The sequence below is a fragment of the Spea bombifrons genome, chromosome 1 (genome assembly GCF_027358695.1).
Source record: "Spea bombifrons isolate aSpeBom1 chromosome 1, aSpeBom1.2.pri, whole genome shotgun sequence".
NCBI lineage: Eukaryota > Metazoa > Chordata > Amphibia > Anura > Pelobatidae > Spea > Spea bombifrons.
This window is the reverse complement of record NC_071087.1, coordinates 153,713,400-153,857,578: the sequence shown is the minus strand read 5'-3', so window position 1 is coordinate 153,857,578 and position 144,179 is coordinate 153,713,400. Positions and strand designations below refer to the sequence as shown.

The window sequence follows — 144,179 nt, the reverse complement described above, 5'->3', positions numbered from 1 at the left end:
GAAAACATTATTTTGTTTTCTCTTAGGACTTACGAACTAAAGTAAATACTGAGTCTAAACTCACCACCGTGACTGTGAAATCTCTTTTTTTTTTCCACTTAGATCTGAAAATAGCGAAGGGTTGGGAAGTCTGAGGATCTACAGCGGACATGGATAATGCTAACAAGCTGGACCCCTGGGGCACCATAGAGGTATGTCTCAGTAACTAGGGATAGAATATGTATGTTTACCTCTAGGTTGGAAAACTCAGCAATACAAGCTGCTATTTATTTCTGCATGGGGGATTACGCTAAATATTATTTTAGTTGTAGTATTGAATGAAAGCTACTGAAACACTTGAGCTAAATCTTGTTTGTCGTAGTGGGCAAATGGGGAGGAATGGGGAGGAGGACATAGAGGTATAGGAAAATCCTCTATGAAGTGTCTCAAAACCGATAAACCGTAGGCTTAGAAGAGGGCGCCTTGTGAATACAGAAAGAAAGGAAAGAGACAGATATAAAGAAGAGAAGAAATTAAAGAAGCGGGGGAACCAAGGGAGGGTAACATCTAACGGATAAATAAATTCAGCCATAAAATGTATGATCCTTCCCGTTCTTGAAGTTTATAGGATCTGATGGGTTTATTATTGTTTGTTTCAGTTTCCATTTAATGCAATTTAATTCCAGCATAAATAACCCTCTAATCCGCACATATGATAAACATACTAGGTAATCTGTCATGCCCACTGACACACAAAGTCACAATTATAGATGAAACACATGCACAGTAATTTGTACCGTCTGTATGGGCTGGTTAACAAAGGTGGACCTGTAGTTTGAATTTATTTCACTTCTGACAAATTTACAATTTGGGTAAAATGATGTCAGGATTAAAGACAAGCAATATATATTATTTTTTTATTATGGAACTGTAAAATATGCGTGCATGCAAGGGGGAGCAAACATGCACAAGTATGACATAACCCCAAATTTACTTAAAACTCCAGAGAAAACCAGCAGTATGCTTTATGATGGGTAAAGTAGGGATCAAGTCTCTAGTTCCGACCTACCTCTTTATTTCCCTAATTTCAAGAAGGAGAAGGGGGTCAGAGGGGTTCCATGACCCTGCGAGAATAGTTGCGTAACTGTGTATCTGTGCATTAACAACAAGATAAGTGAGTTATGTGTGTCTGTCTGGGTATGTGTATGTGTGTGTGGTTATGTTAGTGTGTGTGTATGTCTGGGTATGTGTGTTTGGTTATGTCAATGTGTGTGTCTGGGTGTGCCTGTGTGTGTCTGGATATGTTAGTCTGTCTGCGTTTGTGTATGTGTGTTAGTGTAAATGTCTGTGTGCATGTGTGTTAGTGTGTCTAGTTGTGTTGGTATCTTTCTTTTTTAGTGTCTGTGTGTATGTTTCTGTGAGTGGCTGGCCGTGTTATTGTGAGATTGGGTGTGAGTCTGTTAGTGTGTGCTAAATGTCTATTTGTGTTAGTGTGAGTGTCTGAGCATTTTAGTACGTGCCCAGTTGTGTGATAATGTTGAAGGACTTGTTGTGCTAGTGTGTCTGGATGTGTGACTGGGTGCGTGTGAGTGCATGTGTGTTAGTGTTGAGTGTCTGGTTGTGTGTGTTAGTGTGTGTATTTGTGTTTGTTATTATGTCTGTTTGTGTTAGTGTGAATACCTGGTTGTATTAGTGTTTGAATATGTGTTAGTATGGGCTTGTTAGTGTGAGTGTCTGGGTGTACGTGTGTTACTGTGTGGTAGTCTTGAATATTTGCTTGTATTTCTAGCTCAGTTTGCCCATTAACCCCTTAATGACAAAGCCCGTACATGTACGGGCTCAAAATGTATTGTTTTCAATGGGTTTAGGGACTGCCCATTGTCCTTAAGGGGTTAATCCTTGTTGCTAAAAGCCTTCTTGTAATTTACATAGAAACATTTGTATCAAATTGAGCAATAAAGCGTTTATGATCTATTTATTGCAAAGGATACTTTTTTATCATTGCTGGAACATGACAATAAAGGCACTCTGAGCAAACCTTATGTAGGCGGATGGTAAAAGCAATTCAACACAGTGAAGAGAGGTTTCTATAATAACCCTTGCAATGCTGTAACCTTTTTCTATTCAACATTACGATATTGAAATACGCTACCTTATGTTTTTTACTTAGAGAGTCATTTCTCGATAATTATTATTAGTGGTATTATTTACAGTTACTAAAATAAATTATATACATTTGCTCTAATAAACTTCCCTATTCTATAATGTCATGCTGGTACATTAAATTTCATGTGAAAGGGGTGATTGATGTGTACAGAGTGTTAGTTTTACCTTAAAACCATGCGTTTTCTACAGACTCCCTCCCTGTGAATTTGATTTCAGACACCTTATTGAATTAAGTCAAGATATGTCATTGAAACGAGACCCATATCTCTTAGGAGTTTGGTCTTAAATTAAGGAGGTGGGTCAGGGTCAACTGTGGCCAGGATTCTTACTGCTAAAATATCTCGGCGTCATGCTCTTAAGAACGTTTAGCGCCAGTTACTGCATGCTATGAGGCTGCATGGGCTAAGTATCTCCAATGTAAGTGGCCCATTGGGGAGCAGAGCACCAGGGAAGGTGGTCACCTATAGGGCTTTGCTGCAGAGCGACTGCCACCCCTTTGTCCTACTCGCCCTAGGCCAGGATGTGCTGCTGTGTATATGGATAGAAATCTGGTTCAAAGATGGTGTGGAGAGCATTCTCATTAATGAAATATCATCACAGAATATATGTGTATGGCATAGTGAATTGGGTTAAGTGGGAGAAAAGACGCTTACTAAATCTGTAGCGTAAAGCCTGATTTCCATGCGTTAAACAGGGCAGGGAGTTGGCATTCAGTCACATGGATGCCCCACCCAGGTTCCACCTGGTACCTCCTACTCCCTGCCCACCAATCTCTAAGCCTAACCCTGCCCCTTGAATGAAGCCACACCGCCAGGTGAATGAGTGCTCCTTGTAGCCACCCCTGCAAAAATCCCAGGTATTCACCTGAGTTATCAAGGGGGGGGGGCGCTCTGGAGGATGCAGTATGTATAACTGTGACCCTATCTGTAATAAGTCCTTCTTCTTATTCCTATTGGGATATTCTACCTATCCAGCTCTGGGTCTTGGCTCTGTAGACCAATCCATATATTAAGCTTGTAAGCTTGTAAGCTTGGGCCCTCCTCACCTGTTGTTTCTGTCTAATTGTTATGCTATATATACTACTTGTCACGTCCTGTTTACCCATTGTACAGCGCTACGGAAAATGCTGGAGCTATTAAAAGAATAAATAATAATAATACGGAGCAGTTTAATATCAGCATTCGATTGCACGGGCGCTCATTCTATGAAAAGCTCTTTCAAGGGAAACGTAGAAAGGGATTCAGCTCACACGGGTAATTACGACAATGGAATCTAGAGCAGAGGAACATTGTCTGTTACTGGAGTCTCTGGTGGAGAGCGATCTGAACTAACAAGCATACTGGGAATACCAAGAGAGTCTGTGTTCGACATGCATTTATCTCTGGGAGATGTTACCACGGGGCAGAAGCCTTCCTTCGCTGCACATAAAGACTTGAATGAAGATGGTTCGCGTGACTGCAGCACAAAGCTGCTCTGGGAATTTCACATGCTATAAGGAGAACCAACATCACAGCAGATGCTGCATAGCTAAATGTCAAAGTGATAAACAGGAACGGATCAGTAACTAATGATTTCATGTTCATTTTCAGATGTAATGGTGCTCTAACTGCAGCATTAAGGTGAAGTGGGTGAAGAGGCACCTCTACCGTCTTACCGTCTCCATCTTGTTTCCTATCACCCACTGAAGTGGTTGGAGTCAAATAACCTCCCAGGTCTCGTCTTCAGACCTGAAGGAGAAACATCTGGAGTCCAGAAAGCTGGCGCTTTTTCTACGTTGGCACGTCCATAAAAAAATGTTTTACTATCAAACGTAACTTTACTTATAGATCAAACTTCGGTAAAAAAAAAATGTTTAATAAATACAGATGTCAGATTTCATTAGATTTCCTAACACCGGGACAGCGTCACACACTCTGCCCATCTGCTGCACGCACGTAGCGTGCGGCCGCGCATATCCAGCCATGGCTGGCTGATGGTCGTCATCCTCATCCCAGTCGTGCCTAACATCGCTGGAAGAGAACGCACAAACAGGTGTTTGAATGTTTATATTCCGTACAATATAACAGCACTTGTCTTAAGTGCTATTACATTGTATCTGTCAGGGACGCCTTTATAATGTTTCCTCTCAATTTCAGCCGCCAACACTTTGCTTAGCAATGAATCCCAACTCATCGATTATTCCGTGAGGCACAACGTGGTGTCGCTGACCTTCTCTTGTTTATTGGCTGCTCATTTTCAACGACGGTTATTTAAGTCATTTGTTATAGGAATTTACAAAAAAGGAACTTAACATAAAAGTAATTTTAGTGAAGTAAATAAAATGCTAAATAACAAAGTACACAAATATTTTATCGACCACCTATTTATTAAAGAACCACTAATTCATACAAAGAAATGGATTTGTTTCAAAAGACAATGGTGGAGATTTGATGCGACCCGGGCTGGAACCCCAGCTATATACTATAAGTTTTAATGTTTCTCCAGATGGTTAAGGGATACATACATCGTGACAACAGTTATCCAGAAAGGTCAACAATGTTTGCGTAATATACATATAAATCATGTCTTCCTCTTGCTCTGATTCTGATTCTGATGCCAGAAGCTGAACTGGAAAGTCTCCAGGGTGGCTTTTAAATAAACGTTCGTCGTTACAAACAAGTTACCTGCTTCCCGCTACTCCATAGCAAAACACAGCTTCAACGCACGTCGTCAAGCGCTAATTGCAGGCTCCAAGAGACTGTTTCTTAAGTAATCCGTTGTCTCGTATATGTTTGTTCAGGTGATTATATGTCAGGTATGGGGGGTTGCTAACCCTCACCTATAGTGCCACCTTGCAGTATGTGAAATGTATAAACTTCTGTGAGTACTTTAATATGCTTTCTTCAAACAAAAAATCTGATATTTTCTGAAATAGAAGCTGCAGGCCTGCAGCCACAGCTGCCTCTATGGTCTGATGCTTTTTTTTACCAGTGATTGGCTGCATGAAGTAGCCAATCAGTGGCAGGAAAACACTGGCATTTAAGTGAATAGGTGCACGTTTTGCACATGTGCTGTCTGCGGCATTTGCCGAGCCAGAGCTGGAGATGACTGGCCGTAGGTACGTCACTTCGGCTAAACACATCCCCTGCGTGGCACTGGGAAAAGGGGTAAATGCACTTGGGGGTATTCTGCAGAAGGTGGACACCCCAAACATTTAAAGGGACCACGCAGCTCGCATATGAATTAAAGTTCACTTGATGGCTGGAGTGTCACTTTAATCACATTTACACATAAGTCGTGCTGAGCAACACGTAAACATTGGATGTGTCCTGTAACAAAATGGGCAATATGCCAGCCCTACCATCTCCCCGGAACACCTTACTACCATAATTAATAGTAATGCATTTAAAATCTAAAAAGGAACCCATCTGAATACATACAACGCTACTAAAAATAACCGCATGTGACATTTAAATCAGGTACATAATGTACATTACACTAAAAGTCACCCGTGCCTCGTATAAAAGGCCAGATCGCATTGCTTATTATTACTACGGGGTTTTTATCTGAGTTTTAAGGTCTCGGAAGATTAGCTGGCGTGCAGCAGTACTTAATCCTTGTTGTTTTTTTCCTTGTTGAGTACAAGGATGTTTCCGTGGCAACACAGCTACAGTTTCTACAGTGTGAATGGGCACATGTAATGTCAAGGTGAAAGGATGGCCTGTCTTAACCGAGCATATTACTTAAGTCTATGTATTGTGCAATTACCATGAAGGGTGCTTTTTTTTAAAAATGAGCAAGTCTAAAATATAAGAAACAAGTGGAATGACATCACAATGGTTGGAAAATATTATTATTATTTATTGTTTTATATAGCGCCATCATATTCCATAGCTCTGTACAACGGGTAGACATATTTAATCACTGCAATATTCCTTAGAAGCCGGAACGTTTCATTTAGATTCATTACCTGAATAGGTTTCCGTTATAGAAAAATGATTCTTTCCTCAATATGAAATCTTAGATTTAGTGTGATGCAGATCATCCTCTGTCTGTACATTAAACACACTGATTGATAATCAAACATTCCAAAAATCTCCAAATCCATTCTTTCCCAATTGGTTGATGCCAGAGGAGGCCCCTGCAGGCGACCAATAGAGTCGCCTGCACGGCCCTTTAACTCCTGGCGGCGAACCTACGTAGATAACGGGAGCGGAAACCCGTAGGTTCGCCGTCAGGAGTTAAAGACCTTTAACTCTTGGAGCGGGGAGACAGGCCAAGTTCTCCGTCAGGAGTTACAGGGCAGTACAGTCGCCCGCATGGCCCTTTAACTCCTCATGGTCCTTTAACTCTTGGAGCGGGGAGACCAGTGGTCAAGTTGCGGCACCAGGATTTTAAAAGTCTGTACGAGCGACTCTATTGGTCGCCAGAAGGGGGCTCGTCTGCCATCAACCAATGAAGTACACGTGCAAGTGCACACCTTTAAAATCCTGGCGCCAAAGCTGCTGCGTAGTGCGTATAGCATTAACCCCATATTAACCCCTTCTACAAAAAACGAAGAAAAAAAACGAACACAGGAACGGGCGAATATTCGTGGAATACAAAGATTTTTTTCTCCACGAAGACTAACACGAAGAATTGGCCGGTGCCCAAGTCTAGTATCTAGATCACACTTATATGAGAGACCATTTTATTTCCAAACTGTCCCCAGACTCTCCTCCTTACTTAGAACACTAAACACAAAAAAGGGAAAATATAGTTAAATACATATATGATACACCTGCATATATTTACTGGTTTCTATCCTAACCTTCATCGTTATAATAAAGTTGTCTACAGTGAAAAAAATAAGCGCAGCCAAAATTAATTTCTGGACATGAATGTAGGAGGAAACAAAGAAAAGAAAGAACTCCAATTAAATGTTTCCCTTCTGGATTCTAAGCTCTTTTGAGCTCACCTCACCTTTTGTTTCTGTAAGTGCAATTTGTTATAAGATGCACAGCTTGTTATGCGCTGTGTACCCGTTGTACCGCACTGCAGAATATAGTGACTATATAAGTCAATAAATATTAATGATAACATATAAAATGAAAAATAGGCAAAAAACGACATCTAAATATTTGTCAAACAAACAGTATTCAATAATCTTGTGTATAACATGAATCCTGCATGTGAGTACTTGCCAGCTTTTCTTCATTTACTTTTTCTTCTCATTTATTTTAGTAATATTCACATATTCATATCTCAATAAGGATGGAATGACGTTAACTAAGATCTTATCTGTTGAGTGTTAGTAACAATGGAAACAGCTGAATATTTAACATCGTAACACTGCCTAGAGGTCCAAGTCACGAGTATTTAAAAGCAGTGGGCCACATTAGAAAGCTTAGTAACTGAAGATGTGATTTGAAGTATTTAGCGACTAAATAGACTTGCTATTAAAATCTTTTAGTCTATACATTGAAGGCAACAGTGACATCTCCACCATTACAGCTTGTGAGTGCCGCCTTTGCCCCAAGCAGCTTGTTAGTGCCATCTTAGTCCCCAAACAGCTTGTCTTTGCCATTCCTGTCCCCAAACAGCCTACTTCTAACATCTTTGCCCACAGCTTGTCAGTGCCCCCAAACAGCTGTGCCTTCTTTGCCACCAAACAGCTTATCAGTGTCCCCTAAAGCCTGCCCGTGCCATCTTTGTCCCCAAACACTTACGCATGCACGCTTATGCTAATAAACCAATACTTACACACCCATGCTAACACACAGACACTTAGACATACACATCCATGCTAACACTTACACATTCATGCTAACACACAAGCACTTACACATACATGCTCACACACACAAATGCTTACACATCCATGCTCCCATACACTTATACATGCACATTCATGTTAACATACCCACTTATACATACATTCTCTATCTAACATACGTACAACGTACAATACTACCTCCCTCTTGTGGCCCCTTACCTCAACCGAAGCCTTTTCTCTGGCACTCATCCTTGCTTCTACTGCCGAATCATGCAATATTAACAATTTTTGACCTGGCAAACAAGTGATCGCAGGGCTCCCTAGAGAGGTGGGCCCTGGTTGTTATACTGGATCAAGAGCAGGCCTTCTTAATGATCGATAGTAAGTTATGGACGGCATTAGTACAGAATGCAGAGTCAGAACATTTTGCACATCCTAATCTCATATTTATTTTCTTAAAACAGAATGATCTAATCAAGAAGAAAAAATATGAATACTCTTTAACCATTCTTCTTCCTAGAAGAAAACACATTCTACATATTCTACGTCTTTAAAACGGAATTACAATGTATCCGAGTGACTATAACAGAGCTGCAAAACCTGACTCTGCTTATGTGAATGAATGAATGAGTCTTCTGACAGCAATTTGTGTCATTTTGCTCTTTTTAAAAGTACCGGTACATAAGGTTTGATTTATAAATGTAGCCTTCATTAATCAGAAAGAGGTGCATCCTATTCCACCGAAATTGATTTCATCCCTACCCATCTTGTTCTGATATATTTTATGATTTTACCATCATTTGAAGCAGTGAGGTTAATGGTTCTCTGAAGTCAATAAAATCAGAGCGGCAGAAGCATCAATTTAAATGATGAAATACACTTTACGGCTATCAATTTTCAATAACAGAGTGGCCGCAGTGGAGTCGTGTACCGCTGTACTACTTAAATTATTTGGAGATGAAAGAGATTATTACTCCTTCTTCCAAAGATTGGATGTTTAAAGGTCTTTAGTATGTTAAAAAAAAAGACTCAGGAGATCAATCACTTCTCTCCCTTCAGGATTAATCAAATAAAAATAAGAATCTTCTTCGGTTAATAGAACAACAACCTATGACAACCGTGATAGATTTGGAAAATACAATAGTACTAGAAGGGGTGTTTCTAATGGTGCATTTAGCAATTGTTTAAATTCAACTTTGTACATGGAAGCGAAGCTCTGGTGTATGATGCCATATCCCAGCTCTCAGTAGTATTGGCAGTTGCATAATAATAATAATAATAATAATAATAATAATAATAATAACATAATAAAGGATCCTGCAAAATGTAAAGAAAGGTGTTGCCATGAGCAGCAGAATGGTGGGATAGTGTTACCACTAATTCTAGCTGCATAGACGAGTTTCTGTTAAAGATAGTTTTTTATAATGTTATATTTTTGTTTATGGAGAAATTGACCTTATTTATCTTAAAATAACTGTATTTCATACCAGAACAAAGATCTTTTTGTTTGCCAGTGGAATGAGGTTCATTGTTTTTTAGGTTACTCTGGAATCATCATGATGCCAAGTAAATAAGGTCGCCACGCTCTCCTTCACCATTGAATTTTAACAGAATGTAAAACCTCAAAAGATAATGGACCAGACGGGCATAGGTTGGTTCCACAGTGTATCTTTTTTAAACTATTTTAAACTTGTGTGTGATTAGATTGGGGGGTGACTTCTAAAGGCCCCAGTGACCCCATGAAAGTTAGTTGGTTAATTATATATTACGGTAGATTTTTTTAAGCTCTAATTATTTTTGAGCACCAAGTACATATTTCATTAGTATTATTCATTCCACTTTATTCCATGTAATTATATATATATAGATATTTTATATATATATATATATATATATATATTAAATATAAGAATTCATTACAAGAATTTTTTTGGATTTTCTAGCCTTTTTCATGTATCCTATGCTACAAAACTAGATGATTAACTGACGTCTTTTTTTAACCTGGAAATGTTAAAGATTGCTTCATGCCTTGTTATTGCATTTTTTTTTAAATCAAAATCTACTTTTTTGTAGATCGTAGATCTAGCTTTTTTCCTAGCCATACCAAGACAGTCAGACCATACAGTCAGGCCACCGAATACCATCACATCTGTTTTGATGAGGACACGGAATTTCTTTTATAATTTCTTTTCACTTATAAATAGGTACCTAACAAAATTCACATACCAGGGATACATGCCTCTTTTGCCCCATTCTTAATCCACCCTTGCACTCCATGACTTGTCACCAAGCAGGTAACGCGAAAAAGAAATCAGAGTTTATAATATATCTAACGCCATGTTGATAAATTATAGTAAACCCATAAGTTTGCATAGGCGCCGTATTTACAGTATTTACAATTAGATATGGTTCTTATGGCACAATGTATCCCAGCATGCATCAGCAAACTACCCATTCAGTTTTTTGTTTGCCTTGTTCTTTGTTACATAATATTAGAGTTCCCTAAAAAGGTGGCCATAATTCACGAAGACATAATAATTAGGGAGGCTATTGAGCAACGATTATTTCTGCCAGAGGAATATTTCTAAACAGACAAGAAGGAAATAACTCGGGAAACAGATTATTTATTTTTTTTAACCAATAAAGCTTCCAGTGTTGCTGGAACAAATCCCTTAAGGTGCTCCATTAATAGACTGTAAACTTTGGCCAATGCAGAAGAAAAGTCATATGAGCTTTCTGGATTTCCGAGCTGTCCATGATCTCATTTGGAGAAGAGACCCCTGAGTTCATGTGACTCCTTCGTTTTCTATGTTATTATAAACGTATAATCTTTCACTGTTTTCAATGCAATAAAAATCATGGACGATTCATGTTACTGAGATCTTGTGATTCCAATGTTGTCTAATGGATTGACAGTTTTCTGTTACTGTATCCAGGCTCGGACTAGTACATCGGGCAAGTGCTGGTGGGTTGGTGTCCACTTACTACTCCATCTACTGTGGCAGATCCAGTCCTTCAGCGTGCCACCGAGGGCTGGATAGACGGAGCCGCAGAGTACCCCGCTCTGTGAATTTTCCTTTGAGCTAAGACGCTGAGTTTGAGTCCCCAGTTAAGTCAAAAGGGGCCACATTTTGTAAAATTGAGAGCCCCATCACTCAAAAGCAAATCCACCAAGGGCCCCCACTTAGGCGTCTGAGTTGTATCAGGTGTACCATGAGTCAATCAATAAAAGATATGACACTATGTTCTGTTCAATGGCCCTTTAGTATGTTTCTATATGGATATTTAGTAATATCAGATTTGATTCTCTTTGTAAGATATGGGTAAGAAGAAGAAGATTTGGAACTTGTAACCCTTAAACTATAATTCCACATGGCAAATACATTCCCAAAGCCTTTAATTATAGCTGAATAATATAACACAACGGAATTAAAAGCGATTATCCCGGCAACATTTAGCTGACCTCTTCCACTGTGCATCGGCAAATGTATTTTCTGCATTGTGAACATTGACAAGAGATCTTTCACTGCATAAATTCCCGTCACAAAGGCAGTCTGTTGCGTGAATCATCAAAGCATATCTGTCCCAACACAAACAGAACACTGATGTCCTTTTGTATCAGAAATTACCCTATGTCCCCTAAGTAAGCCAGTTTTTTGTCCATAGCTTCACGCAAGGGAAACTGGACCCAGCAATAAAAACCATCAATCATGAAATTGGGTCAATGGGATTACGTCATGCCATGGGTTAAAATACCTGTACTGTAATTTAACTGGGGTAATTGACCGGTCCGCAATAATTCTATGTCTGAACTTTTTCTGGTAATGAGGGAAACTGAAAAGAAGAGAAAGATTAGCAGTCTGATTGCATAGCCTGCTTCAGGAGGGCAGCGCTTATTCCAATGTATATTTATTTCATTAACATGAAAGTAATACTGATACTTGAGCAGCCCTCGAGTGTTTCTTTTTTCCTTCAGACATGCGGTAGCTGACGAATGGGTGGTGATGATTGATATAAACCTCAACCGAGTTCCTATTACAGCGTGAACTTTGAGAGATGGGTAGAGTGTCCCAAGAATGAAATAATTCTTAACGGATTTAAAGTTATTGTATATTGTATATCTTAATGCCGGTAAATGAAGGAAAAACTCACAACTAGATCGGAAGCTCGCGAGAGCAGGGCCCTCTTCTCCTTTGGTACCAGTTTGTTATCGTTTGTGATTTTAAATGTATCCTACCGCCTGTGATTGCCACGGAATCTGCCGGCGCTATATAAATAAATCTCATGTAATTTGCTTCAACTATTTTAATGCCATAAAGTCCTGGATAGCAAGAAAGTCACAGATCGAAGTAAACCATAACACGTTTCGCGCTCACATTAGCGCTTACTCATAAGCTTACGACTATGCGTGAATATGAGCGCGAAGCGTGTTACGCTTGTATGCCTTTCCTGTTTGGTTCCTGTTATGTGGGATTTCATTTCATCATATATTATATATATAATGATTTATATTTATAATATGATATATATATATATATATATATATATATATATATACATATACCATATATATACACATATACCGGTATATATTTATAGTATATAATTATATATATATATATATATATATATATATAATATTATATATATATATATATATTATATATTTATAATATATATATATATATATATATATGATTTTGCCTGTTCTATATCATAAGTTGTTCATTTTCAATTCCCTTTCAAACAGTGCTATGGAATCTGCTGTATAAAGCGTAACGTAAAAGGTTGTTAAGTGATCGTTCTCATCTCAGACAGGGGTCACACATTCATTAGAATGTTGAATGTTTAAGAAGCGGAAGGTCAGATAGATTCAATAAATGAATAAACATTCTTTCGGATGTATCCATCTCCATACCACATGCATTGGAGATGCTGTGATCCAAGGTTTGTGATTGACAGTGCGTATTGTCAGCATCATCACCAATTTCTGGGATAACACAGCGGCAGTCTCACTGTCTGAGTTTCCGACAACATTTGTTCCTGTTCTCTATCAAGAAAATTGATATCGCTACATTACATAGAAAGACAATTCCGCCAAGGGTAAACAGACCCACTTATACAACTATCAGAAACCAAAAGCAAATGTGTAGGTTAGTGATATAAATGTTAATAGTTCTCTTACTCAAAACAGTTGCGCATGTCTAGCCAGCGTATCCTAAAAATATGATGCAATACTTCTAACAATAATAAAAAAAAGAACGTTATGGGATTGCGGAAATTAAAGTCAGAGTTGATATTGGGCAGACTGGATGCGCCGAATGGTTCTTATCTGCCGTCACTTTCTATGTTTTTATATTAAAGAGCAGGTTTTTAGACAAAATGGTAGATTGATATACTCATGCTTGACATTTGTGATGTCGGGTAAATATTTAATCTCTACCATGAGATCTGCCCATCCTGGCTCAGTCAAAAAAATACTAATTATACGGAGTGGCAGAAGTGCCAATACTTTACGATCAGCCCGTTAAATCACCCTGCCTGTAAAAACCCTTCAGCGCCAATCCGCTCTATTGAATGTGATTGCCGATCCTCCTCATAAAACCAGTGACTTTTGCAAGCTATGATGTAAGGGGATTACAAATGAGATTATAACCCAGCCTGTCTATGAACGTCAGTGCGTTGTGATTGAAAATCCGACTCATCCAGCACAAAAACTAAAATGTAAATTATAGAGGGAGATGGAGATGGGCGTTGAAAACAATAATGATCCACGTGTAGCATCGAGTGCCACCACAAGACTAATAGTGATTAGAGAGACATATTCACTAATAACTTTCAGCAAATGTTCTATCCTGCAGCGACTTAGTATCCTTAGTTGACATTGTCTTTATAAAATGTACTTACACATCAAAATCAAAGTAAATGCTTAAAAACAAAAAAGTCAATCGATGAGTGAAAAGCTCGGGGCTCCCGATGTACTCTCAAACATTTTAAGCTGCGGTTCTGTGAAAAGGTAAATGCTCCTGACTGCGTTGTTCTCATTGAAGATTACTAGATCTTTGACCAAAAGTTAATGTTTGATAAAAGGAAACCTGGGTAAAAAAACAAAATTACGAAAACAAATCATAAATACCGGTACATGTCCAATGCGCTGTGGGAAGATTTGTGGGTTTGAAGTATTTGTTTTAGGTTCTGCCACAACATCTCAGCTGGTTAAAGGTCGGGACTTTGAATAAGCCGAATCTTTCATGTAGACTTGCTTGTGTGTTTTTGGAACATTATCTTGTTGCATGACCCGGATGCATTTCATCTTAAGGAAAGATGGTGACGTTCTACTGTAGAATTCATTCAGAAATGGCAAGTTGTCCAGATCTTGATTTAGTAAACCATTAACAGTGTCTTTCTGATGGAGGAGTAATGAGTATAGATCTACAGATGACTCAATGTCTTTCAAGTGTCCTTTACAACTTCCCAGATAACTTTACGCCAGGCTCTGAAATTTTGGCAGGATAATGACTCCTGGGAAGAATCACCATTGGCTCTGTCAGTGGTTAGGTGAACCCCCTGAGCGATTTAGGAATGTCTTTTTGGTATAACGTTTTTTTATGGTAAAGACAAACATTTGATTTCTACATGGTTCCTCTATAAACCTCATTATTACCCCCATATTTAATTTCATATTTGTCTCCATTTATTGAAGCCTCGAAATACATTGTCGAGGAACAACCCATTGCAATCAGGTTTCAGAAGCAGGCACAGCACTGAAACGGCTTGGATTTTTGCGTTCAATAAAATTCTGGTGGTAACTGGCCGTCAGCACTGTAGCGATTGACTCATTGGGCAATTGTATTTTAATAGCACATGTGATGATGTGAGCAGCTATTTCGTGGAAAATACCTGTCACCGTCATGTAACGTCAGCATGGCACAGGTCTCTGTTCTACCTGAGCAGTCATGGCATTCAATGTCGCTGATTGTTATAATTTTGAGGGGTACATTGCTCTTTACTTCACCAAAGATCCAGAAACGTTTCCTAATGCAGGTCTAGAAGTGGATGGATGCCAACTGTTTCACATTGGTGGGACACCAAGGTTTGAAGGGGACTTGTCTGAAACAACCATATCCAATTCCATCAACAAAAAAAATAAATTAAATAAAATACCATATATATATATAAAGATAGATAGATAGATCAGGGAGCGAGGAGGCAGTTAGGCCCAGGACCATGGACAAAGGAATTGTTTATGAAGAAAAGTCAATGAAATTTGAACCTGCTGTGATTGTGTTGTTTATGACCGGGAGCTGTGTTAGAATATATTGTTTACTCAATCTCTGCAATGAAGTAGGAATTTTTTTTTCTTTTTGTTTTTGTTTATTCATCACATTGTAACACAGCATTGTTTACCTTGAGTTAACCATTAATAAATGACGTTAAACTTTAATCCCGATCACTTGTGTTTCTTGTCAAGAACCTGGCCAACTTGGCACAATATTATTATTATTATTATTTTGTTTTATATAGTGCAGGGGTGTCCAAGTTTTTCCTGCAGCAGGCCACTTCATCAGAAATGTATATGTTCGGGGGCCGCACTCATTTTTTACTGAGAGAAAAATCGGCCTTTAATAAGACATGCAGATTGAAATAAAGTAAATGACACAAAATCCTTTACAATGCCTCTCACTGATTTCTGGGCCTAGAAAGTTTTGTCCTCTGACGTGACTACAAATTCAGGAGGGAGTTTTATCTCTGGATACGTAAAAATTACATTTATTTATTTATATTTATTCTAGGGATGCACCAAAATGAAAATTTTGGATCGAAACCGAAACAGAAAATGACCCCCCCATCTTTAAAAATAAAATAAAATAAAAAAAAAACAACACACTTTTAATAAAAGTAACACACCTAAGCAACCCACAGGAAAGCAGCAGGGCCCTTGCAATTCTGTGATCTCATGCAGGCCGCACCTCAAGGTCCAGCGGGCTGCATCTGGCCTGCAGGCCGCATGTTGGACGCTCCTGATATAGTGCAATTATATATATATATATATATATATATATATATATATATATATATATATACTGTATATAAACGCGTGCATATCTGAAATGCTATGTGCGTGACATTAGCTTGTTTATTTGCACATGAATTACTCCAGGAAAGAAAGTACCCAGAATTCTCGTTAGACCAGAAATGATGGCTGAGCACCAACTCTTCAGTGCTGGAAGCATCACTATTTTTTTTGTCTTTGATCTATTTAATCTGTCATGTGTGCTTTTTTTTATACACATCTGTATACTTTCATATTTTCCGGGTAAGCTTCACTTACTAAATGAGTGAGTTAAAGATAGCAGTTCAGAAAACACTTTTTCACGCATACCCTACAAATTTAATTTGGCCCCCCTGTATGCAATTGATCTTAAAGTTTCTGTTAATGTTATCTATCTCCCTGCTATAAAATACCCTTGCTGTTGTATCGTCAACATTCCTACACCCTTAATATTACACTCAAGGGTGGATTAACAATGGGGCAAATGGGGCAATTGCCCCCTGGTGTCAAGAGGCCCACCTTGTAAGGACAAACAAGGGTCATAGTTAATGTGTGATTATGCTTATTAAGTATATATGTGTGTATGTGTATGAATGAATGCGTGTGCATTATGACTTTGTGTGTTTATGTATATTAGAGCAGCACAAGGACAGAAGCAGCTTCCATAACATATGTAAAGATTTCTTTTTACACGGTCTGTCTGATGGGTACTTGGCTATGCGTGGGACATTCAGTTGGCTGAGTAACTTTGTGGGAACAAAAACTGGTTCTGTATAATGCCCCCCTTTTTTATCTCCCCCCCTCTCCCTTAAATATAATTCCAGCGCATGATACTGTCTGGAGCTTTTCAATACACGGACCCTTTCTATATAATTGCTCCAGGGCCTTAATCTGGAAACCCAACTTGGATGAAGCTGCCCATAAAGACGATGTCATGTATCACAGAAAAGGTAAAGACAGAATAGTTAAATTAGATTAAAAATATGTTTTCAAAATTATTATGCTGTCCTCTTTTTAAAAACAGTTGTTATTTACATAATATAATGTATATAATTATCATACTGCCTAATGTAAACCAATCGAATGGCTCAGTCTTAATCACCAAGCCAGACTTTGTTAGCATTACTCTAAATAATCATCTCAGTGTGGCACGTGAGCAGGTAAAGTCCCCCAAAATATCACACGATTGACAGCTCTGCAAATAAAGGGCGTTTATTGGGGAAAAAATGATATATAAAACCAGGTTTTTGTCAATGCTGACGCACTTTACTGTATATAGCACTCATTTTTATACTTAAGAACTTAAGTATGATGGTGCTTCTCGTTAACGATATTGTCATGTCGAGAAGCATTTAATACCTACCGGTTCTATTATTCATTTCTGATTTAAGGTGGAGTTTGATTGCATACATATCAGTAGGTTTCCGATGTACACAGATTCCACCCCGTCATTTGCAAAAGCAATCAAGCAATAAAGGCGGTGAATTACTTTGTACAGAAACGCAGGGATAGTCTTACAAACATACAGTGCCACCTATAGGCACACACATCTAACTCGGAAAATTCCCATAAATAGGAAAATGCTTTTAAAGGCAGGGGTTCCGTGCTTCTTTCATGAACTAAATAAATATATAAAAATATATTAATTTAATCCAAGCTTGAACATAAGTGATTTATTGCTATAGAGTAAAGACGGGTATGGATGACATTTTTAGACATTAAAATGATTACGCAAGTTATATGTTTCTAAAACCTGCAGCCCATGGTTTGTGTGTGATCTCAGGCTAATGTAGATTAAATTGTAAAACATCAAATATCAAATAGACAAATATATATGATAAAAATATATATCACCATAGAGATTATCTATCCATAACATTCCAAGGTATCTCAATACTTGGCACTATTTCAATATAAAATAGTGTGTCAGCTGCTTGGAATTTCAGTGGAAGGTGTCCATGGACTACCCGTGGAGCCTCGGACACCTCCAAGTGTTCCTCAGGAATGAGTAAAGGCGTGTGAAAGAGATGGTGCATGAATTGAAAAAACTCCAAGCGTACATAGGATCAAAAGTGGAAGCAGGAAAAACATTTTGTAGAACATCATTTCAAATGGTGCAGGCTGGTGGTGGCCCCAAAACACTTTGGAGATCAACTGCTCGAAGTTGATGAACGTATGGACACCTTGGTACAATCAGTCTGGTCCCAATTTTTTTGATATTATCCCAAATAGACAGGGATCCTTAGTTGGCTTTGCTAAACAAACCCATTTGGGCCTTTTCTAAAGCCTTTTGAATTTTAAATCTACACATGCATCTTAATCCCTTAAAATATGATTTCTTCAGATCCAACACTGTTTTGATCATTTAAAATCTAGTAATCTAGTAGTGTTCTCGGTATATGTGGAGGTGAAGCCAGATGAACCCCTGATGGATGTTGTAGGATCACTTACTGGTCCCAAAGTTGGATGCTAGTTGAGCATCAGATCTTGCAGATCTCTACGTTACTTGGTAGAGTTCATTTCTTCAGTTGTTTTGCCTTAGCTGAATTCTGGCCAACTTGTTCTAGATTCTGGGTCGATTGTTAACGCAGGAGGCTATGGATATATACCCTTTTTTACCCCTTTGATTACCCTGGTAGATTTTAACAAGCTTTTTTCCCATGCATTAGATACTTGACCAATACCTTGTCATGTATCTAATGACCTTCTAATACCTTGAAATGTGACAGGCAGATAATTCATTATTGTGTGAGGGGCAAACGAATAGGATTAGTGGAACGAAGAACCAAAGACCCAGAGAGGGTCCATTCGGTCTGAGGTGTGCCATGACCGACGTACCAGGTAGGCCTATAGAGGGCCACCCCGTAAATAGAAATGAAAGAAAGGATAGAGGAGAAAAGAGGAAATAAAAGGAAGGAAATGAATAAATAGAGGGGGGGCAGGGAGGGCAACGTTAGGAGCTGTAACGTAGCTGTGGAAGGGAGAGGCGTTGGTTAAATAACCATAGCCCCTCCCACAACTACAGGCTAATATACATCAGCCTTCACATTTGTGTGAGGGGCAAACGAATAGGATTAGTGGAACGAAGAACCAAAGACCCAGAGAGGGTCCATTCGGTCTGAGGTGTGCCATGACCGACGTACCAGGTAGGCCTATAGAGGGCAAAAAGAAGACACAGTTAGTCGTACCATAACATGACAATATGAATGACCAAGCTTATAGCGCGAGTGACGTGAGGGCATTACGCATTCCCGAGATTGGTTGTGAGATATAAAGAAGGAAACACAAGGAGTTTCATCTGCCTAGCCTTAATCACCTGGGCTGGAACTATTCTTAGACGCTGCCCCGATTATGCCAGTGGGTACGTAATAACCTAACATATCTGATAAACATGACTGACAACGGCTCCCTGGGGAAGGGCAAAAGAAGTCTGGCTTTCGGTTTCCCAGTCAAAAACCAACAACACGGCTCCCAGGACTGCAACTGGGCACCAAACTGAGTCGGTAAGAAAAAACATAATTCGTGTACTTGGCCGGACTGATTCAATTTCGTATGACCGAAGGACAGAACGAAACGATCAGCAACAGAACACAAGTCCGAGACTTCAGAGATGACGAAGAACAAAGCGTAACGGCCAGTACCCCCGGTCGCATGAGCCAACAAAGGCTGATTTACCGTAGCAGTAAAATAAGGACTGCCACTGGGCACCCGGGAACATTGGTATGAAGAAACAGTGTACTTGGACCGAATTGATTCATTTCGTATGACAGAGTGACAGCTCGTAATGATCAGAAATGTGACACAAGTCGGAAATTCGAAGAACCGAAGCTGAATTAAGTACAGTAGCCAGCTCACCAAGCTGCCTGTATCCGCAAAAATTACATGGAAGCTTAAGCACTATACATGTACCAGGACTAAACAGGATGTCCATAACATTAGCAAAGCTCTTACTCGCCATCCATCGGTAAATTACTGGAGGACTTCACTGGCTTGACCTTGCAGACCTTTAATACTTTATATCTGGGTGAGAAGAAACCAGAGAGGTTCTTTAGAACTACAATATTGATGTAGACTTCTGTTAGGAAAAGCTTCATCACTAAATGAAAAAGGCTTAACTGTGATCACCGTGAACTAATAGCGGATAAGATCAGATTGTCAGCTCTGAGGGACAGTTTGCGTATAATTGTCAATGTGTGAAGAATATGAGTGGATGATGACAGTCGCCGAGCGAGACCAGAAGGCTCACACTGAATCCTCTCTCTAAACGTCCCACTCACTGGAGCTAGAGCAGCAGACATGTAACGGACTCACGGACGTGGAGCCTAAGAAGCAGACATGTAACGGACTCACGGATGCGGAGCCTGAGAAGCAGACACGTAACGGACGCGGAGAGGCAGACACATAACGGACACACGGACGCAGAGCCTGAGAAGCAGACGCGTAACGGACTCACGGACACGGAGCCTGAGAAGCAGACATGTAACGGACACACGGACGCAGAGAGGCAGACACGTAACGGACTCACGGACACGGAGAAGCAGACACGTAACGGACTCACAGACGCAGAGAAGCAGACACGTAACGGACTCGTGGATGTGGAGCCTGAGAAACAGACACGTAACGGACACACGGACGCAGAGAGGCAGACACGTAACGGACTCACGGACACTGAGAAGCAGACACGTAACGGACTCACAGACGCAGAGAAGCAGACACGTAACGGACTCGTGGATGTGGAGCCTGAGAAACAGACACGTAACGGACACACGGACACGGAGAAGCAGACACGTAACGGACTCACGGACGCGGAGAAGCAGAAAAGTAACGGACTGACGGACGCGGAGAAGCAGACACGTAACGGACTGACGGACGCGGAGAAGCAGACACGTAACGGACTGACGGACGCAGAGAAGCAGACACGTAACGGACTGACGGACGCAGAGAAGCAGACACGTAACGGACTGACGGACGCAGAGAAGCAGACACGTAACGGACTGACGGACGCAGAGAAGCAGACACGTAACGGACTGACGGACGCAGAGAAGCAGACACGTAACGGACTGACGGACGCAGAGAAGCAGACACGTAACGGACTGACGGACGCAGAGAAGCAGACACGTAACGGACTGACGGACGCAGAGAAGCAGACACGTAACGGACTGACGGACGCAGAGAAGCAGACACGTAACGGACTGACGGACGCAGAGAAGCAGACACGTAACGGACTGACGGACGCAGAGAAGCAGACAAGTAACGGACTGACGGACGCAGAGAAGCAGACACGTAACGGACTGACGGACGCAGAGAAGCAGACACGTAACGGACTGACGGACGCAGACACGTAACGGACTCACGGACACAGAGAAGCAGACCTGAAAAAACAGACTCACGGGCGCGGAGAAGCAGACATGTAACGGACTCAGACGTGGAGCCTGAGAAACAGCCAAGTAACGGACTCAGACGGAGAGCCTGAGAAGCAGTCATGTAACGGACTCAGACGTGGAGCATGTAACAGATTCATGGACATGCAGCGACAACCATGAGCTTATCTCCCCCCCCCCCCATTGACTCCGGCTTGAATACTGTACCCACAGAGGTGCATTTAAAGGAAAACTCATCAGCCGGAATGAGGAAATCGATGCCGAAGCTCGAATGGGAAATAAGGGCCAGGGGGCTTCTTGAGGTACAGCCATAATACCTGTAATGGAACCACGTGCTAAACCCTAATCAGGAATTATGGGGAGGGATGAAAAACAGCAGCTTCTCTTAAAACCAGATTCCACACTAATAGGAGATAGACATTGCTTGGGAAATAATGCCTCGGGGCACATAGCTTTGGGAGGGCCCAAAAGCATCCATGCAAAAAGGACGTAGCATTAATAGACTAAAATGGCAACCAGTGGAGGCAGGGCCTGCAGGAGAGGAAGGGGGCAGGACTGCCAGTGCAAGCTGGGCTTCCAACATTGGCTAATCTCTCGTGAATTAAGGAGACTGATGCCACCCACTAGTGAGGTGAGCATGTCCCTCATTACACCCCGTCCACAAAACTAGATTGTGGCAGGCTGGATCTATGAGGAGGAGACAGGGGACTAGCAAACAGTAGGTAGAAAAATACTGCTATGCTGGCCTAGGCAGAGAAAGGAATGCATCACCTATCGTATACAGCAGTTGATTTAGCAACAGACTGAGCACGGAGGGAATGTGAGGCGGCAAAGTCTGACCCAGGAGCGTGTGAACAGCGGATGGAGGACGTCTCGACTTGATCGGATAGAAATGGCAAGTCTATGCAACGGAACCTGGACAGATACCCCGGACCTAAATCTGAACTAACTGAATATCTAACCGAGCTCCGCGCTGGAGCGGGATGAAACGTAGAGGGAGGCCTATTTAACTAACAGTGAGGCATGAAAACTAGCTCGTGGGGCGTAACCTCCAAGCGAGGAGGGGAGATTGCCTCGGGGGTGGGCGGGTGGGCCAACTGCCTAGTTCAATGAGGCCATCTATCTACCGAGGGACGTAACGAGGTCTAGCGAATATTGCCTCCTATCTGACTCACTAAACCTGACACTCTAAGGTTAGCAACCCCATGGAACATCTGTTTCTTCCAATTATTGGAAGAGGGGCCCGGTTGTAATGACGGGAACCGACCTGCCGGTAATCTAATTATAGGAAGGGAAACTGAACAGTGAGATAAAACAGAGTACCTCAATACTCACGTGACCTTGACATTAATCCTAAATAACACGCAGCACAGTGAAAACATAAAACCTACACGACTTATCACACGGGCAAGCTGTAATCGTGTACAGTAACGTGGAGAAAAAATACGGGCGGGGCAGTTGATACGTGGAACCGCTTCCCAGCAGAAGCGGTAGAAGCCAACAATGAGTATCTGAATTAGCAACAAAAGGAAATAACCGTACCTGACTAGACGACTAGTTAAGAAGACGTGTAACAGAAAGTACTTGAAGACCAAACGTGAGAAATACACCTAAAAACAGCCATGTGACCTGGGCACTTGTCCTAAGTAACAAGCACCCATAATGAATAAAAGAGGGGGGGCCAGTGAGAGTTTGGGGGGGCCAGGCCAAGCACCTACTACCAGAAATACACAACAAATGTAACCTGCACACAGAGAATACATAAGAACATACAAGACTTATCTCATGGCCAAGCTGTATAATGTAGAGTTAATTCGAGGAGGACTGGTTGATACGTGGAGCAGCCTGCCAGCAGAAGCGGCCGAGGGCAACATATAGTTCCTCAATTGCAATAACAATTGATGGAGGAAATAACAGAACATGAGGTGGCTGTCCCATCTGTAACTGCTTTGAAAGCGACCAAAGCAACAAATATATATATACATACACACACAAATCATGTGACCAGCCTAAATAACATGCACTAATAGTGAACAAAGGGTTAATGAAAAAAGTGGTTAACTGGCAACCCTTATTGACTCTAGCAACAGAAATTCCTCAAGCAGGGGCAGTTGATACATGGAACAGTCTCCCAGCAGAAGAGGTAAGAGACCAACAGTGTAAACTAGTGAATGCAGCTTGTACGCTGATTGTTATCCACAAATTGTGTGTACATGAATTAATTGGAGTTAAGTATAATTTGAAAGTACTCCAACAACAACCAATGTAATTGACCAGCTGTAGCATACAATGAGTAACTCCAAGAACGATAAAGCGAGGGACTGTAAATACGCTTGGATAAGGAAACGAACCTCCGTAAACGTGCTGACATAGAAACATGAGCTGAACAGTATAAAAGCATGACGGCAAGAGAGCGTGCGTAATGATGTGTAGTGCACGACTAGAGGTATCAACAGGTATCGGTAGTAAAAGGGTTAACAGACTTAGTACCGTTTGAGTGTGATAGGGCGCACCTGAGTGGCCATGCATACATATAAACAATCCAAATCAAGAGAAGTACCCAGCATAGCTCCAGTGAACTGCTACCTTTAACACAGATGTTTTAATCAGGCACTGTAGTAAAAGAAACATAAAGAGATTACGAAGAAAGTGAAAACAGGCTTGGGAAGGTTTAGGATCGATTACCAGCACCTGTGCAGTGCCCTGCATCCACAAAGCAGTCTGTAAACAACAAAAACCCCACGTATACCCCGTAAATGAGTTAATAAACGACCGAGCAAGCCACGAGAAAATAAGTATAACCGGAAGGGGGGTGCCCCCTCTCGAATAACCCTGGAAAACCTGATTCGCCGGAGTCATTTGGCTCCTGAAACACAGACATGCCACACTGCCAACACTAGCCCAAAACTGCAATGTTCCTTCCTGAAGTTCCGTGACATCACTTCCTGTATAGCATCAGCCAACGTTAGGAGCTGTAACGTAGCTGTGGAAGGGAGAGGCGTTGGTTAAATAACCATAGCCCCTCCCACAACTACAGGCTAATATACATCAGCCTTCACATTTATTCCAGGTCAGTTCTTTAATTCATTGCACATATTCCCCAAATCAATATCAAAGAGAATAAAAGTCAAAAATGAAGCATGCATCTAATTACCGCGTTGTAAGACAATCGTTCTGCACATACAACTATCTTTGATCACTCTGACATGTTACTAAATCTACTGACCGTATAGCCAAAGGCAGAAATATAGTTATTCTCTTTGACACGTTAATGCCACACCACAGAGAGAAATGATTTACTAGCTCCTCACTCTATATATCAAGGAAATAATTTGCTGAAATTAAGGGTTTCTGTACCTCTTTCTGTACTTACAATATGTGTACAATATGTGTCCATAGAGCTAGGGTTGGACTATATATTTTTAGTACTGATGCGTGTTTGTGCCTACTTGAGTTCAACCACTCTCCTGGTTTTAGTATACCTGGGAGCTTCTGAAGGTAGGCTACTCAGTGTTCTCTCTCTTTTGGGGAGGGTTGCTTTGTGAATGGGCAGATCTAGCCAAAACATAGGGGCAGGGACACCCTTTAGTGGGCAGGGAAGTGGGTGGAGAATAGGTGGGACGTGGGCATGGCCAAAACACCCCTCCCGTACCTGTAGAAAGAAAAAAAATAAGGTCAAACCCCAAGAGTTCTCAGGTATGCTTGCTGGTTCCGTCAGTCATGCCTCGTGTCCTGGAAAGAATATTTAAATAAAATACAAAGTGTGGCAACAATTTTAGCAGCACTAACTACAACAAACTCTTCCTGAGGGATCAGTCTCATTTCAGCCAAGACTACCATTTATCACCGATTTAACTCAGAACAAGCATGAACTGGCCTTTTCAGGTCAAAACATATTAACACTGTCTCGGGCTGGACATTTACAAGGAAATTCAAAAAATGGACTTCAGCCGTTCGGATGTAAACATGTTTGTGTGCCAGATGATTATCTTGTCCCAGCTGCACTTCAGCTTCTCCTGACAAATAAATGCCCTCACAATCTCCTGTAGAGAGTTATTGGTTCTTCCGGTTCTGGCAGGTGGTTCAGATCATGATGCACCAAAGTATGACACTACTTCCACCATGCTTGACAGTTGGTATGAGATGCTTAAAGATACACCCCAGCCTTCATATTCACTATGTCTATGTGGCCCCTATGGCTTTAACATTGGTTAGGTGGAGCCCCAGAGCCCACCTTTACTGGAGGTGTTTTGGAATGTCAGATTTCTATTGGATGGGGCTGGCCAAAATCAAGCCTTTTTACAAGGTCTTCAAACTTTATGGGCATACTAAAGCGGTACTTTTTTGCAGTCAAGTGATTAATAAAAACTAAATACAACATATCTAACTGTTGTATAGTCAAGATAGCTTTATATTTTACAACTGAGAAAATCATGAAGACGTTGGGTTGGAGAGTTGGATTGTTGGATAGTAATGCATCATCGCTTAGCTATTAATATGAATTCATTACCACCGCAGTAATACCCACCTCAGAAATAAAGATATCCAATTAAGCTGTTACTTTGTGTCAAACTGATTTAACGTCTCTACTCAGGTTTATACACTCAAGACACACCAGCAAAATGTGCAAGTGAGTCCTGATTGGACATTTTTGGACTCATATATTTATTTATTTATATATTTGGGATGTATATATAGATAGATATATAGAGAGAGAGTACTTATCAGTTATATAAATTATGAATCTATTGATGAGCTACATATATATTTATACTATTATATATTTGATATCTATACATTTATTGGTTTAATTGATACAGTATTATTTATCAAGTAAGTTATAATTATTAGCAATGCATTTTAACTAGTGCTGGACTTGTTTCCTTTTTGCAGAAATAGTCAGTTACATAGTTAGGCTGAAAAAAGGCATGCGTCCATCGAGTTCAGCCTTTCCCATATCTGTATTTCTTGCTGTTGATCCAAAAGAAGGCAAAAAAAACCCAGTTGTGGCTCTCTCCAATTTTGCACAAGCTAGAGAAAAAAAAATTCCTTCTTGACCCAAAAATGGCAGTCAGATCACTCCTTGGAAGCTGCAACTTTTGTTTTCTTGGTGTAACCCCAGTCCTCCCCGCTGCTTTACACAGGAGCTCATCATCACATTCCCTATTTTCTAGTTCAGGTGTAGGCAACCTTCGGCACTCCAGATGTTGTGAACTACATTTCCCTTGATGCTTTGCCAGCATGATGACTGTAAGAGCAGTATGGGAGATGTAGTCCACAACATCAGGAGTGCCGAAGGTTGCCTGCCCCTGTTCTAGTTTATTCCGAGCAGATACCTGACCAGCAAAGAAGATGTCAAGCCCCACGGCCAATGAATTCACCACGTCTTAGGTTGCTATTTACAAACGCTAATGTCGTGGCCAGGTTATAAGTCCTTCACACCAAGGCTATATTCCGCACCTTCCCTTCATATGTACCTTTGATGCAATATGTTAAGAAATATTCTCCAAGGACATTCCATTTTTGAATGCAGAAGGCTAACATTCTAACAGTTAATATTGACTTTATTAGAAAAGTGTGCTGCTTTCATTTCAAAAACATCACTTACTACTGTGCGTTCTTGGGTTATATTTATGCTTGCGATTATCTGGGTAGAACATCAAAGTTTCACTTGAACGTACCATTCGGTCGCCCGTTAGTTTCTTGGTACTCTCTAGACTACACATGTGTTACGATTTAAACCATAAAGGATCAAATTATTTTTAGTTCAAACACTTTTCATCCCATTTCTTTCCAGCTTCCTGCCAGGCTGTTCCTGTTAAGGTAATTAAAACCAACCTCTTGAAAAAATGAATTATAGGTGGGCAAATAAAATAATAAAATAGTAAGTGAATAGCTCATCACCTTATTTATTTCAACCATCGCCAGCCTGTATGTTACGAGCATTGTGATATAAAAGTCATATGATGGTCACATGACCACTTGTAACATCATGACACGTAACATTTCGATGTTAGGGAAAAAAACAGCTTTTCTTGCTAACTCCCAGAGGTATGATTTTTGTTTTTTTGCCCCACTCTACTCAAGACTCATTACAATGAAGAAGCTCAGAGACGTTCATTGTATATATATATATAGATATAGATATGTATATAAAAAATATTAATTTAGTAAAATTATACTTTCATGTATTCAAACTTTAGGATCCCATCATTATCTCCCAGGAGGCTCATGGAAACTGGGGTTTATCTTACTTATTTTCCTTTCTTTTGTTATAATTTAAACGCACGAATAATATTATGTTTGATTTGACATATAGTGCTTTAGAGAAAGCGCTCTCTTCGCATTCTCTGTACCCATAAGGAAGACATCTGGCATTTTTCTACTGGAACTTGGAACAAAGCAGCTTTTTTCCCCCCTTCTTTTACATAAAGCATTTTTCACACTAAGCTTCTCTGACAATAATTTTAATCAGTCCAAATTTTGAACTAAATAAATCATAATAGCAGGTTAATTGTTATGTTAGTTTAAAAAGGGTGTAAAGATGGCTTGACAGAACTTTAAGGTAAGCGTCTGATTTTTTGTTTATTGAATGTTTCATATAGCGCCAACGGATACCGCAGCGCTGTAAAAGGACAATTAATATATATAACATAACAAGATGACATACAGAAACAGAAGGCGAGGAGGGCCCTGCCCAAATGAGCTTACAATCTAGAGATAAATGATGTTCATTCATACACTCTTGGAGTGGCCACATACTCAACCACAGGACTTGACACTCAACAAGAAGCAAGGTACTTGCAATGAACCTTTGGGCTCCAGCCCACCAGCTATTTGCCCCATTTGTCCAATACTTAGTGCGGGCCCGACGATTAGAATCAATTTCCATTGCTGTTTGGATATCTGTAGGTGCTACAAGATATAGTTGACTACCTGGCGGCCAGGAGTAAAAATGATATTATCAAAAAAAATTCAGAAAATCAATTTTCAAAATAGATATTAAATCAATGGGAATTATGTTAATAGGCACTGCAGACTTCGAGTTTTGTCAGTAAGATATACTGTAAGTGCTCATCTAAAAACAATACTAATCAAAAATGGTATTTCAAGTACAAAAGTGATCTGCAATGGAGCGCCTAACCTTTCCAGTGCATTTCTCAGCAGCTTTAAGTACCTAATGTGAACCGCCAAGGTCCGTCCATACGCCTCACTCCCGCAAAATGACTCCACAATTGTAACTCATTTCAAAAGGCCAATCTGTTTCCGTTTACCAGTAAAAAGGATCTTATTTGTAAAATTACAAGTTCCTATTAAAATAGTGTTACATAATTACATTCAAAATAAGCCTACTATTTGGAGCTTTAATCAACTTGTAATGGAAGGAAATGCGACTCAAGATTATGAATAATTACCTTTTCTTAAAGTAATAAGATTCTGGGATTTATTAAAGAAAACCTTTGATTTTTATCCTTTCAAAGGCACACTTGATAACATCACCACTTGCTTTAATTTACATCCTTGTATTGATCTAGGATTTTTAGAATTTGAATTATTTTGTCCTCGATCACCTTGAAATGGGCTCCATGCAATTACCTTGTGTCTACAATCTTAACCTATTTTACTGTAATGAATAAAAAATACTCTATCGTTTTGAAACAGTGATGCACTGTATATAGGGGCAACCTAAAAGCTCTTGGTGCACTGGACACAAAATAATGTTGCAGTCCCTTCAAGCACCCTTTGACAAATAGTTCCCCCCCCCACTGCCCTATATTATAGGGAGCTGCCTAGTTTAACCCCATAAACCAGACAGCCCTGTTATTCTTAGATATGTTGTATCATAAATGGTTACGTACAACAATGATTGACTTACGGAGGCAGGAGGAGGGCTGCTGCTGTTGTAGGGCTGCCTCTTCTGTGTTGGTTAAAAGCTTTATTCTTATTTATTTGTTTTGTTTGGGAATAATGCTTAATATAGTACGTTAATATGTATTCTTCTATAGAGGGTTGAGTAGTTTCTCTCCATGTAACGTAACTAGAATTCACTGAGCGTGATTTTGAGATATTTGTTTGTGTACTTTTCAAGTACAGAAACAAAGGATAAGGGAAATGCTATTCTGGATGAAGTTTTTTTTTTAAATGGTGAGGATAATAGACAGGAAGTGACATCACAGCACAGAGGAAGAGAAACACACCACTCCTGCAGGAAAGTGGTGTAAGCGGGGGCACAGGCAAGCTGTTTGGGGACAAGGATTACACATACAAGCTTTTTGGGGCCACTGGCAAGCTCTTATGGGGACAAAAATGGCATATAAAAGCTGCTTGGGGGAAAGATAGCAAAAGCTGTTTGGGGACAAAGTTTGTTGCCCTGGGATACACCCTGAGCACCGGTTATGTCCTTCAGGTGCATTGTCAACTAGCTGGACTGTGGAGAGTGTCATTGTGTGCCACCTCATGAAAACACCCCACACTAGATCACCGGGGAACAAGTAAGCCTGGAGGTGCAGAAAGTTTTAGAAACATTAAACATTTTTGTGGGCGTTTTTACATTTAAGAAGGTTTGCCAAATATAGGATCTGCTTTAGGTGCCAAGTACTCTGGGTATGCCCCTGGATCTGCATAAATATTCAACCCTGTCATATTATCACGATTTATTGCTGATCGGTCCAGGCCCATCAGACATACTAGAAGAGCATTTTGCAGAGTTAACATAGTCCTCTATGCCAAGTGTCTCCAGTACAATGAAATATGTGAAAATGTTGGCAGTTACATTAATTACCTTAACGCTGTAACAGGCATTGCTTATACATGTTTCCTTATTCTCCATTTCTTTTTTTTCTATACTGCCTCAGCTATCTTAAATCTGATCTATGCATAAAACAGAATGTGTGTGATCCATTTTCTATCGACCTGAGTGAAAGTCCAGTTTGCTAAGGTAATGTGAAGCTGCACCTTGTTGTACTAACCATCCATTCTTGCATTTTTTAGTACCTTACAGGGTTAGTGTAGTTATATTTTAATTGCATGATATCCTGAGCATCGGCAGATTTCAATACTTGTCTTAAGGTCCGAGGGAGATGGATACTGAGTTTCTGGTGCTGAAGCAGAAAACCTTAATAAATTGAGGTTGCGTATTTTAATAAAAGCAGTAATGTGTAGTCTATCTGAACTCATAAATGATAATCTTGCTATAAATACAGGCTGTGTTTCATTTAGTCCATTTTTTTAGCTTGATAAAATCCCTTGTGTATGTGTACCTATTAATAATTTTAATTACTTTATTCTCGCTGTACTTAACAATTTTACCCTATGTTGATTTTTTGCGTAAGAATGCCAAATAATGCCAAATGTGATTTTATTTATACGAAGCTGCTTGAAATTAGTCCATGTATTAGATTATAGAAAAATAAAAAAAATCAATGTGGAATAACAGATGTTTATTGGAATATTTTTATATAGGAATATATTATGCATTCATGTCCCACAGTTTCTTTTCCTAATGATGCTGTAATGCAGATGTGCTCTGCAGATGTGCTCCTAGCACGTTCTTCTCTAACAGATGGGATCATGGTTGACCGAACTGCCACGCCGTGCCGTCAGCACGCTAGTCTGGGTTCCATAACACTCCAGTTGATGAAAAAAAGGAATATGGTTTGTAGTTCCTTGTTATATAGCGACCATAATGCAGATATGGTGGATCTATGTTAATTCTAAAAAGAAGAAGTTTGCAGCAGAGTTATTCACTATAACAAATCAACAGAGTTTTCCTAAGACCATCTTGATTGACCCTTTATAAGACACATTTCCGGGATATATACGTGTATATGGATATTTTTATTTATTGAGCACTAACAGATTTACTTTACAGTTGACAGTATAATAAAGTGGGAAGTATAATAAGTACTGTGATATAATAATCAAGGCCAAATTAAGGAGCTTGGGGCCCTGGGGCATTGAAAAGGCCCTTCTTTTCTTGCACAGAGCAATTTTCAAAAATTAATGAAAAATAAAACACAAAAAACAATTTGTTGCAGATTCCTCTACATTGTTGTCAGGGTTCATATGAAGCTTTGTCATCACATGTACAAACTACCAATATATTTCACTGTACAATATGCACTGCACATGAAGTAACAATCTTGTGTGGCATTGGACAGGACTGCTGCCAAGTGCCACATGACTCCTGGTCCCATTAATATCAGGATAATTGGAAAACATATATGATATTACCACACAGCACGGGGTAGGGAGAAGCTAGGCACTTGCTATTAATCATTACAGTTCCTTGTCTGGAGATTGCAGTCCCCTCCCCAGCAAGGTTAACGCTCCTGTGCAGCCTGTGCACACAAGCCCATGCAACATGGGGGTAATAAAATGGAGGACAATAAAGTTAGGGAAGAAGGAGCCTAAACAGCCAATCAGAGCACACTCTGTAATCTAAAGCCCTCCCACGCTTCCTGTCTGGGTGCAGATGGACGCTGGGAGAGAGGAGCCGGCTCCGCACTGGGATAATCAGCTAATATCCATACTTTCCTCTCTGTTAGTGTCTGAGAGCCCCTCACATTAATCCATACCTCACAGGCAGAGGAGCAGCACAGGTTACTATCAATCATGTAAATTAACTACAGAATGGGGGTTTAGGGCCCCTACTTTTCAGTTGCACCACGTGGCCCTTGGTTGTCCTAATAACAAGTAGAGTAGTCAACAGACCTTTTGAATGGGGTACAATCAGCAATCCATTTACCTCCTGTGCTGCCCTAGGCCCAATGTTGGCCAGAATATGTCACTGGGCTCAATATGTGTGAATGCTTTAAGAAGAGCTTCCTTAACCATAAAGCCTACAGTGTGTGCAGATGTAAAAATATAATCAAGTGGAGGAAGTGAGCTAAAACTCTAACATACCTGCAAACGTCATGTTTAGTAAGTAAGGTAGCATATTATTTACATGCAAACTGTCATACTTGGCAACTTCCTAGGGCTGCCCCCAAAGCTCTCTCCTCTCTGGCTCATTCAAACTGTGCAACGGGGAAAGGCTAGTCACGGTTAACATGTATATGGCTAGGAAGTAGGCAGAAGTGGCTGGCACCTGTGCTTGGAGTGGTGATGGTCACACTCTGCCCCCCTACCATGAGACAGAAGACATTAACTTGGAGTCCAGGTGAATCAGTGTTTCACTTGCAGACTCTTAGTGAAACCCGGTACGTTCCTCAGATAATCCTGAGTCAGGCAGCAGACCTAATGCTTATGGGAGGTCGTTTACTATATCCTCCATTTCCCAAAGAATCATACGTAAAATATATCCATCAAGGGAAGGTTACTGGCCTACAAATCATGTGAACTTTGGGGGAAGCTGAGTGTCTGCAGTTTGATGATTTAGCAGATTCACTGGTTCGGGTAATGAAAGAAACCATCATCTGTATATTTCCCAGAGGAAATCTTAAGAAAAAATACAGTGGAAATTCTTAACGCACCATCCTGGCATTTGGCAAGCGATGAGCTAAAATCATGCTTACTGTACAGAAACAGTTTACTTTAATAGACTATGGAACCCTGATACAAGAATAGGATTGTTTCTGCTGCTCTTGCGCAACTGAATACATGAGCAAAGAAGAAAATATCTCCTACTAGGCTAAAATAATTATTACTCATTTCTGTGTCCGTTAAACGTATGTTGAAACGCAGTCCTGGATCTGGAAGCATTTTAAGAATACCCCTGCAACCCGTTGCACTCCAGGAGTCACCAAACAGAGTGGGGTTTCAGATTGGAAACTGCAGCCGACAGTGGAGAACATGACTGCAAAAAAGAGATTTTTTGTTCATTTTCATTCCCACAAGTGTGCCGCTATTTCACAATGTTTTATAACCTGGACAGTATGAGTTTGCCGTCTGCCTGGCTTCCTGTAGCATAAAGATTTATTATTTTCTTTTCTTCTCCATATGATATGCGAGTCTGCTGTACAGGCTTTGTCATCAGAATGCATGGTAGAAACATGAGGAGGCAAGAGCTTGCTTATTGCTCTTTAGAATTCTCTTCATAGGTCTTCTCAATGAAAATGTCTCGCCAAGAAAACAGTACTTAAGTATTAATTAGGGGGAGTTAGCTTTTTCTGGACACTTGTCATTCCACATGTGGAAATGGACCAAAAATGAGTTGGACAAATCTTTTGTTTTGTTGTTGGTCCATTGTTTTGTTTCATGCCCAGTTCGGAAGAAAATTCTGAGGTCTTTTTCCATTTAGAAACGGAATTTGTTGTCACTCGTCTTCACTCACACTCTCTCCTACCCTCTCACGCTCCCTCTCAATGTCTCCTTCTCAGACGACCACTTCCATGTTCCTGTCTCTTTTTCTGCAGCTCTGCTGCTCTGTTGATGTCTTGCGTCTTCTTTTTCTTCTGTCTTCTTTCTTTGTCCTCTTCTCCTCGATATCAAGCCTCCTGGAGTGCTATGGGAAAAGTGCTTTGGTATTTTTGCAGAAATACTCCAAGAGGCCAGAATAATGCCGATGGATCAATGGAGAATGGAGGTTTTTGCACCGCTCTTTCTCCGCCACTCTGTCTCCATTATTCTGGATTCACCAAGTACCTCTGCAAAAGAGGGTTCCTTCAATCTCAGAAGGCCTGGTTAATGGAGCTGATACCAATGAAAAGCGGACGAAGAAAAAAGACAGAAAAACAAGCAGAGGCGGAGCTATGGAAACAGAAGACAGGGACACGGAGAAGGTAGGGAGTCATCAAGAATCAGCGTGAGATAGCGTGAGAGTGGGAGAGAGTGTGTGAGAGAGCATGAGGGTGTGTTTTTGTTTGTTTTGTTGGGGTTAAATTTTGTTAAAATTAAAATTTGTATGAATCCGAATGCGAAAGTCTTGACATTGAAAGATCATGTAGCTGAGTCAGTGGGTGGCCTTGGCATACAGACAATTCTTCCTGAGACTTAGAGGAAGCCATGCAAGATGTAATGCTCTTAGCAGATTCCCAGTATTTAATATGTAGGTTAATGGGTTTAAAATAGAATAGAATTTTAAATAAGCTATAACACAGAACCGCATGTAAAATTAGCTATGTTTTCCAAAAACCCTGTGTTTTATATAATTTTGCAATTCTTTCTTTCCTTGTAAAAATGACATCACAGAGTCCAAAAATGCCTATATGATGCATTTTCCAGAATGGCCCAAGTGGTTTTATAAGGTCTATAGAAGACATTACTCTATTGTTAACATGAGTAGCAACGTATTTGCCCTAGGACAGGACAGCGCCCATAGCTGTCCTCTCTGCTGTCCTCTTTACTGCCAAAAACCTGAACATGACCTCATATCTCAGCACTTTGGATGCATGACATCCAGCAGTAGCATGCTATGGGGGCTGTATCAACTCAGCACAGTCCTTCAAAGTTTAAACAGTCCATTTGGGTAGATCAGAGACCTCCCTAAAGCAGCAGAGCTCAGAGGAGCCTGCACACCCAAAAAGGTGGTCTGACACTTTCGCTCCACCACCTCTTGGACCTTCCATAGTGGAACACATATCTGACCATAAACACACACTTGTACCCACGACTGATTACAGCAACAGTAGTTAAACAAGTTGCCAAAACATTAAATATTTAAATATATGGATGAAACCAGCTACAATTATTAAAAACATAATGATTCAATGAAGTTTAAAGGGAAATTATAGAGCTGGGGGGCATGCGCTGGAAAATATTTTGCATGTCATGTACAGGCAATTGTCCCGGCGGTTTTAGGTGTTGGCCTGCTATGTATTATTTAAGATGACTTTGTAGGAAAAGCATAGGTTTCAAATGAGTGGGATATGAGGGGAACTTAAGGAAGGCTAGCGGGTGTACATCTTCATACCTTTGTGAAGGAACTCAAAGAGCCTAAACATTAAAAAATATTTGGAATGCTAAGGAATTCTAAGAAAGCAGCTCGGCAGTTGGCAAACCCTTTTTTAGTAAAATGTCTAAACAAATCATGAAAGTGAATATCAACATTTAAGTCTATCTAAAAATAGAGGGATAGAGGCTTAGATCTAATTGCTGAATGAGTGGTAGATAAGTGGAACAACCTCTCAGCAGAAGTTGCAAAGGCTATCACAGCGAGGTAATTTAAACATGCATAGGATAGGAATAAAACTATCCTGGATCTAAGATAAGGCCAAGAACTGATTAAGGTTTCAGTCTATACAGCAGGAAAATATGGGCAGATTAGATGGGCAGATGCAGCCCCCTCTACTGACTGTACAAAGATCTGTCTTAGTATGCAGCATTATTCCTAGATGTTCCGAAATATAAAATAATACCCTTTTTTTGGACCAACATTGCGTTTTAAGGACGAACTTCCAAGATATCAATACTAACCACAACTCATCTAAGACATGGGCAGTAGTGCAGGGGTCAAGGAGAATGATAAATGCTGATAAGGTATAAGGTATACAGCAGTTTAACTTCTTTCTCATTTCACATCAATGTGATATTGATTGATATGGGGAATATTTAACTTATACAATTATTAATTTGTAATGTTTGATATAGCGCCACCGTATGCAGCAGCGCTGTGCAATGGGTAGACAGGACATAGCATGTATTGTACAACATAACAATTAGACAGAAACAATAGCTCAAATGAGCTTACAATCTAGAGGGAGTTAGGGTATATTACAGAAGAGGTAAAAGTGCCAATATTAGAGACGGAGCAGCCGGCACCAGTCCAAGGCTGGAGATGGACTAGGAATGGTGAACTAAAGGAAGATGAGAGGAAGGACATTAACGCATAAGTCCGTAGACGTTCTTAAAGACGTGGGTCTTGAGGCGTACAATATGTTGCTAGAATATAATATGAGCGATATTTGACATAACGACAACACAGTAATTATTTCTGCCATTGTGTGAAATTCTAAGTGCTGCAACTCATAATGGAGATTGTCTGGTCCTGAAGGTCACAGCGTGGAATGATGTAATGTGCTTAAGGAATGAAGACGCAGTTGATTAAATCGCATTGTGTTTTATTAAAAAAAAAAACGTTTAGACACAGACAGACTAGGAAAAACATGTATGAGGCTGTATGTTAGTGAACGTAGATTAACGGGTGTTCTGGAGCTTGCTACAGGCTGAAGCCCAAGCTATTTCATGGTCCTTGCACTACAAAGTTTCTAGTCTAGACTGGTGAGGTCGAGGCACCCCCGGCGCTTTACGTCCAGCGGCTGCCAGATGACAAAATTCAACAAAGTTTGTTAAGATTAAAATGTATCTAAATCCAAAAGTCTACCCACTACAGCTGTACATAGACAGACAGACAGACAGACAGACAGACATAAGATAAGAGGGCTGGCAACATGCAGCCCGGGCAGCCAAGACCAGCCATACAGCAAGTGATATAGGTGTCCGCATCAATGATAGGTTCAAAATATAAGATTCCAACTTTATTTCCAATAAATAAAATACAATAAATATGATATATATAAAACACTTAAAATCTGATGTTTGTTATTATCCACAGGTTTTCGGCTTCATCGGAGGGGTGAATGGAACAAATATATATATATATACCGTATATAGTACAAAACACACAAATTTGTTTCAGGTAGTGGTCCAAAACAGATTAGCTGAAGGGGGCAACTGCCCAGCAGCCCTCCCCAGCACACAGAGTGATGTCGAGTAAAATATGGACTCGTGTTTGCCGGCTGTGCCTTGATTTAGATTTATGTCCGTGCCTAAAAACTAACAACTAAAGTGAAATATGATTAAGGGGGAACGGCTTATTAATGGCTGGAGTCGGATATCAATTTGTCCCTTTAATTGCTTTCCATCATTAAATTAGAACGAGGAGGGGGATTGCTATAAAATTCCGCACCAACCCGACATGTGGTAAATCCAATAAGCACGTTTTCGCAGATGAATAAATTCCATGTGCCAGAAAAATGATCTTGTGGGTTTTTTTTTTATAATGGTAAAAGTTGAGCTCGCTGTCATGGGAAATTTATGTTGTTCATTATTTCAAGAGCAGCTTTTTTTTTGAGCGGCTGAAAGCCCTCGTGTTTCCTACTGCCAAATAAATGATGAGTTAATGGGGACTCGAAGGCTCCCAAGACCACAAGCAAGACTACTGTAATCTTACGGGGCCGGAAAAAAGAACTACGAGAAGAAAAAGCTATTTATGACGGTCAGGTATCATACACCATTTTAACTTTATTCCCAATTTGTAGCGGCTCCATTGACATTAATCGACACACCTCATGCTCCCTACAGGATTCCAATGAATACATCGTTTGCAGATTTTCAGATCTTTGCTTTAACTTATTTATTTAATGATCTTTCTTAATTAAGAATATGATAGACACAGCTCAGGTTCTTCGTCCTGATCGGCTGTTCATTTTGGAAACATGGTTCTTCCATTGGAGCAGAGAACAGTAAATGATGCCAAATGCCCAAAGTAAATTGACGCTCATAACAGGAAGGCAATACTCCTTTGTTTTAAGCTTCTTAATCAAGCTATGGCGTTTGATTAAGAAGCTTCATAGCCGATTGTAAATACTAGGAATAATGAAGCTGTAAGGGTGAAACGCACTGGGACCACTACAATTGCACTCGCACATGGCGGCCTATGCCTGCTCATACACAGGGACCTAGACGTTAAATAATTATTATGGAGGGGGTCTCTTATGACAGTGTTGCCCCAGGGCCCCATCTGACCTTGATCCACCATTGCTGGTAGTACTTCCAAAAGGCAATACAGTAACTTTCAGCCATTGAAAGAAATCCAGTTAAAGGGAGGCCAGCGTCAAAACCAGCATTAGGACCAAACAATACGCAGCACCAGAGGACATAATCGTAAGCGAGAATATAAGCCGAGGTTTAGAAGGTCAGACAGATAAAGAAGATTTTGAAGTTGGGACTCGGCAGGAATCATATACTGGAGCATTAATTATGTACTGTGAGCAGGGATAGACAATGTATCCACACAAGAACAGCAGTGTACCTGGCGAGGTTTGTGAAGATCCATAGAACATCGAGAAATTGTCCACCAAGTGTCCACCATGAGCAACATTGGTGCCTAATTGTGACCGTGAGACAACAGGGAACTGGGTGCACAGAAGGGCCAAGAATGTGCAGAGACAGATACCTCTTCCAGTGCCCAGGACCAGTTTGGTGACAAAACATCACACAAAGTATCCTGGAAGTGTTGTGTCTGGAAACATGGCAGGATGACGGGTTTGTCTAGAGGTACGTATCAGAAATGAAGCACATGGGATGCAAAAATGACAAACAGCATCAATACTCCAGTGTCGCTGACCTTTGCAGGGTAGCAGGTGAGCGATGATGCAACCAAAGTGCTGCGGGCGCAATATACATCGTGACACCAAGTCTTTTGATGAGATGAAGTTGCCAACTGTGCTTTGTTATTATTAATTATTCTCACATATCACTAGTATGTGATAAATTAGATGATGGGAATATATATAGAAATATTGATTCTGGGATAAACCGTGTTTGGCTTGTAAATGAAAAGATCAAGGTTCCTAATGTACCCCGCCATCTTTATTTAGTTGGACAGTCCCCAAATAGGTGTCTGTAGGGATCTGTAGTTTAATTCTTCCTTTGCTATTGCTTCCGATGGTTTGATTCACACATCTAAGCCAAAGTATGGTAGACCATTTGTAGCAAGAGCTTTGGAGGTTCCATTCCCCATTCTGTGTTAACATTCTAAATAAAATGATTAATCCAAATTTTAAACTGTTTGGGTTTTAATGCCGAGTCGTCCTTTAAACAAGAGAATTAAAATCTTTAGCAGAAGAAAAGGGTTTCCTGACTCGTATCAGACAGCAGGTGGCGCTCCAGCGCACAATGTTCTATTCATCCAACCAGTACCCCGCACTTTGGATGACTTGCTCTCTGGTCACCGTCGCTAGATGGCGCTCCAGTCCACTGCATTCTGCTCAGCCAATCTGTCTCACAGGCCCTTTTGCAAAGCATATGCGCGGCCTTAGCAACCGTATCCTAACAACACGTTGCCCCTAGTTACGAGACGCGGCCTGACTGCTGCTGGCTGCGGGCAGCCCTGGGCCGCTACTCAGTGTTATGTTACCGGAGAGCCGAGATCGGTAATACACAGGACCATGTCGGAGATCATCTGCCAGTGGCTCAACGAGGAGCTGGGACTCTCCAAGCGTGTGGGTGAGTCGAGAACAAGCCGGGCAGGAGCGAGGGCAACGCCGCTTACCTAAAATACACGGCTGCATCTGGCATGTAAAGGGTTAAACAGCCAGCCATCAGCTTCCACATGCAAAGCATATATTACTGGTTATGTATTTACCATAAATGTGACATTGAGGGACATTTAAGTGTTGTAAACCATACGGCCCTCCAGTGTCTGTGCTGTAACTCCCATCATAGGCAGGCAGAATGCTGGGAGTTATAGTGCGGGGAGTTACAGCTTCTGTTTCTTTCTTTTTTGTCTTTCTTGCCTTTTCCTTTTCTTTCTCTTATCTTTCTTTCTTTTCTCCTCTCCCTCTCTCTTTCATTCCTTCCTTCCTCTTTTCTTTTTCTCACTTTTCTTTCTTTCATTCTTTATTTCCTTTACTTTCTTGTTTTCTTTCTCTTTCTATCTAGTTTAGTGGGTTAGGAAACCATTTTTATTTTATATTATTTTCCACACTTTTTGGTTTATATTTATTTGTTTATTGGCTTTCTTATACTTTGTACATGTCCGGCTTCATGCTTATGCTTATGATCTCATAAATCCTGCACTCACTCAGAACAGCTTGAAGTTTTTTTTTAGTAAGAGTGCCCTTATTACCGTATTTATCCTCACCATACATTTAAACATAGGGGTTACAGACTCAGCTCAGCGTGGATATACGTACACGCTATACATTATAGCCAGACGGCGCTGCCAAGAGATCATGTCGAATAGTTACACTACCTGATGCTGTCGCACCTCACATGAATGGCAGCTCCCAGTGGATTCAATAACAGCTGCAACATTAACTACATTGAGATCTGTGTTTACATTGCCTCCCATATGGGCCCAAGTAATTAAAATAGTATGGCATGATTGGCATTGTGCACCCAGACATGACACACGGATCTGGTTCTTGCGTCACACATGACAGACAGATCAGGAGCATTCTGCCCGTCTAGTCTGCCCGGTTTGCTGGAGTGGAAGTTTAATGGTATCGGGCGGTTCTTTATATCGAGATCAAGAGTTTGGGTAAATAATTATTCAGTGAGGGCATTTATGTCAACGAGACCCTACATAATATTAAAAAATATAAACCCAGCTCTTAACAATTTGTTTCCTTTGGGCTGCACAGATTTTTTTTAACACAAAGTAATGTGTATTTCATGCTACAAATAATAGTGAATTTGTATCATATGTGCCATTACTTGCAAAAATATTTTCTGCATAAATTCTACATTTTACTGCTGTATACAAGAAATACATAAGTGTGATTGCTTTTACAGATAAAAATAAACATTAAATAAGTCATAAAATGTATACATTTGAGGTTGTTTTATAATCCGACCTCAAATTGAGGCCTGACTATAAGACTATGATCCAGATCCCCCGCAGAGCTTCAGGATACCAGGATCCTCCTCTCTGACAGCCGGTGGACGTCTGCGCTATGCCGTGCACCGGCGTGACATGACCTTCCGGCGCTCCGTCAGAGAAGTCCTGGCGGAAGTGACGTCCACCGGTTGCCCCTACTAGACACCAGGGAGTCTGGAGCAAGGAGGCAGGTCTGGGGATGCATTGGTAAATCGGGGGTGGGGGCAGAGTGGGATCTCTGGGGTGCAGACTGGCAAGCCGGGGAGCAGATGTACATAACTGGGGGGTATGTTGGCAAATAAAAGGAAAGAAAAAACAAGGAATGCATTCTTCTCATTCATAGTTTTTATTAAATATGAAAAAATTGTTTACATGAATTAATATTTACTAGTAAAAACTTTTTTTCCTATAGAGTAGTCTTATATTCAGGCTATTTTTTTCCTAAATTAATATTCAAATTTTTTTGGGGGGGGTCGTCTTATAATCGGGGTGGTTTTATAATCCAGCAAATACGGTACTTTGAATAAACACAAGGCTTTAGCACTGTATTTTGACCAAAAGATAAAAGTTCTTCCCAACTTCATGGCCGTTAAGGTTTTAAGGTTAATATTAACTTTGCCACAGGCTGCCACTGATCTTAGCTTCTATGAGGGCAACTTTTAAACTCAATGTCTCCACTAACGAGAGATGTCAGGCCTGGACTGGCCACCTGGTGCACAGGGCAAGTGCTTGGTGGGCAGGTGGCCGACAGCAACATACACTCACCTGATATGACCGGCCGTACAATATGTGAGCATAAAGATTAGCACTTACTTCCTAAGGTGGTCGCTGGACCTAAAGTGCCAGGGCCACCACGACATCGCCAGTCTGGCCCTGAGCGATGTAGAGACCCATAATGGTCTGTCCAGGGCCCGCTGGGTCTGTGATGCCCCCTATTCTGCTGATTGCATGTAGTGTCATCAAGAATGGGGGATCAGTGTAGGTGCGGTGATTGTGTAGGTGCACCAAACATATAAAAGGGAATGATGATTGAACACATATAGTAAAAATGGTTAAAAAGGTCAATAGGGTGTAAAAAAAACCCCAGGTCATGAAATGGTTAAAATTGAATAAATGTATTAAATTTGGCCCCAAATCAACACCGCAGACTTCTATTTTGTAACCTTTCCTCCAACTGGCTTTGTGTTGTTGTTATAAATATCGATTTCTGTGCATGTAAAAGGAATAGAGACGGCGATTTGTTATTTCAGATCTTTTTTGATGTAAGCGCAGAGGAACAGATGATTTGTGCTATTGCTTTAGTTACAGACCTTTTACCTCGCCGAATCAGCTCAGTTTCCATACTCTTACTCCTCTGAGCATTTCACAGATGCCCTGTGTGCGTAAGTCGGGCACAGAATGTACAGAAGTTCCTCAGGTACAGAACTTCTCCATGATATCCCAGAGGGACCCGACTGGAAGCATGTAATGAGGTGACGGGCCTTTCAGCTCTAGCAGTCAACAAATAATTACACACAGACTGTATGTAAATAGATATATTAGAATTATGGAAAAAGGAGCATTGTGAGCTCCTATTTTTTGTATCAACAGTTGATAGCTAAAAATAATGGGAGGACGTTTATTTGGGGGGTAATTAGTGGTGTGGCGACGGATGAGGCTTTATTTAGACTTTTGAAATAAGAATGTGAACGTGATCTAATACCTATTTTTTAAAGCAGAAGACAATAATTTTATTTCAACCATTTTAAATTATTGTGACTTTTAAGGCTGTAGAACAAAGGCATACACAGCAGACATTCTATGCCCAGGGGAGGAAAGAGGGATGTTGGGGTTCTGGGTCTCAAATGGAGGAGGTCCCTACTAAAGAGTCCCTCTTATGAGACATGGTAGGTTAGTCCAAGTCAGGCTAAACGCGAACGATTATAACTGTCTTGGTTATAAGTGGTTTTCAGTTATAGAAGGAGCCGACTACAGATCTGTGAGTTCTTGTAGAAGTTGAATGAACGCTGAAGTATTCTTAGGCTTAACGTGATCTACTGCCCCAAACAGCCTCACCAAGGAATACTACGAACTACTACTGCTGAAGGCGCTGCAGCTCCTGATCTGAGGCATACCACCCATCCCATACCACCCATCCACATCCTAAAATACGCCAATCATCGGCAGTGAAGATCTCCCATTGAAATCAATGGGAATGTCTTCAGGGTATGTGTGCGGAGGTCTCATTAGACACCCTGGAACTCTCACGTGAGCGAGCGCTAGAACCGGCTGGTGATAAGTATCTTTACATTCACATTCTCCAGCAAGACCAATGAGAGAGAGAGAGAGGCAAACAGAGCAGATTTATAGACAACATCAGTACGAATCCCTTGATGCATTTCTATGCAAAACAAGATAAAATATAACGTAACACTCAGCTACAGTGTGCAGGAAAGTGCAGAGGATGGCTGGAGCGTACCTTTCATACTGAAATATTTAGGGTTTGAGCTTAGACAGAACCTGTTGTCCAGCTCCAATTTGAAGTGCGACTGAACTCATGTTCGTGAGAAGCCATTGTTGGAGTTCACTATAGCAGAAGACTATGTAGAGTGAGGAAAGGAGATCTGTGCTGTACTCTTCATGAGAAGTAGATAACATCATGAAGTGGCTTTGGGTTGTCCAGGTTCCATCCATGGGGATCACTTTGTTGCCAGCCCTTCAACACGAAGGGTTTTCTGGTGATGCATTCCATGGTTTGTTCTTACCTTGGGTATTTCCATTACGTTGCATGGCCATCAACACCTTGTTTCTTCTCTATATTTTTCTTTAAATCTTAGGGAAATATATAATTATTAAACATGTACCACATGCGCCATATATGTTTTTATCATATATATATATATATATATATATATATATATATATATATATATATATATATATATATACCGGTATATAGACACTCAGCTAAAAGTCAGTTTTAGTTCTAAGGAAGGTTTAATACATCAAAAAATACTTATTTTGAGTGCACATTTATATTGTTTCTGTTACATAAACTCTTTACAATCAGTGTTCATCAGAAGTTCACACACACACAAATAATTGTTTTTGCAGAGAACTGGCTTATTTCCAAAAGAAGTCCCATCTCTAACAAGCAAACTGGAGCTAAGGGGAGTTACAAGGGAAGACAAACAATTCTGTCCCTATAGTATTCAGCTCCAAAGCCTTGCATTGAATATACGCCATAATGGTGCAGCGATCACTGTGATTTTTAGCGCTGGATCTCCATCCTTCGGTGGGGAAAATATTGCCCATATAAAAACTGGCATATAATAATACTGAGAATACATTTTATTTATACTTTACCAGTCAGCTCGTTTCAGCAGCGCCCTCCTCACCTGTTGTCTCTGTAAGTCCATTTGTTATGTTATATACTACTTGTTATGTCCTGTCTACCCATTGTACAGCGCTACGGAATTTGATGGCACTATATAAAACAATAAACAATCAATAATAATAATTATCCAAAGAGGAGATTATAGGATAGTTAAACCAGTATGCAGGGACCATTTATAAATTTTGTTATTTAATATTATTTTTAATATATGTATTATTCTGTTTGTTTTTACTTGTTAACCAAAAGAGTATTTTTTAATTAAAAAAAATAAATTTAATTTAAGATTCAATAGATAATGGTAATTGGATATACTTTCAAAATATAAAAATATAATCTGGATTTTCATTTCATTAAAGTCTATTCTGACCGGCCCTCTTTGACACGTATGTATTTAACCAAAAATATGTTACAGTACCCAAAGCATCAACCCAGATTGCGACCACTGATCCACTTTACACGTTTTTGTACAAATAAAACATGCTCCTGGAAGTAGTGCCTCGTTTACCAGATAATTAACTTTTAATATACCGTAATATACATGAGTTTTTTATACAGATTTTCCCCAATCATTTAAATATGTCAAGATTGTTAATTAACAGATCACCGAAGACTCTTCATATTGGCCCTGCATATATTCATACAATGTTATAATATCCCCTATATTATACATTTCTATTGTATATATAAATACAACTTTTTAAACTCTCTCTTTATAACTTCAATCTCCTTATTGATTTGTAGCCCCCGTTTGCACCTTTTTTAGTTCCATAATGTCCTTTTTAAGGAAGGGTGCCCAGAATTATGTTAGATGTATACTGTTTGATCAGGTACAACAGACATGCGGCGGGAATATAATAATAATACCGTATTTGCTCGATTATAAGACAAGGTTTTTTTCAGAGCAAATGCTCTGAAAAATACCCCTCGTCTTATAATCGGGGTCGTCTTCTAATCAGACCTCAAATAGAGGTCTGATTAGGAGACTAAGATCCAGATCCCCCGCACCGCTGCAGGGGACCTGGATCCTCCTGTCGTCGCCCCCCCCCCCACACACACACACACACTTACCGGTGCTTCCGGAGGTGAAGTTGGCAGCGGGGGTTTGTATGCGTCCGTCGCAAATACCTTCCCCGACTGTCAGAGATCAGAGTTCAAGAGTTCCTGATCTCTGACAGCCGGGGAAGGTATTTGCGACGGACGCATACAAACCCCCGCTGCCAACTCCACCTCCTTCCGGCTGCCGCGGAATGAGACGTCAACCCGCTGCCCCGGCAATACAGCAGGAAATTGGAAGCACCGGTAAGTAAGTGTGTGTGTGTGTGTGTGTGTGTGTGTAGGGCATTTCTGGAATGCCTTACACCCCTATATGCCACTCTGGCACTTAGGGGGTTAAAAGGCATATTATGGGGCAGAGTGGCATATAGGGAGGTATAAGGCATTTCAGGAGGCAGAGTGGCGTTAAGGGGGCATTTAATAGTGCACTCTGCCTCCTGAAATGCCTTATACCTCCCTATATGCCACTCTGCCCCATAATATGCCTTTTAACCCCCTAAATGCCAGAGTGGCATATAGGGGTATAAGGCATTTCTGGAGGCAGAGTGCTCTATATAATGCCTTTTAACTCCCTTAATGCCACTCTGCCTCCTGGAATGCCTTATACCTCCCTATATGCCACTCTGCCCCATAATATGCATTTTAACCCCCTAAATGCCAGAATGGGATATAGGGGTATAAGGCATTTCTGGAGGCAGAGTGGCACATAGGGGGTCAAAAGGCATACCATGGGGCACAGTGGCATATAGAGGGTTAAAAGGCATATCATGGGCCACAGTGCCATATTGGTGTGGCAAGCCTGGGGGCAGATGTGCGTAACTGGGGGACAGGTTGGAAAATACAAGAAATAAAAACAAAAAAAAAATATTTTTCTCAATCATAGCTTTTATTAAAAAAAATAGTTTACATGAATTAACATTTACTGGTAAAACTTTTTTCCTTTAGGGTCGTCTTATATTCAGGCTTTTTCTTTTTTTCCTAAGTTAATATTCAGATTTTGGGGGGCCGTCTTATAATCAGGGTCGTCTTATAATCGAGCAAATACGGTAATAACCGTGGAAACACACGGCTGTATGGAAAGTTTTCAGCAACTTTAGTGCTATACGTAACTTGCTTTGTATACCTGTGTTCGTATTATACTCAAGATTTAAATGTGTGTTTATATCCAGTGTGGTCACCCTGCTTCCCAGTTACCTTATTTACTTAATATTTACATATTTCCTCCCCCGTTTTATACCATAAGGCCAGTTACGCTGTTGCTGTCTCTCTAATCCTATTTCGTTTTCAGACCCGAAGTGTTTTGCGAAGGAATTTGCCACGGGGTATCTCATCGGAGAAGTCCTACATAAGTACCAGCTGCAAAATGACTTTGATCAGTTTTCACAAAACAGGTGGGCCTCAAAAGAGATATACCGAGCCAGGAGCTCTTTCCATTTGTCCGGGCAGGTTTAGGACATTTTTTACCCTATAGTACATCACATGACATTATAGTACATTATATAGTATATGTCTTTTCATATAGATTACCGATAGAATTAACAGTAATAACATCCCCTGATGTTAGTGGGTGGTCCCGCTGATATTGGTGGGCGGTCCCACTGACATCGGGGAAGTTCCCTCTGATGTTGGGGGCTTTCCTGCATGTAAATGACAAATGGGCGGGGAGCTGGGCGTGTCAAGAGGATTCGGGTCTTGACCCGGAGAGGTCCCAGGTATGGTAATAATATAAATATCATACTGAAGCAAAGCACATCATTTCTGATATTTCACTTGTGTGAGTTTAGACAGACTAGAGTGTAGAGCTCTTCCTTTATTGATGAGTTCAAAAGTGGGCAGAAACAGGCAGTTTCCAACAGGGCTGAAATTAGAAAGGTTTGGTTCCAGTATTTACGTAGGCCCAGAGACCCTAACCCTTCGCTGCTGTCCATGTTAAAAAAAGCCCCCTTACCCCTTATCCCACCACATGTTGCAGAAGAGCTCGCCTTGGCCTTTTATTTTACTTTAAATAGTTCCTACCTTTAAAACAATGCATCAGTATTCAAGGTAGTGCTATAGGGGGAAGTATACTAGGGGGGGCCAAAAATATGAGCCCTATACAACTGTTCTCTCACCCCCAATGGCGGCCGTAGTTTCTGTCCCTCATGAGTGAATACATGATACGTCACGACACTTCTATTCAGCGGAAACTCAGACACCAGACAAACTCTACCAGCGAGGTTGGCTGATTTTCAACATATCTGTCTTCATGCTATATGCTTCTATATTATCCACAGGAACAAGGCATTATTTGAATACAAAAAGTCATGTAATATATAGCTTGAAAGAAAAATTTTTTTCCCCCCAGAGCCGCCATCTCCAAACTAAACAACTTTACTCGCATTGAGCCCACACTCCAACTTCTGGGTGTCCCTTTCGACCAGAACGTGGCTCAGAGTATTATGTCAGAACATCACGGAGCAGCCACGCGACTCCTGTACCAAATGTACATTGCCCTGCAGAAGAAGAAGAAGACCGGGCTGACGGGAGTCGCCATGGAGACGATGAGGCCGGCGGCTCCTGCGAAACTGCAAAGCATGGGCTCTGAAATGTATAGAGAGGTAGGATGCTATAGTAAATATATACATAATATATTTACAATATATAGTAAATATATTCCTCTAGTCATGTACTGTGGTATGCATGTATCATGGCTCCCTACAGAAAATTAGAAAACTTCCAGCTACTTGTTTAGCCGAAGTTTTGGGATGAGTTGAAACATTGAAATAATATAATATGTATGCTAGTTTTTAATTCTTTATAGTTTTTTTTAAATAAATGATAACTGCTGATTTTCTTCTTGTTAGCGTCTAAAATCCATTGTGCCCCGCCAGTCTGATATAAGCTTGCAGCAAGTCACCGAGCAGTTTAATTTAAAAAGCAAAGAGATGAATGAAAAAATAGCTCAAATACAAAGTGAGGAACTGCAGAAGATTCAGAAGATACAGGAAGAGCTGAGGCTGCAGGACATAGAAAAGGTAAAATGCTTTGATATGGTCTTTAATTTGGGGGATTTTGGGGATTTTTTTAAACAAAGATTGTATAAATGTGCATTACAAGTCCACAGCGTCCAAAAATAGATAAACCATCTTAACTACTCGTCGTAGGATGAATTTTCCTTTTCCCCTCCGATGCCCTACCACGCTTTAGTGGAAGGTAATTTTTGTTCTAGCAGCCTTAAAAAGGTCTTTAATTTCAGAATTTTTTTTAAAAAAGTGTGCATAAGCAAAAGGCAGTTCCAGTAAATTGAAAACAGTTTGTGTATTTGATCATTTTTAATGTGCTCTTTACAATACCTTTTATAAAGTTGTTCTAGTGTAGCTCAGCCTCAACAACCTTCTATGGCATACAATACAAGTTTGAGACGCCTGCCAAGAATGGACAGCTGCTTGATACCCTGTCTTTCCTTACTTGGAGCATCTCAGGTTTTATCTGTCTATCTCAATCAACATATCAGTCTGATCCCGTCCACAAATTCAGTCCTGAACCCGAAATGTGAGGCAAAAAAACCAACAACCACAGATGTATTTTTCCTCCTTCATGGCCCTTGTCAGTGGGGTCCGGTTGGTATCACTCCAGATGCAAGACAGCATGGAGGACGGAGATTTTTTTTCTCTGTAATGGTACAAGAAAGCTAAAACCAGATATGCTCCGAAACGGCGACGTACAGTAGGACAGGCTATGAGGCGGCTGTCCGTTCTTGTAGAGCATCTCAAATGTGTTTTGCATGGTAACCTTCTATGACTTTTTGGTTGAACACTAGCCCTAAATGTACATCATTCCCCACTGTTATTTATTCAACAAGGTCACAGTTAGTCTTCATACCCTAGAGAGAACATAATTATTTCAGGCTACAACCTACCAAGCATATACGTTGAAATAAGGACACATTCCGTGAAATCTATTCATCTTAACCGTGGAAGAATCAGAATCTCACCAGCTACATTTTATAGATCTGCAGCAAGTCCAGCTATATAGTTCAGTCTGCTTTAAATTCAACAAACTCTCACAAAGCTTTCATAGAACCGAGTTACATTCAAGCTGTGTAAAGCGAGTAGATCTTCTGCTTTTAAAGAATTCTTTTTGTAATTAAAAAATTTGAGTTGGTTCATGTTTGTGACGGTAATGTGATTTCCAACAGCTTCGCAGGGCAAGAAGGAGACAAAATGAAATAATGGCACGAATTCAGGCTGCCATTGTACAGATTCCAAAACCGCCTCAAAATCGCTCGGTGAAAGCGATAGAAGCACAGAAGATGCTCAAGAAGAAGAAAGAGGCACAGGTCTGTTTCAGTCTCGGAACTGCAAATGTCATAAATGATTAATTATTATGATTATCATAAATAACCGTATCACCATGTGCGAGGACAACGAAAACACAGTCTCACACTTTCTTTTACAATTTTAAAACCAGGCATGTCTGCATAAATACATGACTTCATAATAAATCGCTCGTTTTTATGCTTGTAGGATGTTTATAGAGAGTTGGCGAAATTCGAAAAGACGGTGAAAAGGGACGGCTTGTCCAACAGCGTGTCTCCGAGTTCTAGGTAATGTATTTTTACACACCGGTCTGCCATTCATTTTGTCTTTCGGATGAAATGTCCTTCTGGTGTGCACCACAATAAATTATTTAGATTTTCTCTGTTCATATTTTAAAGTTAGATTAGTTGATGAGATGTTTCTATTCATAATACTCCTAAAATGATCGCTTCTTGTTATCTGCTCCAGTTATGAAATTTTTGACAACGATGTATAATCCTGCCTTGACTCCACTTCAAACTAAAAATAAAAAAGTTAATAAAAATAAATATATTTTAAAAATGATAAAGGGTTCCCCAGAACCCCCAATTAAACAAGGAGGTGGCAAGTAACCAATCTTCCTTTTTCACGTACCCCAAAAGATTAAGCTAAAATTTCATTTTTTAATAATGAAATATCTGGAAGAGCAGCCATTTAACGGGTATAAAATATGTATACCAGATTTCACTATACAAACTCACTTCATAGAGTAGATTAATAATAATAGCAATAATAATAACGGCATTGGTGGAACCGTCTTTACTCTAGGAGCCCGACTTTACAAAGACTACAATCAACTGGTAGCATTGGGACTGCTTTGCTAAAACCGGATACAAGTGATGATTATGTCAAGAGAATCCAGAAACGCCTGGAAGAAGACACCGTAGCACGCGATCAACGAGAAAAAAGACGCCGCCGAATCCTGATGGAACAGCTCACCGCTCATGGCGCGCAGGAGGTAAGAAGAATATTCAATATAACTTTTCCTCGGATTTACTTTGAATATTAAATCTATGAGTTCATAATTTGGTCTGACGTGTAGCTCACATTACCATATTAAATATTTTGTTTATTTAATTATGTAAAATATGGTATGCATGTGTGTACAGTCTAAGACCCATAAGAACTAAAGTGCTTAGGATACAGTGATTATGATGAATCCCACTATTCATTTGGAAAGGCAGCTATTTTGAGTGTACCCTTATTGTGATTTAGGTGTAGAAGTTAAGGGGGATACAGAATACCGACAATACAGTAGGGGGATATGCGGAACATGTGAACGTCTTGGGCTCTAGAAGTTGTAGATATAGTGATCTGCCACTAGATGTCTGTGTATATTAAGGAATAAAGGACAGTCTTGTGAATGACAATACTGATTGCACTACAACTGAAAACTTAAATATACATAAGACCCAAAATTCTAGCCCTAACCATCCCAGGGTGACCTGTTTTAAACAAGTCTATTCAAAACACGTCAATATTCTTCATTATGATTCGCAAATACAGCCCAAAACTCCCAAAATTCAACCCAAAACCCAATGTTTATTGCTGTATTGCGGCTTTTGTTCACACTTGACAACAAACAACCACACAGCGCATCTCGTCTTCCCATGAAGAGACTCAGACCTCAGTCTTATCTTAGTTTCAGGATAACCATATGCCTGTCCCATGTATGTTTAAATTCCCTCACATCTGCCACTTCTGCTGGGAGGCCAGCCTTCTCAGTAAAATAAAACTTCTTTACCTTGCATCTAAGCCTCCGAATCACATAATCAGTGCTAGGTCTTATTTGCTATTAAATAAGTACCGCATTCTGGAACTGATTTGATTCCTATGGCACCATTCTAAAGGAGCACAATGTGTGATACCTACTATATGACCTTCAAGATATCGCACAATGACCACTATTTACATCTAGGGCTTGTGTTAATGCAGAAATATATTTATGTATCATTTTAAAGGAATATGGTTAAAATTAAGATTTTATTTTAACATGGCTTCATTTTAAAGCCCCCTCCGATTAAAAGAGAAGTTTTTAGCGTGAAATAGCAGGACATCAGTGCTTCAGTGATCATCTTAAGGCCAGGGAAGCTGGTACAGCAAATGCAACTTGTATTTTATAACATGGCTTCTAAAATTGGATGATTGCGTCTTTGTCACCTCATCAAATGATCAAGGAGAAACCCACCTTGACCTCTAATGTGGATAGTGTGGGACGTCACGTTGCTCCCCATTTATTTTGGGGCGCAGACATGTGTGTCCTTGAGGTTCCCAGGTCTAATAAGTCTAAGACTTTTCACTGCAAGACAAAACAAGTATTGGGTGCAGAGAAGGGCATAAATTTGCTGAAGGTTCTGTTGTTAAATATGAGTTTTCTGATTAAATTGGTCACCGCATTTATTTTGATTTACAGCTATATAAAGTACAGAGTTTTTCCTTTTTCAGGAGGCGTTCCGGGAGGAGCAACTTATCAATCGCTTAATGAGACAATCTCAGCAAGAACGAAGAATCGCAGTCCAACTCATGCACGTTCGACACGAGAAGGACATTTTGAAGCAGAACAGAATTTTCCGGGAGAAGCAGTACGAAGAGCGGCGTGAGAGAGAGTTCCGAGAAGCACTCGACAGAGAAGCGGTACATAGTAATTATAGTGATTTCTTTAATTACCTGGTTAATTATGTTGTTTTACCCTAAACTCATCAAAGAGGACGCATGCGCAATAGTTCTTAAAACCTATTTTTCTGTAGCTACCAACCTTTGTCATGGAAGTTGTGATGTTCCCAAAGAGAGCATCATTATCACAAGAATAGTCGTATCTGAAGCATTTGAACAGGACTGGCATAGCCGCAAGACATTCATAAAATCCCAAATACCCCCAAAACCCCTTGATAAGGCTCCCTTCATGGACAGATGAAGTGTCCAGGAGGACCACCCCTCCTGAAGCCACCTGCCCATACCTTTTCTATAACTGCTTGTTCTCTAACACATTTCTTTTATCAACAGGCCATTGAAAAGCAGGCAAAGCTCGACCGTGAAGATGAGATACGTAAAGTGCAAGAGATCCACGAGCTGATCGCCGCAGAGCGTGCAGAGGCTCGGTATAAGAAGCACTATTTAATCTGCCAAGAGATAATGAGCCAGATTGTAGATCTGGTCACTAAAACAGGGGAATACAGAGAGCTGACAAACAGGTACTTTCCTTTGTAATTAGGTCACGATCTGCAAATCATGAATATGTCTGCGTTGCTGAAGTTAACCTTTGTTACAAGTTATCGTATAACCGACATGGGGTCTATTCACTAGAGTTTCTTCAATGTGCGTTATGAAGACCTCATTCCCAGGGACCTTGGTTGGCCCTACGTAACGCATAATGTATAGTTATTGTCCCACTTACTCTGCAGACTTTAACACTATGGCAACTAAATGCAGCATTAGAAACATTATTCACACCACTGCTGTGTGTCTGCACTCTTCCCAAAAATACTTCTTTAATCATGTAAAAATCATGTTTTATCATGTTTGCCTCATTAATATGGTTTGCAGGAACGTTTATGTGACGCAAAAAGCAGACACTGATTGGTTGTTGCCATAGATACGGTGATTAAACCTTAACTAATAAGCAATTAATGGTTTGTCTTCAGTGCAACATGCTAGGTTTTCTCAAACATCAGCTTATTTATAGAGCGATTCATCATGCAGCACAATCTTGTGCTGTTGTCATCCCTGCTTAATGGATTTAGGGTGTTAAAACTAAAAACTTATCTGCAAACTCCAGAATCTGGATGAGTCCAAGGATTTGGTTAGATGCTTTAGTGTTTAGCTGTATCCATGCTGGCCCCTTATGTCTTGTAAGTATCATTCTCCAGTTTTCTTTTTTTCAGTCCCATATAGCGCTATGATACAGATTCTTCGTTTATTGGGGATAATGATTGATTTTTAAATATCAAAGCCATTGCCAATAAGATTTTGTGTTTATGTTTATCAGATTAGTTTTACCGTGGTACAATACAAATATTGATGCTAATATCAGTATACCAGTGAGATTTGGAAGCGATGAATATGGAAAAGTAACTCGGATTAAGAGACAAACTGATGCAGGGTGTTGGAATCCCAATCAGAGATCCTACATTTAAAACACAATGCCGAGTGGAGGATGCATAGACCCATCAAGAATGTTGATTATCGCTGGTATTAATAAAGTGCAAATTTGGTGGAATGATCTGTTAACCATTTCATCTAAAGTCAGACTGAAGACCTGTGAGGTCCTAAGTATCAATATTTTACTTTCTGAATGTGCTAGTCAGTAAAAGGAATCACTAATGTGTACTGATCCAAGATGCTGCTACTAGATAAGTAGGTATTTGACTCAGGAATCAGTATTCCTGTAGAGTAGCCCATACAAGCCACTAATGTACTGCTCCAGAAGACTTTTACATGGAATAATACGGTATAGACTAGACAGATCAGGGAATGCATAGCAACCACAAGCTTTTGCTCTGTCCACCTCTTTATATAGATGTTCCATAAAAGTATAATCTTGATTCTTCCCCAGAATGATTCCTACCAAGTTAATGCGTGAGTGGAAGGAACTGTTTTTCACCGGGTATACACTCTATGAAGGAGAACCAGTTGACCCATTGCCTTCAGAACCGACACCAGAACAGCTTGCAGAACTGGAGAAAGAGCATCTATTGGATGAGAAAGATTATGAAGAATACAAGGTACCCCTGACAAATGCAGTATGTTAAAATGTAACAGCCCTGTCTCTTTTCACAAAATAATTTGCTTATTCTGTATTTTTTATCGTAATAAAACATGCATTTTGTATCAGTTGGTGAATGCTATGCTTTTATTGCATTGGTCATTTGTTTGTACATAGTTTTCATTTTCGTTCTATTACGTGAGCTGTGATGTGCTTTGACCCACCAAATGTGGTTTAGATACCAAATGGAAGAAGATGCAGACCTCATGGAACTAAAACATGGCAGGACTTTAACTGACCCTCATATTATTGGCGTCACCAAGGTCTCCACTGGAGATACTGTGTCCCCCTTCTTCGAGAACAAACAAAGAATGTTAAGCAGAGCACAAAAATAAATCTAAAAACCGATCCATTGATTCAATCCACAGTAATGAAATAAAAGGGCATGTTGCAGTATACTGTAAATGCTTATGAATAAGTCTGAGGAACGTTTGTATTCATTTGGCAGCCATTACTGTTTAATGGCATCTGGTTCTTGTTGGGGTGAAAACAGTGATGCATTAATCTGTGGCACTGCCATAGGTCTGACCCAGGACAGCTCCCCCTGATGCCATTTCCACTGTCCTTACTGGTGTGTGCTGGGATGTGATGTCATAAAGGGCATACGTTATATGGGAATAGTACACAGTGCTTCGTAGCGTAAATGAGCAGTTTGGCGAGATCAGAGATCTCCCTGGTGTGCGGCTTATTGAGCACCAGCGACCCTGATCTGCCCCTGGTTTGGTAGCAGAGGGGCTATAGCCCCCCTGAACCTGCCACATAATAACAGCAGGTTCGGTGATGGATGGATGATAAATCTCGTAGTCACAGCTATCTTCCGCAGTCATTGGCTTGCCAATAATAAAGTATTACACATGAGAGAACGTGTTTATGGAGCCTTTCATCAGTAACCTACCTAAGAAGCTAATAAAAAATGATCTGTAGATCACGTGGAATCCCACGTGCTGTTCCTTCTGGCACACTAAGCTTTTATAGAAACATAGAAAAATAGAATCTGATAACAGATAAGAACCTCAAACTCTATTTGGCCTTTGATCTTGTCTTATAATCAGGATAGCCCTGTGTCTAGAGCGTTTAATATTTAATAACACATTATTATGTGTATATAATGACTTTCAAGCATGAATTTACTGATCCCTTTTTGTCTTGTTTGTAAAATATTTACCACGACAGTGACGCGTGTTTTACCACTTCCTGACACTACACGCATGTTTTGTTCTTAGGGAGGCTGGAGTTAGCAGATTGTTGTCACCTGAGCGTCTTTTCTTTTATCTCCCTTCCTTAGGTTGTTGTTTATTGTACAAGTTGTACTAGCAAAAAAAACCAACTAAGTAAAGGAATGAAAAATATGAATGAATGTGGCAAGGAGCCGCACTAAAAACAAATAAAGTAAACTATGATGTGATATTTAAACCATTAAATATTTAAGGGTGCGGTTCTATTTATTCTGCTGAATTTAATTTAAGCAGAGCCCTCCTTACCATTTGGTTCTGTAAGTTAAATATATACTACTTTTTATGCCCTGCTTGCCCATTGTACAGCACTGTGGATTATGAGGGCGCTATATAAATGTATAAATAGTAATACTAACTAATGCATCTTTAGAAACATCATTCTTAGTACTACTGAAATAATTATTTAATAATATAACATTTTTTCTCATTCATAATTTTTTCAGGGGCTACTAAATTGCCATGTGACACTAAAGGAGGCACTGCTAGGTTGTTTTGCGTGTTCCGTCACCATTTTTATTTCGTCTGATAACATTTTCAGATAAAAAAAATAAAATCTGCAGTTTTTATGCCTAAAAATGAATGTGTTGCTTAAGTGGAACAGAACCTTGAAAAGGAAAGTCTATGGAAGTATCTGTATAGTTAGCAATAGTTTAGTAAAGTAAAGAGATAGATCGCAGGCACTGCATTATGGGATATAGTCACATTTACCTTGAAAATAGAAAAAAATATTATTTTAGAAAGATTTCATTAATCAAGTAGACAAATGTTACCTGCTATCATTTGGAGGAATCATTTTAATTAAATACATATAAAAATCAGCAGAGGACATCTTTGGTGCAAGAGTCAAGTACAGCTGAGTGGCCCCTCACCCTCCCCTGTAGGGTACACAGAAGCACACACACACACTTACTTACACATACATCCACTTACACTAACACCTACATATACTCACTCACTCTAACACACTAAATATACCACATTACATGACCTGAATGATTCAGACGCTAGCACAATGCTTTTAATGCACTTTCAAAGAAGAGTCAAACTGCCCTATTTTAGGTTTTTTTCTAAAGAAAAAAAAGCTTTACCAGCAAATGTGCAAAATATACTTTTGTGTTTGACGAAATAAGGTCACACATCAAAGCTTTTTTTCTAGACTTCCCAAGTGTCCCTTTTTATGAGTGTCCTCCTTTTCCTAATCTCTCTTTCCTTGTCTGATTTGCCTTTTTTACTTAGAGGCTCGGAATGTTCTACAGCTCTGATGTTCTACAGCTCTAGTGTTCTACAGCTCTGATGTTCTACAGCTCTGATGTTCTACAGCTCTAGTGTTCTACAGCTTTAATGGTTTACAGCTCTAGTGTTCTACAGCTCTAATGTTCTACAGCTCTGATGTTCTACAGCTCTAGTGTTCTACAGCTCTAATGTTCTACAGCTCTAGTGTTCTACAGCTCTAGTGTTCTACAGCTCTAATGTTCTACAGCTCTAGTGTTCTACAGCTCTAGTGTTCTAGAGCTCTGATGTTCTACAGCTCTGATGTTCTACAGCTCTAGTGTTCTACAGCTCTAATGTTCTACAGCTCTGATATTCTACAGCTCTGATGGTCACAATAATGTGTGTGGAAACAGCATGTGTTTCTAGATCAATAAATACACACATAGTACACTAAATAAAAATATGTAATAATTTTTAAGAGAAACAAAGTATTTATGTTAAAAACCCACATGACATGTATACATTACATATGCATGATCGTTCCTCCCCATTACATTTTTCTTCCTTATTACTAGTGTTTCAGGTTTCTGCATTAGTTTTATGTCACATTTTGTTTCTTCACTTTCCTTAAATATTTTATGTAAAATCGTCTCGACTAACATAAACCGATCAGCCATTACATTCTGAGCGCTGACAGGTGAAGTGTAAATAACACTGATAATCTTGTTATCATGGCGCCCGTCAGTGGGGGGGGATATATTAGGCAGCAAGTGAACATTTCATCCTCAAAGTTGGAGTGTTAGACGCAGGAAAAATGGGCAGCGTAAGGATCTGAGCGACTTTGTTAAGGGACAAATTGTGATGGGTGGACGACTGGGTCATAGCATCTCCAAAACGGACCAAAAGTGGTCTAAGGAAGGAAAAGCGTTGAACTGGCGACAGGGGTCTTGGATGGCCAAGGCTTATTGATGCACGTAGGGGGCGAAGGCTGGGCCTGTGTGGTCAAATACAACAGACGAGCTGCTGTCAGAACACACAGAGCATCGCAGTTTGTTGTGTATGGGGGCCGCGTAGCCGCAGACCAGTCATGGAGCCCATGCTGACCCCTGTCCACTGCCAAAAGTGCCTACAATGGGCACGTGAGCATAAGAACTGGACCACGGAGCAATACCAGAAGGTGGCCGGTCTGATGAATCACGTTTTCTTTTGCATCACGTGGATGGCCGGGTGCGTCGCTTACCTGGAGAACACGCGGCACCGGGATACATCCATGGATGCCGCACCTCGCAACTTACAGGACTTACAGGATCTGCTGCTAACGTCTTGGTGCCGGATACCACAGCACACCTTCAGAGGTCTAGTAGAGTCCATGCCTCGACTGGTCAGGGCTGTTCTATCGGCAAAAGGGGGACCTCCATAATATTAGGCAGGTAGTCATAATGATCGTGTATATTTCACTATAGTTTGTAACATTTTATAAATTTAAGGAAGTGTTTTTTAGGGTTGAAAATGATAGACATGAGGACGATGGGCGATTTGGGTATAGGGTAGAAGTGACGGGTCCTTCATCTTGTTGATTGACATTTTTTTTGTGAAGTTCTAAACATTTTGCTCATTTCTAGATCCCTAACAATAGGCAACTTTATATTTTATATTATAAGCTTTAAATCAGTTATTTGATTGCACTGTTCAAGAAGGAACCTTTTCATAAAAAGATATCAATGTGGCATAAGTAGATTTGGTGAAGTTCACCTATTCATTCCTGTAGATTAATATAACCATAAATTCATTGTTCTGTATATTTCTTGGACTACATGCTCAAATTTCCCCCTTTGAAGAAGAACTTTATAGTTTCACTTTATCTTTCACTGTTTTGTATTAAATGGAAAGTCCCGTGGATTTTATGTTGATGTTTTAAACAGTATTGTACATAGTAATGGAATTTAAAACTTAAGAAACAAAGGTTTTATTTAATTTTGTTCCCACAAACCTTTGTTATCTGCGTTCCAGAAGATCACCGTTGTATGGGGTCATGTGATATTTTGGTGACATTTCAAACTCAATCACATGCAGCTGATTTATGGAAATGTTACTGAAGTCCTTTCCCCTATGTGATTAAAACGACAACATTTGTAGACTAAGGATAAGTATAGAGAACTATGTGAAAACTATGATTGTTTCGAACAATCAAACAGCACAACATCACAAAAACTTTTTTGGAGTATTGAGTGCCACACTTATTATATATTGAAACAATGTCCAAAGTATGTGTTGTCAGATTGTCTTTTACATAGTTAATTAGGTTGAAAAAAGACATATAGTCCATTAAGTTTAATCATTCCAAAAAACCCATATTAGTTGATCCAGAAGAAGGCAAACCCCACTGAGACAGTAATGTCATCTCAAAGGGAAAAAATCCTTCTCGACTCCAAGGCAGTCAGACTCTCCCTGGATCATCATTCCCTTATCTACTTTTACTGGTGATAACCCTGTATGCGTTTCATATACAGAAAAACATCCAAACGGTTTTTAATATATGAATCGAATCGGCCAGAACGACTTCCGATGGCAGCCTACAATTTAACCTCCATAACAGTAAAGACTCCTTCTCTTTATTTAAGATTAAAGCTCCTTTCTTCCCATTGTGCTTAAGTTATTGGGCAAAAAATATTTAAGAAAATATTGGTTTTTCTCCATTTCTTAAAAAAGAGCAAGTATCTTTATACATCTTATGACGTAGACCTGTAACTGTTCATGCTTACTCCGCATGCACCCCAAAACAACATTGGTTTATGGAGAGTGTATACTTATGTTGGAAAGATCAATATATTTTATATTGTTTTCTCGCGGCCACTTTTCTCTTAATTCTGTATCCAATTTACATATCAAGCAAAATAGTTGCCAGATAGTTGGGATTTGGCAGCTTAAAACTTAGTAGGATTGTGAGCGGGTATCATAACAGGGCTGTAACTTGCACGGGGCAAGAGGGGGGTAGCTGTCCCAGGAGCCACACGATGAGGAACGCGTGAGCTTCCAGCAGCCGTGCCCCTATGCCTCCATCCGCCAAAGCTGCTAGGTGATATTGGCGCATGGTGTGACCTCTGGCCTGACCTGCGCTGATGTCAGCGGCTCTTTTCATGTTGCTTGTCTCAGGTTCTGTATCACAACTTGCTACCGTGAGGTGTTCCACATGAAAGGACGGCAGAGAGCTACATACTATCAGAGACATACCCTAAAGTATGCGGCAGCAGACGAAGAAATAGCAGTCTTGTCAAGCATCGTCTGTTTTTGCTTCCTGCGAACTCTCTTGTGGTTACTCTGCTGCACACAATGTATAATGAATACCGAAACGCACGCTTTTTCTTTTATGTGGATTCCGACAATGCCATTATATTGATTGTAACCGGAGACAGAGGAAGCGCAACACCAAAAGTAGACTGAGCAGCTGCTTATGGGCCCCACTGGTCTAAGAGGTTCAGAAGTCGGGGAGGGGTGGGATATATGTTTCTTTATCACTTAGGTTATATATAATAATCGCACGTATTTGTTCCTCAGATATGTGCTATTAAATAGTATGTGCTGGTTTCTTGCGTTGTTGTATGTACACGTAGGTCATTTTAGCAGAACCCCGGAATCTGAATGTATATGCCTCCTAGGGTCGGCTTCCCTTTCATTTTAATCTCTTCTATTATATTTCAGGTTTCTAAACTCTTCTATTTTTTGAGCCCTAAAAGCCTAAAGCCCCCTTGGAGAGCAAACCCCCTGAACACGCTGTCTCCCCCTGTATAGCTTATATATATATATATATATATATAATGTGTTGATAAATGAACTTATTTATGTAAAGTATGTTCACTGAGTGTGAATTTGTTGTGGTGGGATATTTAAAGCTGGTTCCCTTTGATGCAGACAATGTCAGGGGAATGGATAGCACCAGAAGATGCTGGCGTGAAAGCACCTGCAACCAACAACAACGTACTGGGACATGTGGTTACCCGGCTGTTGGAGATTGTCCATCCGCCAGAAGCCCCCTCACCACCACCTGTTTTCCCTCCATTCCCCATTAAAGGGTGCATTCTCGGAAAGCTGTTCTCAGGGAAGACCACGTGTGTGAACCATCTGGCGCAAGGTACAAGCCGATTTCATGATTTCCATTTATCTATTTGAGTAACACACGTTGTGCGATGTGCCAATGCCAACTTGTCAGTTTTCATTTCATTGGTAGATTCCATAGGCCTTCCCGGGTATCTGAGATGTTTACCTGAGTATTAATGTCTCACAAATGATGTCCTCTCACTTATATATAATTAATAGGGTATCGGGGTGAATAGCAGTACACCAGGCCTGGCTCTGACAGTAGTGCCCAAGCTGAGCAAATCAAGCCATAAACAGGAGGAAGGCTAGTATGGACCCAAAACATCACAAGACAGGGTCCTCGGCACATTCGCCTCTCCTGTCTTCCCAAACCTGAGCTGATCCAGGAGTAGAGCTCACCCACCCACAGGAGGAAACATATGATCATAACGTTTAATGGACATTTTTTCGCATTTACCCAATATATTTGTATAGAGGAACTAATTTCAAACAGAAAATCTGTCCAAACTATATAGTAAGGTTGTATCAGGTTGTATCAGAGAGGAACACATGTATTGCAGAATATTTATTTTTGTTACATCTTACATGACATTTTAAAAAAAAAAACATTTACAAAATGTTAAATAATAAACAAAAACTATTTTATGATTTCATTTTATGATAAATTATGTGTTTTTTTACAAAGTACTTACACTGGCTTGTTGTATTGTGGCAGCTTACAGCCTACAGGTGCTAAACGTGGACATCCTTGTCCAGGAGGCGATGCAAGCGTATCACGAGGCTGAAACAGAAAACGCCACGAGCTCGTCCGAAGCAGGGCAATCGGAGACGGAAAAAGAGAAGGTGCGGTAAAGAGAACGTTACATGTTCTATGGATTCATTTCTGAATGATTTGCCCGAGCAATGAGTTGACTAAACCAGTTGTCCCTCCCTCTGGGAAAGGGTTCTATTGGGGTATATGAAAGAAGACGGATATAGATAGATAGACAGACAGATAGATAGATAGACAGATAGATAGATAGATAGATAGATTGATTGATTCCAAGCTTCCAATACCCTTTTCTCCTTCTGTATCAGTATGTGTAACGCATTTTAATACTATTGTCTTAAATATTTTCACTGTGCCCTGTTGTAACACCTCTTGATTATTGAATTCAGGTGTTTCAGACCCATTGCCACAGATGTATAAAATCAAACTCCTAGTTTAGGAACAGCAGCAACTCAGCCACAGAGTTTTAGACAAGACAAGTTTTAGCAAAATAATTTGCAAGGATATTTTTAAATGTTTTCTCATGTATTTTAGCTCCTGGAAAGTTCTTCCTCTGGTCTCAGTGGCTTGGAAGTTGATGACAGCATTACTAAACGTAAGTTATTTATCAGAATTGAACCATTATATAGAATACATAGAAATATTAGCTACTTTACCTGTATTTCATTTCATTCTCCCATGTAAACAACCAATGTCCTAGTGAGTGTTGAGAAACCCGGCTAAAAGGTCTTCAGTATTCTACCAGCACAGGGCTTGGCTTTTAAATGGGTCTCTTCGCTGCTAGATGTCCTCACTTTCAGCTGCTAACGTGTCGTACGTGTTTTGTTGTAGACACTTCTTACGCCCATGCAGTGCTGAGCACCATAAACTGTACCAATGGTTGTTTCATTGAAGCAATCGTCCGTATTGTGTTATAGTCACCAGTTATAGGTAGCTTTAGGTAGTTAGAAATAATAATAGCAATATATATTGAGCATATGCTGTATTAAATTTGACATGTTAATTGAAGCACTCTTCCATGTTGTATTTGTAGAATCTGAACCCAATCAGCCTGAAGATGAAGGATCTCAGCATCAAACCTCTAAGATGGCTAAAGATGAAGATGCCAGACCAAAGGTAAAGCCTGCTATTGGGTGCCTGAGTTTCTGGAAAGGTCTTTTCTTGTTTCCAGCAACTCCATTGTGTGCCCCCAGAGTCGAGCTCCATCAGTACCATCAATACCTTTCCTATGGGCGCTCACGAGGAGCAAAATCCTGCAGGGCGCCATCTTGTCTTCTCCTCTGTTTATAAGCTCTTCCGGAGCCATTGCTGGTAATAAAACTGGCTTTCTCCATTAACCTGCTATGGTTGTGCGATATGAAACAATGATTTTTATTAGCTATATCATATCACATGTACTTTCATATATAGTATTTTTTTGACTCATTATTTTCTGGGCCATTCCGTTGATCTGATTCCATAATCATTTTTTTGTAGCTTTCTGAACGTGCTCAGCTTGGTGGGATGCTGGAGAAGCACTTAAAGAAAGGAAAAGGAGCCCCTGATGAATTGCTCATTGAGGTTATTATTAAAGCCATCAAGTATGTACCTCATTTTATCACCATATTGCAAATGTTTTTCATTACCATGAATCCTATATATATGACGCAGCGTTGTGGCAAGCAGGGATATGCATTTTTAAGCAGTCAAACTGTGTTTTTTGTCTTACATTTTTTTTAATTATTGTTATGTATTAAAATATTTTTTATAATGTTCTTAGACATGTAGCCCTCCAATTATTTTGAATTCAAAAGCAAATGTGTAAAGTAATTTTTAAAATCAGTCTAAGGTAGCCTTACTGAAAATCTATACAGGTTACAGCCCAGGACTATGAGAAGCAAATGGACTAAAATACTAAAGGAGGACTAGGCATTTTAGTTGTCTTTGCTCAATCTAACTCATTAAGCGGGGAGGGATGCAAACTAAAGCCGGGATAGAATTAGCCTTTTTTAACTGTGCCCTGCCCCATTGCACCGACCACCCAACCCTGCATGTGTTAAACCTTTGAAAACAGTCCTTTCTCCTACTTTCATTTCAGTGTTACTTGTCTACTTCATCCCATGGATACCTTTCATATGATTTGGAAAATCAACAAGTTGTATTCTTTGTACTTTAGGCGAATCCCAGCAAATACTGGATGGATCCTGGATGGTTTTCCAACTACAGTGGGTCAGGCCAGATTATTAGAGAAGTCTCTTACAGGAACGGACCCCGAAAAAGCAAAGAACAGGAGATCCAAGGCATCGACCCTAGTACAAAATCCAGCAGGGCCAAAGGATTCAGCAGCGCCTTCCCCGGCTCTTGATTTCGCTGTGCTGGTAGACATCTCTGACAATGTAGTATTGCAGCGTGCGGCTGAACAGATTGGTAAGGCATACAATCGCTTGGACTAAATAGTGTTCTGGCCTGAGAGACGGTCCTTGGGGTCGGGGAGGTTAGAGCCTAGAGTATGGTTATTGAAATCAGTAACATATGTATCTCTGATGTGGCCCTAGGCCGGGCCCTAGCAGCAGCAGCAGCACCCTGCTTGTGTCTTATATATTTTGATTCTCTTTTTCACAGCGCAGTCAATGGCATCTGCAGCCCAGGAAGGTAATCCATCTAAGATTAATGATCCCGACCAAGCAAGAAGTCAAATACAGCACAGGTTTGTAACCAATATTAGCAAAAATAGCAGGTTACATCTTTCACAGCCGTTTTGTTTGTACATTTAAATGTCGGTTCATATAAGTAAAATGGTTTCTTTTATACTCATTATTTACTTTATGACTACACACATTCCCCAAATAGTCAAGAAGGTCTCACTTTCCGCAGATTCTTCAGATCTTTTTACAGTGTTCATGGTGGGCCAGATAAAAGGTGCATTTTTATTGATCTAATTGATAAATGCAAGAAAGTAATATTTAGTAGTACTTGAAGAACGTTTACTTAACACACTCATTATATGTATAAAACATGATGTTTACAAAACAGTTAATGTGTCATGTATTAATAATATAAAAGAGCAAGGATCTGTTATTATAAAGTAGCATTTGCCTCCATCTCACGTTTTTCTGTGGATGTGACTGATAAATATGGTTCAAGTAGAGTTACCGTGGCTTACGCACGCCATGATGTTTTTTCTTGTGTGATATCGCTGGCACAGGATTACAGGTTTCCATGACAGCTGGCACAAATTACAGATGTGGTTTTCAGATGAACAGAACATTTTGATCAAAGTAAATGGCGAAGTGGAAGAAGATGCCCTGCGTAAGAAAATCGAAGAAGTATTTTTGAGTGCTGTAGTCAAAAAGCAAAATAAAGGTATGAGGAACCGATGTTCATTTAGATAGATAGAGAGATAGATAGATAGATAGATAGATAGATAGATAGGGACATGCAAGCTAATAGATGTTGTAGATAGATAGGGACAGGCATACTAATAGATGTAACAGATAGATAGATAGATAGATAGATAGATAGATAGATAGATAGATAGATAGATAGATAGATATGGACAGGCATACAAGGGGCTAATACAAGGGGCTAATACAGTAAGGGGATTTAAACTTCATGGGATAGGCATATCTCAATCCTCAATCTAAGACAAGACCAACAAAGTTTCTACAGTAGGAAAAATGGGCAGACTAGGTGGGCCGAAAGGGTTTTATCTGCTGCCAAATTCTATGTTTCTTACAAGCATCTCTGAAACATTTATAATACAAGCTTCTTTCGAATAAGAATGTTTCACCACATATTATGGGGTTAATAATAGTGTGGTGTTGAACAAAAAGTGTATTTCCTTTGTTACATTATGCCTATTTTTACTCAGGTAAAGAGACAGAAAAGAAAGTAGAGGTAGAACCACCACCTCCACCCCCAGTTACACCTCCGCCTCAAGAAACCACCACTGATCCACGGCCTTTATCACCTCCAAAGCAGACATCTGCAAAAAGAGGAAAAGGAGGGTCCAAATCACCAAAAGGTTTTTTTTTTCTCTATAAATGTATAATTTTATGTACTCATTATCAGTTATATTGTTTCACTTCTTTGAAATATAAAAACCCTGTCATAAGCAGAAATGTTATTGCATATCTTGTGACCGAATGTGCCTATTCAGCAAATAATAACGAGAGAGCGTTCAGTAATTAGTACGAATTGCATATAAAACAGTATTAAAGAATATCCAGCTTGTAAGACCCCTTAATAATGATAGCTATAACAACAAATAAAGTGAAGAATAAAAATTATTTTGGCAGGCTTTGTAAAATTCCTGCATTAACATTAATCAGCAAGAAGGACAATTCAACGTAGTACTTGTTAATAAATATATATATATATATATACAGTCATGTGAAAAAGAAAGTACACCCTCTTTGAATTCTATGGTTTTACATATCAGTACATAACAATCATCTGTTCCTTAGCAGGTCTAAAAATAGGTAAATACCACCTCAGATGAACAACAACACATGACAAATTGCAAATTGTCATGATTAATTTAACAAAAATAAAGTCAAAATGGAGAAGCCATGTGTGAAAAACTAAATACACCAGTGACTACAGGGGTCACAGCGGTCACAACTGCGATGTGTCTGGCCTCTCTAGGGGGCCTGGGCGACCCCTGCAACCACTTGTTATATATATATATATATATATATATATATATATATATATATATATATCATGCGTCAACAGATTTTGTGTCTTTCATTTTTAAAAGGTTCCCAGAAACGTTCTGATACATCTAAAGACAAGAAAGAAAAGAAACCAGATACTCCTCGAGGGAAAGATGCAGGACAGAAATCTCCAAAATCGGGTTGAGTACAACTTCAGATTTCATTTCATTTTAAACACTGAGTTTGCTTCTATATTGATTAGCTATTATCTTTTCAACACTACAGCTTTTATCTTTTGATACATAGAGCTTGTGCCCTTTGCTTGTCAATCAATGTAATTGTTTTCGATACATTTAGCTTAATCCCTTTCTATATAAAATCAGCCTTCCATGCCACCATGATTTTCAGTTCACATTGCATCTATCATGACATCATGAAAAGTCGTAATTATAAGTAACTGGCACACTCCAGGTTCGAGGCACTGCATTCTGATTTTCTACTTTATATCTATACATTTACAGTTTATTCTCCAGATATAAGTAGTTTTTCTTCCACTTTTCACACAGTGGCAAGCTGGCAGCGTTCGGTGCGGGAGACATGCCCAAATAAAGGGCTTAGGAATATGGGATCCAAAAAAAACATTTGATGCGCGCATCCTACCATAAGTTGACTATTTCAGTGTCCTTGGCAGAGGAGGGCATTGGTTAAAAGGGGGTGATATGATGCCAACCGAAAATGCAGAAATGACCTGCCGGAGGATGGCTCCTTCTTTTCTTCTAATTCTTCACCGTTTCCTCGGCTACTTCTTTCCACTTCTCCTTCTGTGTCTTATAACGTATCTCCAAATACATGAGATCACCCCATTTTGTTCTGTGAATGGCGTCCATCTTTCTTCTTTGCGAATTCTTCCCACTGTCATCTTGAAGACTTCTTTCATGCTACTCCCTGCTCCATCGCACTCACTTCAACCTATAAACTGCAACTGCTTCACACCCTGAAGATACAGATACTTAAGGATTGCTAGCAATCCCTCTCTTGAACAGATAATCTAATACCTCTCCAGTGACTGCATGAACCCTTGGAGCCTTTCACTAGACTGGAGAAGGAACGTTTTCTCCCAAAACATTGTTACAAATCTTCTTATATATGGAAACTCATAGGAAATAATTAATCCATGTTTTGGGTCCCAGCTCTTCAAATTAAGTAAACCCCCCTTTCCAATTTATATTTATATATTTTTTTTCACAAAGCAGCTTTGTTATATGTTTTATTTCTTTATGCCGTTATGTATCATAGAACCAGTTTGACCGCCTACAATGACCATCTGCAATTGAGTGTTGGTTGTATGTATAATGTGGTTTCTGTATGTATGTATACATGTATGTATTCACTAAAATACTGTAAGGTCCCAGGAAATAATAATCACTTGTCTGTCAAACCTAAATGTAAAGTGTTAATTACGTTGATTAATATTCAGCTAAACAAAGCAAAAATCATTACACTGAATCTTAAGAGGAAATATAATTTGCGTAATTTTTACAAGCTTTATACGAATCAATGCAATACAGTTCTCCCCATCCATGGTAAATACATCTATGTTACGCACACACAAAAAATAAAACGTTTTAGAGCAAAAATAGATTGCTCTAAAAGGTTATTATGGGAGTCGCCGTTAACTTCCTAAAAAAAAGAGGGTCATAAAGTAAAAACATCTCAAATATCTGAATGTAGGCGATGGAGTAATATTGTACCTGGATGATGGTAATTAATACTGCAGCCATCCTAATATTTTAAATTAACATATTCTATATGTTTATTGCTTTTTTACTGATAAAACAATAAAGCCCAGAAAATATTTTTACCGCTTTTTAAAAGTTTAAGTGCATTGGTTTAAATAAATTTTGAAATCCAAATAAGCGTCTTATGAGAAAAATTACTTTGTCCCCAACCGCCCCCCCCCCTTTCATACATTACATGAGATTTTTTTTAAGATTTCAGACTACGTTTTGACAAACTCAGCTTCCTTTGGACACAGTTAAGCATTTGACATCATTTCCTGTTTACTGCACCTTTTACAAAACATCCCCTGCAGCCAATCAGGAGATGAATTACATGCTGGGATGTTCATCATCAGCTGGGACAGGAAATCTGTGTCTTAAAAACCATCATGTTGTTTTATATTTGGTGACAGAATCTTTTATGTTTTAATACGATCCATCTCAACACCCAGGCGGGAAAGTATAATTCCTAAAAAAATTTATTATATGCTATAGGAAGAACTGACAATGCCTTTTGTCCATGCTGTAAGAATAACGTTTATCAAACACTTTTAGTATTTTGATGAATTTGATACATATATATATATATATATATATATATATATATACACACAACATTCGATTAAAAGCTATTTCCAGCTACAGTAGTCATTTACAACACTAAGAACGTCTTGACAAAATGTGTTTTTCTTTTTTTAAAAAAAGGACATTTTTAAGTGACCCCAAATATATATATATATCCTGTTATGTTTCAAATACGCCATCCTCCTTGGCCCATGTGGCCTTCAAAGCAGAGTACGGCGCTACAGAATTTGATGGCGCTATTTAAAACAATAAATAATAATAGTTATATGAGAAGATCAGTCTCCCTAACCAATTTCTCGTATCATTTCCTCTTACTTTATACTTACTTTTTAGATTTCCAAAGACATAATACATCGGCGTCATCCTTTTGTTTCAGGCACATACGTGCTGAGACAACACCATTAAGAACTCCATTCCGAAGACTTGCTCTGTGGTTAAAATCCGGCAATATTGGTTTTCTTGAGAAAAATAAATACATCTAAGTAGTAAAATGTAATCTATGATGTCATTTTATTGCTCAATTATACACAGGATCAAGGACTTATTAAGGTCTGAGTCCCTACATCAGGAGAAGTGGGCAGACTAGATGAGCCAACTGGGTCTGCCATCACATTTTAAGTTTCTATGTTAAGAGGAAATATCAAATCGCTTGTGCATAATTTTCAAAAAGATTTCTATCTGTTTTTGTGGCCTCTATAAAGAGAGATTTTTTTTTCTCATCTTTTTTTAGGTAATGGAACCGGTGTTATTTATGGTTAAGTCTATCAGGGAGATATATAAGTAAACCTATTCTAGTTCTTTCACGCTAAAATCAAAATCTGAGTAGGTGCTACATAAGAACAAAAAGAGATACCATTGTTGACTTGCTTTATTCTTCCTTTGTATCCTTTTTGTACCTTGTGTGGGTAACATGAGAGTGATGGGTACATTTAGTACAATCAATGGAGGTAAAGATGGTGGACCTTTAAATCGTTTAGTATAGTGTAGGTCAAACTCCTTAACAAATAATCATCAAGTTGGTCTTCACAATGAATGAGGAAGAAATGAATGAATGAGGAAGCATAAAGAAGAGAGGCTGTGTTTTTTAGGAAACATATGTTCACATATGTGGAATGTAACCGTTTTCAAATTTTTTTTTTTTTCCTTTTTTAATGTTAATGTACCTTACGTTGACTTGGGTTGCAACACTTATAAAGTCCAGCTGTAGTGTTTGTAGGCTATAACTCTCAGTATGTGATTGACGTAAAGTAAGTGTTTTTGGTATAAGACAAAGTTTTTTTTACACACCGATGCTGTTATTTACTGCTGTTTTCCTCACATTATCCAACATTTATGTTAATTATGTGTATGCATCAGGCACTCCACGAGGAAGATCACCAGGAAAGAAGTCTCATTCGGCCCCTGCTACTCCAGAACCACCAGAACCCACTCCTGTCGGCCCACCACCCGTTCAGCCAGGATCTCCAGACTGGGTGTATGTCGATGAACCTCTTCCACAGGTGCGTAAAATACTATAGTAGACAACGTGTCCTCAAGATCATTTTGTTGCCTAAGTGGTATGTTCTGAAGCTAAAGGGTGCAGAAAACAACGGTAAATAAAAGAGTGAATTCTCTACTAAAGAAACTTGTTTTAGGATTGAAAAAAAGGAGAGTTTAATCCAATATTGCAGTTGGTAAAATAATTGCACCATAAAACAACAAAAACAGCAGTTTCTTGGCATCTACGTGATAAATACGGGGCGAAATCACCACTGAAATCTTGGTGACCGTTCTATTTGAGAAAAGTTCTAAACCTCGAGACTTCTATACGTAAATAAATAGCAATTGAGCAGTTTTAATGCATATTTTGCAAGTTATTTTGGCACATCAGTGCAAGTGTTCTGTCAGCTGCTTTTAAGAATTTACTTAATTTAGGGGTATATTCATTTTGTTTGCTCTTAATTTCCCATGAAATATGTACGCTGATTTAATCTGTGTCCGTATCTCGTCCATGTTGCACTTAACAATGATTGGATATCAAGGAGGAACAATGAGAACTTTGCCTTTGCTGTTTGCAGTTAATATAATGATTAATGTATGTCTTTTATAGATAAAATATATTCGTTTTTTTATTTATTTTGTAGGAAATCCCAGAGTTCCTATTACCCTACTGGGAAACTATAGAAAGTAATTATGGAAATACCATTAAGGCGGCTCTGAAGAGTATGAGACAGGAACGGATGATTGTGATTCATTACTTATATGACATCAGGTAACGTTATTTGATGTCACTCCAAAGCTGATCGTTTCGTTCATTTGTTTTGAGACGAAAGGATTGTTTGAAAAGTGTTCTATTCATGCGGCCATTTTGTCCTTACAAACAAAGAATCTCTAAATATTCCCTGCTTTAGCTTTGTCAATTTTACCTAAATAAACTAATTTTGATATTATTGCACGTCTATTCACTAAATGGAGAGCTTGAACTCCTTGACTTCACTTTACATTTTGAGCTTCTGCTGCAGGAAGGGCTTGGCAGGCCCTGTATAATGTGAAGTTTAATCAATGAGATGTCTTCATTCTCCTCACACATTGGATTATACATTATACAAAGCCAGCCCTTGGTGGTGGAGACACTTGCCAGTGTTGGCCCATCATAATTAAAAGTAACTCAAGCATTGAAACCACAACGCTCCTGCCACTTTTAGTGAATAAACTTAGTTTGCAACTTAGTTTGTCAGCTAATTAGTTGCTGTTGAGCTTTATAACCCTCATCCATAATTAAGGGTGAGTCCTATGAACAGGGAGGCCTGTTTTCAGGCCACAAGAGCTCCTGTACGGCCTCCATTATGCATGAAATACATTTGGGTTTTTGTGACAATGTTACAGTGATCAACAAAGCCCACCTGGGGGACGCAACGTGGAACCACCACGTGATGGATAATTTATTATGGCCACCCACATTAATAGAGATGGAGTTCATTCATCTATCAGAGCTGAATAATAATATTTTGTTGCAGGAACCGATTTAAGGACTATATAAAACGGCCAGACCACAAGCAGGAATTTGTGTCTCAGTGGCAGTCAGACTTCAGCAGTGTTCCCGATGACATGAGGGAGGATGAAGAAACGAAAGCAGAGCTTCACCAGCGTGTTGATGTGAGATACCTAGAAACACGTGGCAGTCCCTCTTTGAGAGTCATATCTGTCTTTCCTTCCTCCCCTGATGTGTCTCTTTTCCATCAGCTCAGATTTCCGATTTGTATGAATTTTAATTTTAACTAAATTTGACAATTTTGTTAATTCACACGAATGTCCGAAAATGAGGAGGAACCCCCAAAGAAAGAAACAAAAATGAAGCAGAGATTTTTTTCACTCTTCTTCACATTCTCTCACACTCTCACTTACTCTCACACATTTTCTCACACTCTCATATGCTCTTTTTCAATGTTTCCCTCCCTTCTCCACTGACCATTCCCGTGTCCCTGTCTCCTTTCCGACAGCCCAGCTTACATTTACATTACATTTATTTATAAAGCGCCGGCAGATTCCGCAGCGCTGTTACACTCAGTAGAACAATTCATAAACTTTTTCTCTTGCCTCTTCTTGGTCTTCTGTCGTCTTTCTTCCTCCACTTCTCCCCTTTATCCGCTCCATTAATCTGGCCTCCCAGAGCACTTCAGCAAAAGGACAGCCTCTCCCCGTTCCTCCAATCGAGGCAGAGGGTGTGTCTGGAGCTCCGCCCCTTTTAAGGAAGTGCTCCAGGAGGCCTGGTTATGAGACCAGATAATAGGGAGAAGCAGAAAGAAGACAGAAGAACAAGAAGGGGTAAGAGAAGTAGAGGCTGCAGAAAAGGAGACAGGGACACAGAAGCCGTCGGTGGAGAAGGTAGGGAGGCATTGAGAGAGCGTGCATCTGGGAGGCGAGAGAAACAACTGCATTTCCTGGAGACTTGGGACCTCTGAGACAGTACAGAAGTGATAAAAGCGCACTGCTCGCCATCCTGAATATCTAAACCCTGATTATAGACCGAACCCTAATTTAAAGATTTAAATTAGAGGGAAAGGCCAGGCCTATAATCGGGACAATACTGTACTTTTCAATGTACAATGTAATTTGTGACATACATTGGATAGATTGTTAGATCACACAGGCAAACAAGTAACTGCATGGGGTATTCGTCTAATAAGAGCAACAAATATAAAATAGCAGGAAAGGTGATTAAATTATTATTAAAGAAGCCATACTGTCTAAAATAGCTGCTGTCTTTAGGTGCTGTATATATCCCAACATGCAAAAGGAGAGATGCAACCATATATTTTATGCAGCCACTACACTTTTTTGAAAATATTGGCAAATTAGGTGTTGTGAAGCCTATACTAGCATATTACAGCACAGATCCAGACGAACGAGGGCCTTGTGTTATTATGTCTTTTATCTCATTCTAATATCTTACCCAAAATGATCTCTAAATCTGTATATGAATGTTTAGATTACAAAAGCGAAACACGTCACGCTGCACATTTACTATACCCCTTATATATACCTCATAGGACCTGAGAGACCGTCTTTGGGACATCTGTGACAACAGGAAGGAGGAAGCAGAACAAGAACGCGCTGATATCATGAATGAAGGGTGGCTTCAAGATCACTTGGGAATACTGGCCAACCATTTTATTACAGTAATGCAGGTATGCCAGTCAGAGTTCACCAAACGGGACAAATTAAAGTGATTTGGGGTAAACATGCAAATCGTGGTGGAAAAATATCAGCTTCCTCTGTCATATAGATGAAGAAAAGCTTTAATTTGTTATCTTAACCTGTTAATGATGGAGAACTGTACAATATAAGACTGGTGAAAGGGCCAGGTCTACTTACCACGGTTCTTGTACTTAACAAAATATAATCAAATGTTCTACACCATATGCAATATGTGTCTGTAGACCCCCGACATCTGGGCAAATAGTCATTAATAGTCATTTCTTTATGAATAACTAACCATGGGCTACAATTGTATTTTTTCTGAATAGTTTTTTTTGCATACCTGATAATCACAACAACAACAAAAAAGTCCAAGGTTTTGGGCAAATGGCTTTGCAGAGTCAGAATTTTTGCCATAATCCAGATAAATATCAAATAAACTGCAGCTGTCATTTTTCCCAAAGAACCAAATAAATGCATTTACAGGTTTGTAAAAAAAATGGTGTTTCTAATGATTGTGAATGTGGTTTCTCTAACATTCCCAGGGACGCTCATTATGGTTTTGTCAGTTGCTCATTTTTATTTTCACTTTGTGAAAAAAATAAATCTCACTGACAGGTGCTGCTGCCGCTGCTAGAATTCTACAGGAACAGTTATTTCGGGAGCTGTTGGGGTTTATTCACTAAAAGAGGGGTTGTGGTGAGAAGAGAAAACGTAAACTAAGCACTATTAAGAGCTGAAACCTCCATAGTATTTTTACCTAGTGCTACGAGTCCTTTTGAGGTGGAGCGCCTGAGTATAATATATCATATCCTGACTCTTTAAGGTGTTAAGAGGTCACGGTATATAAACAGTCTGTCGACATATATAGAGCACACTGCTCCATCAGGTGGTATTTATTTAAGGACCTGGAGGTCATTTCGACGTGCACCCACATAGCTCCATGTTATCACTGGAGCCTTTCTTGTGAGTTTATCCATTTATATGTCATCTTGCACATGGTTATCTGGTTTTGAATGTCTGCATGGAGTAGGTGTTGTGTATTATTGTTGTCTTAGGGGCATGCCTTTCACGTCACTTTTGGCTACCCCTTTTTCTTAGTCCTGTTGTCCCAGGTAGTTGCTCCACTGTCCAGCTTTTGGGGGTCACGGGCTGGTTGGGGAGAGCCTCTGATCTTCTCGGATCGGCTCAGGGAGCTTTAAAATGTTTGGGGGAGAGCCCTTCTATTGCAGCTTCCATGTTGCCTTCTCACAACCTTCTTTAGCTAAGAGCATTGAGGTGGCTCTTTGCGTAAGGTGGTCAGGACGCCTCAAGCCCTGCCCGTTTCTGGCCCTGACCCTCCTGTCTCTTGCCTTCATGAATGCCTTTCACTGCAAAACATACCTTCTATTAGTGGCTGATTAATGAACAGGCCTTCCTCAACTAGGTCTGTTGGGTTTTGCGTCCTTTTGTCTGTCTCACCTATCTTGTCTGTTACCTGTACATAAAGGCAGAAGTAGACCGCTTTCAAGATACAGCGAGGCTTTTACATGATTATTACCAAGGAATGGAGGGGAGGCATCCTTCAGATGTTGGTCAGGACTTCACACGAATACCGCTGCTTGATATCTTCGGCGCAGACCTGGAGGGGGAAATGGAACAGCCTAAAAGGTATAGAAAATTATTTACTGAGAGGGTTGCTAAGTGGAACAGCCTCCTAGTAGAAGTGGTCGAGGCTAATACAGTAAGGGAATTTAAACATGGGTGGGATAAGCACATGGCTATCCTGAATCTAAGACGAGGCCACAGACTGATTAATGTTTCAGTCTTCCCATTCTTAGATCGCAACCATAATGTACATACAGATTATATTTTATTTTAAAGATATAACTTTATCACATGTTCCAGAATCCCTCTTATCCCACGAAGACCTCAGACCCCGGAAAATCTAGGTAAACAGAAGAGTAAATCGGCTCAGGTGAAAAGCAGAGACGATCAGACAGCCGAGAACACCAAACCGATCAATGAAACCGACGAGAAGCTGATCGCTGACACCTGGCAAGTGGCCGTTTCTGCCATTGCCAACATGGTAATTTTTTTATTTAATTTTCATATTTGTTATACAGCGGAATATGATGGCGGTAAAAAAAAAATCGATCAATAATAATATAAAAGTTTAGATTATAGAGACTCAGTCTGCATCCATCAGATTATTAAGAGCAATTCATACTTTCAGGTACCAAATACCAAGACATCCCTGCGTGATCAGTTTTTTTTCAATGTGATAATGCACAGTACCGCAGATAATCTTTTTATTATATTAGTGGGTTGGAAACTACCTTACTTTCTATTCTTCAGAAATGTTTAATTTGTTATCTTTTCCTGGAACCAGTCTGAGTTTTTTTAAACTCTATAACACTCGAAAACCAAACATATTTATTCCTATAATATCTGAATATGTATCCAGCCAGTAAGTCTGATGAGCCATATTTTTACTTTAATTCAGGGTCCTTAAACAGTGTATATATATGTATATATATATATATATATATAATGAGTATAAAATAAAATGAGTATTCTTGTAAAGTTGGATTACATTCCCTGATCAGCGTACACACGTGCATATGTTTATGCATCATACATAGTCTGTAATTACACCTTTTACACAGGTAGCTCATCAAAAACAAGCCAGGGAAGCAGAGGAGGAAAAAGAACAAATGGCTGCGGAAACGAAGGAGAAGGAACGTTTGAAAGCATCTCAGGGGGCTTCCCGGGGCAGTGCAAGGGGTTCTAAAAAGAAGACCCCCAAATCACCTAAAGGAAAAAGAGGTACGGTCACTCGCTTCCAGTGAAGTGATGATGAACTAAGTTATGTGTAGGCGATATTTCCTGTTAGTAGCTTGTATGTATTAAATGATGCTGCTCCACATGGACAGAAACAACTGCGCTGTAATGCAAGGAAGTTTTACTTTACTGAGAGGGTGTTAGATAAGCGGAACAGCCTCCAGGCAGTAGTGGTAGAGGTTAAAACATTAAGGGAATTTAAAAATACATGGGCATATGAACGGGATATCTTGATTCTAAGACTCGACCAAGGACTGAATAAGATTTGAGACTTTAAAGTGAGAAAGATAACTAAATGGGCCCAATGGTTCTCGTCTGCTGTCACGTTCTATGCGATGTCTCTCTCTGTCATTTCATTATTTCCTCCTTTCAATGGAGAGGTAGAACAGCATTAAGGAGGAGGGTGCCTTGGCGCATACTATGAGATGCATACATTCATATAGTATATAAAGCTGTGTGTGTTGTAGTGCTGGCATTTTTTAATAACAGGTTAATCGAAATAAGGTCCTTAGAGCCTTTTCCCCACAATGCAGTTGGCTGGTAATTTGTCCCAAAAGGTTCAGTAACACCCACTGTGTTTAATAATGTGCTTTTCTGCAACGTTAACAGTAAAGGGAATAACCATTTTTAAAACTTACTCTAGAGAACACAAAAAAAAAAGCAGAATGTTATTACATTTTCCCTATGACTTATCTGATCTGCTATTTTTCATGATTTGAATACATTGTTAATATAAAGATTGTTTAAATTATCATAAAACGAAAGGCGCAAAATAACCATGAAATTACATTATAAGGTAAATCTCCGGGTGCGTCCGCTCCAACACCTTCTCCCCAGAACCCGGAAGAAAGTGCTATGCTGCAAAAACAACAGGACCTAAAGTTTAAAATCCGGCAGGAGTATTTCTTCGCTCTAGAACTGGAAGGTCAGTGAAATTAACAATTTATCAGAATATATATACTTTATACAAAAAATGTTCAATTAGGAACATACAAACAAAAAGGAGGGACGCTGAATGTGCTGCCGATATATCTTTTCAATACAAAAGCCTTTGAGCCTTTGGGAGGCAAACATAGTAAGGTTGATGGCGAAATAGCGGGAATATTGCGAGTACCGTATGTACTAGACGTGATATTATATAGCACATGTGTAATACTTTGCCCAATTTTCTAGAGGCTGCTACGAAGTTTCGACTTGAGCTGATAAAACGTAAAGCCGTAGAAGTTTGCCAGGATCTAACGCTGAAATCTCAGGATGCTTATCGAGACATGGAAATGTGGTTGGGAGCCAGGTTTCTAGCGGAAATGTCAAGGTAAAGAACAGCGATTTCGAAATATTGCACCGGCCAAAATTGTACATTCTTGTTGTAAAAGTCTTCATCTGGACGGTAGGGTCCGGGGACTTCATTTAATGTATCTGTTGAGTTGGAGTTAGATGACTACAGATCCCATTACCAGATCCCAGATTACGTTTTTATTTAGTGTTTCTTCTACATAATCCTACCAAAAAATCTTCATTATTATGTTGAGATATAGGATGAAATTATGTTAAAATTAGATAATCTAAAGGCCAATAGATTGGGTTATTAAACTTAAGTGAATAGTGCCTATGGTGCACAACTCATCGTTTCTTAACTCCTTTTCTTGTGCATGCTGCCCTTTAACTAGACGTGTTCTGTGTAAACGGGTATCTCTTTACTCTTATCTTTTCTCAGTATTGAAAAGCTGATTCAAGTTGCTCGTCACCACATTGAAACCAGTCAGAAGATACAATACGAGCTGGTTCTGGAGCAGACAGAATTCTATATCAGTTCCGATGTGAAAGTAATTCCAGATCCGCTTCCTCCCCCTCGACCTCCACCAGTGGAAATGTCAATCAACGCAACATTAACCATTTCCCAGCTCAACAACCTGCATCAGCAATTTGTGAAGGTGGCACCCAAAGGTAGAATATATAAAAATATTTCATGACAAGACAAAAACGCTAATCTTCTTAGTGTATCTAAGGGCTCAGTTCTGGGGACCCTAGACTTCTCTATCTATAACTAATCTGTCAGTAAACTGATTTTTTAGATTTCGGTGCCAGACACTATTTTATATTTGCATTTACTCTCTAAAATTGTTTCCTGAATGAGATTCTAAAGCTCAGTATCTTCAAGAGCGAGCTATTGGTGCTAATCTGCTCACAACTCCTTCCTGTCCTCACACAAAATACAGCTAAAATACTAATTCATTCCCTTGTGACATCCCTTCTGGATTATTGCAACTCCCTAATAACTCACATCCCATATTCTTCCTTTAATCCCTCCTGTCCTCTGTTAGATTCTTCTACCTAGCCACTTGCCCTCATCTGCAGTCCCACTTTACCAGTTACTCCACTCCCTTTCCATACAATCACTGCCATAACTACAGTGTGTGTGTGAGCATGAATGTGCAATTGTGTGTGTGAGAGCATGAATGTGTAAGGGGGGTGAGATGGAGTGTGTGTCAGAATGAATGTGTACATGTGTGTTAGTGAGTATTAGTGTGTGTAATTTGTGTAAGTGTGTTTACATATGTGTGTGTGTCTGATGGGTGGGGGAAGCCACAGACAAGTTGTTTGGGGGCAATGATGGCACTGACCAGTTGTTGGAGTTGGGGTGTCCTGGGGCAATTTTCGCACCAGGGCCTTGTGGGTTCTAGTTATGCCCCTGCAAACAATCCAGATCCATCATCCATCATGTACATCCATGTAAACTGATGATTATTACCTATTCAGCCCGTAACACAGCAACCCCTATAATATTTATGCTACTATCTTCAAATATTCTTTTAACTCTGTGTCTCTCCCCCCAGTCATTATCGCTTCTTCCGTCTGGCAGCTCCAGGACTTATCCCTCGCTTAATTCTTTTAGACTGTCATACAGAAATGATAATTAACCATATGGGGAGGGTGTGCAGTGGACAAGAAAATAGGGAGGGTAATCAGAATTGCTTGGAATTAAGGAGCATATTCCAGAAAGCAAGGAGGGTGGGCAGGGGAGCATGGAGGAAGACTGGACGGGTTAACAGCAGGGTCAAAAAAGTGTAAAGTGATCACGTAAAACTCGAAAAGGATAAGACATCAAAAAATCAAAGAGGGTCATTGGAGAATAATGAATAATTATCAAATAAAATAATTAATGTTACATTTCTAATACGCCCTAAACAATAAAATGCATGTCATACTGTCTAATGCTTCTAAACACTAAAAAAAAAGCAAAACATATTATTGTTATTATTTATTATTTTATATAGCGCCATCATATTCTGTAGCGCTGTACAATGGGTAGACAGGACATAACAAGTAGTATGTAACATAACAATTTGAAACATACAGTGTACATGCCATAGGCATAATGCTGTGTTATTAATAAATATCTCTGTTAATAGGTCTAATATCAAAGAAATTATTCACCGACATTCTTTTGGATCTCACGTCAATGAACATCGGAAAGGACATTCTCCCTGACGCATGGATGTATCTAACACTCCCAGAGGTCAGACTCAGTTTTGGGGCTAGATTGTCTAGGAACCAACAAGCAGTATATCCATTAACAATTCAAAACATCTGAATCCAAAAACATGGGACCATATTGAACTGATGTAAAGCTAAAATGGTTTTACCTAAAAAACTAAGGTTCTATCATTTACTTAAGTACTGAATGAGTTTTCAGCGGGATGCTATTAAATATACACTTCTCTTCTAAATGTACAATGTTGTCACATTAAATGTTTCAGACCCTAGGCAGTGATCTAATTGTATATTCGGCCTGTAAGAGCAGGGTCCTCTTCTCCTTTTCTACCAGTTTGTTATTGTGTGTGATATATCAATGGAATGTAATTCACATAGGTGGCATTAGCATACTTTTTTTTTACTTCCAACCTTTATTTACCTTCATAAATTAAATTAAAGAATTAAAGAATATTCTAAAAATTCTGTCTCTGTTTCCAGATACAAGAGATAACTTCTGTGTTATCACTGAACTCAGATGTAGTTGATTGGCACAAATTCCTATTAGCAGCATCTCAGCCGTGGCCATATCCTTCAGTCGGCCAACTCCTTAAGACGCTGAACGGCTTTAAAGCTATGGATGGTAACCAGTGTGGCCTCATCACTGAAGAAGACTATGGCCAGGTAAGTATTTATGAATATGGTGCTGCGTACATTCACCCCATCCCTGCTGTTGTGCAAATGTGGTTAGGTGACACCTATTTTGCCATCATTGCCAAAAGAAAGATTCAAGTCCACATTGTTAATTAATGTAATTATATCAAATCCAGACATTATATATGCTTTTATAATAGCTGTAGCTAGCATACTCATTAGAAACATTAAGCGCAATGGTCTTCTAGATGGAGCAGGGCCATCCTCACTTTGTGTCTCAAGATTGTGATGTACTACTTTTTATGTCCGGCACTGCGTTATGTTATGCTGCTGTATAAATCAATAAATAATAATCTAATATCCCCAACTGCAATCCAACATACATGTACCATCAACCTCATTCCCTGTCCCATTTAGCAAGCCAATGGTGCCAATGAGTTTCTGGTACATTCATGTACATGTACATTTATCCACGAATACATACATTCATGTTAATGCAATACAGCATACCATTGTACTTTAGCGTCTATATGAAATGTGTTTATGCTGTATGATAATATATTTTTTCCCCTTTAAGGTCGATCTGTGGTTTACTGGGAAAAATGACAAATGTGTTTCTGAGAATGTGGCGGAACCGTTACCATTTAATAGACTGGAACATCTTATAAAGGTATTGCAGCTTCTGTAGCGGGAATGAAAATATTCCGATCTTTGTCAATGGGAACATTCCAGCATTTTTACATCAAAAAGCTAACATTTCAGAGAAGAATGCTTCAGAGGTATTCGGTCAGGCTAGGAATACAACAGACAATCCTTAATGGGCCGCCAACTGGTTTTATTACTTATTACCTGTATGTATCCAGAAATACAAATACCATATTATTTCAGTGGTGTGTCACATCATCATGCATTAGTGTCCAAGTTAACCTGTCTGACCCCGAGAAATTTTGGAAAAGCTTGAAACCATGAAAAAAAACATAAATTGGGCATAACTGAAATGTATCCAATAAGAATTTTATCAGAACCCCTTTACTGAGTGTAGCAGGTCACATTTTTTGAGTTTCATGAAAAGTTTACATGATGAAAGAATTACCTATTTAAGATATTTAAGTTAACTATAAGCACTGCCTGCATATATATTAATTTAGATATTACAAGGCCAAACCTGGTTTTAGAATATAGTTGATACAAACCATATGATAACTAACCAATTAACTTTTAGACAGCTCATAAAATCAGGCCCAAGTGTTATCTTCAGTGGAGTAGGTGGAACGGCACCTTTAAAACCTAACATTTATTACATAAGCTTGGTTTGCTCAGCATATTGTCATATGTTTGGTATATTTGTTTTTTTGTCTATAGATGTTCAGAGATGCGTCAATATACTTTTCTAATAAAGAACTCCAAATGTAAAAATGCTATTTATTTAAAATGATTGCCACTAATAATTAAAGCATAAAATACTTGCTATTTCTGTTGTACTTTTGCAGTTTTTCTATCATATGTTTGCTGATCAGAAAAGACAGCTTGACTACACAGAGATGCTGCTGTATTTCGCCTCACATCCGGATCCCAAAGAAGGGTTTTATCGAGCATTGAGTGTTATGGCGGGAAAACCTATCCTGAGGACGCCAGATGATAACATCCTTCTTAAGGTACACATTAAAAGAAAGTCTAATACTCTGCTTCTAGTCTAGTCCAGGTAAACTGGTGTATGTAGGGCTTCCTACGTAGCCCCCTTTCTGTAAATAAGTTTCAGAAAAGACTGGATAGTGGAAGCCAAATGTGTTTTGGAACTTTATTGCTGGCCCACTTGGCTGGACTTGAAGGTGAGACTTCCAGAAACTTCCAGGGACGCATCTCCTCCTCCATTGGCTGCTGAGCGCAAAAAAAAAAGCCCCATAAAACTGTTTTGGAGTGTTCAAAGAAAATTGCTAATGTAACATCTTGTTATGATGTCATCTTTACTGGGAGTGTTTTTTTTTATTATTGTTTGCTAAAAGTTACTGGATTGTTAGATTGTCCCAGCTTTGGTTATTAGCCCCAAAATGTCCTCTTCAAACCACCCACAGACCCCATGCGCCTTTATATTAATGATGTTTCTCCATTTCCAGTCTCTCCCAAATATGAATGTCCGACCACAGAGCAGAGGAGACATTTCTGAAGATGACGACAGCCTATTGACTAAGCCAGAAGATGTAACGATTACTTTAGAACAAGTACTGCGCGTGTTTCAGCACGTAGCGAGCACAGATGGAGAAAACCATAGATTTTCCTCTCCGCAAGAAGAGACTGATAATTATACCAAGGTTTGTTTACTGCATTGGAATTATCTTATGGGATACTATTCTCAGGGAAAGTAGTGTGAGGACAGACAGACGGGGGTTTTATCCATGTCAGATGTCACCTGCTCTGTACTTAGATAGCAGCATGAATGTTTTACTGACAGATCTGTGTACTGAAAGCGTCATTCAGTTAGCTGAATAATCTAGAGACTACAATTACTAGACTCATTGCCCACAGTATGGCGAGCCATATCCAGTTTAGGTATCATGTCACATCATATTGAGGCGCTCTGCTCAGAAGGACACGCGGCACAGGGTACAGCAAGCTATGCAGGCATTGCCTCATCGACAGAGTCCTCGTCGTAAAAATGGGCTGGCTGGTGACATCAGATCGCTCATGTGTGATTGGTCCTAGGCCACAATACACCACAGCCAATGGTATGTTCAGAAACAAGGTTACCAACTAATAGAATACTGAATAGAAGGGCAGAAGTTGCTATGGGGGAAGTAATATTCATACTTTGCCTTGTGGGAATCCTGAGTATTTGTTTAGAGTTTGGGAAAACCCTACTAAGATCATCTCTGAAGGACTCGGGCTGCCCATCTGTAGTCTTTGTAGGGATGTTAATGGTGTCACCATGGGAGATTTAATGCCAAAAAAAGGTTTTGCCATGTTTGTTCCAGGTAAAAATTTATAGTTTTCTGTAAATGTTGTTATTTTCTAACACCGTGTTCCTGTTTTATATTTATAGAGCCTTAAACACATCTTCAGTGAGCTGTGCCCAGAGAATATGGAACCTGTCGCTGTTACTGCACTTATGAAGCATCCATTTTTTCAAGACCTTGCTGACAGCTGTATACAGTATAACCTCCCAGTAAGTGTACACAGGATTTTTGCTTCCACAATGGAAGAGCTGGGCTCATAATACATATTTCAGTTTGTGTGAGCATTGTGATGTAAATGCACCAACTTTGTTATAAATTATATAGAGTTTATCCAGTCACGTTTTTAACAAATACTGTGCAGGCCCTGCAGAATGCATATTTGAATAGCTCAGGATACGCTGTTAATTGTCTATCACACAAGGCTTCACTTTACTATGTATTATGAAGGGCCAACCCAAATGAACTCCTGCAGCAACCATAGATTTAGATGGCCCTGCATAATACACCATTGAATGAGTGAGGTTTCTTGTTTTCTTGTACTGTTTGAACCATGCATAATGCAGAGACAGCTCAGTCATGAAGCCACGGAAGCCGTGGACGTCTGTGCGATGTGCGTAAACAAACTCTGCTGCCGGTACTTCCGCCGGGGCTTTTCTGGTGGAGCACCGGCGTGACATTATCTTCCAGTGCTCCACCACAGAAGCCCCAGCAGTAGAGGTTGTCTGTGTGCATCGCACAGGCGTCCACCGGCCGGCCCCACTAGACACCAGGGAGTATGGGGGTGCATTGGTAAGTTGGGGGGGTGGCACTTCTAGGAAGCAGATTTGCATATCAGGGGGGCAGAGTGGCACTTCTAGGGGACATAAAGCACATCTGGGGCAGGTGGGCATTTCTAGGGGGCATAAAGCATATCTGGGGGGTCACAGTGGCATATCTGGGGAGTCACAGTGGCATATCTGGGGGCATAAAGCATATCGAGGTTATAAAGCATATTAGGGGCAGAGTGGCATATGTGGGGGCAGAGTGGCAAATCTGGGGGGCAGAGTGGCATATCAGGGGTTATTAGGCATATCTAGGGGGCAGAGTGGCATATCGGGTTATAAAGCATATCTGGGGCACAGAGGGGAAAAGTAAGGTGCATTATGAATAAAATGGCTATTGGTTTTCTGTTTGTATATAACATATGCTGACAAACTCTATAATAGATACCAAAAATGTTAAAATACATGTATTGCTGTTCATTAGATACAATTCTGTTTTACCATTCCACTAATTTTTTTTCTTTGAAAATATATATTTTTTTAAAATAGCACCAAACTTTAAGGGTGCGTCCTTTATTCGACCCAATACGGTAATAGCGAAGTGAAGGATTTAAACCTGCAGACTCTGGCTTTAATGTATAAGCCCGTTAGAAGGTGTGCATAAACGATCAAACTATGTATAAGCCCGTTAGTTTGATCGTTTATGGACACCTTCTATGTATAAGCCCGTTAGTTTGATCGTTTATGGACACCTTCTATGTATAAGCCCGTTAGTTTGATCGTTTATGGACACCTTCTATGTATAAGCCCGTTAGTTTGATCGTTTATGGACACCTTCTATGTAGTTGTGGTAAAATGTGAAGACAGACTGAACCTTTCTGCACTGATTGTGCTTTGTGGGAATTGAGCCTTGTGAGTGACTCTTTAATGTGGGTTATTATGTGTTAAGTATAGACCAAATATTATCCGTAGACATTTGGTGGATCTTGGCAGCTATTCGAGCTCTTTGTACTTGAGATGTCCTCCTTTTCTCAAACATATTGGTTTGTTATGCCGGGAAGGAGCTTTCTTTACCGTTAGCACGGTGACACAGCCTCGCAGACCTCAAATGTCATGACATGCAAACCATTGCATGCGCATTACAAACCACTGGAAAGTATACTAAACCAGAGAGCAATGCGTCTTTACCAATGCGACTCACATTATGAGCCCATGACAGGTTGTTTCGTGTGTTCACACTAACCCATTATACCCCATACAACATATACATATGAATACGCGGTCTGACTCTAAGCCTTATTACGCAGGCAGGAGCGTTAGCAAGGTCTAGGCTACAGAGTACATTTTTCACAGAGGAAATTTGCCTGGCGTTTCAGGACCACCTTTACGGGTATGATCTTAAATGCTGACTGTTTTCGTCTGTAATGATACAAGTGAATTAGAGTACTTTTTTTTTTAATTCACTGAGAGGTTAATGGTAAAAAGATCTTGCATTTCTGGCTAGATTGGCTTTATCTTAACCTCTTATGGAATGGCCAAGGAATGTTTCCAAGTATTGATGAGACATTTTATGAGTTTTTACTATTTTTAGCTTAGAAACAGACATGTACACACGGATCAGTCAGCTATTCTCAAAACCTCAGTTTATTCCAATTTCTCTAGTACAGAGTTTTTATATTAAAACATGTTTCACATTTGAGATTCTTCGTTCTAGGATATCCATGGAATCCTCGGCAAGTCAAGGCCAATTCAATCAAGCGAAAGGGAAAGTATGACCTCCAACAATAGCTGAACAACTTTACACAGACACTTCTGGCTTCTTATTGGTCTAATGGGTTTTTTTTATCCTCATTTATTCTTCTGATTAAAAATAAAAATAAAATATTTCTTAATCAAAACATTTAGCTTCATCCATTTATGTAAACATAACATATTCATTTTCCAAATAATAAAATAACTGATGATTTTTATGGCTTTTGTTACAGTGAATGATAATTCAGGATAATATTATTATTATTATTATTATTATTATTATTATTATTATTACCACTTCTACTACCAAGTGCTTCAGTAGACACAAGTGTTCCCTTGATATGTAGAGGCTGCACTCAATGACTTTTTACCTATAAATATTACAGAAGAATAAGAAAGAAGACTTATTGCATTCCAAAAAAATGTTAAGAAACAATTCTCAAGAAAGAAACCTTATTTAATCAGAAAACAGTTAAGAAGCCATTCTCAAGAAAGAAACCTTATTTCATTAGAAAACAGTTAAGAAGCCATTTTCAAGAAAGAAACCATAGTTAATTCAAAAGAAGTGAGCAGTACATTGCAAAATACTTCCTTATATATACCATACATACCAGTATATTCGCTATAATGGTATAAGGGACTTATCCAAGGAAACTTCCACAAGATATCCTGGAAAATACATTTAGAGAGGTGTTAAGTATTTATTTTGTCATAATCTCATCTTACCCATATTCAAAGACTCATAGCTGGGACATCTTGGTCTCAGGCAGGCGAAGGCCTCTGTCGGATACAAATGAATCAGGTCAATTATCTGTAAGTTACTTCTGCCTGGGAATACTAGCACATCACAGAATTGAACTGCCGAACTTGTTAGTTCAAATAATTCAAAAATAATGTGACTATTGATTCTGTCTGTGGACCTCAAAAAATCCTATAGAGGCACTTTCTGTAAGGAATCTATACAAAATAAAATGAATATAGAAGCAAAAAGACTTTAACCAGTCACTTGAATCAAAGTGAAATAAATATACAAAAAGAATACCCTACACGTTCTGCAGCTCCCAGAAAAAACACCCCTCACAAATGTTCATACAGAATATACATCAAGAATGGGGCGCAAGGACATGTGGAAAAATAAAAAACAACGATAATGGTGAAATCCAACATCTCGATTCAATCGAGGCCTTGGATTTCGATATATTTACGGACGTTCCATCACCATCCGGTACTCGGGATTTTTATGTATACTGCCTGTTTTGCATAACATCTCTCGGTTATGCCACCATCTATGGAAGTTTTTTTACTTTTAACTATTAAATACTGATACAAAAGATACTGCACCATTTGGGGTTCTTTGCCTATATTCCAGATTGCAAGAAGAATCCAAGTCTTTATGGTCAATTTTGATGAGCCTCCTTTTACTGCTACTTTTGTGAGTGCATTTCACACCATTACACATTAAGAGTGTGCTTATTTACTACACTATTATTGTTGTTTTTTATCTATACAAAATAATTTTTTTTGTGTGATTTTTTTTTTTTTTCAATTAGTGATTTTTGGTGTTGTTGAGGATATTGAATATTTTTCTCCAAGCATCTTAGCTTTGTGAGTGTCGGATGGCCGATTCCTGCATTGCGTATGCTACCATCTCTCAAATGGTTAAACTCACAGTGCTGGAATATATCACATAATCTCTATCTCAGGAACAGCTAAAAACCTGACTCTGCCCAAACGAACCACTTTAAAACCACAATATCCTTTTTAGTTACTCATACTTGCTAACACCACTTATGTTGATCAGATACTATAGGCCCTTTCGTGTGTTGATGTTGCATAGTGTTCATGCTTAACCATCTTTTAAGACATGGTATGGGTTTATCTACGGATGTGTCTGCGCAGTCATGAAAGCAAAGCTTACACTTTGAGAAAGCGTGCAACAGTTATCTTTGAGGTGCCTTGCACACTTCTCGTCATACTGAAAAAACTTAGGCGCTGTCATCAATGCAGGTTTTGGTTTCATTAAATGTATTTATTGAAACTGCAGGAAGATATATATATATGAAAAAGAAAGTACACCATCTTTGAATTGTATGGTTTGACATGTCAGGACACAATAATCATCTATTCTTTAGCAAGTCTAATAAATATGTGAATGCAAGGTGGACTACAAGGTTGTTCACACATGGCTTCTACATTTCGGCTTTATTTTTCTTGAATTAATCATGACACGGTGTAATAGGTCATGTGTTTTATTTTTGGACCTGCTAAGGAACAGATGATTATGTCCTCATATGTAAAACCATAGAATTCAAAGAGGGTGTAAATTGTGTGTGTATATTTATATATTATATATAGACGATGGCAAGAAAAATGTGTTTGTTTCCAGGTAGGATTTTTCTGCATGTAAGTCACAAGTATAGAGAAACACAATGTGCTAATAACACACAAACAATGGTAGTCTTTCATGTCTGTTGAACACATCCATTAAACATCCACAGTGCTGGTGAAGAAAAGTAAGTGAACCCTTGGATTTAATAACTGGTCAAACCTCCTTTGGTAATAATAACCTCAGGCATACAATATTGTGTTTAGAGGCTGTTCTCCTCCTTCAGACCCACATGACGTACGCATACGCAATGTTGCTACATGAATGGTGCTACATGAAAGGGCAGCTGGTGACATGGATCACGGGGGGAACCACTGTTGATAAATTAGCCACAGCTCTGCTATCACTAATGATATCACTTTATTATTAACCCAGAAACAGGGAAGATAGAGTAGAAAATTGATAGTCCCACTGCGCAACCATTTTCTACAGCTGTTCTCTGTTCTTATTTAGCCTGTTCTAGGATTGTAATACAAGGAAGTGTGATGTCTTAAAAAGAGGTTATTCTCCACCCTAAGTGATAAGTTACCAAATCTCAATTTTATACATGTGGATAGGTCTCACATTCAATAAATGAAATCGTGAGCACAATTATAAGAAAGGACTGAGAATTCAAAATAGTAATTATTTATTTATTAAAAATAGTAAAAATTAAAGAAATCCAAAATTAAACAGAGTATAACATAGAATGCCTATTAAAACTTATATGCATGAAAAATAAAAATAAACATACCAGTCAGTCTCGATATGAAGTCTAGCTTCAGTCTCTCGGTCTGCCCCAGATTATAAACAAAAATTTGCATATATATAAGGTTTTGTAACTAGACCTGCGTATCACTACCTCAAAAATAGTACTAACGGTCAGAAAAAAATCAGGAGAGGAAAATCACCAAGGCCAAGCTGTTGATCATTTTTACAGAATAGCAAAAACATTCTAGTCTTAAAACATAACAAAATCTTATGTAACAGAAACTACTAGTTCTGCGTAGTTAAATCCTTAACCTTAACTTCTACTGAGACCTGTAACAGTCCTTAACCTTAACTTCTACTGAGGCCTGTAACAGAAGAGTTATATATAAAAACATTCTAGTGCAAGTTTTTAAAAGATCTGTTTTTAAACTTTGCTCAAGGATAAATTTTTATATCTGACCCTCTATTAGACGTGGGTGCCGGCGTTAAGCTCGTGTTCATTTTCGTGTTCGTTTTCTTCGTCTTCCTATTTGGCGAAATTGCTTTTCAGACATCCCATGCCCAGTTGCCATGGAAACAAGAAATAAACATGTAGAAATTGTTTAATAGCGAATTTGAGACCAATGGATGGAAGAAAGAGGATCAAAATTAGCTTAGAGTTAAATTAACTTAATTTGTAATAGGTGTTATTAATGAAATAGAATTACATTTTTAAAAATCAAAACTTTAGAGAGTCTTAGACACTGTGAGAAATGGCTGGCTGAAGCTCACCAAAAACTAAAATGCTCAGCAGAGTAGTGTTACTAAAGCAGTCACAGTGAAATGAACGGATCCCCCGGCTAGTCTGCTCTTATATAGGCTCTTCATTACTAGTCTGCTTTTTTTTCTTTGAACGATGCAGCACAGCCATTGGACAAGCTGTCAGCATGATGTGACAGGAGTGAGCTGATTGGACAAACGAAGGTCAACTCACTCAATGTCTCTCCTTCTTAGCGTAGTTAAAACTGCGGCCGCGGCAACGGAATGAAAGAACGAAGATTTTTTATATTGTGCACATTAGTTTTTTGTTTCTTTTGTCCAATATTGCATTTGTTCGTTCTCTATGCGGACAAATGGACTTAACAGCAAAGTGCGACACGAAAATGCATTCATCCGAAAATGAATGCGCAAGTCTACCCTCTGTATGTAGAAAAGATGTGAGTCACGACAGCCTACAGGTTCCCAATCATACTTCAGAGGGTAGGTTGCCTGAAGCCACACAAGGAAGTAATGCGGTGCGCACATGAGATACTATGATACATACGGCTGTAGCCATGGTGTGTGTTTCCTTTGTTATCTAATTAAAGGAGCCATTTGGTCATGTCATGCTTTAAGCAAAGCTGTCCCATTACCACACTGCAGCAGGCAAGGAAACAGTTAATTCACCATTCATGGCATTCCTAGTTACCAAGACTCTATTCAGACCAACAACTGAGGACAATGCCTTAGTAACCAAGGAACACTAATCTAAGGAACTATCAGTGACTGTTCGGCAGCTAAACAGTATCTGAGAAGCCTGGATTTAGCGGTACATTTGGAGGCAAATCTTCAACTATAAATATAAAAAATATACTATTAAGAGGCCTCCCTCAAAGCAGGCAATTTATGTCACGCTGAAAGACGCAATTTTCCGCTGGATCCCGTTTGATGGCATTCATACCCAGGTTGTGTCCTTCTGGTGGGGCAATCTGTAATACCCCCTGCCCTACACCCGCTTTCAAGGAAGAATCATTGGCTGAGTTGCTTCCGATTGTCTGCATGTCAGTGGTGTTAACTGCCACGTATCCTCAATTTACTCAGCGAGAACTGGAATTGAAAATAAGAAGTGGAGTGATTCAAAAGTGGCCTCTCCTCCAAAACCGGCCTGAAAAAGCAGAGGAATTTCCAGGGCTTGATCGTAATGTCCTCACGACCGACTCGAAAGGACACGCAGCGTTTGGGAAACCTACCCAGGGATACTTTAGAGACTTGTCACATTTACAGAAGCAGCTTGTTTCAGGTAAAATGTTTGCTAGAAACATATAATGTGTAAGCACGGAACACTCAAAAAGGTTTCCTTTTAAATTAGAGGAGCGTATGATATTTTGATGCCATAGAAACATAGAATGTGACGGCAGATAAGACCCATTTGGCACATCTAGTCTGCTTTTTGTTCCTGATGTAAAGACTTAAACCTTAATTAATTAATGGTATTCATTTTGATCCTTTACACCGATTTGATTACCCTTCTGTAACTGAAAAGGTTAACTGAACTGACTGGGCATGCTCCTGGCACACGTTAACCTTGCGAGTGCTAGAAGCATGATCAGTGCATTGAAAGTATGTATCTCAGACTGCTGACAGGCTTTTAAAAGGTTTAAATTTAACCCTTCATTTTACTTCCTTTTCTGAAGTAATCATAATCTTTTACACTCTTGTTCTTTCTTGTTTTCTTCAATGTCTCATATTACTCAGCACAGTACCCCAGGCCTCCTCACTCTGAATTTCTGTTCATTTGGCCTGTTTTGAATCTGTGACCATTTTTAAGCACTGGCAGAGGAGTTTAGGGGCCATATGTAAAAAAATGAGCGTTCTAAGATATAAGGGTTAAGTTACAGTGTCAAATCATAACGAGGCCCAGGGTAAGCTTCTCCTAGTGGGCAGCCCCCTAAAGTAGCCAAGCGCAGCCATTTGTGCTCCAGGGCCCCTTCAGCCTCAGCGGTGTAGCTTAATAGAGGTGAAGGTCTAAGCGTTCACCATTAAATCACGCCGGCTTCTCTACCACCTTAGTTGGTGCGTAGATCATGGAGTAATCGCTATGGGAGAACATCATTCAATATTCCTATGGTACAAAAACTCAAAGTATTGATGTGTTATTTGTGCTTTCTCCCTTCCAATCAAGGAAACCCAAATGGGGGGCAGCTCGCTACATGCCCCTCAGGAATGAGATCAGCCGTGAGATCAGCCAAGTCAAATTATCAACTGGACAAACCCAATCCCACCCAGAAAACAATACAGAAGACAAGATATCAGTTGTTCCCCCCACTAACGGATGCCTGGACCCAACAAGATGCAATGCAGAGGTCACTCAGATTAAGAATTTAATGCAGCAGGAGATGCATTGCTAGAATTTGTATTATTAAAAGAAACAGGTTCATATTATATCTTAATTTGCTTCCACGAGAGAGAGAGACTAAAATTAGCACATTTACGTCTTCCAGAAAGCTTGAATGAACTAGCGGCTTGGAAACGAAAGATCTACTTATTCAGGGGCCACTGCTTAGGGCCTCTTTTGGTCTAATGGGATCCTTGGAGGGTCAAGCGGAGATGCAGAATAGTTGAAAACGATATAATGCTGTAATATAGTTTTCTTACAAATAAAGCTCTTTCGTTTATGCGTAATGGCCCATTTGATTTCTTGTGTTAAATGAACACTCTAGTCCTAGTTTCATTGGTTTCATACAATCACGACATGCAAATCAATGCATGCATTCTTTGGTTTTTGGATTAAGAGAATTAGTCTTTTCTCTAATTTTACCCTTCTCCTGTCTGCCTCTGCTTCGTGCATTTATGTAATTAGATGCCTCAAGCCTGACTACTTTCAATAAAAATCTTACAATGCATATGCAGGAAGTGTACCTAAGTATGCTTCCTGCTTTCGGTACAGCCAGCTAGTGGGAGGTGGAAAATGAGTCAACACAATAAAAGCATTGGAGTCACTGCATGGAGAGAACATGATCCACACTCTTCCTAAAAGGATCAAATGCATTTCATTTCCCGTAAATGTCATGTTTCTTATAAATAGTAGTAATTGGTAGCATTCTTTAAATAATAGTGACGCAAGAAAAGGAGCAGGTGCCTTACACGTTAAGCACACAGAAGTGCCTAGAGTCTCTGTGTGGAGTCCTGCTTCCTCTGATTCCCTTTCCCCTTCCCGGGAACAGGAGCAGCTGTTAGCCACACCCCTTCCCTGCCCATTTCTCCTCCTACTTTCCGCCCACACTAGGTCTATCCTCATGCCTGGCTAACCCTGTCCCATGGCTAGCCTCACCCTTTTATAAAGCTGCTCCCCCAGAAAAGAGACTGTTCTGGGTATCCTACCCTGGGATGTGCACAGGTATCCATGTAAGGCAGCAGACATTTTTGGGATGGGAGCAATGGAGACAGAAAAGGGAGAAGAGAGGGGGAGAGTGAGGAGGAGAAAGAGAGAAGGATGTTAGGAGCAGAGGGAGATAGAGACAGAGAGAAGAGGAGGAAGGGTGATGAGCAGTGGAGAGAGAAAGAAAATATAGGAGACAGAAAATGAGGGGTGAGGATAGGGATAGAGAAAAGCAGGAAGAGAAACACAAGAGAGAGGGGAGAAATGGGGGACAAAGAAGGCAAAGAGGGGAGGGAAGGGAGAAAATAAAGAGAGAAGGGGAAGAGGGGGTAGAGAGAGAAAAGGAGAGGAAAGAGCAATTAACCATAAAAGTATTGCCACACGCTGCAAAAATGAAAAACAAAAGATTTTTGGCAGGGGTGGGGTACTGCTCAGAAAATCATTTTCTAGACTGAGTCTATGAAAACCACTTCCTGCTTTGACATTCTCAAGGTTAACTAGGTGTTACAACTGATCATCATATCAACCTCAACCCCTCTCCTCGCCGGCAGCCTCCTTCAACTGCTTTAATCTTCTCACCCCTATAAAAGTGCCTGTTGTCTCCCACCTAGTAGTGACCGCCTAATTTCCCGAAACCTCCAGATTGAGACAAATGTTAAATAGGAAATAAAACATCCATGATAGTGGGCCTGGGCGGCAGGAACTGGCAGATCATAGTCACATGCAGCCCCGTGGGGCAGGACTGAATTTCCACAATATTATATATCATATCTATATTATATTGTCACCAATATTTTTTTACCGTATTTGCTCGATTATAAGACGACCCCCCAAAATCTGAATAGTAATTTAGGAAAAAAAGAAAAAGCCTGATTATAAGACGACCCTATAGGAAAAAAGTTAGTAAATATTTATTCATGTAAACTAATTTGTTTGGTTTTTATTTCCTTTTATTTGCCAACCTGCCCCCAGTAATGCACATCTCCCCCCAGAAATGCCTTATACCTCTATGCCACTCTGCCTCTCTGATATACCTTTTAACCTCCTATATGCCACTCTGCCTCCAGAAATGGCTTATACCCCTATATGCCACTCTGGCATAAAGGGAGTTAAAAGGCATATCATGGGACAATGCCTAATTTTGTCACAAATATTTTTTTGTGTGGACAAAAAACTAGACGTTTTGTCCAAAAATAAATTAGGAAAAATGTCTGCTTCAGTCCCTGTAATCACCATATATCAGTGGGTCTGGTAGACTTGTGCATTCGGATATGTACAAACATTAACAAAATTTGCAAATTTTGTTAATTCGTACAAATGAGTGGAAACAAGGAAGGGGTCCCAACAAAACAAACCAAAACTAAAGTGGAAGCTCCAAATTTTCATTTGGATTTCATTTTGTACCCTCCTTCTCTGTCACGCTCTTTCACGGATCCCTACCTTCTCCTTTCCACAGTTTTGCTTCCTCTCCTGCTTCTTTTTGTCCCTGCTGCGTCACCCTGGTCTCCTGGAGCACTTCACAATCAGGGCGAAGACTCCATGTACACCACGGGGACAACCTCTCCCCTGGTCGGAGGAATGGCGGTGAGGTTGTCCCTGTGTTGCTCACTGAGGCTCCGCCATGGTGCGGAAATGCTGCAAGAAGCCACAATAATGCAGACATATCTGTGGAGAAAGAGAAAAGACTTCCATGAATTGTAGAGCCTCCTGGTCTGGTCAGGGGACGACCACCAGGACATCACCAGGACTGTGGGGAAACTTGGCAAGACAGAGTGCTCCAAAAGTTATAACTAGCCCATAGAAAATGGTCTGGTTGTTAGTTATGTTTGGGCTAAACAAACAATAATATAAAAAAATAATCTAAAAAAAAAATGTCATATTACCACTAATGAACTATCTTTAATATGACATTAGAATTCTAGCATTAGCACAATGAAGGTGTTTTTGATTTCAATATGTTTACAAGAACACTGCATTGGTTTTTTTAGTAAAGGAAATAATGTTTCATCCCTGATATCTGCCGTGTATAAACACCGCGTGCATTTCGCCTTGATGTGGTGCACACAGAGGGAATGAACATACAGTTTCCACTTGCATAGCTTAAAACCATATAAACACACACACACACAGCATGTTTCCTGGGACACGCACTTTCTTTTATGCACTTTGTGGTTTCTTTTGTTGTGTAATTTGTGCAAGAATAAAAATGAACAAAAACAGTTTTTGGCAGCCTATGGTCTCCGACTATTTATTAAACGAGATAACGTCTCTGCTTACTATGTTACTAATGTATATTTACAAAAAAATGCATTAAGAAATGCACAGAAAATGCCAATTCTTGAACGTTATCATTTATCCTAAAAGAACAATGAATCCAAATATACTTTTTATATTATTTTATTTCATTTTTTTAATAATAAAGCCCCCCCAAGTCCCTTGTTGTAGTTGTTTCTATAGCAACCATTATGTTTACTGGCATTCTATCCAGTTCACAGGCCTCCGTGCCAAAAACATACATGGCGCGGTAGTCATAGCTTCTTATATCACAGCGTAACATTTACCGACCTTTGAATCTACCACATTATCATCTTAGCTGTTATAATATGGCAATGACTAAGGTCTATAATTACTTTAATCACTGAATGTAGATCTCGTTACCCTATTAGTCCAATAATGTCTGTACAGCTCTTGTGTATTCCGCAAATGCATAGCATTATATTTTCATATGTTAGACCTCATTTGCTACTTAAATGCATAGTCTCCAAATCTCTAGAAAATGTCCTAATATGGATGTATTCCCTTATACAATTTAGAAAAATAAGGGCCAGACAGTTACTAAACCTGACTACGGCAACACCAAGTGAGCCAATATTTCCAGGACCCAATAACCAAACAAAAGGCATTATGGAGATAAAAAGCAAGAATGTTGATTTAGTAAAACAGCACAAAACTGTTACACAACAACTGAAAACCTAATCTCTAAATAACGCATTGTATTACATACAAAATAACCACTGGAAGAAGGTAGTTTGGTGGTGACTTATTTCATTCTACTACTAAACTTATTTCATTCTACTACTAAATAGACTTGGGCGCCGGCCGTCTTCGTGTTCGTCTTCGGGGGGGGGGGTGGACCCTTCGTATTCCAGGAATATTCGCCCGTTCCCATGTTAGTTTCCGTCAAATATTCATGTACGTTTTTTTACTTAGTATTTGTTTTTCTCTACGTTTTGGTTAACACAGGGTAAACGCTGTAACAGTTAGCAACAGCTTTAGCGCTAGGATTTTAAAGGTCCGTAAGAGCGACTCTATTGGTCACCGGCAGGGGGCTCCTCTGGCAACACCCAATGAATGGCAGCTGCCGGCGACCAATAGAGTCCGTCTTATGGACCTTTAAGTCCTGGCACCAAAGCCATTGGTCTGCCCAGGCCAAGTTGCTCAGAGATGTACCTTCCCCTGCCCTTTGTGAGGGGGACTAAAATCCCAGTTCCTTCCAGGCCAAGTTGCTCAGAGACAAGTATAATCCATCGAAGTACACAGACGTTTTTAAAATACTGTGCTGATTTAAGTTTCTTTCTTTAGGTGATATTCACTTTAATAGTGATCCTAGAACAATTGCAGCTGAGATGTCAGAACTAATCCACGTGCAGTTTTTTACCATTCCTAATTTTATTTGCAAAATACAGAACTTTTTTTTTCTATTTACTATAGCAACCAGAATATACACGATAAGACATGAATGTTTAAATGTTTAAATTTCAGCAAATTCTGCAACTATCTTTCACACAATCAGATAATATTTTAACACAATTGGTAGAATCACAAATATATTTACAGAATGTGATCCTGTAACTGAACATTTCCCCAAATATAAATTGCAATGAAATGCTAAGACAAACCATTACTATCAAACAGACTTCAGCATATTTTTTCACATGTGTGTTTCCAAGACACTGATACAAGTTAGAAAGGTTTTTATGTGTTTTCTGACATCACCCGACAACCAATTATAAATATTGTTACAGTAGTGCTATAGTATGGCTTGCTACAATTTTAGAGATAGACCTGCTAAAACCACATGTTCTTATGGAAAGATTGCACAAGATGTATTGTGTAATTAATACGTGTGATGACAGTGAGTTGTGATGTGATAGGTGTGATGGCAGTGAGGTGTGATGTGATAGGTGTGAGGGAGTGAGGTGTTATGTGTTATAGGTGTGAGCGAGTGAGGTGTAATGTGTTATAGGTGTGATAATAGTCATGTGTCGGAGTGTGAATATTAGTTAGCGTGGGTAGGGGCTGGAGGACCACTTGGCTTAACCTGTCCCACTGGCCAGAAGGTGCCAACCCTCCACTGGAGCAGGGCTCACTATGCAAAGGACTAACCCCAGTTAGGCTTTTGAGGGAAGGAGAGTAGGAAAAAGTGGGCAAGCAGTGGGCAAATGTCACTTCTCCCGGCTAGGCATTTAAGACACTTGTCAACTTAAGAAAAGTTTTAGACCTGTCTATATGGTGTCTTGTAAGCAATAATCCATTACATCTAATACCAAATATATATCAAAATATGGTCCGAGCCTCGCATTTCCCACTTGTCTACAGGGCTCCGGTTTGGGAATGCAGCCTATTTGTCGCTGTACACTGCAATATAGGAACCATACTCATTGTCAGCCCTAGGATTTCTTGGATCCTTGGTACCAAGCAAAAGAAGACACACTCACATGGTGCCTCATGAAGCAGAGTGTCAGGGTTCTCACCTACCCCCCTCCTACTTGCTTTCTGCTCAGTAAACAGGTACACACCTCCACCTGGTCGCTCGTTCATTGGCCAGCGCCTTTTTGCTGTGCTCTGGCTATTTAAGCTGCCAGGTTCAGTACCTCACTGCCCTTGTGTGGTTTCAGACCTCCTTGTGCATTCCTGCTGTTGCAGCTATTAATTCCGGATTGTGCTTTACATTTATTTTTGGTATTTTTCTATTATTTAATATAAGGTGGCTTTTTTTATCAGCATCTCCTGTTTCCGTCTGGGTTTTTGGGCTCCCTGACACAGAGCCAGTTAGGGAGATCATCTACCTGCTATGTGGCTCAGTAGCATTAAAAAAAAAATAGGTGACAGACCTTCCCCCCGGTGCTCAACACTGAAGCCTTGTGCACTGGGATGGAGCACTGAGACCGATGCCTGTATGAACAGACCTCACACTTCCACCACATAACTTCAGAAAGGTAAGAGACGGGGAGAAAGGGGAGACATAGTATAGAATAGATAGTAAGAAAATAGAGAAAATATATTGGGGAGAGATAGCGAGAGAGGGAGAGAGAGAAAAGAAAGATAATTAAAAAAAAACAGAAGAGATGGGGAGAAAAGGAAAGAGAGTGAGAAGGGTGAGGTAATGAGAAAGAAGAGACATGGGGAAGTAGGGAGAAATAATAAGAAAGGAGAGAGAGATGATGAATAAGGGAAGCGTTAGTGAGAAAGGGAAGAGATAATGAGGAGGGGGAAGAGGGATAGAGACAAAAGGGTGAAAGAGTAATTAAGAGAAAAAGACGAGATGAGATGAAGAGGAAGAAGTGAGATTGGGATGAAGGGGCGATAATAAAAAATGGAATATGATAACGGGGAGAGGTAGGGAGAAAAGGGGGAGATTAAAAGAAAGGAGAGATAAGAGAAAGGGGAGCAAAGATGATGATAGATAAAGCCAGAAGAGGAAGGGAAATAACAGAAAGGGGAGAAAAGGGACAGATAAAGAGAAAGGGTGGGAAGATAAAGAGAAAAGACATAGGAGAGACAGAAAGGTGATAAAGACGACAAGAGAAAATGAGAAGAGGGTCAAAGAGAAGGGGAGAGATAAAGAGAAAGGAGAGAGGTAGGAAGAAACCGGGAGAGATAAACAGAAAGGAGAGCGATAAAAAGAAAAGGGATAGATAAAGATAAAAGGTAAAAATAGGGAGACAGGGGAAGGATTAAGAGAGAGGGGGAGAGATAGATGAGATAAAGAGGGTAATGAGAGAGGAGAATTAGACAGAAAAGGGCAGGGGTAATGAGAAGGAAGAGAGATATGGCATAGGGGAGAACATATGAGGAAGGAATGGAGAGTGTGTTTGTGTTTTGAAAGTGTTTGTATGTTAGGGCAAGTATGTCTAAGGCAAGCAAGTCCCGTGGATGCAATCTGGGTGCTGGGCAATTTCTATGTGTGCAATCTGGGTGTCAGGGCTGCCCTTTGGGGTGTGCGGCCTGTGACCTATGCCTGCAATGTAGGGTTTTCAATGCGTTATTTATGTGACCCAAACCTTCAATGCTGAGTTTGCGTGTGACTTTCAGTCACCTGCAGTGCTATATTTCCATGTGTTATTTATTTACTCTATACCTGAAAAAACAGGGTTTGTATGTCTTATTCAGTTGATCTATATTGCCAATGCTGCGTTTCCTTGTGCTGTTTATTTAATCTATACTTGAACTTCATCGGGGCTGAAGCTGCCACCATTTTTTTAACCCCTACACATGCAGAGTAGTGACTGACAGTCTATGTGGCTGTGTGTGTGGCTGTGTGTATGTATATGTTTGTGTGTCTATAGAACTGTGCTTGCGTGACCGTGCATGTGGTCTGGTACGGGAGGAGGTCCATGGGTTACCAACGTTTGTGACGTCACTGTATCTCAATATTAGAGACTTTCCTGAGCTAACTTCTTTAAAATTGTATAGTATTTCTGATACCAGCTGGTTCTGCAATGGTTAAGTCTTCTGTGGCAAATAACATGTAAACACTTGTGGTTTGTGCGCAGCTAAATTAAACATTTGCTTCCTATTTCTGTTCTTTACCATCATTGGTTTGTTCGCAATTCCTCCTGACTGAGGTTAGTTTAAAAAGTGATCAATTTAAACATTTCTGTAAAAGCGAGACGGGGTGCTACTGGGGAGCGCATCGTCCGCAGCAGTCCCTGCTGTCATGAATTATATGGCTGCCGGAATTCTACTGCTAGCAATCCATTCAGCTCTTGGAGAGAGTGGAGCATCACCGTTTGGTAAGTAATGTTATCATCACTATTTTTATTATTATTATTATCATTAGTATTATTATCACTGTGATAATTATTTTATACAACCTGAATGGGCACAGTAGTCAAAATTGTTCAAAAAATATGTACATTAATAAAATGATTTTAAGGTTTTTAAGATAATTTACTGAGCAGTCCCTTTGAAAAGAGGGAGTAGGGGACCCTGAAAAAGTTTTGTGACCCCCTACATTATAAGTCACACCATTTCAGGCAAATGCTGTATATTTCTGTGTGTATATTCGAATGCTGTTGCCTGTGACATTGTAGTGTTAGTAAACCAAAGCCTTAAGTGCATCGCGCCTTCATACATTTATTAATTTTATCATAAAATTATAATTGATGTATTACCTTTACCAGAACAAAATAATTAAATAGTTTTAACTTTTAACCCTCTTTATGCAAACGGGAGGATCAAGGTATGAAATAGCAGCCTTATGGAGTTCGGTTTTCTAACAAATACACTATACCTTGGGGTAATAAAAATATAATGCTCAGTGCGGAACGTTAGGTGAACATTACATGAGAGGAGAAAAAAACCTGATCAAATCACAGAAAAATAGAGTTGATGGTTTGTTAGGTTCTTATTATTCAAAAAAAGTTGGTATTTTAAGAGGAAGACACAAAGGGAAATAGGGAGAACATGAAAGTGACAGATAAGGGAAGAGAATGAGAGTGATAGAATGTAAAAGAATTAGAGAAAGACAAGAGCAAAGAAAAGGGGCTAAAAGAGAATGAGGAATTTTGTGATGGGGAGGGAGATATTTTTCCTTATCTCATAACGTACATTGCTGGTTGATGGTGCTGCCATTGATTATTTTATGCCATAACCTGAGTGATTGACTCCTCCAAGCCCGAGACTGTACAGTCACTGGCAGCGTCCACACGTGCGATCAGATCCCAACGTCCAACAACGAGGATCCAATAACACATACGGGCCTGGCCTGGCCAGCTGCAACAAGACATACTATAAAAGTATTTTTAGTGGACAATTGTTCTTGAATCCAATTAAATAAATAAGGATTTATTATATGTTTGATAAGCAGGAAATATATTTAGTGCACCTTTAAAGTATTTAAACATGAAATTATCCAAATAATCAACACCATGGTTGCCAAATCTGCCCTACAATCCCCCCAAACACTCACGCATCACCTCTAAAACTGTTCTTATTGTAGAATTCAACCTCAAGCCACCTGGAACTTCTTTTTTAGGTCAGTGCTTCTAATTTACCCCCCATGCTGACATGCAGAGGTGCTGCACTTGCTTTGTTAGCGGTATCTGAGGACCATGATTGGGAAACTCTGACCTAGATGGATGTTGAGATATACAATAACCTTTTGCCTGTAACAGAGGGGGTTGTGCAATATTTGCCGTAGCAACCTACATAGATATAAAATCCAACAAAGAATCTATAGCGCACGTCAAATTGGGGTACAATTATATACGATATATACAAATATATACACAATACTTCCCCCTTTTCATCTTCATGTATGCCGATATATAGCTTTGGACTACACCATAAGTTGTTTTATTGTTTGAAGTTTTTCAATCATCTTTTTGTTCTATGAATTATGGAGAGTTTCTTCTTTAACAATGTACAAGCAAATTCTGGATGTTTCTCTCCTGCACAACTTCAATATGAAACATAAAAATTCAAAATAAAAAATGATATCGAAAAAAAAAAAGTTACATTTGAAGGTTTGAAGATGTCTTAGAACAGCAGTAAGAGTAGAGGGGCTGCACAGAGGTCAGATGACACCAGGTTCATATCTCCTGAAGTCTCGCTTTCATCTTTAAGAGTATATGACATCATGTTCCAGTGCCTCGACATGGGCCCTTGATGTGGCAGATTATGAGTGAATGAATGATGCCATATGATGGCATGTTCACTGGTCATTAAACGTTTGGAGCCGTTATTAAGGAGGCTTTAATATCATATTCTATCAGCGCAGATTGATATATACAGAATGCAGGGTTATGGTTAAAATGGGTGGGCCAGTGAGCTTAGAACAGGTCAGTAATTATTTATTAACCAAAAGCTACCCTACTGTTTCTTAATGAATCAGGTGGGGCCCTCAGGCAACACTCCACCATTATCATACCTGTAAGTGTACAAGCGCTGTACATACATAATTGTTTTACCAGTTTATATTAATTTTAGCGTGTGTACTAATCCGTAACGTGTCTCTCTTGGCACCACGAAGATGAAGAGAATGAAGAATTCAAGGCAGACTTTGAATGCGTCTCCACTGTGACACTACAACTTACTGAACTTACCTGCTATTTGCCGAACGCGTTAGATACGGATTCTGGAAATGTTGATATTTATGTATGGTAAGGAATCATTTCATTTCGGAAGATTGTGTATTGCTTGGGTGATAAACACTGAGGACTTTGCAGAGCTCAGGAAAATGTGCTGCCTACTCGTGCACGACAAGTGTGGTGAGTTGCCCATCGATGGCCAAGTTGCTTACCAACTAGCGAACTCATTGCACTTGTATCTATTAGTTAAGGTTAAAGGATCCCCCAACATCACCACCGAAGCTATGGTTCTCATTACTGTCCATGCATCATCCTGAACTTTTCCTCCCCCATTTAATCAGCAGAGGTACCCAGAAAGGTAGAAACGCAGAATTTGACAGCAGTTGATAACCATTTGGTTTATAACGTCACTGACCTTGGTCTTGTCTTAAAGTCAGGGCAGCCATATGCCTATCCCATCCTATGTTTGAATAACCGTATTAACGACTACCACCTCTGCTTGGAGTAAGAATTTGGTGCAACGAGGCAAGAAGGTGGAATTAAATTAATTTGGTAAGGGAATATGTAGTCATTTAGCCCAGTTATTTATATAATGGAGGACAGGTCCATTAGACATAGAGTGCATCAAAATGGATATATTTTCACTTGTAAATTTGAGACCATCAATTACTTTTGTCTACAAATATTTAAATGCATCTAAGCAAATTACCTGCTGTAAAAAGTTGTAACATTCACCCGGCAAATGTGCACAAAATGTTAACATGCAGTATAATTGAGACAATTAAACCATTTCAATTCTGGTATATGTATATTTCATAACCAAGACATTTTTTTTAGCAAATTCATACAGAACCACGAAAATAAGGCCAGACTCCCCACGAAATTCTGATTCATTCTCTCTCACGCTCTCTAAATGTTTCCCTACCTTCTCTGCCGGCCACTTCCACCAACTCCTCTCACTTTAGCATCTCCTTCTTCTTGATCTTCTATCTTTATTCTTCACTCTTTCATCTTTTATCTTCTATCGTCATCCGCATGTTCGTGGACATAAGCTGGTGCGAACTTCCACCAAAATAGCATTGCTTTCGGTGACGTCATCCCCCTAATTCTCAATCGGGGGAGAGGACGTCACCGAAAGCATCAATATTTTAATTTCAAGTTATGTCCCTGGAGATGCAGACAAAGATAGAAGATAAAAGAGAAAGACAGAATTTAGAAGATGATGCGGTGGTGGCCAGCAGAAGTGGAAATGGCCCACAGAGTATGTGAGATAGAGTAAACCAGAACGAGAATGTGAGTGTGAATGAAAGTGAACGCCGATTTCCAACTGAACTGAACAGGCAGGGAACTAGATTTGTTGCCCGAAAATTAATGGGTCAAAAACAAACAAACAGTTGTCTGAATCATTTTTGGCCTATTTGCATATGTCTATTATGCAGTAATAATAAAGTTCTAAGTCATCTATACTTTTGATGTAGTGATAATAAGGACTGAATTATAAGGAGAGTCTCAACCACTCCAAGAATATATTTTTCGTGAATGTGGTGTGGACGGCCTTTTTTAAAGCTGTGTTAAACATGGTTTTTACTCACACCAGTTAAACATGTAGCCCAAGGTATCCTCGTCCTCCTTTGATAAGACCTTACTACAAAATAAAATATTAGGAATTAAATACATGGGTTGACCATTTCTATTATTTACACTAATTCCAGACAGCAGAAAATAATGTGAACGTTTCAGAAAACTACATTTATCACTATTTTGTTATCACACCTGTTTTGAGTCCATTCTATTCAAGAAGTGAAGTGGTTCATCAAGTGAACGTGAGATGGACTTTATTCTGCTACTGCAAACTCACATTATTTGCCAACATGCATGCATGAACAGACATTAAAGAGAGGAGACATTAAAGTAGTGGATTCATTCATACAAAATATGGAGGTTTTAATGAAATATGTTTGATAAAAGTATAATTGCATAATTGTCCGTCATCACTGGTTTGGGATAAACCAGCAAGGTCTCCTGACTCTTGCTGTAGGTCGTCATGCTCCATTCACCACCTAGTAGCTTCCTTTTGGGATGTGTAATTGGGACATGATTCATGGCAGGAGGCAAATTGGATATAGGTGCTGCCGCAGGGACTGTCTCACGAATTTGTTGCTGGGCACACTTAGTTGTAGGACTTACACGATATGTATGTTTTTGGAAGCCTGTCTACCTTTTATTTTTCTTTCTAACAACATATTTTGCAGTGACAGTGAACAGCACATCGGTGACCAAAATGAACCATGCCCAAAGATGACGAGGACAGCAAATGGTTATAAATTAGCTGACGTTTACGAAACCGAGGAATACACTGTTTGCGTTGGAAAGAATATGTGCAAGAATGTCAAAATAAAGGACATTGGTACGGCATTCCGTTCCCCGCGCGTAACATTCCAGCTAGCGGAGCTGTACATTCTCATTGATATACTGTCTGAGCAGCAGGTATCTTTAGTCTGTACTCCAACATGCTGCGATAGGCTAAGCTGCAATTGTTATATTAATATTTTAATTATGATCTCTTATTTATTTAGCGCCAACAATTTACGCAGCGCTTCTTACAATACATATATTCAAGGGGTCTGAGAATTGGCCGACTAAGACAAACCGATACATTAAGTGCTTGTAGTAGATACTCAGAGGTCCCAAATAGATTTATTCTGGAACAGCTGCAACAGGCCTTCTGCCCATAAAGCGTAAACATGCACCTCAAGCGCGTCGGGACAAAGTGCTCGTTAATAGGCTTTTCAATTCGGATTTTCACAATGCACCCCTTTCTTCCCATGATGATACTTGATTATCTATTAAGACCTCTCAAGATCAGTCTCCAATAGCCAAAAAATATCAACCCGTGCCCCAGCCTGATGGGTTGGGTTCATTGTCGTAAATGTATAATTCTGGCAGCTTACATCATTTCTACATATTTCGGTTAGTCGTGTGCGTTATTGTAGTGCTTTTCAAAATCTTTCAATTAAAATTCTCTTGTTTTCCTTTTTTTTAAATTTACAGTTCTGGCTGACCCTCCATTCAACTTAACTGTTGCTTACAATAAACAGGAGAATGAGTATAAAATTGCATTTAAAGAGCCTTATAGTAAAATGGAACTATTAGGGGACAATTTACAGTATGAGATAATTCTGAGGAAGGAAGATGAGGAATGGCCAGTAAGTATAATTTTTGTCTGTTACATGTACGTTTGCTTGATCTACTTCACTCTGCTTGTCTCATTTCAAGAAGCAAATCCATTTCTCATTCTTGACAAAGTGTGATGTCAGAGTAATACATCATCACTGGCTACTCTTACAGTACTCCGGTAGTCCATATGTGCAAGAATCGTAACTGTGATGTAAACTAAAAGAAACAATACCAAGTAACTATTCTTTTCTAACAACCTCTAGGATGTAAAATCCCTCTGCACTGAACAATTTACACAAAGAATTAAGACACCCCCTGTAACCTAATGGTGTTATTATAAAGCGGTAACTAACCAGTTCAAAAAGGAACTTTTCCTCCTAATGAGAAGCGTCGATCAGATGTAAAATATCCTCTTTGGTTTATAATTCATATTAAATATCATTTTTAAAAATGCGTGTTTGTTTCGTAAGTAATAAAAACATAGAATATGACAACAGATAAGACCCACTTTTCCTGCTGTAAAAACTCAAGCATTAATCAGTCCTCGGTCTTGTCTTAGATTCATTAGCAAAATGTCAAGCCCATGGATGTTTACATTTATTTACTGTATCAGCCTCTGCCATTTCTGAGACATAGGCATTGAATATATACAGTATATATATATATATAAGGTCATGAGAACCTATACCATACTTTCTTAGGGGAGTGCTCTCCTCCTATTTCAAATTAACTAGCTACTCCAGAGGGTACTAAAAGGTACTTTTTCAGATCTATTCCATTTCAGCACAATTTTAAAATCATCATGCTTTAAAATCTCATGTCTTCTGATTACAGGAGTGCAACCAAGAGGAAATACTTAAGAAGATGGTAAGTTAGTTCCTGGGGAAAAAAAAGTACACCCTCTCTAAATTCTATGGTTTTACATGTGAGGACATAATAATCATCCGTTCCTCAGCAGGTCTAAAATTAGGCAAATACAAACTCAGATGAACAACAACACGTGACATATTATACTGTGCAATGATTTATTGAACAAAAATAAAGCCAAAATAGAGAAGCCATGTGTGAAAAACTAAGTACACCATTACTGCTTCTATAGGAATTGAGATGCTAAGTAGTAGACAGGCGTTGTTAATCAAATGCCCTTGATTGATCATCAGCAAGTGTGACCACCTCTCTAAAAGCCAATGTTTTTAGTTCAAGTTATTGGTGGTTCTACAAGCTTTTGAATCATACGGAGTACTTCGTTTTTTAACACATGGCTAATGGCTAGTAACACACGTGTATAAAGCCATGTCACTGCTCTGTGTCTGTATCTCAAAGACAGGAGAGCAGGAATTGGTGCATCAATGGATTGTAGACCAGGATCTCACTGTGTTCTGCCTCGACTCGGCGTATCGCCACTTCCGTGGTATAATATGTCCGGCTTGGAGGAAAGAAGATAGAAGGGAGATGTAATAGAAACATTTAAATACTTAAAATGATTTAACAAAGTATAGGTTTATATCAAAGAAGGATATGTAATCAGGTGCTCCTTTCTATAATTTAGAACTAAAATGCTTCAGGTTAGAATCGGTTTTATCATTTGCCTTCTTTAATAGTAGCTGTTCATAATAGCCATGCCTAGAAATACTTTTTTTTATGAAATCTGTGAAGCAAGCTGTATTTTGCCGCAGTGATCTCTGTTTGTCTAGTTAATGTACCTTTTATTCCAATTCAGTGCATACAGACGCCTTACAATGAAGTGCTCATCCCGGGCAAAAAACTGGAATCCGTGACAAAATATGCAGCAAAAGTTCGAACGAGGCCAAATAGAAGTTTTTTTAATGGTCCGTGGAGTTCATGGTGTGCAGCGTCCGTCTTTGAAACCAGCTCAACAAATACCCAGCAAGCCGCAGGTAAACTAAATTTGGCTTTTTATATTACATTTATTTATGGAGCACCAGCAGCTTCCGTGGCACTAATCTAATAGGGGAATAATAACATTTAAATTGAAAATAACATTAGCATGTGGTACGGCACATTAACACTAATACAGAAGGAGAAGAGGGCTCTGCTCCTGCAAGCTTACGATCTACTAGAACGTCTAGGAGGAACGAGAGAAAAGAAGGAAGGTGTGGAGAGGAGAGGAAGAAAATGTATTTTAAGAAACTATGTTTTAGAAAAAACGGTGCTCGTTAGTAGATATTTTGGATACGGAAGGATGTATTCTTTCCCCAGGGTTACACATGACACATTTGAAATTCTCTTAAGAGCCTTATTAGACTCAGGACATTCTGTCCCTGTAGACTGTACCATGCCAACCCAAATTGACACCCGTCAAGATCTACCAAAGATTCTTGGATAGTAACAACTATTCCAGCATATTTGAGTTTTGTTTGATAATGGATACGATGTCGTGCAGATTAAACCCTTCATACGCTTTCTTTTCTTTATTGTAGATGGAAGAATTCTAATAACAATCTTGGTCATTACTGGCAGTGTAATTTTTATCATATTCATTATATCAATTATATTTTGGAAAAGGAGGTATGTACTGACAAAAGATATATATATATATAAAATAAAACCTTTTTATTGGATTAACATTCCATTTTAAGGATGAGGTTTTTAGAGTATCAACCACTCTTTATCAAGTCCAAAAGCAATACTAACCATATTATATATATATATATATATACATACACACAGTTGCCTCCACAAATATTGGCACCCTTGGTAAAGATGGCCAAAGAATTATAATAAAACTTGCCTTTATTGTTTAACTATACACAAAAATATTCGGATCTCATGGATATCAAACAATTGCACACACAACAAACCTTTATCCAAAAAAATAAAAATCGTTAAATATGTGTGGCACAAATACTGGCACCCTTTTCGTCAATAAACGGGGATGGTGTTCCTGTAGTCTGTTGATAATTGGTAGAGTCCATGATGCCGTGTATCCTAACAAAATGTCCAGGTCCTCTGGCAGAAAAATAGCTCAAAAACATTAAAGATCCACCACCATATTTAACCGCGGGCATGAGGAGCTTTTCCATACGGCTGCCTCTGTGTGCCCCAAACCCACCTCTTCTTACATTTTGTACTGATAGTGGAAATGGTTTTACCCATTGTGATGAATGGCTGTGTGTTACCCAATATTTATACCCCTATGAAACAAGGAAGTTATGGTTGAACAATTTCCACTTTCTAGTAACCCAAGTGTACTAAAAATGCAAAATATCAATGGGAATATAATTAAAATATATTTTTCTTATATGAATTTATAGGGGCGCCAATAACTCTGGCACACATATATTTAACATATATAAATAATTACCAAGGGTTCCACTATTTGTGAAGGGCACAATATTATATATTATGTATTTTCTGTATTAACGAGACTTTCATACCCAAATATTTGGAATTGCCAACATTTATGTATATATTGGCCCACCTCCGGCATGATCTTACAGTCATAGGACTAGTCGAAATATTTTTTAAATGGGTCGACATAACTTCATATTAACATTGCTTTAATAGTATCTAGTTTTCTATCTGGTAACATTGCAGGACGATCACATTTTTATGATAAGATAAACATTAATACGTGCTTTTTCCTTTACAGAATAAAACCACTGCTCTGGCCAGAAATTCCAGACCATAAGAAAACATTGGAAAAATTCAGCAAAAATGCAATCAAGGTTGGTCTTTTACTTGATAATGTGTTACAAAAAGTTACAGACCCATCACAGACAAACCCGCTAAAGAAGAGTGCGTAGTAATGCACTTTGTAAATACTTTAATATGCGTTCTTTAAAAAAAAAAAAAAAAGAAACCTCTGAGCTCATTAAAGTGCGTTTGATGGCCGGAGTGTTTCTTTAACTTCATCTTAACGTAAAGTGGATTCACCTGTGGATTTTAAATTTGCCTAGAATTCCCATCTCTGCTTGGCACAGACAAGCAGCTATCAGAAGACATGAATCTCTTTATTGAAGACTATAAATTGTTTGGTGGGACTACCCACAGGTCCCGAACCACCAACACAAATATATGTTTTTGAGGAGCGGACAACTCCAACCAATTCACAAGGGTGATGCCTAAACTGTTCATGTAGTCAAGTATTGGTTTACATGCTTAATGTAGAGAGCAACGCATGTGTTGTTTACGTGAAACCAAACATACATAAATAATCCTTTCAGCATTATAGAGCGATAATCACCGTATGCTTTTCTTTAATGGATCACTGTTTAATATATTAACTGTTATTTACCTTCTGTTTTAACTTTGAATTTCTACTTTAATGTCTAGCAGCACTACATAACTTTCAACCCAGATCTTTATGAGGATACGGTCATTAATAGAGTGGAGGACATTCAAGTAAAAGAGTTAGAGGAAGAACCTACCGATTCGCCTCCAGGTGAAGAAGAGACATTTTTTCCATGTCATACCGAAGACATACAATCTGGAAAAGATTCTCGTGTTACAGCTTGTGAGACCTCCCAACTACCAACTGCGAAGACCACAGTGCTCTTCTCGGAGAATGATGGACCGCAGCGTAACGTTCCTTTGGATCACATACCTGACGTGGAGACGCACAGGGCCATTCCTGCAGCTACTCCTGATGTCCCACAAACCTGTGCAGGAGGTATTGACCGCTGCAATCCCCGGGATAGTATTACCACAGCATTGTCACCTCACACGATGGAAAACCGTCCTTCATCAGATGATGCAAGAGAGACACCTGGTGGATTCAAAGTGTTTCCCTGGGAAGAAGCCTACGTTGCAATGTCTGCATTTAAGACACCCGTCAGCTCTGCCAACTAATTTGTGAATGTCCAGGCACCTGGCCTAATTCCAAGTATGTCATATGACAGCATGGTGAGGTGGTCCCTTGGTGTAAGAACAAACCTTCTACTAATAATTATCAAATAACAGATGGAATAAGTATCTTGTGATAATACCTTTTTTTATTGGACTAGCAGAATTTTGGAATGACAAGCTTTCGTGAGCTCTTCTCCCTTTCTCAAGTCTAAAACATTTCTCTTGACACCACTGGACTCATACGGCTACAACCTCTACTCTACTACTAATAATTATGGAATATTCTAGGAATAGAATCATAGGGCATTGAATCGCATGTTGTAATCGCCTTATTCCTGTGTTGATTCAGTAGTCAAGATAAATAGCCAATAAGAAAATGTGTATATACTAAAGACAAAGGCTTTCCACATAACGTAAAAATAATATTCACAAGGAATTTTGTTTGAAGCCAGCCTGGGAACTTTATAAGCTGAGCTTAACGCTCCATGGGAATTCAAGCTTGGGTATATCCACCTATGGTCCACCCTACCAGGCCTCTCAACCACAAGCTTTCAGCCTCTTTGTATGCAGTAGTTAACAGTCAGACATCATAGAACCACTTACCCTATTAGGGGGCAGTTAGCCATGTGTATACCCCTGCTATTTCAGGCAAATCAGTGTCAGAATATTGAGTCTCCTAGAATTACATATTTATCAACACTTTACAATCCCATCACACAAGCTTCCCAAAGGCGGACGTGCTACAGCCTGCCTCCTGCTGCTCATCGCCAACCACTGAGCCTCATCAGGCAAGTCAGTGGTAGGCTTAAACATGTCACTTGAAGAACAGACGTCGCTTCTGGTTGATCTATCGTCCTACACCTGTCCGGTCAGTGTGAAAGTAGTTGCTTCTAAGAAGCCCTTTAAGTAGTCTCGGTTCCTCCTCACTAGTACCCAATCAGGGAGCAGGTTAGCTTTACCCCGGCGCTATTCTCATTGCATCTTTGGATCATGCACCAGTGGCTTGTCTACAACCACAAATTTCTCTTATTTTTTGTGGTTCACGCACCTATTTAAGTTTAGTTTATGGACAGTTGGCATGCCCATTCACCATGCTTCTTTCGAAGAGCTTCTACTGTAATGATTAAATATTTACTAGATCCTCCAGGTGAATCTATACAAGGGAGACAGAAAAAAGATAAACTAAGAACACCTTCTCTCTTGGCAACCACTTCCTCTAGTGTCTGATCCCAGGGATTTGTTTGGCATCTAGACTTCATGTGGATCTCCAACCATACTAAAATGTAGTAAGGTGGGACAGTAGCATGGGATCCCTAAGGATTGTTCAAGCCATTAGGATCATAATGGGACTGCACGGGTTCATGGATTACAAGACTAGTCAGTGGTCGGTACAGGTTCCAAAGCTTTAAGCCTTTTCAGAGGTGAGATCAAACAAATCAACAGGACGGGTTCATAAATAGTAGACAAACCAAAGCAGTAGAGACAAAGAAGTTGGGAAACTATTAGAAATGCTACCAGTGATCTGTGTGTTCACAGACAATGGAAATATGGGTTTCAGCGGGGAATGGTAAATATGAGCACCATTAGAATAGCGATTACTTTTGGTTCTAAGTAAAGAGAAGTCCCCCACCCCTGTTGTAGCCCGTTTTCGCAGACCTGGACTAAGCTGTGACATTATATAAACGAGGTGACAGGGACGGCCTGGGTTACATGAAATAGTGTATTGTCGCTTCAAGACTTATTGTAAAATTCCAATTGACTACCATGCTGCTTTGTTAATATCTACCTATGTATCAGTATACATATACATTTAAATTGTTGATGTAAATAGATATACAACTATGGATCCATGGTTACTATATATTTGATAAGAGACAAATCGCACCCTGAATTGGGTTGATTTTCCATTTTGTTTAATTCTATGTTTATGAAGTGTATGACACAGACATTTACCCATATTTCGTACTGCCAACCTAATGAATGGTGAATGAATGTATTTTACAATACTACTATCTGATGTTTGCTTTAAGTGAGGATGTATCTGTAATATGGAAATACTTAAGGCGTTCATGACTGCTATTTTGCAACATTTACACTCATATACATGTCAGCCACTATTAATCATTCATCTTTTCTGCATTCACATGTATAATAAAGAAATAAACTTGAATGTGCATTGATGGAGTCATAATTAATTAATAATAATACCTAGGGTGGTATATGGGGGGATGGCTGGCCATTACAGATTTTTCCATATAGTAGACCTACTGTCTCCTCTAGAACCGAAAAACAGAAAGAAGTACAGGTATGAATTGGGTGAAACGAGGAATTGGTAAGGGAATTAATTAATTGATAATTATTGAAAGGGACAGTAAAGCCTGAAGACCAAAATAATAGTTCATTACCAAGAAGGATCTGTTGGAATCCAAATGTTACTTAATTATATCTATAATTAAAGACAATAACGGATTTACGCAATATACTTTATGCTCTGCTATTTCTTCTCAAATTGAAGAAGTCTTAAAGTAGTAGTTCCCCGGGCCAAGTTTTAGTTATCTTTATCTGACTTAAACCGCAGAAAGATCTAAAGTTGTCACTGTTGTTCAGATTGTCTGGATGTAGAAGATTGTGGCCGCAGTGAAAGACACTAAATGCATGAGGAATAAAGGAATTAGGTCAACGAATATAAAGGAAATATTTTAATATAAAAAGATTATTTAAATGCATGATTAAATAATTATAAACATGAACACACACATGCAAAAACCCTGTGTTTCAAATATCCATACAAATCACAAGGCACATATAGGAAAAAGACACGATTTGTAATGTTTCAAAGTTGGAATCTTTGGGTTTTCGTAAAATCTGGCTTGCTACAGACATTGCAGATAAGGGGATTTTAGTTCAACGACAGGAGTAGTCAGTCTGCCATACCAGCACTGGGCTCTAAGCCTCCTTCACCCATAAGCATGTTATTTTGGGGCAATAAATAATAGTTGTGTGATTCTGCTAGCGCAGGTGCTGGATCTCTATGTGATCAGGTGTATATGTGTGTTGCCTGGCTTGCAATGGGCACTCCAATTTATCCCTATGGTGTTGAGGACACTTGAGTTTCTCCGCACCAAACTCGCCAAACCATGTCTTTATAGACAGGGGCTCAGTCATACTGGAACAGGGAAAGAAAAACTACCCAAACCGCTGCCAAAGTAACTAACAATAATATCATTTACATTGGACCAAGGTTTCAGCACTTGGAACTGAAATGTAACGGATGCCCGATGAAGGTCTGACGTTAGTCTTTTTATGACTGATAAATCTGTTTATACATGTAGGCAGCTGGTGATTATTTAATATGTAATTAGTGTCTAATTAAAGGCTCGTTGGACGCTAGGTTGTATTAGCCCTGCACATTATTGCAGCTTTGATGGGACATGCTCTGTGTGTTAATTCTGTCTTTAGGTGCACTAGGCGCCTTTAATTAACTATTTGTGCTTTGGCTGTGATCAGGGCATTTGGTTGCTTCTCATTGTCTTGTCCAATCTATTACTTTTATTATTTTAACGTAACAGTCGTACGCTCTTTCAGTACTTTCTTTGTGTGATTTGGTAATTACAAGGTGTTGTTTCAGTAAAACAAAATATTATATGCGTCCTTTAGCATGTTAAGCAAATACCAGCCTTAGCACATTGGACATTTTATTCTATGGCAACAACCTATCAGTACCTACATTTGTGTCATGTGACTATAAAGTGTTGCATTTAGTTTAAAAAGATAATAATAATTTTCAGAACCATGTTATCTAACATGTTATTCACATAAGGCACCGTTCATACACGCATGGTTAGAGAACAGCTCACTTAAATATTCCCTGAAGTATATATAATTCTGATCATTAATTTAGATTTATTAAGTAATATTAACATATTCCACAGCGCTAAATATGGGGGGGGGATTAACAATGCAAATTATGTTTTCTGTTTGTATTTTGGCTGCTAAAACAATTTTTGTTACAAACCTCTCTACTTTCATGGCTTAATTATTAATGAATCCTACTAAGATCCTTTGGGAAGTATCAAATAGAAGAAAATAAACGTCAAAATCACGTTTACAGCATACAATTATGGGTACAATTGCATAATTTTAAACCTTCGGGTGAAATGATCAGAATTAGCATTATAAAGTGACGTTTTATTAAAGGGACACTCCGGCCATCATATCCGCGTTTATGGCAAACGCACGGGCATTGGGTGGGACGCGCAGAATCCAACAAGACCCCTGTGTTCCTTTTGATTTCAATGGGTGCAACAATGATTAGGAATGTACTTTGTAAGCACTTTCATATGCATTGATTGTGTTGGGGGCTCCCTTTGACCCTGGTGGTCCCAGTTAAAAAAAGAGCTCACAAACTATATCTTTATATATTTATCTTCTATATCTCAGCAAATACACTCACGATGATTATATTGTTGCAATATATTTGGCATCCCACCCCAAAAGATCACTGAAGCCACTGCCTTTATCAATAGTGCGTGCATTCATATTCTATCTGAAAGGTAAAATATCTAACGTATAAAAAGAGACAAGAATGCTTTATCTTTGAAGTTCAGTTTGCATTATACAAGTCTAGAATCCCTAAACTAAGACACACATTAACCTCGCCCGCACTAAAACTGTAATTGTATACACTTCAAACACCACATTTTGGGCTATTTGATGTGTTTCTTGTACTGTGGACATGATGGATATGATTCATTTTTTTCCCAAACAACTAAAAAAAAAAACCAAAACATTAAAAACATAAAATATTATATCTAAAATATACACGTTTCACAATTTCCAGGCACTCTTCATCATAAGTATAAAGTAGGCATCGCTGTCGATAGAAGCACTAACTCCAGAATAGTAATTCAGGAATTCATCTTTCGTAACCTGAAAAGAGAAATGTTAAAAAGACAGAGTTAATGTGGAAAGTTTTAGCCACACGCAGAGAAAGTTGGTGTAGAAGCCATGCCAATTCTGGCGTATAATCTGTACTATTCCGATGGCTACCCCTGATCCAAAACCCAAGAAGATGATAAGACAAACCACATGCATAATGACATCATAATAATGCAATTAAAGTTAAAGTTTTTAGCATATTAAAGGGGTACATCCACAAGCCATCAGAGTAAGAAAAGGGTTAGTGATTATTAAGCATGCCTTCAAACAATATCTGTAAAGAATAAAAAATGTTATTGTAATCTGAATTTTATATATAACTGTTATTCCTATGTTTTGCTCATGATAACAGAAACCCCCTTTGGGGTCAATATAAGTGTTTTTGCTTTTTACTTTACTGACGGGATGGTAGATAAGTGGAACAGCTTCCCATTAGAAGTGGTAGAGGCTAATACAGCGAGGGAATTTAAACATGCATGGGACAGGCATTAAGCAATACTGGATCTAAGACAAGATCAAAGGCTGATTAAGGTCTGAAAAATCAAGTCCAAATCAAGGGCCAAATGTTCTTCTTTGCCATAAATTATATGCATGTCCCAGACAAAGAAAACCATCGGGGGCATATTAAATATTGTAGCGTATGTGATTATTACGAGGAATGCATATACATTTTAGTTACAAAAAGACTCCAATGCATTATCGCACATGATCTTTTAAAGGTTTGTAAATATGCCCCTTACGTTTAACTTAATTTACTACCTGCGAGTTTGACAGTCTGGGAGAACGCAATACTCCACATAAGTAAATAGGTTAAAAGTTTACATGGAGCCTAAGAGGTGTGACCCCAAACGGTGAAAAAGCCAATGTTAAGCCCGGAACGTGTTCATCAGCTGTAAATGGGCAGCACAGCACCCGGGGGGGCCATCGCTTACACAACGTCCCACTGAAAGTTATTTCAAAAACAGATGTTACGTTCCATCGGAGTATGAGAATTAAAGACATATTCATTGTTAATTGTGAAGACGTTAGTAGGATTCGTTAGTGGTTATTTGTCTAATAAACAAAAATGTGCAAGTGTTATTGTTAGGTTAATTCCAAAAATGAAACGGAAGAAATGCAGGCAGATGGCAGGTGATGCTCGAGGCTTTCGGCAGCTGGGTAAATGGAGTTATTATTCTAGAGTTGATCTCAGAGCAGATGAATAAGTTATTAACAATATTCAAATGCTAATACAAAATGGTGAAATGGCGTTGGGGAATTCTACTCTTTCAAGATGTCTAAACAGGATCGTGGCAGATTAGTTATGTCCCCTGCTGTCTAAAACGGAACTTCTCGTCTCCTCATTCTCATCCATCACTGAACTATCCCTTACTGCGAGTAACTCGTCTCAGACATGCTGTATTGGCATTACCTTTTTTCATTCCTTTCTCCTTCATTCCTCTCATTCAGGCACTTCCTAAATCCTGACAAATTCACTTATATGAGACTTTTTTAAACCCTTTATTAGGCAAGATGTCACCAGGATGCTAATATATGTCCTAATCATTTGCTGACTTGACTACCATAAGACTCTCTAATCTGCAACCCCACTTCCCAACTGCAAACTATATTGCGTGCATCAGCCAGAACAACACTTTTTTGCTGGACTTGGACTGCCAATAGTCACCAATACTAGACCTACATCAATTCCCTTACATTTTAATACATCCCTCAGCTCCACTACCGAAATACATCTTCCTTTAACCTGCATCACATCTTCCCTCCCGCTTGTAAGATTTTAGTAGGGCTGCACTCTTTCCTAGCCTCTAATACTTAACCATGCCCTGAAAACATGCCTTTCGTAGTGAAGCCGGTCACTAATCCGTATGGCCCTCCACACCTTCTTGTCTACGCTTGCTTATAATATTGCATGGACAGCCCATTATACAGCGCAGTAAAACCTTATGGCCCAATATGAATAAAAGATAACAGGGCTTTGGATTTTGATTCTCATAACTGTATTACGTTGTAAATATTCAGATAATTTATTTTAGGTAATTACAGATAAACCTCCCAACGCGTTTTGCAATAAACATGTAAATTTACCAATCCTAAGCCACATGCTACCCCTTTTCTGTTTTACATTGAGGTTGTCAGGATAGTTGAAGCAATTATTGGTAGTTATTCTCGCCATATGGACTGAACACAATCCCGTGGGATGGATCTACTGTGGATCCAGTCTCCACGCTTTACCACTGGAGTTCTTTCTGGCTATCTCTTTTTAATGGTTGGCCCTCATCCCCAAAGCTGTTAGACTTGCTATGTCAGCAAACTATAAAGTGTTGAGAATTACATTTCCATCTATGTGTATCTCAATAAGTATTTGGGGCAATTGTGGGTGAAATCTGCCTGCATTTCATACATTTAATATCATATAACGTAAAAACAGCTTGCCGTATATATTAATTCCTACACTTAAAGTTTCCAGGCATTTTTCATCATGGTGATGAAGTAAACATCAGTATCAATGGATGCGCTCACGCCGGCATAGTAGTTAGTAAATTCCTCTGGTGTGACCTGTACGGTAAAGAGTAGAAGAGTGAACTTTGTGTGAATGCATGTGAATTCTACAGAAAAAACTACACGCTGGGGGGGAAAAAACTGTAGGAGAAAAATGTGTTAATCAACAATAATATGACAAAAGCAGGAAATAAATCACAATATTATTTAATGTCAGCCAAATGAATTAAAAAATAGCAGACTTTACATTAATAAACATTTTAGAAATACTTTATATTACTAATAATATTATGCACCATCAACTAATTTCTCTAAACAGTCTAACGACATTTTTCAGTTATAGCGTTCAGTTATTGTTATAGCGTATTTGTAGTTGTTTCATTTGTTTGTTTTTTTTAAAGTGCTGGTTTTTAATGGAAAACAAGGACATGTCTAGCTGGAACATAATTACAAAATGGTTTTCTAACCATCAATCATCCTTTTAAACTTAAACTTGGATTAGTGAACACAACATGCCATTGCAACACAGGAGTGATGGGAGTGATAAAGGGCCATTGGAACACAGGAGTGATGGGAGTGATAAAGGGCCATTGGAACACAGGAGTGATGGGAGTGATAAAGGGCCATTGGAACCCAGGAGTGATGGGAGTGATAAAGGGCCACTGGAACACAGGAGTGATGGGAGTGATAAAGGGCCATTGGAACACAGGAGTGATGGGAGTGATAAAGGGCCATTGGAACACAGGAGTGATGGGAGTGATAAAGGGCCATTGGAACACAGGAGTGATGGGAGTGATAAAGGGCCATTGGAACACAGGAGTGATGGGAGTGATAAAGGGCCATTGGAACACAGGAGTGATGGGAGTGATAAAGGGCCATTGGAACCCAGGAGTGATGGGAGTGATAAAGGGCCACTGGAACACAGGAGTGATGGGAGTGATAAAGGGCCATTGGAACACAGGAGTGATGGGAGTGATAAAGGGCCATTGGAACACAGGAGTGATGGGAGTGATAAAGGGCCATTGGAACACAGGAGTGATGGAAGTGATAAAGGGCCATTGGAACACAGGAGTGATGGGAGTGATAAAAGGCCTCTGTACGCCTATGAAGAGATTTCATTGAAAATCACCCGTTTCAAGCTGCAATAGTCATTTACAACATTAACCCCGTCTGCGCTGGGTTTCTGAGCCATTTCATGTTATTTTAATGGACATAGGTTGCTTTTTCTTTCAAAGCCAAGGGAATTTGCGCCTCCAAGTGCTTGAATGGTAGTGGATATTAATGCGTTCTACATACTTTTGGAATAATTCATATTGATAAGGTTTACTATATGATATGATACCTATATTGGTTCTTTTCCTAGGTAATTTAGTCCTACAATAAATAATACACACCCCAGATGAGCAGTTTTTCAGGGATTTTTATTTGATTTTTAGCTTCTGCTCCAATGTAAAATGTACTGAATGAATTTCACAGATGAATCACATACCTGACCATCCTTTTCGTAAGGAGAGTCGAAGTTATCAAGAAAACTCCTAAAAACTTGGTCTTCCGTCCACTCCCCGTTCTGATATTTTGGGTGGTATTTTGCGTTGTATACTCCGCGTAAGTCTTCGATCGTGACGACGCCGTCTCCACTTTTGTCCAGCTTCCTGAATGCCTGCATGATCATTTCTTTCCTTGCATTGGACATGGCCGGCTAGGACAAAAAGGATCCCATATCAATGACCAGTGCTGGAAGCTATTTAACTAGAATGTAACAAAGTCACGTTTTTTAATATGCATGTTACCCTAATACAGATAACAGGCACCGTGCGTCTTTCTACTATAGTGTGCATTAGTAATCATAGCATAAAGGCTCTGTGGTGTGCCTTTACATAGTAGCTAGATGTCTATGCAACGTGTGGAATGAGGAAAATGAAGACAACTCCAGGACATGACTTGAATTAGTTTTGGAAACTCTATGATGAGGAGTAGAGACTCCAGATGGTCACTCTAGGTACCTCTCATAAATCCCCCCCCCGCTGGCTGATTATAGGTATTAGGATTAGGAATGCCAGGCTGTAGAGCTATAGGGTTGTGTGATAAACTGCAGTGAGGATTAAAATGAGAAGAGTTTTTTTTTTTTTTTTTAAAAAAGATATTTAAAAAAATAGTTAACTTAAAAATTTTGGAAAATTACAATATGACATTAAAAATAAATATATAGACCCCAGTGATGTCACCATGACATCATAAGGGGAACTGTTGATAACAAGAGAGATTCAGTAGGTACATAAAAGGGATTTCCATTAGACTTGTGCATTCGTCTTCGGGCGAACATGAAAACGAACACGAAGAGTGCGAAGATGAAGACACACACCACGAAGATCTTCGTGATCGTCTTCGTCTTCGTCTACTAATCTCCCCGGTCCCTTCCCCTTCTAACTTACCTTATCTTCGCGGCAGTTCACGGAAGCGGAAATTCGCAGGTTCGCTGTCAGGGGTTACAGGGCAGTGTGAGTGAGCCTATTGGTCGCCAACAGGGACCTCCTCTGGCATCAACCAATTGGTTGATGCCAGAGGAAGACCCTGCAGGTGACCAGTAGGCTCACTCGCACGGCCTTTGTAACCCCTGACAGCGAACCTGCGAATTTCCGCTTCCGTTATCTAACGCAGCATCGAAGGGGTTAACGGGAGCGGAAATCCATAGGTTAAAGGGCCGTGCAAGCGACCAATAGGCTCACTCACACGGCCCCTTAAGGTGCAACAAGTGCACCAGGAGCCTAAAAGTCTGTACGAGCGACCAACAGAGTCGCTCGTACAGACTTTAAAAAGTTAACCTATAATGAAGCAACTTGTACGGCAGATCCCACTGGTCTCCCTGTTCTATCAGTTAAATGTCCGTACAAGCGACTTTATTGGTCGTTCGTACGGACATTTAACTGATAGAACAGGGAGACCAATGGCATCTGTCGGACAAGTTACGGCACCAGGAGCCTAAAAGTCTGTACAAGCGTCGCTCGTACAGACTTTTAAAACCCTAATGCAGCAACTTACCCGGCAGATCCCACTGGTCTCCCTGTTCTATCAGTTAATAAATGATAGAACAGGGAGACCAGCGGGATCTGACGGACAATTACGGCACCAGGAGTTTAACAGTCTGTATGAGCGACCCTATTGGTCGCCAGCAGGGGGCTCGTCTGCCATCAACCATTGGCAGACGAGCCCCCTGCTGACGACCAATAGAGTTGCTCATACGGACATTTAAACTCCTGGCGCCAGAGCTGCTGCGGTACTCGTTAACCCCGTATTAACCCCTTAGCCGGAAAAAAACAAAGAAAAAACAAACACGAAGAATGTCCACGAATATTCGCCCGAAGAGAAGACAGAAACAGGCGAATATTCGCACAATCCGAAGATATTTTTTTTTCCCGAAGACGAGCACGAAGACGAACACGAAGAGCCCCCTGGTGCCCAAGTCTAATTTCCATTATATAAAAAAAACTATATAGGTCAAGGGTGAACCTAAGTGTTAGTGGTGAGAGAGAGAGAGATGGGGTGGAGTGTGTGTGAATGTGTGTATGGTGTGTGAAGGCTCTGAAGAAATACTGTCCCCGGTGCAACCAAGCCTAGGCTCACACCTACTCCAAAACATAAAAACTATATGTAAATGGATTAGTATTATGCTTGGGTTGTCCCTGCATAAAGCATAATTCAACTTTTCAAGTAATCTCACCAAATGTATTATTTATTAGCCGTAGCCATCTCAAACAATAATAAAACGGACGTCTAAAAACAATGGGCAGAGACAAATGTGATGTTGCAAAAATAAAAAAGACCAGACTGGAATTAACTAAAAGGAAAAAAAATAAAACAACCTTTTTATTAAATAGAAGAGGGGCCATCAGGAAAACAATTTGTTATATAAAATATAGCGACTTACTCGTAACGTGACAAGGAATTCATCGAAATCTATTGTTCCACTTCCATCTTTGTCAAATTTGGAAAAAAGCTGCTGTGCTTCAGTTTTATCAATCATCACACCGTAATCATTTAGTCCTTTAACAAACTCTTTAAAATCAAGGGTTCTGCTGTTATCATCGTCCATAATCCGGAACACTCTGCAGGAAAAAAAACACACATGCACAGCTGGTTAGCAAAATTGTAGGTCAGTTCCTGTACTTGACACATTGTATAGTTACGCAATATTGCGTTTGAAGTACACATTCTGATTTTGCTTGACTTCCTTCTTAAAAACTGCTTGCGCAGGTAGAACACTGGAAGGGCCAGACGTCTGCCGGAAGACCAGGAGAAGAGATGTCTCACGAAGTATTATGTGGCTCGAATAAACGGGGATACAATGTAATTGTTTATTTTCTGTAAGTAATTCTCATTTGCTCCTATTGCCTATTGCCAAGATGGCCAGTTATTGCCAGCCACTCTGGAGCTCCTTGATTTCTTATTATCCTGTCACTTGAAGCCCATCTTAGATCATATGCTATTTCTTGCGGTGTTCTCTTGTGTTGCCTTTGGTCTTCGGTTTGTATTGTTTTCTGGTCTATGGCTTCTATATAAGGTTCCCCAGTTCTGACATTTATTCAGTCCAGCCAAGCCCTTGCATGTTCTACTCTGTATCGTGTGTACTGGACACTGCAGAACAGCTGAAAATAAACTTCATATTATTAAAGGCTGTGTATATGTTGAAATAGTATTTATGTAGCCATGTTGCACATTGGACTTGACATTTTCCACTTGGCTGTATTTGCACGGGACTGAAGAGTGTGAGAAAGAAGAATATGGTGGGTAAGCCTGGTGGAGGAGAGGCAAATAGAAGTGGCAGGATCCAGATAAGTGGATAAAGGGGAACGGAGGAGAGGATGGTATCAAGAAGTAGCATGATCAAGAGAGAGTGAAGGTGCGCAGAACAGAGACGACAGAGAGAATGAAATGGCAGGATGGAAAAGAAAGCTAACACTGGGCAGAAAAAGAAGATTAAATGCACATTATTATTAATTTGGATAATTCTGTTCATTGTCTCTGGGGCTTTTAGAGATGTGTGAGAAATATAATTTGTCAGACCATCATTAAATCTATATGTTTAGTAAAAACAGTCAAAAATCCACATGCCCTTTATGTGTATTATCCTACCTGCCCAAACCTTTGATGCCAGCTGAACCCCTGGAAAGGCATTGCAGACGCAGCTTCTCAATGGGATCTGTGCATGTAGCGAGATTCTTTTTTGCCTGCATGGCCATCTCTCGGTCATGCCTTGCGGTGCCTGCCATCTGGAAAAAGGAAAAAACCCAGGTTATTTAATAACAGAGTAAAAAAAATAATCTCTGAAATAATTATAATAAAAAAATAATAAATGAATTATTTCTGCCCATTAAGGGTTTCCTCCTCTGGAAGCTGGATCTGGCAGGGGGTGGATGAGGAGAGCAGGGCAGGACCCTGAAAGGTTAATTAGTTATGCAGAGCTTGCCACTAAGCCCACCTGCATCAAGCCAAAACAATCTAATAAATCAATGTAATTATGGAACCGCTATGTAGGTGGTCTAAGTGCCTTTAGTCTGACAGATCATTTATTAACCCACTAAGTCATTCCAGACACGCTTAAACGGACCGCCTAGATGTAAAAATAGTTGAATGGGTAAGGCAATGGTTGAGCGACAGGAGGCAGAAGGTGGTAGGTAATGGGGTATATTCACTAGTGGGGTACCTCATGGATCGGTATTGGGACCTGTACTTTTTAATATTTTATTGGTGATATTACAGAAGGTCTTGATGGTGTGATATGTCATTTTGCAGACGATACAAAGGTCCGCAACAGGGTAGACATTCTGGGTGGAACATGTCAAATGATAATGATTTAAATAAATTAGAAGAATGGTCAAGAGCGCGGCAGCGGCGGTTTAATACTAATAAATGTTAAGTAATGCACTAGGCAGAATGTAGCGTTGGAGATGCTGTTCTGTCAGCGACAACAGATGAGAGGGACTTAGGAGTCATTATTTCTGAGGACGTTAAAGTGAGCAGCAATGCAATAAAGCATCGGAAGAAAGCAGGCAGGGTGCTGGGATGTATAGCGAGAGGCGTTAGTAGCGGGAAGAGGGAGGAGGTTCTGCCGCTTTACAGATCTCTGGTCAGGCCTCACCTAGAATATTGGGGGCAGTTCTGGAGAACACACTGAGCGACTTGGAGAGAGTTCAGAAGGGAGCTACAAAAATTGAAAGTAGATTGCAGGATAAAAATGATCAGGAAAGACTGAGGGATCTCAATATGTCCGGCTTGGACGAAAGAAGATGGAGGGGAGATGTAATAGAAACATTAAAATACTTAGAGGGACCGAACAAAGTGCAGGAGAGACGGTTATTTCAAAGGAGGAGAAATGTTAGAAGAGGTCTTGATTCCGGGTGCATTTGGATCTGATATTTGGCATCCATGTACTCCCACATTTTCATGGGCAGTCTACCTTGCCAATAGATGGGAATCTATTAAAAAGTCACCCTCCTTGGTCACCCCTCAGCCCATAAGATGGACCTCAGTCTAGTTTAATAATAACATTCTGGGCATCCTCTCCATTATTTCCGCAAAACCAACATGAAATACAGCTCCACTGGTTCTTCCCAAGGCATTAATATTATTTATTTTAACCTCAACCAAAAGATGAACTGAGCTAAAGCCTGAATCACAAAACTCTAATCTGTAACGCAACTCTCGAAAGTACCAAGCGGGAAGTCTCCCGACCTTCTTATATCTTTAGATTTTATTGGTGTCGTGATAAGGAACCAGTTTTAGCTGAATAGAGATCTTTGTCTTGTTATGGAGGAATTACATAAATGGTGCATTTTTATCTTGGACGTCTGTCACTGATTAATCAAGGCCATTGTTACACATTATTTAGGAATGAGAACAATGACCACCCAAAGACCTGCGCTTGGGGTTATTGGGCCGACGGGGCACAGCGAGGCGCAGCATGGCATTCTCAGGAAGCAGAGGGTCATGTCTGGTGCAATGATATATATTCAAATGCCAAAGATATCTGTGATATCACACCCAGCAAATATTCCAAGCGCCTAAAGAAGAGGGACATCAGTAGAGGAAACTGGAACAGAGGCCTTTGGGTCCCCAGAAGAGATATTTGGCAGGTATACTGTACCTATAAGATGGGGAAATACACTAAGGTGTGTTGTGTAGCGATACTGTGTGGCCCCTGTGTTACTTCGGAAAGCTGGCTTCAATAACCTGGGACCTTCTGTTTTTAATGAGGCCCTGCAAGCCAGCAGATGGTGGCTGATGTCCAACAACAGCTGGATGTCTACAACCTTGATTTAATGCAGCACAAAGGAATCATCAGTCACCTTGGCTACCGGAAAATGTATCCAAGGATGGACCTTGGCCCGCGTCTGTTTTATCTCATATTGATGCAGCTGCGTAATGTAACCCTGGGCCCTACATTTATATTACCAGTCTATTTACACACCACGGTCAACTAATGAAATATGTGGGGATATTATATTTTGGCCACGGATACTGCGGTATTAGGGCATTTAGATTTTTTTTTTTAGAAGCTATAAGGCAGCTCTTAGTGTCTGCCGGTAACCCGGCTTGCGGTAACTTAGGTTCAACAGGTTTCTCAGCCACTGATTGGCTGCTTGAAGCAGCCAATCACTTGCAGGAAAGTGTTCCCATTGAAATCAAAGGGAAGAATGTACGCATCCACACCGGGGTCTAAACAGATCCCTACACACGGCGGTCACCAGAGCCGGAGGAGACTGGAGGTGAGTACATGACATGCCGAATGTATCTCCTGAGGGGCATTTAGCCGTGGGTGGGGGAAAGGGGTAAATACATTTCGGGTGATTCTGCACAATCACATGAAAAGGGAAGGCACAGCTGTCATATGCATTAAAGTTAATATATGATGGCTGGAGTGGCCCTTTAAAACACAGTGAGTATGGCTGGGCTACCTCCCCAGGCTGAAAGATCCCAGCCCTCCTAGGTCCCCAGATACTAAATTCTGGGGGTAAAAAACAGACCCCCACAAACCAAAGACATATTCTATTCTATGACAGATCGTCGCATCACGCCAAGTTCACGAGAAGCGCATGGGAACATGTTTTTAACATCACATTTGGCCATTGGTAGCCATACCCTGCCCTGGGCATAAGCCTTTGTTGGCTAATCAGTAGCCAGCTCATGAGATTAATTGTAGTCGTCTCTCTAACTCATTTTCCTGTTACATTTACTGAATTCCATAGTCACGGACACTACAATGATTATCTATTAACCGTAAATTCATGTTTTCTTCTAAAATAAGGAAATCCGTGAAGTAATATTTAATGAGACCATTCCTGCCTCTAGACTTTACAATAATAATTTAGCGAACTGTTGAAATAAATAATACTATGGAATATTTCGTACTTACATTCTTTGCTATACAACTGTCACGTCGAAAGCTTCGCTTCATTTGCTGTGGACAACAACCCTCATTATGCTGAGTCAACCACTGGCTGATTGTCATGGGAGTTGTAGCCCATAGCAACTGAAGTAACATGCATTTACTACTCAAATACATTAATGAATGGAACTTATTTGCCTATAAAAATCATTATATATAATTCTTGATCACTGCAATAAAAAGTAGTTCTGCAGCAATTAAGGAAGTTCAGTAAATATCGAGTAATTAATAATCAGTTATCGCGTTATTTATTAATTTCACCTCAGCGGATGGGGATGGGGATCCTCTTGAAGTAACCTGTACGGCTTCCACCTGAAACTATGGACGCAGCTCTCATTCAACAGGTATTACAGTGCCCGCCCTTATTTTCCCAACATTCTCCACAGTCATTGGTTAGTTAGAGGTAATAGTGGGAGCTGATTAGACTATTGCCTTGTCGGTCGAGTCGTGCCCTGCCTAGATCTGTTAGTTGAGCGTAGTTAGAGGTACACACACTGCGGTTGCTATGGGAACGGCTTCGGATAGACACACACAGGCAGAGCAGGAAGCTGCAACACAAGCTGAGGGCCAAAAAATAGTGTTCAAAATGAATATATTTCACAATAAATATATTTACTGTGTCAACTCAATCAAATGTTGGTACTGCTTAAATATGCATATGTGTGTATGTATATACTGTATGTCTATATATATATATATATACAGTAACCAATATTTGTATGAAAAGTGTCCCCAGACCTCTGTCCTCAGTTATTAACTGTCTGAGATAATGCCCCCCTGCACCTATTTGAAGCCTAAATTATTATTATTTATTGTTTTATATAGCGCCATCAAATTCCATAGCGCTGTACAAAGACACACTTAATTTCAAAAGTAACCTGGTTCTTTCATTTATATTCTTTTAATATCATGTAAAGTATCCAGTGTAGTCAACATTGTTATAAAATTCCCCTCTAAACAATTAATTATTGAATAGTGTCATAATAAATGTATTCATTGTATGGAATTTAAGAAAAAGGACATTTAAACATCAGATCTATTGATAGGCTTATCAATTATGGGCAAAGTGTGACATAAGATGACCCCAGGCGATCATATCCACATCCCCTCAGAATATTCTTTATTTAATTACAATAAGAAGCTTGGGTTATAGTTTAAGCAGCTTACGCTGTTGCCGGGGTTCTGGGTCACCCCGCGCTATTCTACATACCCTGACGTATAGAAGTAGAATCTCATGACGTTATTAAACTCGGGGGGGGGGGTTGAAATTATGTATGCAGAAAAAATTTCAGCCCCAAGAAGTTGGCATTTTGTATCACACACTTTTTCATAAACTCGTTGCTCTTCACCGTAGATAATGTGAAAACAATTCACCATCATGGCAGAATATAATGCTGTTATATCTTGCTTTATTACTTTTAGGGTAAATCAATATTTATTGGAAGTTTCAAAACTTTTTAGGGGTACAGAAAAAAAAAGTGGGGAAGGAAAAATAATACATGGGGAACACAGTCACCAATACAGTATTTACGAGGTAACAACAATAGGCAAACAGCCGCACAGTAGCATGTGAGAGCAACAAACAGCGGAGGTACAGCCGTTATATGTCAAACCAGTATGAATACGTGGTCGCAACCCATATGGGGAACAGGAAACACCAAGACAGCACTGGAAGGATCCCAGCGGTTGGCGTGTGGCGGCAAAATATAAAAGCATCCCAGTAGAGACATACAGGGAACTTGATGCATGGACAACGCCACAAATCCGTGACATGCACAGCAGGGCACAACAGTGGATCCTACGGTGACACATAAGCACAGAAGTGGGGCAGAGAGATAGGTGCGTGCAGCCCCAAAAGGAAGGGAGTAGAAGGAGAGGAAAAGAAGAGGGGGAGAGTGAAAAAAAAGGGTGTGTGGGTGGATGGGGCAACAGGGGACAGGGATATAAGGGAGAGAGCACAGCATGAGTCCACAACGTTCACCCGGGCGGCGTGTCAAACAGGGAGCTGACCGGGGAATCAGAAAGGAGCCGCATCCAATAGAACCATGTGCGGAGGTGCTTAGACGCCGCATCCGAGGCGGAACATATCAGCTCGTCAAGTGTCCTTGTCCTCTTAACGCGTTGAAACCATTCCGAACCGTGGGGGGGGCAGGATCCCCCCAGTGTCAGGGGATTAGGGCCTTAGCTGCAGTTACCAAGTGACGGATCACAGAGGCTTTGTACCATTGAATCGGGTAAGGCAAGTGATGGAGGAGCAAAAACTCCGGGGTAAAGAGGATAGGGTTATCGGAGAGGCGCAGTAAAAACGAGTGAACAGTGGACCAGAAAGGGCGTATCCGTTCGCAGTCCCACCAAAGGTGGAGAATGGAACAGGGCGAAGAGCCGCATCTCCAGCACGCATCCGAGACAGCAGAGTTGAAGCGAGCAGTAGCTGCTGGGGATCGGTACCAGTTTGTAGGACATTTCTTGGTCCTTATTGCTGATCGAACAACGGTGTGCAAGAACACACATCTTCTCCCATTGCGCCTCCGAAAAGACCATGTGCAGAGAAGACTCCCATTTGCCCATGAAGGAGGGGGGGGGTGCAAGGCCGACAGGAGGAGGCCGTAGAGGAGGGAGATGCCATGAGCAGGAAGCGAGGAAGCAGTGCATAGATGCTCAAACGTGGTAAAGCTCCCGAGGACATGATGGGGCCGACTCAAAGATGGGAAAAAGTGACGCAGCTGGCCATAGTGGAAGCGGGCCAACAGTGTCGGAGGCCCTGGGGCCACCAGGTCCCCCTAAGGCGCAAGACCGCCACGGGCCAGGTAAGCATGAATTCCAGGACCTCCTGCCGTAGGCATATTAGGGAATAGATCAACCCCCAACCCGGGCGGGAAATCAGGATTATCCCGCACTGGAGTGAGTGGCGACGGGATGGTAGATAGCGTGGTTCCTCTCAGCAAGGAGTGCCAGACTTGCAATGTCGCTCTGATAAACGGATGGGAAGAAGCCCGACTGTTGGCTGTAGAGATGGTCAGCCAGGGCAGGGACCGGGTAGGGAAGCCCAAAAGAGGCTTTATTACTTTTAAATGCACAAACGCTGCCAAATTTTTTTTCCATGACTAATACTGCCCCGTTGTCATGTGATGCAAAAAATGGGTACAGAGGTGAACCGAGAGAGAGTGGGGGGGGGCAATAAGCCGGCACATTAATGAAAATACAGACGCCTCTTTGTAACTAGAAATCAAACTTAGATGTCATGTTATATTAGTTCAGACGTTATATGCCCCCCGCATTGCTGGGTGGGGGGGCCTTAAGTTGTGCCCTATGCAAACACTGAACGACATTGGACCGAATGTTTATAAGTGAATATTAATAATTTCATGGACCAACAGACAAGTTTGAATGAACTGGATGAACAAAATGATGTGTTCCCCATCAGGAAATCAGCGCATACCCAGCAATGCCTAAAGAATATATATTTAGGCACAAAAACGTGGCCCTGAAAAGCCCTGACTCTATTTAGCAGTCAGGGCGGCATGTAGTTGTGGGGATGATGGGGTCAAGTAAAGGTCAGGTTATATAACAGGTTAGGGTTGAGGTTACATAATTAAAAAAATAAAAAGAAAAAGGGTAGAAGCTACTAGATGCGCTTGCGCCGCTTAGTTTGCCGCGCTTTTTGCGCTCGAGGGTGTCTCGAGCCACTTAGTTTAACCGCGCTTTTACTAATCTGAGGTAAAGGGTATCTCGCGCTGCGCTAAGGGCGGGATTTTGCCCTATAAATAGACCTGCTGAGGTGCGTTCGTTTCACACCTGCGGCGAACTGCTAGCTGACTGCACTGACCTCTCTGTAGCATCTGGTGAGCGGCAGCTTAGCGGGAGAGCCAAGGGTACGAAGATGGAAGAACTTCTTCTGAGGCAAAAAAAAAAAAAAAAGGTTTAAATAAAAATCTGTCGTGGCTTTTATTGGGGTTAAGGTTGCCCTTTTTTCTGTAGGGTGAATCAGTGGTTTTTGGCTGTCCTGGCTTTAGGGCGGATGGTCTTTGAGTATTGAAATCTGGTTGCACTCTGGGGCTTGGGCCAAGAGTGCTTTATGGTTACAATGTTTATGTTGATATTAAGTAATTGGTTGATGTTACATTGTAAGCTAAATAAAAGACCACGGCCTGTTTCTCCAATTCAAGTTGTCTGTGTATTTATTTATTAGGATAATACGGTATGAGTTAAGCTGTTTATTTGTTGTGCATATCCCTTACAATCACATGCATATAGAATCCTAATGGAGGTGACAGCTCGCGCGTGGAATGTCCTCTGCCGCCGGCGGTGAGATCCCAGGCTGGTATATGGTATATGGTATATGGTAGGCAGTGCGTGTTAGTACTCTGCTACACACAATTCAATCTGCCACTTGGTGAGCTCTACAACGTTTGATTTCTTGGACTTCTTCCATTGTGCTTTTGTCACCGTCTCCGATTAATACTGTATTATTAGTGTCTTGTCTGTAAGCAGCAGGGGTCTAAACAAACACCCTCTGTGCAAACCAAATGCAACCCTAATTGCCTCTAAGTCTTGCAAGTTATGGTTCTTTGAAGTTAATTGTACAAACAAAAGATGGAGGGAATAAAATCCAGCGAGGGGAATGTTGTTTAAGGGCAGAATTACTTAATTGTATTTACCGTTCTACCCACACATAATTTCATACACGCAGTAAACGCTTTCTAAATTAGGTGACTGATGTGTACATATAACCTTTCACAGATTATAACTTATTTTAATTATTAAGTGATTTAAATGTTATAATCAATAACACGTGATTTAAATGTTATAATCAATAACATATTTGTCTTCCACGCTGTTCTATTTGAGTCTTTGTTGCCTCCGGGTGCAATACACTAATTGAACGTGTCATTTTATTAATTGCCGTGGTTCATCAGATGAGCAAACAGTCAAGATGGACCAGGATCTCTACACAATATAGAATTGTATTATCAAAATGCGATTCATCTTCATTATTAATTCAGTTTATTTTGACGGGAGGGTTTTTTTTTCCTTAGCGTGGTACAAAAGATTCACATAATGTACAAGATTAATCACAAATACAGAAATATTGGCAAGAGTCAATCCTAGAGCTTACAGACCTAATTTGCTCTTCTTTGTGTGTCATGTCCATCCATAGTCTTATAAACGTGATATTCTTCCCCTACAAGCAGGAACTGGGGGCTACAAAGTCTGGGCATGTGGCCATGACATTCTGATCAATAGGACAAAATCAGTACTGTAGATGGACCCCATCCCCAACACTCAAACACTAACATATTTAGGGGCCACCATTAGGAGAAGGGCGAGATCTATACGACCGGGATACTATTTCTTCATTGGATTACTATAATATAGTTTAACAAACAGCTAAGTGACCCCAAACTTTCAATGATAGTACATACACATTTATACAGACCCGGCACAAATCCCGCCGGCTACAGTACGTCATCAGGCGGTGGCCAGACTTTAGCGCCAGGGCTGCCTTCTGATCACCAGTCCGGCCCCATATATAGATGTAAATACTATAAATAAGTATAGTAAATACTATAAAGTTCTCAGTGCTTCCTGTAAAATATTTCTTACATGTTTTAAATGCAGCCAATGCTTTAATCCCATGATTTCACAGTAGATGGCCTTAAACTGGAGAATTAAATATTTAACATAATTAAAATAATGCTAGGTTTGTTTCTGTTTTTGCCTAGAACATAGCTTTTTAGCTAAAAATGTGAGTATTTTTACAATAAGGTAAATAACGAGAATAAGGCAAATGGTAATGAATAGGATGACATCCAGCAGGTACTGCTGATACCAGGGCTGTTGGAACGCATAGGGGTGAAGATGGCGGCCTCCTCCAGACCGGATAATGTGCTCTACCCATCGGACTAACTGCTGGTCCGGGGGAAACGGACGGGACTTCCGAATGGCACTTAGCTTCATCGCCTCAGACTTATAGCTGTCGAAAAACACAGAGAATCAACAAAAATATGCATATTGAGCATGAAAATAAAGAGATGTTATTTAAAAGCGGTAGAATCATCCAGTCCTCATTTGACATATATCCTGGAAAACAAATTTTTACAACTCATCTAATCTGCCCATTTCTTCCTGCTGTAAAAACTTCAACTCTTACTTGCTTGTCGGTCTTGTCCTATGTTTAGGATAGCTTTATACCTAGCCCAGGCATGTTTAAATTCGCGTAATGCATTGACTTCCACCAGTTCTACTGGAAGGCCGTTCCACCTATTTAGCAACCTCCCACACCTTCTTTCTTTTTGCAGTACAGTGACTAAAAACACATACAGTATATACACACAAACATACAGCATTTACACGTACCTTACGTCTTCTGTTATTTGTCTAATAATGTTTGCAAAATGATCAGCCGTAATCTGGTCAGGTGGGATAGAGGTCCCTATGTGCTTGGCTTTAATTCGAACCAAATTATCAAACTGATCTCCGAAAAGAGGAATCCCCACAACGGGGACCCCATGATATATCGCTTCCATCAAACTATTCATCCCTCCATGTGTCACCAAAAGACGTGCTTTGGGGTGGCCTGAAACAAATCATAATTTATAAAAATCAATGTGATGTTTGGGGACTGATGATGAAATCAGTCATCAGTGCCAGACAGGTATGTTTTGGACCATAATGTGTAATTTCTTAACCTATATATTGAATACTCTTATGGCGCATTCTTTAAAATCTCCCAATCCTCTTTCCATTACCTACTTTAGCTAAACTCACACCTAATGTTATCGAGCCCATTGTTTTGGAGATGTTTGGCAGGGGACTACTTATGGAAGCCAAGATGAAACCAAAGGGACTACATATGGAAGCTAATCTCACAAGGTATTTAGTAAAATATGGAGTAACTAACATATCAATCAATTAGCTGTCTCTGTAAGCCGACAACCAGAAGTTATGGAGGCTGTGTATCAAAATATGTACTTTTTAACCCCTTCAATCCCAGGGGTTTTTGGTACCTCAAAGCCCGGAGCAATTTTGCCATTTTTGCGGTATGTCGGTTTAGCGATTATTCTCCTTTCCTGTGAATAGTGTACCCATGTAAACTATATATTGTTTTTTCAAGGAGAGATTGAGCTTTCTTTTGATACCATAGTTGGATGATTAGCTGAAAATTTAGAATGAGAAATTTAGTAAAAACTAGCGAAGATTGGGAAAAAAAACACACATTTTTTTTACATTTTCCCTCTGAATCCTCACAAAATTAGGTAAAGTGATGGAAAATCCCCTCCAAGGTTATCAATATAGGTGTCCTGATTTCAGAAATACCTAATTTATATAGATTTTCCAGACTTTCCCGGCACCAGGGATCATACTATAAGGTGTACAATTTTGTATAATTTTTATGTCTATGGCTTAACGGGTTTGGGGGTTGTGAACGGGGGCAGGAGGGTTATACTGGCTAGATGTTATGCTAGGGCAATGGGAAGTAAGGTTTTTTTAATAATTTATTTTATTATCTTTTTTTATATATTTTTTTTTAATTTTTTTTATTTTAATTTTTTTATTTATTTTTTATATATTTTTTTTTTACACAGAAATGGTTAGAGGTCCTCCTAGGGACCTCCTGAACATGCCAGTGATGTCACAATGACCTCACAGCTCACATTATAATTTTTTCAGTATTATTTATATTATTATTTTAATGATTTATTTAATATTTTTTAAATGAATTAACCTTTTTTTTCAGCTTTTCTCTTTCAGGACGGGAGGGGGAGTGAGAGAGATGGTTTCTCACTCCCCTCCCCGCGATCCCCCTGCACTGATCACACTGTGATCTCTATGCAGGTCCTCACAGACCTGCATAGAGATCACAGCGTCTCTGTGCCTCATCGGAGGGCATATCCTGTCCTCCGATGACCTTCCGGGTTACGCCAGCAGCCTGATCTCCCGTGCAGCGGCAGGGATGTGTCCCTGACGCTGCACGAAGGGCTGGACGTACCGAGACGTCCATAGGGGTTTCTTAATAGGCGTTTTTTGGACGTCCCGGTACGTCTATAGGGGAATGAAGGGGTTAAAAACCAAAATCTGTAAACACCATTACATGTGTATGTTTGGGGTGGTGACCAGTACTATGGGATTTCACAATCTACTGTTGCAATTGTCTGTTAATTGTTATACGTAAATATCAGCCTTTTTATCAATCATTAGTACTTGTCCTGGACTGACCTATTCCGGCAACATACTGGATTTTGACCCCAGTAACCCATTAATTTCATAAATCTTCGTCCCAATAAGTCTAGAACTTAGTAAATTCCTTAAATGTCTCAAAATGTCTAATTTTTTTACAAACCTCATATGTGAAACTTCTTTCTTCTGTCTTTGTGCTACGTTGCGCAGAATAATGAGATTTGTGGGCTACTTGTTTACATTTCTTACCTAGAAGATCATTCTGAGAGATCCAGTCCATGAGTTTAACATTTGGAGGTAATTCCACGTCTGTCGGCCATTGTGACCTGTGATATCTCCAAATAACTTTCTGAGGAACTTTGGCAAAGGCACCATTCATCTCCTTCAATAGCTCCTTCTGAGGGCAAGACGCTACCATCGATCCCAGAGACACTACAATAAATCCAGATTCTCCCGACTGCGATATAAAGTCTTCTAATTCCTGCAGAAAACACACAGATAGAAACTTTTTTCTAATATCCAAACTATCTAAAGGCCAACATATTTGTAATATTTTTCCTTTCAAGGATAAATTATCGGGGAATACATAAATAGTTTTTAAAATGCCACTAAACTTTCATAATAACCTCTGGCTTTTTTGAATGCCGTTATGGTCCTGAGGAAGCAGCTTCTACTTAAGAAGTGGAAGTTACAAGCTGTATTCCCAGGGCAACCAGCATTGCTTGCAGACAGTGATCTGGTCACCGACAGTCAGTCACTGCTCCTGCAATGAGTGATACAATTCTCGGCAAGCACAATAGAGGTGATCTTCAATAGATAAACAATTGTTTGGGTACAAAAAGAAGAGACCCTCCCTGCAGAAGCACCGCTTTGTTGGTATTTGGTGTCCCAAGATGTAAACCAACATCATCAGTGCATGTCTGCAGCCCATCAGTGGTCAAACAAGCCCATAAATAAGGTGTACTTCTGTAGATATACCTTCATTACTAAAAATTACAAAAGCTAATGAAAAATAACTAGTTTCTATCTTTAGTTATTAAGAGTTATTTAGAAACATTACCGCCTCCGTAAATGTTATGTTTTTACAAGGGTTCAGCAAAGTGACTGTACAGGGGCACCAGTGATTCTGACACAGAATGATGCATAAGAGGACATTAAGTTGGTTGTTAAGGAGTGCAGTACTTGAGCCTTTATTTAACCTTCTTAATTTGATGTAAGCGAATCCTGTAGACCAGAACGTCTAAAGATCTAGTGGTAAGCCCCCATTGAGATGATGCCTCTAGACCAGAACTCCACATTACCCAGGTACTTCGCATTGCCAGTTTCCCAAGTTTGCCAACTATGAAAACCACCACTGTTGAGTTTTTCAGGGTCTCCTCGGGTAAACGGAGGTTGACAAATCACTATCTGTCTTTCAGGCTTGGTCCAGATTGTGCTTGCCAACCAAGTCCTCAAGACACACCAATTGCGCTTTTTTCTATGAATCTCCATATTGCAATAGAATATGGTAATTAGTGTGCTTTGTAGGCTGGATTGGGAACCACTGGGACCTGATATTCACACCTAAGTTCTTATGAAGATCAAATGAAGACCACATGCCCTGGGTTTATGGTCATTTGGAGTCTGAACAATGCGCCGCAGGATATTTATTTCATGGGTATGTCGTGTCCATGCTATTTACTTACTTGTGAAACAGGCTTTGCTGGCTTTGCCATTAAGCCTCCAATACACTGAATGTGAGGCAGAAGAGGACGTGCGAAGTCAAAGGTAAAATCTGTGTTGTAAAACCAAAGCTCAGGTTTCAGGTAGAGGTCAGAAATGGCTGGTCTGGACTCAACAGCAAAGTGTTCGGTAATGACTTCCTCAAATATCGCTTGAACTTTTAAATCCACCATGCGTGAAGCGAAATACATGAAGGTGTTCTTTACACGCTGAAAAAAGTCCATGCGGTCAGAGAGCTGTGACTGATATATGGGAACGTAGGAGAGAGGAGTGGGCAATCCAACCTCTATGGCGTTAGCAAAGGTACCAGGGAAGAAAGCGATATATCGTAATCCTAACTTCTCTGAGATCAGAAACGTGCAAGGATTGAAAGCATCTATAATGGCAATGTCATATTTGTCATCCTTCAGAGATTTAAGGATAGCCTTCTGGTTCAGTGTGTGCTTGCACTGATGCGATATCTGTTTGAGAAATTCGAAGTAAGAGTGGAGGCCACTTCTGCAAAACACAAAACAGATAATCAAGAGAACATATTTAGATTATCATGCAAATACGTTATCTACTGTAGGACATGACATCTAGTATAATAGAGAGATATCGCTTATTTTAATATGTAAACACCATTACATAATATTAAATTCTTAAATTGTACAAATGGTTTTGGTTAAAGATCATCTGTAAGCAAAACCACTGGCTTTGTGGGCACGGTGTCCCCGTTATCTGCCCAAACATTGAGATCTCTGCTATATATATTACTGTAGCTCCCTTGTACTATGCATGGCCATTAAATGCAGATTGCTTGGATATGCCACTATACCACCTTCTTTTCTGTGGACCACAGCGTATGAAGGAGCAGAGCTGCAGATGTTTACCCAGTTCTCAGTATGCTAAAAGGATAAGATTTAGTAATGTCCACATTTTATCAAAATCCGGATCATGGGCATGCTATGGGGACTGGGTTGGGAACCATTGGTGTAGACCTCTTGTTGGCTCAGACTCCAACAGAAGTAGTGGTCATCTGGGAGGGAGGAAAAGAAAGCTTTGGCTGAGATGGAGGAGGTGTTTTGGGTAGGGGAATTGGGGTTCTAGTGAAGGAGCGAGACCATGCACACTTCTTCTATAGACAGCCTACCACCAAATGTACCGAAACCTTAATGCCTTGTGTCTTTTTACATTCATTAAAACATACTTGGGTAACAGCTATGGATCATATGAGTATGGCTTGAGTCCTTTTGGGGAAATAAGGGGTAGTTTAAGAATTTGACGGCAGATAAGAACCATTCGGCTCATCTAGCCTGCCCATTTTTTCCTGATGCGAGGCTCAGACCTTAATCAGTCTTTGGTCTCGTCTTAGATTCAGGATAGCTTTATCCCCATCCCATACATGTTTCAATTCCCTCACTGTATTATCCTCTACCACGTCTATACTTTCTACTACTACTAACTAATCATATTTTTTATATATAATAGGAAATAATAAACCATTGTAATTGCAGCATTTATACTCCACCTTCCCATGAAGAATTCACGTTGATGTTCTTTGATAAATCCATTAAATTCTTTAAGGTAATTCTCATCCATAGGCCATGTGATGACTGGATACGGGCTTGCTTTCAGCTTGTAGCCTACAAAATGTATAAAAAATATTCCAACCATATACCATAATACAATACCTAATTGCTGGAGGTGTGGAGAACCAAAGGGAGACAAATTACACATCTGGTGGAGTTGCACAGTTATTAAAAAATTTGGAAAATTCATTTCATCTCGCCTTCAAACGATCTTTGGGCAAGAATGGAACTTAACACCAGATCAAGCTCTGCTACATTTAAATCTTCCTAATACAAACAGAAATGACTTAAGGTTTCTTCTCCACATATTAACAGCCATAAAAATAGAAGTGGCAAGAAATTGGAAAAAGTTGGAAGGGATTACTTGGAATAAAGTTAAAGCTCAAGTGATCTACCAATGTCAAATGGAGAAGGGAATAGCAACCTACCCAATCTTCAATAAAGAAAAATATTTCTTTTGGAGTGGATGGGTAGACCATTTACAACAGGGCCAATGAGATTAATAACAAAAATTTAGAATATAAGCAAGATCTTTAAATCTTAATTTAGTAAGAACAATAAATCCTGGTGATGCGGGGACTGTAAAAACTAGACCATTAGTCCAACCGTCAATGTACAAATGGGAATTTTAAATTTGTCCAAAATGTATGTATTTCTATGGTGTAAGTGAATATTCGCTTGTAATAGATTCAATCGAATATTTTTGTGTCTGATGAATAAAAGAAAACAAATTAAAAAAAAAATATATATATATATATATTCCTACTATAACATCGGATGAATGCATACTTCCCTATGCCTCATTCGGTCATAATCTTGAAGGCATTATAGCTCACTCTGATCATACTTACTAACCTTACTGCATTATTCTGATATATCTTGCTTTCCTACATTATTTTGGTCAGTTTAGGCATTTGTTTTGAAAAAGAAAAGAAACAAAAAGTAGCCTTGGTGATAGAACTCTTCTTACACATTGGGAACCTCTGATACGGGCCGATTACCTGGCATCATGCCTTCTCCAACCTGAAGAAACATCCTCACGTCATGGCCATTAGTATGCAAAACGCGTGAAATTTCATCCATCAGGAGATAGTGACTTCCACCTAATAGTAAAAACATGGGTGAACGAGCACAGAAACCTCCGTTATGTTATTATAATATAAAAATATATTATAATATAAAATATAAACTAATAATGAAATACTGATTAAAATACCAGATTTTGTATTCCAGAGATAATATATTAATAATTTATTATATGCTTAGTTTGTTCCTGGGATCTTTCAATGAGACCATCCAAACCAAGAGCTGATGCACCTACAAGAACCGAGAGAAATATTAATAGGTGGGCACCATGTGCCTTTTAAAAAAAAATATTTGTAGTTTTTATCTCGCCAAATTAGCTCAATGTACTTTTGTTTCTAAAAGAACGACAGAGGGAGCACCCGGGCCTCATTTTTTAATGTGGGTTTTGTTTGTTTTTTCCTTTTGCTTTATTCTGGATTAGCGTCGGTTTAAAACTTGATGGACTTGGTCCCCAGCCCTCCAAACAGCTTTTCGCAGGCAGTGGGGACCATGGGCTGTTTGGAGAGATCCTCTGAGCCCATTGTAGCTCCCACGTTGACCAACTTACCATGTTTTGAACACAGCAAGGTTGCCACTTAAGAAGTACAAACACATGCATTCATACATGCTATTAGTTCCATACAGGGCCACCTTAGGTCATACACATGACCCGCCCCCCTTGCATTGACGGCACCTAACTCTCAAGTTCTCCACCATTACAAAATGGAGGAGCTGGGGGCCTGAAGCCTGGAGGACTTAATATATAAATACATAAAAAGCAGCCGTCTGGCACAAATTCGGGGCGGCAGAAGACTTTCTAGGCATTTGCTCATTGACGGGAGACAGCACCAGCCGACGGGTCCAGCGTTAGGTTTCAAGAACCCTGTGCGGGCCACCCCGGTCACCAAGCTTCTCCCTGCTTCAGTAACTGCAGGCTGCTGGATCCTGACACATTAACTCTGAGCCTTGCCTTTCCCTTACATGCATAAAGTCACGCGTCTTTCATTGTTATTGGCTACAAAAGGGGCTCCTTATTGCCTGATCCTGTCACATGACAGGAAGCGAGATGCCCTCACTGCCATCACAGATCTATGAATGGAGTGTGTGCTGCAGGAAAGGGCCCCCATGCCCCGTGCATTACCTAGCACAACAAGCCCTGTGTTGGCATATATGAGCAAAACAAGGAAGCAGAAAGTAGGGGCCCCTGTGCCAGCAGGGGCGCTGGGGCCAATGCCCATTTTGCCCCATTTTTTATCTGCCCTGCCATCTGTATCCAAGCTGTGTACAATATGTCACAAAACCGTGCACTGGAGTTGTGGAGACCTAGCAGTTAAAGAGTTAATGAGCGACTATCGCCTCCAATAAGGACTTTTGTTAACCAAAATCAGAGTGAAAAATGTAAATTCCTTTAGGGCTAAACCAGACTTTGAGTCCTGAGGAAAGTCCGCTAACGCCTCACATTCTTGGATTTCTTCCCAGGCCAACAATTCTAAGACAAACAGAGGTAGTGCCGTTATCAGCTCTAATTAATGCTTTCTAATTAGTTACTTGTCTCCGAACAGCAGGGGATCGCATAAAAGCCCACTGAACCGAACACACGCGCGTCCTCATTTCCCTCCGATTCTTTAAAGCTTCTGATCTGTGAAGTTCATGCAATCAAGAAAATGAGCGGGGAAACAGACTGGGACAGAGACGGTCTCTCTTTGTAACTCAGAGAGCAATAAGACTATCCATTGTCCCTAAAGAGAGAAGAAGAAACACATACGCCAGCCTTCTATTACATTTTATTTTTTTAAAGCGCCTGCAGATACCGTAGCGCTGATACAACAGGGAAGAGCGATTGCCCCATATCACACTGCTGTGTGTTTTCTGTTGCGTGTTAGCATTGCTTTCGCTCTTTTTAGTGTTCCTGGCTGCGCTCCAGCTATCTCCCATGTGAAGTTAGCGTGACATAACCAAGCGAGCTGAGCTTACGGGTGCGTTTGCAGACTCTCACGCACATCGTACTACAACGCATCGCCTTCCATTGTAATAGGAAACCTTTATTAACTCTTTGTGCTCAACTCTTGCATGATCAGAGACAAACCTCATGGACCTTCTGCTGCCTGAGCCAGCCCTGGATAGTACATAGGCCAAGTATCTTGACTTCGCTATGCATTATACAGGGCCAGCTCTGCCCTGCTTACAAAGGAAATGCATTGGGGTTTGACCTGCATATGGATATCACAAGAAATATTCAACTTTCCTGCTAACTCCCACTTTAGTGAATAGACCCTTCCAGTGCCCCAGGCTGACCCTATGCTGCTAGATAGAATGCCATGCATTATATTATAATCTATGAATTAACCCTATATAGATCATTATTTTAAAGATGCAGTTCCACTTAGACAAAACAACAATCGCACACTTTATTGTGTTAAACAAATAAACACTAAAAGGTCCGCTTTTTTTATCCTTCCCTCTAAAGGGTCCCACATATAAATTTCAAATTTCAATTTCTATGGCAACCTATCAGTGTCAACTTTTGTGTTACAAACATGACAATTTATTCTTCTAGGTAAAATCTAAATAAGCAAAGATTTTACTTTACTATATACATAACGTTTGGACTTTCAGGAGAACTAGGAATGAGGTTGCTAATGTTGCATGAAGTTAGAAAAGTTGACATTTGTTAAAACTCTCAAGCTCATCATTTCATGACAAATTAAATTGTAAGGAATTAGCGTGAGAAAAAATTAAAAGGGACTCACCTACTAAGCATATGGTCAGAATTTTGGCTCCATGTGTCAGGAGAAGCTGTTGCGTTAGGAAGACTAAGAGAAAGTGTAGTCTGCCTGTAGCCATGGTATGATCAGACAGCGGTGCCGTGTGTGTGTGGTGGGGGGGTGTGTGCATGGGGTGTCCTGTGATGAACATGTTGCGTGTGTATTTGTGTTAGGAGTCGTGACAAAGTTCACAGTGGGAGTGTACAAAATCCAACAACACCCGCCGTGGCTGCTCAGTAAACAGAACACGAAGTAACAAGCATTTAGCAGGCATAGTTTACATGAGCTGCGCCGAACACATTTATGTTACAGTCACACCATCACACCTTGGGGGAAAAGTGTGATGGCTTTACAGAGCTGACAAAACACTAATCATCACCCTATAGATTTAAATCAGCTAGCAGCGCCTTAAAATATATACCGTTCTTTTACTTTCTTTGTTATAGGAAATTATATATAACTATTATAAATATATTTTTATTATTTTAATCTGAAGCTGCATGCAGTTTTACCCAGATAGACATAACGTTGTTGGGTATACTTGGGTATAAGAACATTTAATATACTGTATTTGCAAATGCTCTGAAAAATACCCATCGTCTTATAAATCGGGGTTGTCTTCTAATCAGACCTCAAATAGAGGTCTGACTACAAGACTAAAATCCAGATCCCCCGTGCCCCATGATATGCCTTTTAACCCCCTTTATGCAGAGTGGCATATAGGGGGTTAAAAGGCATATCAGGGAGGGAGAGTGGCATATAGGGGGGTCTAAGGCATTTCTGGGCCAGAGTGACAAGCCTGGGGGCAGATGTGCATAACTGGGGGGGGGCAGGTTGGCAAAGAAAACAAAAAAAATATTTTTCTCAAAAAAATAGTTTACATTAATTCTCTAGTAAAACTTTTTTCCCCCTATAGGGCCATCTTATATTCAGGCTTTTTCTTTTTTTCAATACATTAATATTCAGATTTGGGGGGGGTCATCTCATAATCGAGCAAGTACAGTATATATTGTTCGTTGGCTGAGCTGTTCTAGGACACTGGACTGCCCCTTTAACAAATATATTAGAATTGAGAATAACAAACACCTGTAAGAGGTACTAGTGTGGGACAGTGCTGGCACAACGGGTCTGCGCTTGCCAGCTTACAATCTATTAGGATGTTGAGGGGTAATGAGGGGTATCCCTTTGGTCCCTTCAACAGCAGCCATAATCCTCAGCTGCCGTGACAGCCATCCACTAACAAGTCCTCCCTTGACTTTGCACAACATGACATTGGCGACGCGCAGACAGCGAGGGAAGTGTCGGCGGAGAGGTCTGTGCCGGTAGCTGCGCCGACTTCCACATTTGGTGGGCAGTTTGGCCCTGCGCCCCCTTTATGTTTAATGACAGCCCTAAATAGTTGTGTAAAGCGGGAAGTTAAAGTTAGAATAAGAAGAGAATTACAGAGAACAGGTACACCATCCGTTAAATCACAAAGACGATTATCGTTACTCAAAGGCCCAGCCGGTATGGAGATTACTTTGTATTCTGGAGGGCGTTGGGAGCCAGTGGTGGGACCGGCGCAGAGGGGCAGCAGATAGAGAGCGATGGGGTAAGAAAATTAGCCTGCCAGACCTGTTCGGGAGGAATTGGTGAAGTTGCAGTAAAACAGATCGGATATCACAAGGGAATTCATTTTCTGTTAACTTTTTCTGATGAACTTTACACATATTTCACAAGTGAATAAGTGGATGTTCCTATACATATTTTCTCAGTATATATTATATATATATATATATATATATATATATATATAGATATATATATTTTTTTTTTTAACTCAGCAATATTGGCTAAAATACATTATGTGATGAGGCTGTCCTTCTTTCCCTCTGAGCGTTACGTCCAGCGCTGTATACAGTGATGACAAACTCCTTTTACCTCCTTCGTCCCAACTAACCCTTAAGGACCCAAATAACCCTTAAGCTGCGTGGGGCACTGGAGTGTACAGTGTACTCTGTGTATAGAGTGTTTGGGGGCGCTATGTAGTGTCTGTGGTTTGTAGATAAAGTTCATATCAGTATAACATATTGCCAACGACTGGCAAATGTATTTTCCTTGGGTGAGCCATCACTTCCAAAGCTGCCATTCTCAATGCTGAGCGCTAGGATATGTCATCACAACCCAGTGGTCCCGATCTCAAAAGGTGCGCAGTAGCATCCTTCGGGGGACCCAAACGGGCCAGTTGGGGGGGGGAAATCAGATATCTCCCTTGTAGCCAGCCATTGGGAAGATCACCCAAAATACTCTGGTTTTGTGTTAGGAGGACTGCTGGCCACACGGACCTGCTGCGCTAAGCCTAGGTCAGAATATATCACTGCTAACAGTTTAATGGATGGGTCTCATGCTTTGGTTGCAAGTTACTGGTAGTTCCAGGTACTATAGGGAGGGTGTAATATAGACATATATATATACACACACACACACACACACACACACACACACACACACTCTAGCACAAAAACAAATCCCCCAAACGTTGTTAGTACACAGAACGGCTGGAGACTCCTGATGCAGTGGTATAATCCAATGTAAATTTCGAAATACGGATGCTAGTGTGAACCTACTAACACAATGCAAAGAGAAACTTGTAATTAATCACCATATACATATATTTTATTTCATGCAAACCAGAAATGGTCTAACAGCTTGTTTCATGACAAACCAGTTAATCAAACATTA

General features: G+C 39.8%; 4 protein-coding genes and 2 long non-coding RNA genes across 7 annotated transcripts; 4 read left to right on the top strand and 2 right to left on the bottom strand.

Moving 5' to 3' along the window:
• The first annotated feature begins 39,359 nt into the window (after window positions 1-39,359).
• On the top strand, window positions 39,360-86,002 carry SPEF2 (sperm flagellar 2). Its single transcript, XM_053448129.1, has 37 exons — window positions 39,360-39,481; window positions 46,574-46,676; window positions 47,630-47,882; window positions 48,129-48,299; window positions 49,463-49,603; window positions 49,791-49,870; window positions 50,391-50,580; window positions 52,068-52,256; window positions 52,626-52,813; window positions 54,175-54,343; window positions 60,741-60,960; window positions 61,642-61,769; window positions 62,230-62,290; window positions 62,729-62,811; window positions 63,172-63,275; window positions 63,851-64,101; window positions 64,297-64,381; window positions 64,880-65,037; window positions 65,546-65,698; window positions 66,437-66,532; window positions 70,052-70,194; window positions 70,819-70,946; window positions 71,692-71,830; window positions 73,225-73,362; window positions 74,862-75,022; window positions 75,260-75,440; window positions 76,021-76,180; window positions 76,992-77,120; window positions 77,369-77,507; window positions 77,910-78,139; window positions 79,606-79,712; window positions 80,168-80,350; window positions 80,898-80,990; window positions 81,811-81,975; window positions 82,435-82,629; window positions 83,358-83,480; window positions 85,747-86,002. The coding sequence occupies exons 1-37, from the start codon at window positions 39,424-39,426 to the stop codon at window positions 85,822-85,824; spliced, it is 5,373 nt and encodes a 1,790-aa protein (XP_053304104.1). The 5' UTR covers window positions 39,360-39,423; the 3' UTR covers window positions 85,825-86,002.
• Window positions 86,003-90,275: 4,273 nt separating this feature from the next.
• On the top strand, window positions 90,276-92,280 carry LOC128475827 (uncharacterized). The gene is made up of 2 exons (XR_008346873.1): window positions 90,276-90,898; window positions 91,781-92,280. It is a non-coding gene; the product is annotated as an uncharacterized LOC128475827 (long non-coding RNA).
• A 7,637-nt stretch (window positions 92,281-99,917) lies between these two features.
• On the top strand, window positions 99,918-110,280 carry IL7R (interleukin 7 receptor). The gene is made up of 9 exons (XM_053454562.1): window positions 99,918-99,993; window positions 102,234-102,363; window positions 104,544-104,698; window positions 105,343-105,497; window positions 106,303-106,335; window positions 107,189-107,366; window positions 107,910-107,997; window positions 109,082-109,157; window positions 109,765-110,280. The coding sequence occupies exons 1-9, from the start codon at window positions 99,918-99,920 to the stop codon at window positions 110,278-110,280; spliced, it is 1,407 nt and encodes a 468-aa protein (XP_053310537.1).
• Window positions 110,281-114,877: 4,597 nt separating this feature from the next.
• Window positions 114,878-126,488, bottom strand: CAPSL (calcyphosine like). Of its 2 annotated transcripts, XM_053457960.1 has the most exons (6): window positions 126,419-126,488; window positions 122,845-122,981; window positions 121,640-121,817; window positions 119,204-119,413; window positions 117,668-117,771; window positions 114,878-115,206 (listed from the first exon to the last, which is right to left on the bottom strand). In XM_053457960.1, exons 2-5 carry the CDS (start codon window positions 122,979-122,981, stop codon window positions 117,670-117,672), a joined length of 627 nt encoding a protein of 208 aa, XP_053313935.1. In that variant the 5' UTR covers window positions 126,419-126,488; the 3' UTR covers window positions 114,878-115,206; window positions 117,668-117,669. The 2 variants fall into 2 exon arrangements, with proteins under 2 accessions (XP_053313935.1, XP_053313936.1); XM_053457961.1 differs by lacking the exon at window positions 117,668-117,771 and having other exon boundaries at window positions 114,879-115,206.
• A 5,303-nt stretch (window positions 126,489-131,791) lies between these two features.
• On the bottom strand, window positions 131,792-141,542 carry LOC128475773 (UDP-glucuronosyltransferase 3A1-like). The gene is made up of 7 exons (XM_053457959.1): window positions 141,444-141,542; window positions 138,630-138,731; window positions 137,568-137,682; window positions 136,021-136,555; window positions 134,585-134,816; window positions 132,515-132,734; window positions 131,792-132,131 (listed from the first exon to the last, which is right to left on the bottom strand). The coding sequence occupies exons 1-7, from the start codon at window positions 141,535-141,537 to the stop codon at window positions 131,855-131,857; spliced, it is 1,575 nt and encodes a 524-aa protein (XP_053313934.1). The 5' UTR covers window positions 141,538-141,542; the 3' UTR covers window positions 131,792-131,854.
• Window positions 133,146-133,353, top strand: LOC128475789 (uncharacterized). Its single transcript, XR_008346837.1, has 2 exons — window positions 133,146-133,201; window positions 133,238-133,353. It is a non-coding gene; the product is annotated as an uncharacterized LOC128475789 (long non-coding RNA).
• Window positions 141,543-144,179: the final 2,637 nt, after the last annotated feature.

Excerpts from the sequence above, each read along its gene's own strand:
- LOC128475773 (XM_053457959.1), bottom strand. The coding sequence starts at position 141,537 with ATGGCTACAGGCAGACTACACTTTCTCTTAGTCTTCCTAACGCAACAG. Across the intron at positions 137,683-138,629 it reads TGGAGAAGGCATGATGCCAG|GCTACAAGCTGAAAGCAAGC; the intron begins GTAATCGGCCCG and ends TACATTTTGTAG. Across the intron at positions 132,132-132,514 it reads CAAATAACAGAAGACGTAAG|CTATAAGTCTGAGGCGATGA; the intron begins GTACGTGTAAAT and ends GTTTTTCGACAG.
- SPEF2 (XM_053448129.1), top strand. The coding sequence starts at position 39,424 with ATGTCGGAGATCATCTGCCAGTGGCTCAACGAGGAGCTGGGACTCTCC. Across the intron at positions 49,871-50,390 it reads AGCGTGTCTCCGAGTTCTAG|GAGCCCGACTTTACAAAGAC; the intron begins GTAATGTATTTT and ends TCTTTACTCTAG. Across the intron at positions 64,102-64,296 it reads GCGTGCGGCTGAACAGATTG|CGCAGTCAATGGCATCTGCA; the intron begins GTAAGGCATACA and ends TCTTTTTCACAG.
- CAPSL (XM_053457960.1), bottom strand. The coding sequence starts at position 122,981 with ATGGCAGGCACCGCAAGGCATGACCGAGAGATGGCCATGCAGGCAAAA. Across the intron at positions 121,818-122,844 it reads GGCATCAAAGGTTTGGGCAG|AGTGTTCCGGATTATGGACG; the intron begins GTAGGATAATAC and ends TTTTTCCTGCAG. Across the intron at positions 117,772-119,203 it reads CTTACGAAAAGGATGGTCAG|GTCACACCAGAGGAATTTAC; the intron begins GTATGTGATTCA and ends TTTACCGTACAG.
- IL7R (XM_053454562.1), top strand. The coding sequence starts at position 99,918 with ATGAATTATATGGCTGCCGGAATTCTACTGCTAGCAATCCATTCAGCT. Across the intron at positions 102,364-104,543 it reads AATGTTGATATTTATGTATG|TGACAGTGAACAGCACATCG; the intron begins GTAAGGAATCAT and ends CATATTTTGCAG. Across the intron at positions 107,367-107,909 it reads AAATACCCAGCAAGCCGCAG|ATGGAAGAATTCTAATAACA; the intron begins GTAAACTAAATT and ends TCTTTATTGTAG.